Genomic DNA, 144,179 nt, shown 5'->3' with positions numbered 1-144,179 from the left:
CTGCCATGTATATTGGACACTCTGCGAGGAGGCTGACAAGTGCTGCTTATAGACAGGAGTGGAAGGAATCGGTAGGGAATACCTGTGGTCCATCTAAACAGGGGGCAAATAAGCTACGCTTTTATGGTACTTTTAACGATGTTTATACGCCGGAATTTTACGTAACTCATCCCATGCCCCGCCCATACAGAAGTGCATATGCTAAGTTCAGATGCGGCACTGCACCAATTAATATTGAGCTGGGTAGATATAACAATATTCCACTTAACGACAGAAAATGTTTTTATTGTAAACACTGTGTTGAAGACGAAGTCCATGTTTTAATTATTTGTGCGGTTTATAGTGATGAACGTTTTAGTCTTTTAAATACTTGTGATAGCCTATGTCAGAATTTAATAATCTTACTGATATACAAAAAAACTGCTTTTATCCTGTCCAATAGCAATATCTGTTTTATAGCTGCCAAAACATGCCATGTTATTTTAAAAAGGAGAAAATCCGTATTATATAACTTTTAATTATTGTTATTCATAATACATGTACATGCAATTTTTAAAGAATTTTAGTCTCTCATAATTCCGTATGGAATGGCCCTTATGTAAATATATGTTTAATTAGTTTGTATATATGTATAACAGGGGTGAGACTTTAATAAATAATCTGTCTGTCTGTCTATCTGCTTAGCTTGACAAAGCCGTCATTGGACCTTTTCTATTGAAAACTTGTAAAACAGCAACTAAATTCGAAATAACACGTAGAACATCAGAGATGCTGAATTATTGATTCATCAACATTCTAAAGTTCAAATTTTCGTCACTTGTCAGAATACATAATATACCGTCATTAGACGGTTCACTACTTGTATATTGATTAAACTGCATCTTTTCATATTTGATTCAATGAATATAAGTCAGTCTGAGTTGACGAGGTCAACTGAGGGGTCAGGTTTGACTAAAGCTGTTGAGGGGCGGTGAGGTAGCCTAGCCTTCCCTATTTTATATATCAAACCACTCAGGAGATATTCTTTATATAAATCATACGCAGAAAATCCAGTCGAAATTCAGTCCACATATTTTAATAACTAAACTTGGACTTTAATCGTCCGAAAGTGGTATTCCGTATTTTGGTATGCAGCTATCGGGTATGCCCGAGATCGGTATTAATTATTGAGCTGTGAACGTCATTGACATACCTTGGGCCTTGCGTTTCTTTGTTCGAAGGAAGAGAAATGTTGTATCTTGTTCTACAGTCTACATGCAGGGTTTCAGTGCTCTGGCTATCGATCAAGTCTAATACAGATGGGAACTTGTTTATTGTTTACGCCCGGAGATCCAGGTAGAATCTACCTGCTGTAACCTTTTACGGTGTTGATCAGGGGCTGCAAACAACAAAACATAGACCAACCGCTTACACAGAGTTTAAATGTATGTATGACTTTTAATGCATGTCATCTAAATACACCCCACACCCACCCCCCAAAAAAAAAAATCCCCCAAAAAACAAAAACAAAAAAACACCAAACAAACAAAACAATAAACATAACAAAACAAACCAACAAAACAATAACAACACACACACACCCAAAATATCAAAACAATCAAAAACAAACAAAAATACCAACAACAAACAAACAAAACAAAACAATAAAAAATATCCCAGCAAAACAAAAACGATAAGAAAACCCCAAATAATTCGAAGAAAAAACGTCAACGCCAGAAGGTAATCTTTCTCGATTATCTGAACATATATAGATCATAATCCATATAAAATCATTGACCATGTGTTCGGGACAAGGGTAAACACGTCTTCCCTACCGACAGCACCCACCACGCACATGTAATTTACATAGAAAGGTAACCCCTTCTTAACGAATATTTAAATTACAAACCAAGTAATAATCAGTTTTTTTCTAAAATTGACTTTGATTGTTTTATTAATGCGGAAATGATGTAGAAAGTGATGTACAATACAAGTATCTAATTGAGTAATTACAAGCATATGGTCAACACTAACAATGACAATAATGATCAGTGTCTCTGGACGGTCACATTCTCACTATTTATGACTGCTGTTTGCCCCATGAAAATTAATTTCGGCCTTATTGAGATGTAGATGTTGAGACGTGAATTAGCGAGATTACAACGTTACAATGACGACGTTGATGGGAGTAACCTCGCATATGTCTTCTGATTTTTACGCATAATGGCTTTTACTTGACAGCTTGTATGAATTAGCCTTTGCCTGCTGGAGGCGGGATGAGTCGCCCATCTAACTCGCGAGGCAATCAGTGCTCCCATTGTGTAATGACGAGCGGCGTGCACAGCTTAGATAGAAAAATACCTTTCTAAATTATGACTACTGGCTCTTCGTTCCACAGCGGCACTCTCTTACACACTTCATTGAGGACATCTCGGAGCCAACTGTAGATTCGCACGCAACGCGGGGCCAATAAGCACGAGAACCTTGATTGGTGACGGTTTCTTCATGTGGAAGCAATCAGATTCGTTATACGTCTCCCCGAGCAGTTAAGGAAACAATGCAAAACAAACTGTGAATGTATATTTTCTGATTTTGTTTATTATTTTGAATGAAGGAATGAGTGAGAGGGTTTAGTTTTACGCCGCTTTCACTAATACCCCAGCAACATCACGGCGGGGGACACCAGAAATGGGCTTCACACATTGTACCCATGTGGGGAATCGAACCCGGGTCTGCGGCGGGACGAGCGAGTGCTTTCACCTGTAAACTACTCCCTTTGAATGGAGGAACGCGGGTGACCCACTAAGGCACCGCGGTTCTCTTCAGGGATGTGCCCCTGTAGCACGACAGAAACTGCCAGATCATGAGTTCGAATCCCAACACGCCAAGAATTTTATTGTAGGTTTGTAAGCACCATATTCGTGCCCGTGCGTTTTACTTAGATGCATCACTTCGGGCTTCTCTTCCACATAAGTGAGCGGTTGGGTAGCCCTGTGGTTGAAGTATTCGTTCGTCACGCCGAAGACCCGGGTTCGATTCTACACATGTATACAAAGTATGGAAATCATTTCTGTTGTGCTCCGCTAAAGGTGGTGTAAAACCATATTCACCTACATCTCCCACAGCAAGCTGACAAGCTGTTATATCGTTCAGTGCGGCGTTTTACCAAATTTCACACACTCACTCACTTAATTTGAATGTAACGAATTACAGTTGTTTAGAAAACTCACAGTTCTTTGTCGGACAATGTAACCCCCCAAGACACCTAGAATCTACAATTAGTTTTTGTGTTTCGACTTTGAGCTATGGTGTTTATTCATACCATTACAGTAGATAATATCAATTATTATTACTGTTACTTTCATCTTCAATCAACTTTCTGATTTGTACATTTCCACTGGCAGTAGAATGCAAGTTTTGCAGCAACAAATCTCGTTATCCCCTAAAATAAAACAAAATTATATAAAAACATTATAAACAAAACCAACCACACTAAAATGACACACAATGACACACAATGACACGTGCCGCCTGTTGTATTTGGTGCCTTCACAGAACAAATCTGTTCGCAAAATACATTCCGTTGTGTTAAAACAGTCACGCAAGTTCAGCTTGTTTAAGATTTGATTAAGCATAATCAGTGAATGACTATTACGTGATTATCTCGACCAAGCGTGGCCCTTCAACCCGCTCCATTAGCAGGTCGTAAAAAGACGAGTCCCCGATGTGAGGCACAGCCAGCCACTATTCAAATCACTGGACAATTAGCTTGATTTATCAACGTCAGTTGCTTTCTGGGCCTCGTATTTCTATAACACTCAAATAAATATTGTTACGTGTACAGCGCCCTCTACCGTGAGTTACCGGTGCCCAGGGACCGGTTTACGTCACGGAGGGACATCCGGGCTATTCGCATCATTTGCGCATGCTCGGGATGTCTCATCGCTTCCATCTTTTTCGACCAGGCTCCGAGGAAATATGTACTAATTACGCTTTCATTTCACTTTTAATTAAATAGCAGGGTGTTCCATTTATGCTTCAATACACCTGTATTTCTGAGTCTATTGATGGTACTCGCAATTTAAGCTTTGATTTGTCAATCTGTTATTGCATTTTTATTAACATTGTATCTGAAACGAGGGCGTGGTTTTGTACCTTTTGATTATTTGCCCATAAGGAAGATAAAAATCTTTGAACTTTCAAACACTAAAAAGTCCAACGTAAAAGAAGTACATGTGTGTTTGCATTAATTACACATGGGTCATGATTATATATCCGGTTTCCAGTATCTTGTATTTTCTGACAGATGTGTGTTCCGACTTAATGATTACTTTCATATTTGAGATTGGCGTAAATCAAAGCGATTGACGACGGTGCAGCTGAATGTATTCAAGCCCACCTGATAGCAATCGCTCAACGACTCATTAACCCTTCACACACATACATAACGACGAGGCACGCCGGAGAACACACTCAATTCGTGATTATCATTCTTATACAAAAGTTGAGTAGAATCCGTATTACGCGTTCATGTTTCAATTGTGAGAAAATATTGTTTTTGATCTTTGGGCTATTTGGTGTACTCACATCCGTAAATGAAGACAAATTATATGAAAGATATTTGATGTTGTACATCAGTACCCTTTGTTTGAAATAAATCATGAAAATTAGCAGCTTTATTAATCTAATGCTCGCGTTCGTTCCTCGTGTAAGTTGAATATGGACGCTGAGTGCTGGTGTAATACCTTGAACTCAGCCCAAGGTCCACACACAAGGCCAGTCGTCACTTGGGCGGATCGTGAACAGAAATTAATGTTTTATGATGGTAATATCAACTATGATGATGATGATGATGATGCTGTTTAACAAAGATGATGTTTATTTTTATTACTGACAAAACCCATTTCATTTTCATAAGAAATACAGTAAATATAGCCTATTAGATTATAATCCGTATATGAGATGACGCTTTGGAACTGTTCTCACATACACATGTGTATGTAATTAAAACAGAATATTATTTTTTTGTGATGAACATTTTATTGTTTTTTTGCAAATTGCAAGCAAATGAAGCATCACCTGTTTGCAAGGACTTTTCTTCCAACAAAACATTAACATCAGCGAAACATTCTTCTTTCATTTAAATCATCAATTTACAAGCTCTAGATATCTCCTGATTTTATGAATCGTTTCATTCCTAACATTTTTTTTGCTTTGACCGAGATTAAACGAAGCCTGACGCCTTCCAATACACTGACTTTTGAAGTCAAATAAAACCATAATAACATACAAATGTCCCTTAAAATGTTTATTTAGCTACAGATATTGATTGTGTAAATACAAATTGCAGTTTTGAGGCAATTCATGCCGACACATTTAACAAAATGTCAACCATTTCTCTGTAAATCCATATGATAAGGCAGCCATATATATCATACCTACAATACAAACGGTACCAGTCTCAGGGGGAGCTCAGCAACACCTCACAGTCACTGTAAAGAAATCCTGCTATCTACATGACAGCGTGGTTTACAGCTGGCGCTCATTGTGGGGCTGGTATCAGAGGACATGCAATGTTAATAGAGGGAAGGATGCTGTATGGCCATCCTGGTATTGACGTCCGTGTATGTGTACCTTCCTATCTCTCCCCTGTCACCGTATGGCCGTCCTGGTATTGACGTCCGTGTGTGCGCACCTTCCTATCTCTCCCTGTCAGCACCTCGCTCACAGCCCCGCGTCTATAAAAGTCAGGGGGTAATATTGACTATTGGGGATATGTTATCTAGGGTTCTTCATGAGGAAAGTTATTGTTGGTGTGAACCAGCTGAAAGGTTATGTTCGAAGATGAAGAGAAGGTAAAGATTAGTAAAGCTGTGACAACAAGAACAGACCACTGAAGTAATATATAAATAATATAATGTCTTAAATTAACGTATACAAGAAAAGGAGAAAATGACACCCCCCAACCCCAAAAAACTAACAAAACAAACCCAAAACAAACAAACAAGGAAAAAAATGATAAAAAACAAAACAATAAAACAAAGCAAAAAACACTAAAAAATACACACACACAAATCGTTCAGTGTGCGAAATGTTCAGTAATTCATGCATGACTACAGTGTTCTTCAGCTGTTTTATATTTTTACACTGATTTAGAAAATACTTTGACATCAATTCCCATCTCAATACCAACAGCTCCGGGGAAACAGATTTACATGCATGCATAATAGAGAACACGTTTCATATATGTTATAGTTAATACGGAGGCAGTTGTTTTTTAACGGAACACAAGACGCGTGATTTTTGCCACAAATATTATACATTAAGGCATAGCACTATCACACAGTATATACTTTACATTAAGAGTGCAGTACTGCGACAGAACAAAGTTGCGTCCATTATTTGTGTCAGGATCCGCTGTTGTTTGTTTTTTTTTGGTTTTTTTTTGTTGTTGTTGGCTTTTTTTCTTTTTAGTTTCGATCCATGGTTCGATAACACTTTACCCGAACTCGCTGGTATAGGCAAAGTTGTAAACGTTTGAGTTCTTCTTCTTCTTCTTCTTCTTGCGTTTATTATTACTTCCAGACTACCAGGATCTCTGTTCAATGGCATGTCCGGACCCGTGAAGATCCGGGTTAGAATGTACCTTCCGTAGCCCATGCTTGTCGTAAGAGGCGACTAACGGGATCGGGTGGTCAGGCTCGCTGACTTGGTTGACACATGGCATCGTATCCCAATGTGTGTAGATCGATGCTCATGTTGTTGATCACTGGATTGTCTGGTCCAGACTCGATTATTTACAGACCGCCGCCATATAGCTGGAATATTGCTGAGTGCGGCGTAAAACTATACTCACTCACTCACTCAATGCTATGTCCGCAACCCGAACTATGGTCCTGTCGGTTTCCGTTCAAACTGCGAATAACGTAACTCAGCCACGTGCTTGTAGGAGATGAATAATGTACAGTTACAGCATATCATCTTTGAACTGTCAACTCAAGAACAGTGATTGAACAAGAAAGATTAGTTTGTAACTCTTGCAACTGAAATTGTTTAATTATTCTCATTTCACATCAAGTGAAAAAGAAAATTCAAAATTCGCACGTGCGTGCATGTGTGTATTTTGGTCAACATCTTTTAAGATACAAATCTTAAAGTGAACCTATGTAAGTCTAGTATGTTAAAACAAATACAGTACTGTTTTCACCAAATTCCAAGCCGCTGATTTTGTCTTTCTCTTATCAATAAGTGGTGAGAACCAATATGATGAATTTCAATACAGATAGTACCTCCTAGCAACGTTTCCTTATGAATTTCACTGTCTGCAATCTTGGGATCTACACCAATCTTAAATCAAATAGTCGAAATCGTAAAATTACGTATCTGAGAAGCCCCTCATCACGTATTGATGAAGCCAGGGTATTGAAAGGCAACACCAACATGGAAATGTAGAAACCCGATCACGTTCTCTAGATGTAAGTTAGAGATAGAAACATATTATCTCGCCCTTGACAAATATCTTGTCTCGTAAACTGCAGCCTATGGTGGCTGCTGACGCCTAGTATCGCCCTGTCCATCTGTTATGACAGACATGCCTTATCTCTGGCTCATTCCAGGGTAGAAATGAATAATCCATCATTTACAGGAAACGGTAAGGGCATAGAAGATCTCCCTGCTGTACCCTTAGCTAACATTAGCTCCTAACTTTACGCACTGGTATTGCAGGTTGCAATGTAGCCCTCGTTTAAGGGTTTAATATCATATGACGTTAGTATCATTTCAGCCGTTAGTATCATTTGTGTTAGTGAGTTAGTATAGTTTTGCGCTGCTTTTAGGAATATATTACAGCAATACACCAAATAATGGCTTCACACATAGTTGGGAATCGAACCCGGGTCTTCGACGTGACGAGCAAACGCTTTAACCACAAGGCTACCCCACCGCTCCTGTGGTGTGTGATCAGCAGCGACATGCGTCACGTTTAATGGGATAGGTGCATGTGTACATATTTGTAGCAAATCAACGCCTGGTTTCAGGTGTTTAAGCACATGGTGTAAGGTTTGGGTAGGTTTTCCAAATGTATTATGAATATGAATTGCAGTCGTTCTGCAAATAGAAGAGGCAAAACCCTTTCCACATTCGTAAGAAGTCTCTGCTAAAAGCAGAGTCAAATGCACAATTATGACGATATCATGAGCATTTATTTGTTTCAGTAGCATTACTAATCGCATCTGGACCAGACAATCCAGTGATTGTCACCATGCGATACGATTCCTTCGAAAGTTCGTTAATAAGAAGTCTGCAGATATATGAAGGTAAGGGACGCCACGGATGGATTTCACACATTTTATTCCTGTGGCATCGAACCCGGACTCTCGATAAGGGTGTATAACAAAAGGGATGACTTCAACATTCTATAAACCATCTTTCCATTACAATCTGACTTCATCCAAGCAACTCCAGCCCTTGACGTCTATATTTCACCTAGTTTGAGATACAATCGGGAATGCTTTTGTAATGAGGACTACAAAGATATTCATACTACTCTTCATACTTGCTAAAGAGCTGTTTCATCAGGGCGACAACATTAAGCCTCGATAAAGCTTTCAACACGTTATACATATCCATTTCCCAACTGAAACATTACATTTCCCCAGAAATCTGTAACATGTGAAATCAACGTTACAAACTAGTAACAGTATTATATAACTAACTAGACATACAAATCAATAGCAATTACTGCAAAGTAAAGACAGCGGCAGTACACGTTGTTGCAGAACAAAATTGCAGCACACGTTGTTTGAGTCGAAAATTCAGTGGCAGTAGACGTTGTTGCAGTACAACATTCCGTGGCAGTGCACGGTGTTGCAGTACAACATTTGGTGGCAGTAGACGTTGTTGCAGTACAACATTCAGTGGGAGTGGACGTTGTTGCAGTGCAACATTCAGTAGCAGTAGACGTTGTTGTAGTACAACATTCAGTGGCAGTACACGTTGTTGCAGTACAACATTCAGTGGCAGTACACGTTGTTGCAGTACAACATTCAGTGGGAGTAGACGTTGTTGCAGTACAACATTCAGTGGCAGTACACGTTGTTGCAGTACAACATTCAGTGGCAGTATACGGTGTTGCAGTACAACATTCAGTGGGAGTAGACGTTGTTGCAGTACAACATTCAGTGGCAGTACACGTTGTTGCAGTACAACATTCAGTGGCAGTGGACGGTGTTGCAGTACAACATTCAGTGGGAGTAGACGTTGTTGCAGTACAACATTCAGTGGCAGTAGACGTTGTTGCAGTACAATATTCAGCGGCAGTACACGTTGTTGCAGTACAACATTCAGTGGCAGTGCAATTACAATGGCAGTATGGACAACAACAGATGTGGTAACAGCAATAAGTGATAATAACTTTCACTGAGCAGCTACTACAGCTTCCCAGCTCAGTGGTCAAGCTTCCCAGCTTAGTACAATAGGCCCAGCTTAGTACAATAGGCCCAGGCTGAATAACTGGAGTCTTCTCCACACCACCACTGGTTTCAATGTAAGGTGTGTGGGCAGGGCCACTTCCCCATGTATTGTATGGAGACATTCCACAACGTTCTAGACTTCACTGGATTAGTCGATAGCTTTTCAAGTAGAATCCAAATTCGAGCTGACTCCAAAAGCAAACAAATACAGTAAATTCCATACCACTGATTACAATAGATAATAATACATTCCTGACAACTGATTACAGTTAAAACGCAATATTATGAACTTCTTCTGAATCTAAATCCAACGTAAGTCAAGTACAACAGTGTTTACCACTAAACAACACTTCCGTGTAACATATGGTAGACATATGGAGGACCTTTTCGAATCTTACGCATTGGTGACATAAAATATGCCAGATGCAATTCCCTATGTGGACTTGTGCAATATTTTCGCGTGTTTTTGACAGGTTATCAACTACCTTGGGATTACTGCCCCTCTGTCAGTGCTAAAATATGACCCCTCGTACCTGGCCAACAGCGGAAAGCGAGTACACCTATAAGTTTCTACTTAATCACGGGTGTTTTAGTTGACTGCACGTAGAGAATCTCACCCTTGTGTCTTTTGATCAAATGCCCATTTCTGGTGTCCCCCGGCGTGATGTTGCTGGAATATTGCTACAGGCGGCGTAAAACCACACTCACTCTCACTTCTTTATATCATTATGTTATATACTACAGTTACCGTTCCTCGGTACAACAATAACCAGTCCCATACCACATTTACGGTTCCTGGAAATGGACAAGTTAGACTCTAAGAATCGCTTAACGCACCCGGCAGAACTGAAACTCTAGAGTCACTTAGCCTAATGCGCTATACTTTGTAACACTATAAAATATTCACTTCCCCCGATCTAGTATTCTAACAATACATTCCTAAACTCCATGCTAGTTCAATATGATACGGAAATATTTATCTCAGATCACATAGCATGTCGTGTCCGTTTCTTTCTCCTCATTACCCACAATGCACCTCGATGCATCTTATTAATTATGCATCCTGAACAAAACCCCACTTTCTACCATGATTATATATTTACAAGGAGTTAAAACACTCGTACGTCTATTTAATGGCTTGTACTGTCTTCGCCACTTTTAACGTACTTGGTATCACCTGAAAAATTGCGGGAATATGCCTGCCGTATCCAGGATTCGGTTATGTGGGCCCTTGGCATTGGTAGTCAGCCACCCGTGATATTATGGAGGTGTCGTCACGGTTGACTGTGTTTCTTTGAGGCTGATAGCAGTAAGCAGGACACATTGAAACGTTCATCAAACATGCATCGACTTTTGTTTAAGAGCACTAGGCGTCTGAATACTTTATCAATGCGAGGACCAACAGCTCCATACTGTTAGGAAAGCGCGCGAAATACTGTGACGGTTGTATGTCCACGTGACGAAAGACGCACCGATGACAAGGTGGAAAGTCAAGAGAAAAATCAAGGTTTCAATTCATATGGTTATACAAAACAGGTTACTGAAACCATGAAGTGGGACTGTCTTGTGTTCACACCATAAACACCCACTGCATATAGTTTATACATGTTTAGGTACTTCACGTCTCCTGAATTTAAACACATTTATTTACTTCACGTTTTCAAAATTCAAACATGTTTAAGTAGTACTTGTGTTTTGAATTTAAACATGTTTAAGTACTACTTGTGTTCTAAATTTAAACATGTTTAAGTACTACTTGTGTTCTAAACTTAAACATGTTTAAGTACTACTTGTGTACTAAATTTAACCATGTAATAGGTACTGCTTGTGTTCTGATGTGTTTAGGTACTACTTGTGTTCTGAATTTAAACATGTTTAGGTACTACTTGTGTTCTGAATTTAAACATATGTTTAAGCATTTCACGTGTTTTGAATTTAAACAGGTTTAAGTACTAATTGTATTCTGAATTTAAACATGTTTAGGTACTACTTTTATTTTGAACTTAAATATGTTGAAGCACTTCATGTGTTCTATACTTATACATGTTTAAGTACTACTTGTGTTCTGAATTTAAACATGTTGAAGTACTGCTCGTGTTCTACAATGTTCTGAACATCATACACATCCCGACATACAGAAGCTGATATCGACCAACGGTACCAGTGCTACCAAACACATCAGTACTGTCGGTATCAATACTAGCATCACATCAGTACTATCGGTATCAGTACTAGCATCACATCAGTACTATCGGTATCAATACTAGCATCACATCAGTACTATCGGTATCAGTACTAGCATAACATCAGTACTATCGGTATCAGTACTAGCATAACATCAGTACTATCGGTATCAATACAAGCATAACATCAGTACTATCGGTATCAGTACTAGCATCACATCAGTACTATCGGTATCAAGTTTTTGAAATTTAAACGTGATTAAGTACTACTTGTGTTTTGAAATTAAACATGTTTAGGTAATAATTATGTTCTGAATTTAAACATATTTAAGCACTTCACGTGTTCAAAACTCAAACATGTCTAGGTTTTACTTACTTTTATTTTGAACTTAAATATGTTTAAGCACTTCATGTGTTCTAAACTTAAACATGTTTAAGTACTACATGTGTTCTAAACTTAAACATGTTTAAGTACTACTTGTGTTCTGAATTTAAACATGTTTATGTACTTCATGTGTTCTAAACTTAAACATGTTTAGGTATTACTTACTTTTATTTTGAACTTAAATATGTTTAAGCACTTCATGTGTTCTAAACTTAAACATGTTTAAGTACTACTTGTGTTCTGAATTTAAACATGTTTAATCACTTCATGTGTTCTAAACTTAAACATGTTTAAGTACTACTTGTGTTCTGAATTTAAACATGTTGAAGTACTGCTCGTGTTCTACAATGTTCTGAACATCATACACATCCCGACATACAGAAGCTGATATCGACCAACGGTACCAGTGCTACCAAACACATGAGTACTGTCGGTATCAATACTAGCATCACATCAGTACTATCGGTATCAATACAAGCATAACATCAGTACTATCGGTATCAATACTAGCATAACATCAGTACTATCGGTATCAATACTAGCATAACATCAGTACTATCGGTATCAATACTAGCATCACATCAGTACTATCGGTATCAATACTAGCATCACATCAGTACTATCGGTATCAATACTAGCATCACATCAGTACTATCGGTATCAGTACTAGCATCACATCAGTACTATCGGTATCAATACTAGCATCACATCAGTACTATCGGTATCAGTACTAGCATAACATCAGTACTATCGGTATCAATACTAGCATAACATCAGTACTATCGGTATCAGTACTAGCATAACATCAGTACTATCGGTATCAATACTAGCATAACATCAGTACTATCGGTATCAGTACTAGCATCACATCAGTACTATCGGTATCAATACTAGCATCACATCAGTACTATCGGTATCAGTACTAGCATCACATCAGTACTATCGGTATCAATACTAGCATGACATTACTACTATCAGTACTACCGTCACATCAGTACTATCGGTATCAATACTAGCATCACATCAGTACTATCGGTATCAATACAGCATCACATCAGTACTATCGGTATCAATACTAGCATCACATCAGTACTATCGGTATCAATACTAGCATCACATCAGTACTATCGGTATCAATACTAGCATCACATCAGTACTATCGGTATCAATACTAGCATCACATCAGTACTATCGGTATCAATACTAGCATAACATCAGTACTATCGGTATCAATACTAGCATCACATCAGTACTATCGGTATCAATACTAGCATCACATCAGTACTATCGGTATCAATACTAGCATCACATCAGTACTATCGGTATCAATACTAGCATCACATCAGTACTATCGGTATCAATACTAGCATCACATCAGTACTATCGGTATCAATACTAGCATCACATCAGTACTATCGGTATCAATACTAGCATCACATCAGTACTATCGGTATCAATACTAGCATAACATCAGTACTATCGGTATCAGTACTAGCATCACATCAGTACTATCGGTATCAATACTAGCATCACATCAGTACTATCGGTATCAATACTATCATAACATCAGTACTATCGGTATCAATACTAGCATCACATCAGTACTATCGGTATCAATACTAGCATCACATCAGTACTATCGGTATCAATACTAGCATCACATCAGTACTATCGGTATCAATACTAGCATCACATCAGTACTATCGGTATCAATACTAGCATCACATCAATACTAGCATCACATCAGTACTATCGGTATCAATACTAGCATCACATCAGTACTATCGGTATCAATACTAGCATAACATCAGTACTATCGGTATCAATACTAGCATCACATCAGTACTATCGGTATCAATACTAGCATCACATCAGTACTATCGGTATCAATGCTAGCATCATCATTACTATCGGTATCAATACTAGCATAACATCAGTACTATCGGTATCAATACTAGCATCACATCAGTACTATCGGTATCAACTAGCATCACATCATACTAGCATCACATCAGTACTATCGGTATCAATACTCAGCATGACATCAGTACTATCGGTATCAATACTAGCATCACATCAGTACTATCGGTATCAATACTAGTACTAGCATCACATCAGTACTATCGGTATCAATACTAGCATCACATCAGTACTATCGGTATCAATACTAGCATAATCATACTATCGGTATCAATACTAGCATCACATCAGTACTATCGGTATCAATACTAGCATCACATCAGTACTATCGGTATCAATACTAGCATAACATCAGTACTATCGGTATCAATACTAGCATAACATCAGTACTATCGGTATCAATACTAGCATGACATCAGTACTATCGGTATCAGTACTAGCATCACATCAGTACTATCGGTATCAATACTAGCATCACATCAGTACTATCGGTATCAATACTAGCATCACATCAGTACTATCGGTATCAGTACTAGCATAACATCAGTACTATCGGTATCAATACTAGCATAACATCAGTACTATCGGTATCAGTACTAGCATCACATCAGTACTATCGGTATCAATACTAGCATCACATCAGTACTATCGGTATCAATACTACTAGCATCACATCAATTACTATCGGTATCAATACTAGCATCACATCAGTACTATCGGTATCAATACTAGCATCATCAGTACTATCGGTATCAGTACTAGCATCACATCAGTACTATCGGTATCAATACTAGCATCACATCAGTACTATCGGTATCAATACTACTGGCATCAGTAATCACGAATCATCACATCAGTACTATCATCAACTAGCATGACATCGGTATCAGTACTAGCATCACATCAGTACTATCGGTATCAATACTAGCATCACATCAGTACTATCGGTATCAATACTAGCATCACATCAGTACTATCGGTATCATCGCATGTATCACATCATCAATACTATCATCAGTACTATCGGTATCAATACTATCGCAATCAAGTACTATCGGTATCAATACTAGCATCACATCAGTACTATCGGTATCAATACTAGCATCACATCAGTACTATCGGTATCAGTACTACCAGCATCACATCAGTACTATCGGTATCAATACTAGCATCACATCAGTACTATCGGTATCAATACCAGCATCACATCAGTACTATCGGTATCAATACATCATACATCGGTAATCAGTACTATCGGTATCAATACTAGCATCACATCAGTACTATCGGTATCAATACTAGCATCACATCAGTACTATCGGTATCAATACTAGCATCACATCAGTACTATCGGTATCAATACTAGCATCACATCAGTACTATCGGTATCAATACTAGCATCACATCAGTACTATCGGTATCAATACTAGCATCACATCAGTACTATCGGTATCAATACTCAGCATCACATCAGCACTATCGGTATCACTATCGGTATCACTAGCATCACATCAGTTACTATCGGTATCAATACTAGCATCACATCAGTACTATCGGTATCAATACTCAGCATCACATCAGTACTATCGGTATCAATACTAGCATCACATCAGTACTATCGGTATCAGTACTAGCATCACATCAGTACTATCGGTATCAATACTAGCATAACATCAGTACTATCGGTATCAATACTAGCATCACATCAGTACTATCGGTATCAATACTAGCATAACATCAGTACTATCGGTATCAGTACTAGCATCACATCAGTACTATCGGTATCAGTACTAGCATCACATCAGTACTATCGGTATCAATACTAGCATCACATCAGTACTATCGGTATCAAGTTTTGGAAATTTAAACGTGATTAAGTACTACTTGTGTTTTGAAATTAAACATGTTTAGGTAATAATTATGTTCTGAATTTAAACATATTTAAGCACTTCACGTGTTCAAAACCTCAAACATGTCTAGGTTTTACTTACTTTTATTTTGAACTTAAATATGTTTAAGCACTTCATGTGTTCTAAACTTAAACATGTTTAAGTACTACATGTGTTCTAAACTTAAACATGTTTAAGTACTACTTGTGTTCTGAATTTAAACATGTTTATGTACTTCATGTGTTCTAAACTTAAACATGTTTAGGTATTACTTACTTTTATTTTGAACTTAAATATGTTTAAGCACTTCATGTGTTCTAAACTTAAACATGTTTAAAGTACTACTTGTGTTCTGAATTTAAACATGTTTAATCACTTCATGTGTTCTAAACTTAAACATGTTTAAGTACTACTTGTGTTCTGAATTTAAACATGTTGAAGTACTGCTCGTGTTCTACAATGTTCTGAACATCATACACATCCCGACATACAGAAGCTGATATCGACCAACGGTACCAGTGCTACCAAACACATGAGTACTGTCGGTATCAATACTAGCATCACATCAGTACTATCGGTATCAATACAAGCATAACATCAGTACTATCGGTACTAGCATCACATCAGTACTATCGGTATCAATACTATCATAACATCAGTACTATCGGTATCAATACTAGCATCACATCAGTGCTATCGGTATCAATGCTAGCATCACATCAGTACTATCGGTATCAATACAAGCATAACATCAGTACTATCGGTATCAATACTAGCATAACATCAGTACTATCGGTATCAATACTAGCATAACATCAGTACTATCGGTATCAATACTAGCATCACATCAGTACTATCGGTATCAATACTAGCATAACATCAGTACTATCGGTATCAAGATCATAACATCAGTACTATCATCAACACATCAGTACTATCGGTATCAGTACTAGCATCACATCAGTACTATCGGTATCAATACTAGCATAACATCAGTACTATCGGTATCAATACTAGCATAACATCAGTACTATCGGTATCAATACTAGCATAACATCAGTACTATCGGTATCAGCATCACATCAGTACTATCGGTATCAATACTAGCATAACATCAGTACTATCGGTATCAATACTAGCATCACATTACTACAGTATCATCACATCAGTACTATCGGTATCAATATCATCATCAGTACTATCGGTATTAATACTAGCATGACATTACTACTATCAGGTATCATCACATCAGTACTATCATCAATATCAGTTACTACTATCGGTATCAATCACTATCGGTATCAATACTAGCATGACATTACTACTATCAGTACTAGCATCACATCAGTACTATCGGTATCAATACTAGCATAACATCAGTACTATCAGTACTAGCATCACATCAGTACTATCGGTATCAGTACTAGCATCACATCAGTACTATCGGTATTAATACTAGCATGACATTACTACTATCAGTACTACCGTCACATCAGTACTATCGGTATCAGTACTAGCATCACATCAGTACTATCGGTATCAATACTAGCATGACATTACTACTATCAGTACTACCGTCACATCAGTACTATCGGTATCAATACTAGCATCACATCAGTACTATCGGTATCAATACTAGCATCACATCAGTACTATCGGTATCAGTACTAGCATCACATCAGTACTATCGGTATTAATACTAGCATGACATTACTACTATCAGTACTACCGTCACTTCAGTACTATCGGTATCAGTACTAGCATCACATCAGTACTATCGGTATCAGTACAAGCGACTTTCGTTGGAAACACTGTGAGCTTGCTCCAGTGGGTTTTGGTGAAGTAGTGGGCACTCACCAATGTGAAAATAATGTCACACGTGTAGATGTTCCAATAAAGTCACGGAACTCCGGGATGCCTGAAAGAAAGGAGTGTTTGTTTATTTTTCTATATCCTGTATATTTGGATTTGACACCGCTGATAACAGTTGCCGAAACACCGCAGGTCCAAAACTATCATACCTGTATCACATACATCACCGTGGAATAACTATGTATTTATATCAGTTTAGCAACCGTCCGCGTCAAGCATGGATGTATACTTTCTTTCGCGCGTCAGTATAGTTTAAATGGGTCATTAAAATTTGATGTGCTGTTCCAATATATCTTCATGCTGTGTTGTGTCTCGTAAGTCTGTTCTTCTGTAACAAACTCTATTTTAACGCACGAGTTTCGCATTTTATTTTATTTTTATTACGCTCACAGTTATTTTATTTCTGTTTAGAAAAGGGCGAAGATTCAAACATAAATAGTTAAGTTCTTGAGAGGCATATAGAAGTTGGTATTCAAGTACATGTGTAAGACAAAATATTATTGATGTCAACTTTTTCGTTATTGTATACACAGCGTTTCAGACCTTTTCCTTGCCCCTTCGTTTGGTGTTTGAGCCCTGAAACGTTGTGTATACAATGAAGAAGAAGTTGACATCCATAATATTTTGTCTTATACATAAATAGTTAATCACGTATGTGTGTGAATGAGTATTGTTTCATGCCAAGTTTAGCAATATTCCAGAAGTCGCGTGTGTGAGAGCACGAAAAATGCGCTTCACACCACATGACATAGTCCATCTGCGGAGATCCAAACAAACACTTATAGTAATAATTTTTACGAGTGTCCTAGGTTTTTACGAAATCATGAAAACTAAGTGATTACTAACACTAATTTCAACACTTCCTCGAACAGTTTAAAAACAAGAAATAAATTTGTTTTCTGGATTCTCAACTCATGATTTCACTCATCTTTCGATATTTAAGATTTTCGTCCGTCTCTCTATTTTAATTGTGTTTGCTTTCAAAGACCCGCAAGAGCTTAAATGTTTCCTGAATGACAATCATTTCTATAAAATTGAATAATTGATGAAGTAAATGACTTCTCCGCATGCCTGGAGGGTTAAGAGGCTATTTATCGCCCGTGTCTATAAAGTTGACTACGGGAAGCTGTGGAAAATAGTTTTCTGGTAATGTGGTGTGGATAATAGGGGACCCCGTCGTCTCCGCCATTTAAACGCTTGAATGTACCTTAATTCGAAATCTTAAACCGTTCTGGCCTGGATCTGCTATTAGGTTTTTTTTAAGGACAATATAGAATAAGATAGTAGAGCTTTGATCATCGGGATATCATGTTTTCTAACTGCAATCTGTTGTTGCAGTTTTTGTCACGGTGTAAGCGTTTAATGAACGCTAGAAAACGAATGAAGCAATATCATAAAAATAATCTTATAATCTGTGTGGAAACTGCGATCGAAATATTGCTTTACTAAGCTGGGCCCAGATTTTCGAAGCTCTCTTAGTGTAAAGATTGTCGCAAGTGCCATATATTAACATTATCTTACGACTATCTCAGCGCTAAGAGAGCTTCGAAAATCTGGGCACAGGGCAACAGGGAATAGTTTATAACTTAATTTTGCGGTAATTGTAAACTTTCTAGACTGCTCGCTTGTGCTCTCACACACGTTTGACATATATTCACTTGTATTAAAATTGAGTGGCAAAAGAATGTATATCAAGCATATGATTTTATCAACTGTGTGAATTTCAATTTTCCGAACTTTTCTTGAGTTATCGATTTTAAAGTAAACACTTTCTGTTCTGGCATTTAGTCAGTGCTCAATGATGCTTTTAAAACTATAATTTCACTTAAAACTTTAATAAATTAAAAAATACATAACATAATCTACAACTGCTGATGGGTATTGTAGATATCGTGTCACTGAAAATCAATACATTTAGTTTTGTTCGCCACAAAGTTCCAACATTGCCAACACAACAACGGCCATGTGGTGACAGATTCATTTATGGTCATTTTAAACTAATGTATTTTTTACACAAAAGGTGAGGTGAGGTGATATGGGGTTTAACGTCGTGCTTGAGAATAGTTCGCTCATATGACGACGTGCATGCGTGTGTATGTGTATGTGTGGCTGATTGTACTAGCCCAGACTTATGCTGAGATACCATGCCGCAGTGAAGCATGAATACCCCACTCAGACACATTATACTGACTCCGAGCCGACCAGTCCTTGTTGTACCCATTAAAGCCGAGCGCCAGGCAGGGACCAACAAGTACCACAATTTAACGTCTTTTGGTATGACGCGGTCGGGGATCGAACCCGCGACCTTCCGCTCTTTTTACACAAAATCGCTCTTTCACAGAGTACCTGTAGCAAACTGTTTCAGGAATGAGCGATGGTTAACCATTCTTTGGGAAAACATTTTTCTCAATTTTACATTACATAAAAAGCAAAGTAGGAACACTTCCTTTTTTCCAATAGTGTATAATTAAACTGTTGCAGAATTGATAGCTATGCGTCCCCAGAGTTGTTCGTAGAGCTTTGGTATTTACAAGATGTGAGTGGGGTTAGACTGTCACACAGTGACTAGAAGCGAGAGATCCAGTGTGTCGAAGTAAGAGTATTTCAATGAAGTGCATATTCGGGAATGTGAGTCGTCAGTATTGTAAGTGGGTATTGTGAGTGGGTATTGTAAGTGGGGTATTGTAAGTGGGTATTGTAAGTGGGTATTGCAAGTGGGTATTGTAAGTGGGTATTGTGAGTGGGTATTGTGAGTGGGTATTGTGAGTGGGTATTGTAAGTGGGGTATTGTAAGTGGGTATTGTAAGTGGGTATTGTAAGTGGGGTATTGTAAGTGGGGTATTGTGAGTGGGTATTGTGAGTGGGTATTGTGAGTGGGTATTGTAAGTGGGTATTGCAAGTGGGTATTGCAAGTGGGTATTGTAAGTGGGGTATTGTAAGTGGGTATTGTGGGTATTGGTGGGTATTGTGAGTGGGTATTGTAAGTGGGTATTGTAAGTGGGTATTGTAAGTGGGGTATTGTAAGTGGGTATTGTAAGTGGGTATTGTAAGTGGGTATTGTAAGTGGGGTATTGTAAGTGGGTATTGTGAGTGGGTATTGTGAGTGGGTATTGTAAGTGGGGTATTGTAAGTGGGTATTGTGAGTGGGTATTGTGAGTGGGTATTGTAAGTGGGTATTGCAAGTGGATATTGTAAGTGGGTATTGTGAGTGGGTATTGTGAGTGAGTATTGTAAGTTGGCGTTTGCCGAGTGTGTGTCAATGGAGCAACTGTTAAAAACATTACACGTGATTATTCCAAGAAAGCAAGTACTTCGGGGCAATTAGTGCGTGTATATCGCTAGTGTTAACGGCATTTGGAAGATCAAGAATTCAGAAAGTTGGGGAATTTCAACACGGAGAATTTATTCAAGAGGGTAAGTATTTCTAAAGCGTAAATATTCCAAGTGTGTATGTATTTTGAGAGTGGGACAAGGGCGGTTGACGCGTTCTTTGCTAGAAACATCCCCCACCGTGCAAATCATTTCACCTCCAGTAGTATGGTTGTGTAGATACCAAGCTAATATATATAATTTACAAGTAACGTCCAGCCTTATGAGACACATTAAGACAATACATACAGACATAGTATTCGTATCGTGGACACAACACAATTATGTATGGCACTGTTATAAACATAGTTTGGTCCAGATAACTAAATTGAAATCGACATTTGAATAAAATGAACATTTATTGTGTAACAAAAATTAGAACAAATCAAAATTAAAATAGCCTTCAGTGTCCACATGGATGGCCATAAATTACTCTCTGGCGTGCTGTTGGACAAGGTTAGCGTCGTCAGTTTGCATTGGCTCTAAAAGATGCATATTTTTTCAAAGCAAATTCAAACTGATTGATCATTGCTAGAGACCTTAACCACACTGTTCGCTCTATATTATCTTTCAAATATAAGCGACACGTCTATAAGAGGTCTACTTAAGACACATACGTTTGACAGCCACGGCAACACTCACCTAACCTGCGCGTTTGACATATGCTTTGCCCTTTATGGGCTGTTTAAGTTCGTTTTTATTCTAAACTAAACCTTTCTCCAAATATGAAATAAAACAATTTGAATGAAAACCTTTGAGGCAGTTTTGTACCGAGCGCGATTCTATCGTATTGACTTGTAGCCTCGCTTCTGTCCCTCTTTTTTCTTTTAATTGTTAATTATGTTCTATAGAAAGGCATGAAGATGCACGGTGCTACAATAATAACGAAACACATCACGGCTGAAGAATGGGCGTTCTACAGAAGGTCAAACGCATTTGCAGATTTCCCCGTCTCGGAATAGCGACATGCCTCCTCACATCAATATCCCGCCGTACTTCTACCCTGAAGCTGGGCTAATTGATTGCATGCGAGGTTATCAGTCTAATGTCCCTTTCGGTACACAGTGTGTGAGGTGAGGGGGGCGCGCAGCAGATGGCACCCCGGGGCGGAGGTCACGTGACACTTCTGAGATTCCGGGTGTCTGTTTGGTTAGCGCGCCGGGTGATGTCAAGCGAGTCGGACTGCCATGTCGAGTTGCCTCGGCTTTACAAGTTGGGGGAGTGGAGCGGCAATGGGAGATACTTGTTGGAATTTAGTTCTAAACGTTAAATAAAGCGAAATGTTATTTGACAAGTGAGTGAGTGAGTGATTGAGTGATTGAGTGAGTGATTGAGTGATTGAGTGAGTGAGTGAGTGAGTGAGTGAGTGAGTGAGTGAGTGAGTGAATCAACACTTGATTTTTAAAAGGGCTTTGATTTTCTTAAATATTAGAGCGTAAATACATTTTCAAAGGAGTTAAACAAGTATGCAGTATGATGCTCGTCTGTGTGGTGTTGTCGTCCACGCCCCTCCCCTTGGTTCCTCCCCCTCGAAAAGAGGAAAACTGTTTCATAGCAAGCAACCCTTCGTCCCTCTTGAACACAGATCTGTGTGCCGCGCTGGCTAATACCCGCCTTCCACTTTTCCGCCTTTTAAGGTGAACACACACAGCAAGGTTCGGAATGTCAAAGCTTCACATTTCGAATAATTTTCACACATGCTGTAGCTAATGTACAACTTGGTTGTATTGTATATATATTAGCTGATTTATTTTTAGAATACACCCCGGTATTTTAAATTTTAGTTAGTGTAAGCAGGGATAATCTGTTCCCCCGGTGTAAGTGTGGGTAGTCTATCCACCCCCCACGTCCCCCGCCACGTCCCCCGACGCTGATTGTTGAGTTGTTGAGCCACTGGTAATCCGACCCATATCCACACTTTCAATTGTGGTATCAAGTTTGATCATTCAATGTGTCGATTAGATTGTTTATATTTAAATAAATTCAATTAAATATTTCTCAAATTTTCTTATCCTGGTACTACTCAAAATAACCACTGATTAAACTCATGCATACAGTTAAGAAATGCAGAATCTATGCGTTAATGTGGTTTGTGTAATAAGACATAAATTAATATAATATTTTCCTGCCTGAAATTTAAATAGGACTGAAAAATCTGAGCTGGAGGTCAACCTGTTGCCCCATTAGCGGGAAGGTCGACCTACCTGGATTCCTCGAGAGTCGCACCTGGCTGTCGCTTTGTTTGATCCTAGATTTCCCTTGATCTTCCTATTGTTTTGGTTGGTGCATCCTCTCGGCGTTAATGGATACATCTGTACACTGAATACATTAATCAGTGACAATACGGCACAGGTGACGAAGGGTTAGAATCACAATGCAGTTACTGAATATTTAACAATTAACCAGTTGTTATATTTTGTAAGCTTTCATTAGTAATGGGTTTACTCATCGTCTTTGCACTTCAAATGTCTGTAAATTTGAATTTTTTAGTATTTAACGAATTTAAATTTAAATTTGAAAATTTGGAGCAAGTTATATGAAACATTTTTGAAAAGCGGCATGGAGATTGTATATAAACTGCCGGGCACATGACCATAATACACAACCACCCATATTTACTGCTGGCCATAAGAGAGACAAAACAAGGAATGGATATTCTGTGTTAATATATTTCATAAGGGTGTACTAACTGTGTATCAGTATTGTTTCATAAGGGTGTACTAACTGTGTATCAGTTTTGTTAAATAAGTGTGTGATAACTGTGTGTCAGTATTGTTTCATAAGGGTGTGATAACTGTGTTTCAGCATTGTTTCATAAGGGTGTGATAACTGTATTTCAGCATTGTTTCATAAGAGTGTGATATCTGTGTTTCAGCATTGTTTCATAAGGGTGTGATAACTGTGTTTCAGCATTGTTTCATAAGGGTGTGATAACTGTATTTCAGCATTGTTTCATAAGAGTGTGATATCTGTGTTTCAGCATTGTTTCATAAGGGTGTGATAACTGTGTTTCAGCATTGTTTCAGCATTGTTTCATTGTTTCATAAGGTGTGATAACTGTATTTCAGCATTGTTTCATAAGAGTGTGATATCTGTGTTTCAGCATTGTTTCATAAGGGTGTGATAACTGTGTTTCAGCATTGTTTCATAAGGGTGTGATAACTGTATTTCAGCATTGTTTCATAAGAGTGTGATATCTGTGTTTCAGCATTGTTGTGATTTCATCACATGGAATTTTCCCATCTTACCCAGTTTTCAAAAGTACGTTTTCTCTTACCTGACAGTTTAGTAGTTTCCTTGGTACTAAATTGATATGATTTATAGCATACTGTAAGTATATAATATGTATACCCGTCCCCTCCATTCAAGGAACGTTCAGACGTTGATATGAGGAAACATAGGTCTTCACGTAAGGTTCAATGGTTGGACTAAAATGTAACTGACACATTTTACCAATAGAATAATTTTATTAATTTATCAAACAACAATAGCGATAGGTGATCTACATTTAACATAACTACTGTTGATGATTATTATTATTATTGTGTTCTACTGATATTATTAAACATCGCATCGTCGGTTAAACTTGGAAGTTCAGTTCTCGCCTTCAGAATGCCACATCCGAGATTTTCTTCAGGCGAGCGGGAATGTTCACACTGAAGGTAATGCAGCCGATGTCTGAGGTATAAAGTCACAGGCAGAGGTATTGATCAGAGCACGTACATCAATATGTCTCTTGTGGTTGCCTCACTGCCATTGTTCATGCCTGTTGTTTATAGTTTAAACGAACGAACGAACGAACGAACGAACGAACGAACGAACGAACGAACGAACGAACGAACGAACGAACGAACGAACAAACAAACAAACAAACAAACAAACAAACAGACAGACAAACAAACAAACAAACAAACAAACAAACAAACAAATAAATAAATAACCGTTCTTTATTCAAACAGTTTACTGAAAACACATAAGTATGAATCACACTCGTTGCTTTCTGTCATTATGCTGATAAGGTATGAGCTTTTGTGAGCCCTGTTAAGCACGTGTTGAGAAAGTCCCCCCCGCCGACACCATGTAGCTATGGAGTACCTGCCGGTAGAGTAGTTGCGTGTCTTGCTTGGGGTTCTTTTTGTTTATTCGTAGAATCTGGCGAGTGAGTGAGTTTAACGCCGCATTTAACACCGTTGCAGCAAAGGACACAAGAAAAGAGATTCAAACATTTTCCTTATTCGCGGGATCAAACACTTTCCTTCGGAGTGTGACGAGCGTACGCGTTAGGCAATATACTATCTGTCGCAGACCTTGGCTTAGTGATGGCGGTTAAAACCTATATTGGTATCTTAGTCACAGATAGAGGACGAGTGCACATACATGTAATTCATCTGGATATAACATACTATCTGGATATAACATACTATCTGGATATAACATACTATCTGGATATAACATACTATATGGATATAACATACTATCGGGATATAACATACTATCTGGATAGAACATACTATCGGGATATAACATACTATCGGGATATAACATACCATATGGATATAACGTACTATCTGGATATAACATACTATCTGGATATAACATATATGGGTATTACATACTATCTGGATATTACATTCTATATGGATATAACATACTATCGGGATATAACACACTATGGATATAACATACCATATGGATATAACATACTATATGGATATAACATACTATCGGGATATAACATACTATCGGGAAAGGAAAGGGTGAAACGAAACCCAGCGCTTTAAATTTGTTCTCGCTATAGTATATAAATATCCCGTGCTGTCTTGGAGCACATGCAAATATTCAAGTTCCACCAGAACTAGAAGTTTCGCTTTTCACATTTGAAGCAGACTGCACGATTTAAAAACTGTACGGTTGGAAAACCCACCCCAGTCCACCCAGATCCTGTACTGGCAACAGCTCGTTTGTTGACAGTTTCACCAATACGTCACGACCACAGATACTCATGTTATATGGTTGTGTCAAGCAAGCGAAATTACAACTTTATTTGATAATCTTTTTTCAAAATTTAAAACCATCAACCTCAAATCATAACGATCGTTTTGCACCAAGTACTGATCAAGTACAAGCTAGGGTAAATGACATGGGGGCAGATATGTCTCAGTCGAAACCAGGATTAATTCAAGGTGGGGTCTTAAAGTTTAGACAGAACTGGCAATAGATATTACTAGAAAATTGTATTTCTTCCAAATTTCCGTTGAAGATCGAAACTGTTGGCTTCGTTTTGTATATGAAAGAACAAAGTGAGAAACGCAATTTCGATGCATTTAATCAACGCTACCATAGCCATTTACGTATTGATATTACACTAGCAATATTACAGTAAACACATCTTTGAAGTCTACGTGATAGTGAGGGGCGATGGGGTAGCCTAGTGGTTAAAGCGTTCGCTCGTCACGCCGAAGACCCGGGTTAGATTCCCAACACGAGAACAATGTGTGAAGCCCATTTCTGATGTCCCCTGTCGTGGTATTGCTGGAATATTGCTATAAGCAGCACAACATCGAGATATATCACATGAAATTCACTGATCATTTTTATAAAATTCCCTAGCCAATCAGTTCACTTTTTCGATATGTGATTATGCATGCTGCGTGTTGTCCTTTAAGGGCAGGAGACTTTCACGCCTCTACAAACTGTATGTAGTACTTCATCAGTATATAAACACTCCAATGGCCGGGAGCATTTCCCTGTACTGTGGGCATATATACTAGTACTTACGAGATCAACCCATTCTTTCATAACATCCGTTTAACTGTCTTGTGAAACGGAGGTTTTTAGGTTCATGTACATTAAAGATTATTCCACTTTGTCTGTGTGACGCCCATTTCTGGCGCCAAACCCCCTTCCCCCCGTTTGATATTGCTGGAATATTGCTAAAAGCGGCGTAAAACCATACTCACTCACTCACTATTGCACTTTGTCACGACAGCACACGAGGTATACGGTGTCTCTTACGATGCGCTTGGCTACGATGGTAGTTTTGAGTTCCTGAATCGCCCACAGTGACTCTTGGTTTGGTAGCACTATGTCCGCACTCGTGGTTTGTCCGTACTCGAGAGGGAGTCATCACCCGTGGAGAACTTGTGTCACCTGGGGGGTTGTGCTGACCAGTGTTCAAACTCACTCACTTTGATTCCTAACCGTTACTAATACTAACACAGCAATGTAACCTGATTCACCCAATATACATACCCCCATTTGTGACAAGAAATGGGCTTCAAGCACTCTACCAAGGTGGGGAAATCAATTGCGCGCACGATCGCCTGTTCATGCACGTTACCTCAGTGCCAGGGTAAAATCGTATGTTCATCTAAGTTACCTCAGTGCCAAAGTAAGATCGTATGTTCATGCAAGTTACCTCAGTGCCAGGATACGATCGTATGTTCATGCAAGTTACCTCAGTGCCAGGGTAAGATCGTATGTTCATGCAAGTTACCTCAGTGCCAGGATACGATCGTATGTTCATGCAAGTTACCTCAGTGCCAGGATACGATCGTATGTTCATGCAAGTTACCTCAGTGCCAGGGTAAGATCGTATGTTCATGCAAGTTACCTCAGTGCCAGGGTAAGATCGTATGTTTATGCAAGTTTCCTCGGTGCCAGGGTAAGATCGTCTGTTCATGCAAGTTACCTCAGTGCCAGGATACGATCGTATGTTCATGCAAGTTACCTCAGTGCCAGGGTAAGATCGTATGTTCATGCAAGTTACCTCAGTTCCAGGGTAAGATTGTATGTTTATGCAAGTTTCCTCGGTGCCAGGGTAAGATCGTCTGTTCATGCAAGTTACCCACAGTGCCAGGATACGATCGTATGTTCATGCAAGTTACCTCAGTGCCAGGATACGATCGTATGTTCATGCAAGTTACCTCAGTGCCAGGGTAAGATCGTATGTTCATGCAAGTTACCTCAGTTCCAGGGTAAGATTGTATGTTTATGCAAGTTTCCTCGGTGCCAGGGTAAGATCGTCTGTTCATGCAAGTTACCTCAGTGCCAGGATACGATCGTATGTTCATGCAAGTTACCTCAGTGCCAGGATACGATCGTATGTTCATGCAAGTTACCTCAGTGCCAGGGTAAGATCGTATGTTCATGCAAGTTACCTCAGTTCCAGGGTAAGATTGTATGTTTATGCAAGTTTCCTCGGTGCCAATGTAAGATCGTCTGTTCATGCAAGTTACCATAGTATCCCCGATATCCTGCATAAACAATGGGGTCAAAATGAAATTCATAAATATCTGGAACGTATTATGTTTGTTATTTTATCATATCCAGTCTAATGTCCACGCAACTCAGTGTTATTCCCTTCTTAGTGGTCAACATGTGGTGGTGAGTGAGTGAGTGAGTGAGTTTAGTTTTACCCCGCTTTTAGCAATATCCCAGCAATATCACGGCGGGGGACACCAGAAATGGGCTTCACACATAGTATCCATGTGGGGAATCGAACCCGGGTCTTCGGCGTGACGAGCGAAAGCTTTAACCACTAGGTTACCCCACCGCCCCTCAACATGGGGGAGACACCTGTACAACCCGCACCCCCTAAACCCCGACGATGTGCATCTTCTCCAAGGTCAAACTGTTGTCTCTGTGAAGGAGTGTTGAAAGACACCAAGCCACTGTTCACTGTGTTATATCTATGTCCATACAGTACCTAACCGACGTGCAGAGTTATCTCCAAACACCACACCAGGATCTGATGATCGTGAGTTCGAATCCCGTATTCACCCCGAATGTCATCACTGGACTGAAGTTGGCCTTAAAACCGAGTTGTTCGTGTTAAGGCAATATACCACACCTGGCCCAGGTGAGTCACTGTTCCACTGTTCCGGCAACACCAAGCTGATGTAACTGATACAATATTAAACCAAACTTTAGTCACTCACTCATACAACTGTGAAACCATGTGACGGGGTGTTCAAATATTAAAACTTCACTGTAGTTTACATCCACTAAGAAAACATCAAAATATTACCATTCATATTAAACACTTCAGATAAAATCTTGGAATGTACCTTTGTCTTGGACAAAGGCAGTGTATCACATTAAAACTTTAATTAAGTTCCATATATCAAGGCATCAGCGTGACAGTAAATGACACGTATCATAGCAACAGTATATCATCGAGGATATCAATATACCATTTTTCCAGGTTCATCACCCTCGCGTAGACACCCGGTGCGCATGACCTTTGATACAATCGGCGACCTTGACCTTCGCCAAAACGGGCAAAGTTGTTGGTATTTTCAAGATTCTATGTATGACCGTTTCAGCTGTGAAATCATTCGCTATAGTAAGTAAGATAATCGCCCCTAACGCACTTGTATTTCCGTCTCATGAATTATGGATGTGATTTTCATAAAGCATATATTGTGAACACGATTATGAATATAATCTTTATGTATATATTTTTGAATTTTTAATAATTATTTTATTTTTGAGGCGATGGTCACTCATACATGTGTTAACGCTTCCGTAACACAGCTTACTGCAATATCTAGTAACTACATTCTATAACTGTTAATGTCATCCCTTTGCTCATCCAGATCAACATAAATGTTTGAAGGAACTTTCATAAAAAATAAGCTTCGGTATAATTTATTTACCACATTTACATATATATTCTGCGACACATTCTTACTTCACACAAACTTTTAAAACGAACTTTAAATATTTCACATATTGTGAAACATAATAATTTATATTTTAATCCGTGAAGCTGAATCCAACGAATGTGTAATTTAAAAATGGAATGCTTAAATCAATATATATTCGCCAGAAAAATCAGTGTTAGTAAATAAATCAAAAGATGCATTTTTCCTCATCAACAATTCTTCATGAACTCTCGTGTGTGTAGACATGTTACATGTTTGAATGTGAAAGAAGAAGACATACTCATGATAGTAATCTGTTGATCCACCAACCGAGATGGTTAAGAATACAAAAATTTGCAGTCAAGACAGAACTGTAGAAATGGTGTTTAGAAAAACCGATACGCTTGAAAAAACCAAGGACAACACTACATGAAAACACTTTCTTTCTGAGCATGTGTCATACTGAATCTGTGAACACACTTTCTTGTATTTTTCACTTAACTGAACGATAAGTAAATATTCTCGTGCTGTGATGCAAATGTCACGTGACTTCAATAGAGCGCCAAACTCTAATTTGAGTTATAATTATTTAATTGACAAATGCTTCAGTTTGTTTCTTTTGAGTTAGTGTTGTTTGTTTTATATCATATGATTCCAACCTATTCAAATCAATATAAACAATTCAAAATTCATAAAAATTATGTTTCAATGACACCTGGAAATAAGTGACGTTAAAATTTAAATCTTAAACGGGAGAAAAGAAAATATTTGCCATAAAATAAGTACATGTGTTTCTCTTACTGCGTGTATAATGTCATCTGCCAACCATTTCTTATCCTAACATCTGAGAGCACTGTTAAGATTATTCAAGCTTCTGCGTGAACTCTCCCCAGGGCGTTCATCTGGGTGTTTAAATCTGGGGACCTACCCCACGAGACTATCCTTCATCAAAATTCAGACTTTCTAATCAAATTTCACAAAACTCTTTTTTTCAGCGAACAGGGCGATAACTGGAAAAAAATAGTTTAGAGCAATTAAATGCAAGCGTTCTTCTCATAAGCTATAGCGAGGATCACACAAACGCTTGCTTTAGTCTTTTGAAAACTCATTGGAGGAATTTCCTCATGTTTTCGTAAAAAAGTGTCCCGAAGGTCATCTGAAAATCTGTTTAAGTGTCGCTACGAGGCTAGGTTTCGTTGTGAGCGAGCTGGAGGTGGCGATGTCATACTGAACACGACGGGTTTTCCATCTGTTCAAGAAGAATCGCGCAACTAACGCTACGAGTTAGCAGCTTTAGGTGCGCGCGTTATACCACCGAGAATCCATTTTACAGGTTGAGTTGTCGCTTGGCTCGAGGTCACGTGACAATCAGGGGGCAAGGTGTGAGGGGTTCTGGGTGAGGTGTGGGGCACGGCACGTGAGCCACGGGGAGATGTGTCAACGTTATAGCAGGAAGGTCTGTCAGGGGACGGAAGAAACAAAATGACTGTCTCACGAAAGCAAAATCGCTGATCAAACGAGGCATGAGTTGGTGGCCGCTTGTCATCTTTACAGAGCGAGTTGTTCGAAGTGCAGACATCGTCACATTACAAGGCTTGATTCAATCAAAGATCAAGGAAACGAGTCGCATGAATTATTGTACCTTCTTTCATGATCATGTGAAAAGATTTAGCAATTTTCTAACATTAATACCAGTCGAATAACATATACTTGGTAACATTTCTTCAGCAGCAGCCATCGAAATATTGATTTCAGGAACTTTATAATACAAACTTCTTCTACCTGTAGCCGCAGAGAAGACTGTCGACGATGAACCGAGTGACCCGATACGCTGAGAAGACTAGATCAACCAGTAGACGGCTAATGGATTATAGTAACAATAACCATCATCTTGTGGATTAAAGCAGCAGGACGGCAGTGTACTGAGGGGAAAATGTAGGTTTTCCAAATAAATGATTCACTGCATTGTCTCAACATATTGTAGAAATAAAAAGCCCTCCCCCTTGCGCAAGCACGCGCACACACACACTCCAGTATCTATGCCACGTGGGGGAGGCTGTGCTGTTTAGCACATGCATGTACGTGTCTGCCACAGTATTATGTATTTTACTCAAATGAAGTTAGAAAACCCTCGTCTGGTCATTTCACTGGGGATAAATAAATAAATAAATAAATAAATAAATAAATAAATAAATAAATAAATAAATAAATAAATAAATAAATAAATAAATAAATAAATAAATAAATAAATAAATAAATAAATAAATAAATAAATAAATAAATAAATAAATAAATAGGATATTGAAATGGTAGCGTTACTCTAAGGCTGAATAAACATTCGCCGTTGCACTGCAAAACACAACTAGCATCCCCAAATGAAACTCTCCACCATCGAAACAGCATTTTTTGTGACCACTTTTACACTCTTAAAAAAACCCCGCGTAAACCAAAATAAGGAAATGTTTTAATCGTATTAAGTGTACATAAGTCCATTAAGCTTAAACACAGATGAAGGAAATTCGACACACGGATGAACATATGTATTGTCAGTGTCAGCATTAATTCAGTTTCAATTTTTGAAGAGTGTATTTTAGCCTTCGACGAATATGGGTGTGTACTTTCCTTTGCCGGACACTAGCACTAGTAAACGGAATATGTGTCCATTGATCGGCGAATAGCGAAGACAGCAGATTTAGTCAGCCTCACGAAAACTGTCAAAGCCGTCACATATATACATTTTACTGAAGATGGACTGTATGTCAGTATAAAATCCACGTTGTTTTGTATGTAACTTAAACCCGGGTTCAGTTAGCCCAGTGGTTAAAACTCGTCCGTGACGCCGTAGGTCCGGGTTCCAATCCCACCATGGTAGTAATTTGTGAAGCCCACGGCTGGCACCACAGTGTACCAGTTGTATCGTAAGGGAAAGAATGTTTTATTAGAGGTTTATCTGTTGTACAGAATAAAAAAATAAAGAAAGTGCGAGTGTAAAATGTCCAGCCGTCGGCGAACATTAACGCCTACAGCACTGATAGAGCGTCAGAACAATGATAGAAGAAATGAGGCTCGCTTGTAACGGTAGAGCAGCCGTCCTTCCGTCCCCATATGGCTGGTGGGGGTAGGGCGTAGGCAGGGGTAGGGCGTAGGCTGGGGTAGGGTGTAGGCTGGGGTAGGGTGTAGGCTGGTTGTAGTTGTCGTGAGTAAAGGGTAGTTTGGGAGTCGCTGATTTGGGAGTGTGTTTATTGGAAACAATGAATGTTCTATTCCAACACACATTCTGAAAAGTATTTCAGAGAACGCATATATTTTATCATCAAAGGCTAGGACCAATATATATATATATATTTCTTCAGTGTTTCCGTGAAAATAATTCTTCTCTTTTAGGGGATAATTAAGACCCTGCAGTATACTGCGTATAATAGTGATGGCTCAGCCCCAGTCTGTCAACACGAAGGCTGACATGACTGACACATGCTGTCCGATTGCTTGGTGTAAGTTTTGTTCCAAGGACAGTGGATCATTTAGTCTGCGTGCTTTCCTGATTTTGCTGCAGAAATATACACTTAGTGATATTTTGTCATGATTCACATGCGTGGCGAGAGGAAAATAATTATGGGTATGTAAAAGACACTGAAATACCTACATATTTTTTTTTTATTTCACTAAATATTGTTTTCTCAACGAATTTGAAAAGCCTGGCTGAGTGCGCGTTTATGTCTTTAAGGAAGGCAGAGTTACTTCCCTTACATCAACCAAATGGGTTGCACAGAGCTTGCCGTGGCCGGTTAAGATGCCCATGTTCAACCAAACAGTGAAGATTGTTTTGTGCTTGGTTCAGTCCCGGCAGACTTGAGTTGACTGAACTGTGTGGACATATTAAATAAGCATGTTGAATGGCCGTTTCTAGCTGTCGCGGCTGTTCCAAGTACCTCTCCCTTAACACGCAAACAACATTGCTGTGCTTGTCCAAAACATCTTTTTACAATATGACTTGTTATATGACAAAAAAGACATATATTATTCAGCGTAGAAATAACACGCCATAACAAATGCTGTATCTAGCAGAGTTAACTCCCCTTTTTGGTTCTACCACTATTACCGATGGACAATGTATGACGTCATCTTTTTTTTAGACAATGCGTTCCCATGACGTCACTGCGAATGAACCTCTTTGCACCGTGAGAATTGCTGAACTATTTGTACCAATAGCCTTGCCCCAGTGGATAAAATATATATCGCGCCGGATATCTTTATCAGAAGATTAGGCTTTCTTGTCAGAACATCTTATCCCACCACCATCACAGTCAAGCACTCGTAAACGATTTCAACGTTTTGAAGTCATCCGAGGGATAAAAACGATATTTGAGATAATTATCGAAACATTTTCGAAAGACTGCCAAGGAGAAATCGCGGAAACTGTACGTCAATCAATTTCCATCAGGTTTTGATCAGTACATGTAGCCCCGCTGTAATGGATGCCGATACGGTGATGTGTGTGTATCTGAGCCCCCACGTGTATAACAGATTTAACACTCCCTATCGACACCCCCTCAATATTACCACATAGAACAAACGATACTTATTTACGTTGGCTCTTGTTGCCGTCCGTGACGTCACTGCACGTGGCGACCAGGTCCGAGAGGTTTCTATGGTTACGGTATGACGTCACGGAGAAACATGTTGATCACGTGATGATTGATGGTGCCCCTCCGTCATCGCGGTGCTCTGGAAAGGCACATAATTGTATATTTCAAAACCGGAGAGTAAACTGTTTATCCCGTCTTCACATGGGATGCATCCATTATGAAGTGCCGGTGTCAAAACATAAGCAAAAAGAATAATGATAGTGTACATTGGTGTTTTTATATCGTTAACAGGTGGCGCTGTCAAAGGAATACTTCCAACCAATGGTTTAGTGCTGTTGTTTTGACAGATGCACGATACGAAATCTACATAAACAGACAGAAAGATTAGGTTTGTTTACTACCAACTGTGAATATTCTATGACAGTGGAATACCGTTCACCCCGTTAATCTGGACCTTCCGCTAACCGGTAAATAATGTAGCACCCGGTTGATATTTAATGAGAGAGGGTAAGCGGGGTGTCACGGAAGGACATTACACACATCGCGTTGACACCAGCAATGATGTCTTCTTGTCAGAATGTCTTAACATCAGGGGCATGGGGGTAGCCTAGTGGTCAGAGCGTTGGCTCGTCACGCCGAAGACCCGGGTTCGAATCCCCACATGGGTACAATGTCTGAAGTCCATTTCTGGTGTCGCCCGCCGTTATGTTGCTGCAATATTGCTAAAAGCGGCGTAAAACCAAAACTCAGTCAGTCAGGCTTAACACCAAATTTCACATAATTATATGCTATCATATTCAGAAATGATAATAAAAGGGACAGTTTTTCTAGATAGGTCTGGAGGTTTTCTTGTTTTTTCAATGAATGTTGTGTTTGATGGTACGAACGTATATATGAAATAGTGGTGATGTCGCTTGTAGCAATATTCCAGCACCATCACGGCGGGTGACATCAGAAATGGGCTTCACACAATGTACCCATGTGACATGAGGAATCGAACCCGGGCTCTTCGGCGTGACGAGCGAACGTCTGGGCTACCCTACCGGCCCATACAAGAAATACCATTCGTCATCATGCGTTGTGATGATAACATCTCGACCTGCATGTTGCCCCCGTGAAGTTCCGGGTTAGAACTGGTCTTCAGCAACCAATGCTTGCCGTAAGAGACGATCGGATGGTCAGCATCGTGGACATGCTTGATGCATAAAAAATCGTATCCCAACTGCCCATATTGATGTTCATGGTGTTTGTATTTTTTTATTTTTATTTTTTTCACATTTTTTTATTCACTTCACTTGGATACACTTTGCATGAAACATTCTGTGGACATACTAGTAGTTTTGTAATGAAATAATATAATGGGTGGCATGTCACTCTGTTTCAAGTTCCACTGGGGGAAAAAGAGCATGTAAAACTGGAGCAATGGCAGATACACTTGGGTATAAGTTATTTCATTGTCACATTCACAGAACATTTTGGAGTATAATCCATTTTCTCTCAAATACATTCATATTGAAATTATTTCTAGTAATATACTTCTCAATGTCATATACATCTTTTAATAACCCTTTATATGTGGTGAAGCTTGGTTTCACACCCTTGATATTCATGACAAAAATGTGGCGTTTGGCTAATATGATCATGTGGTTGAGCAAGGGGTCGCTATTAGCACAAAATAGTATATCTTGAGCTGAGAGTACGAATGTTCTGTGCAGGACACAATTAACAAAATTGGTGAATTCTTTCCAGAATAATCTAATGGTTGGACATTCAATATATACATGATAAATATTCTCACTTACGCCAAATGATGTACATATGTCATTATCAACTAGTTTCATTTTAAACAACTCTCGTTTTGTATAAATAACTCTATGGATAAATTTGTATTGAAAATCCGAAAGCTTTGTGTCTTTAATGGTTTCTCTATATTGCAAAAATATGGTCTTCCAATCAATACGATTGTTTAATTCACTTTCCCATTTATCGCATACGTTTGGAAAATTGGATTTAGATATGAGACAATCGTAAAATGACCTAGATCCGTTATTAGGTTTAATAAGATCATTCCAAGGGGAACATATCGATACATTTGTTATGCTTGGGTGTCCAGCATTTTGAATGACTTCTTTCCATTTTTTTTGAATACTTAGAGTGACCCGGTTTAGGTCAAGTACTGTGCCCTTAATATCAAAATTTGTTTTAAGTTTTGCAAATGAGAGTAACTCTTGGTCATTGAAAATGTCTTTTATATGAACAATTCCTTGTTTGAACCAGTTATTGATTATCAATAAATTGATGTTGATGGTGTTAATCACCGGACTGCCGCCACCTAGCCTGAGTGCAGGTAATGTAGTTTCCTTGGTGCCAAAATTCTGGATATTTTGTTAGAGACAGAATATTTTTCTGATTTGCAGGAAGATACTCATTTCTCTGAGAAGAGAAACCAAGCGGGGAGATCCACAACAGATTTTGTTCAGGGCACCTGGCATTTCTGGTGTTCCCCGCCGTGATATTGCTGGAATATTGCTAAAAGCGGCGTAAAACCACACTCTCTCTCAGTCAGTCAGTCAGTCAATTAATAATACTAATTAGCGTGGGGTTAGAATCCCTCACCCTTTCAAAAAATCTAAATATACACAACTGGAAAATTAAGAACTGTACATCGAACTTCAGTATTTGTGAAAAGAACAGGTTCGCAAAAGTTGCAGGAGACACGGTTTAGAATCTATTCAAACTCCCAATTACTCAACTTTCACGTGCATGTGCACGTGCATATACTGGAACCGCCTGCTCGTCACGTGATGAGATAGCCGACCTCAGTCTCAACTCACCATACCTCCACAAGTAGATCGCCTTCGAACTATTCACCTGGAATTCTATTATCGTCTGCTCACGGATACCGGAAGTGACGTGATCCAGGCGGAAGTTTAACTGATTGCTTTGTTAGCGAGTATTTTAGGATTGTATCTCTTTAGTGACTGGCGTGAAGGTTTGAGGATGAAAAGGGTTTTTAAAAAGCGGAAAGCGAGAGTTGATAGACGCTGGGGTGGCATGCGTACAGTCAAAACTGAGGCGAAGGAGAGCTGACTATGCTGATTTGGAAGGCAGTAGATACCTGCCGCTCATTTCAAGTTTTAGAGCTGTCATGATGTGGAAGGCCCCTCTTGTGTAATTGTCTGTGAATACTATCATATAATAAGATATGGTGTGTGATGTAGGACAGAACTACAGTTGGAGTAAAAATCACAGTTATGGATAAGATTTTTTAAGATTTCAGACCTGTCAATTTGTCTGCATGTTTTTCGCTATCGTTGTTGACACTGGCAGGCTCGGTTGTCACGACGGTTTATCTGATTGGCTACTGTGAGAATGCGAAGCCAGCAAAGGGAGGTAATAAAATCATCGGCTCGAGCCGTAGATATATGCATCCAGGGTATAGTGGACATTGTCGAGGATGGAGGTAAAGCAGCCTATAAACCACAAACAGGAAACTAGAACACTGGAGATCATGGGGACTACTTCCGCGTCCTGCATGATTCCCCAAAAGGATTTATTTCATCTACATTTGGCCAAGGGTACATCGCCCTGGTCATTAATGATGAAGGGGTCGTTGTCGGCACGGGTATTACAGATATGTACCCTAGGTACGTTTTCTTGATCGGAACTGCCTCTGAAGGGGTCGTTGTCGGCAAAGGTACTACAGAAATGTACCCCAGGTACCTTTCTGTATACAGAAATGTACCCTAGCCAAAGTAAATGTACATGAATGAATGAATGAATGAGTCTTAGTTTTGACCTTGTATATCAGCAGCATTTAATTGCTCGTGCACGTCGCCATTTCGGTTAACGTTATGGAGCAGCGTCAGTGCCGACTTTCCTCTCTCATGAAGTTTACAGCCCGTGATATAGCTGATACATTGTTACAACTACATTCACTCACAGTATCAATGAGTTGTCGGCAGCTTTCAGTGTACATACGTTCAATCTTTAACTTGAGAGTAAAATTAGACATGTCGATCAGATATTTGTACGGCAGAAAGGTGAGAGAGGTAATGTTTTTAAGGCCGCCTCACAAATATTGAAGACATTCCCCACGAGCAATGGTTGGTTGCACTCCGCAATATTCCGGCTATGTCAATACTCGAGTCTCGACCAGACAATCCAGTGATAAAACGCATTTGGGAAACGATGACATGACAGCCTGACCACCCGATCCCGTTAGTCGCCTCTTACGACAAGCATGGGTTACTGAAGATCAGTTCTAACCCGGATCTTCACGGGTACACCAACTTGAGGTCAGGTGAGGTGAAATTGGGTTTATCGTCGTGCTTGAGAATATTTCGCTCATATGACTACGTGCATGCGTGTGTATGTGTATGTGCGGCTGCTTGTACTAGCCCAGACTCAAGCTGGTTTTATAGTGCTAGCCCGCTGAAGTGAGGTGAAATTGGGTTTTACGTCGTGCTTGAGGATATTTCGCTCATATGACGACGTGCATGCGTGTGTATGTGTATGTGCGGCTGCTTGTACTAGCCCAGACTTAAGCTGGTTTTATAGTGCTAGCCCACTGAGATACCATACCGCAGTGAAGCATGAATACCCCACTCACACACATTATACTGACTCCGAGCCGACCAGTCCTTGTTGTACCCATTAATGCCGAGCGCCAGGCAGGGATCAACAAGTACCATATTTTAACGTCTTTTGGTATGACGCGGTCGGGGATCGAACCCGCGACCTTCCGCTCTCCGGGCGGACGCTCTAACCACTACACCACGGAGGCGGTTTACACCAACTTGAGGCTGCTACAGTAACAACATGAGTTTTGAAATATACCCGTGGAAAACAGTTAGGTAACCGCCCATTCAAAAATTATACAGGCTTGAATTATTTTATATTTTTTGGGAATGATATCTGCGCACTTTGGACATATACAGGAATCGATTGTTCGGATCTTCACGGGTCCACGAACAATGGCGAAGGACCTTCACATAGGCGGATACAGAGAGAGAGAGGGGGGGGGGGGGAGCTGGGTGCGCAACGGGCGAAAACGGGTGACAATGAAATGTGCACTCAACATCACCACCCCTCTTTCTCAAGAGTGATCACCCTCACTCCAATCCACCCCGACCCCCTTTCTCAAGAAGCTGTATCCGCTCCTGCTTCACGCCATAGCCCAGATGGACAATGTGTGTGCTGTGTAGGGAGTAGGGCTGTATAGGGAGTGTACTGTATAGGGAGTGTGTGCTGTATGGGGAGTGTACTGTCTAGGGAGTGTACTGTATAGGGAATGTGTGCTGTATAGGGAGTAGGGCTGAAGGGGGACTAACGATGTTAACGCAGTGTCCTTGTCATATGTTATAAGATTAACAGATGTTTGAGTCTGAACCCAGGGACCCATGGCCCGGGGACGAATTGTCAAACACGTTCCTGTTTGTCGTGAGGAGCGACTACATTGGATGGATGGTCAGCCTCGATGGTTGACTGCGAGTCATCAAAACCCGACCAACTGGGACGTGCTCATATCATCAATCACTAGTCTGTTTACAGGATGCTGGAATGTAGGTGATTGGTGTATGAAACATTTAATAACCATTTAATAACCATCGACACACACAAATACATTCTTAATCCATGAGTGTGAGTGTTCGTCGTGTTCCTCACAGTCAGCAAGCAGCTCATGCCGTGCTTTCCAAATGGTATATTTATTAAGGAATTATAAGTTTTGATAACTAGATCGTTACATCCATACCGTAGATACAAGTAGTGGTTGTAATGAATGACGTTTTGGTAGAATGAGTCATCGTGATGAAGATACAAGATGGACGTGCAGACCGCCATATTGGAGATCAGCTGACTTGGTGCCTCATGGCCATCATTAGTAGTAAATTATTACTATCATATATACCATATTTGAAATCATTTCTATCGGTGAAGCTTTTATGTGAAAACGAGCTTATGTTAATTTTTTGTTTCACTACAATTTGTACAACTAGTGCCCCAGAACAGTTTCAGTATAACGTTCAATAACGGCAATCTAAAGACTCCAAATCAGACCACAGAAAATGTTCCACATTACCGGAAACATCACAGAAACTACATTACACATAACCTATTGAAGAGATGATATCACGTGGTTGTGATATTTAGACTAACATACGATCGCCACCAAATAAATCCCTCTTCTGAAGACATTCCAACTGCCATGGAGTATAGTATCGTAGTCTGAAGGTTGCAGAACAGTTGTAGATCAAGCGTTTCGTGGTGGCCATTGTAATATGTAGACCTGGGGAATCCACCCCCGGAGCTATACAACACGGAGGGGGGTCATCACACACCTTGGTGCCGTCCCGTCTCAAGTTACCAGTTACCCAACACCGATCGGTCTTAATCCCGTTTAAACCTTCATGGCTGATTAATCTTCATGATTACAGTGCATAGCAGAAGCGCCTCGACTGACTAGACCGATCTGGTTAGTTTGCAATAGTTGCACTATTGGTATCGCATGTGGGTTTCATTATGTGGGCTATTTTGACAAGGTTCCAAATGTACAAGCGGGCACCGTAAGGTTGTCAGTTGGAGCATGTACTAGCGAGTGCAGGAGACCTGCTTGAACTCTGCCAGTACTGGAAGCGCCAGAGAGGATAATAATTAATACTACGCTACCTCTTCATTTGTTCTTGGACCAGTGCTTCTCGCCATGGACACATCTTCCCCCGCGCCGGAGGAGGAAGAACAACAGCGGCCAAAGTAAGTTTGGAATTTTATTTCAGGAATATTATTGTTCCCTTTAATATGTTGTGATGGCTGAACTTGATACAGAATACGACTGGTGGAGAAGAACGGAAGTAATGTATTCTTGAAAGGCCTCATTGAGATTCTGTAAGGCATGGCCATATTAAGAAGCGCGTGTGCATTAGATCTAAATATCAGTGCTGTCAACTTGACTGAATGTTTTACATTTAATGTAACAGATGTGTCGAGTCAGCGTGTTTGGTATGCAGGGTAACTCTAGATCTGGCAGTTCGCTGCATATGTCTGTTGTGAGGTAGTCTTGTCTACTTTATGTCGGCGCTGAAGACACAGTTGCTGAAGAGTGCGTGCATTTACTGTACTTTCCAGACCGGCGCTGTCGCTGCTGGGACGTCTTCCTGCGTTACAGGAATACTCTTCAAGAATACCTTGTGAACAAAACCACTTGTGTGAATAACAAGTACGCGACCAAGCGTCTTATTGTCTTCGTTTGTTACGTAAATCAAGCTTCTGTTCTAGGCGAAGCTGTCAAAGGCGTCGTGCATTTATGTATCAGTATCGCAAATATATCAAGATTATATACAAGACATTGATAACGGCTCTTCCATGTATCCGTTACCTATAGCAACCTGTTGCACTTCAAGCGAAACACCCTCGATGCGTGTAACGATAAATAACAAACTCATGGTGTCGGATATAGCGAATATTCTGTTTTAATAAACTTACATTTTATCCACCTCGAAAGATACTAAAAGCTGCAACAGTTATATGGATATCACGAAACATCGTCAAGGATGCCTTTGATTTCATCCAAGCAAAATATGTGTAATACTAACTATCTAAGCTTTCCTATCTGTTGGATATTAATTTTAGTTTACGATCTATAGAAAGTATGCACATGAAAATATGGATTTGACCATAAACTTAAAACAACTTCAGCAACACCTTGCTGGGCTGAAACAGTCGCAACAATGGCCACACTATGTTCCCTGCAAACACATCGCCATCGGGCAACCATTTCTATTTGTAGCCACTATCAATCTAACGTGTATTTTCTGATCATAAAGTCCATATCTCTGATGTTTAAACTTAAGACAGTTGTGGTCAAGTGTATTTAATCGTTGTTGCAATATCTTCAGATGTGTACGTAAACGCTCTAAAAGGTCTCCAAATCCAAGCACATACTATGTAATGTGGTACCACGCTTTAACATATGTCCGCTAATGAGAGTCGATGCCGGGGAGGACGAGTGTTGTTGTTGTTGTCTATCCATCAGCAGTGTTCTGCTGACGTTAACAACGCTGATGCCGCTCCCGGCTCGCAGACCGCGGTTGTCGGTTACTGACCGTTCCTACATGTATGTTGACTGGGTGCTACTCTCCCCACTCCTTGTCATTCGAGAAGACCAACCCTCGGGGTACCACTACATGAACATCGGATCTGTGAGAGCACATGCTCGTGTAATAGGCCTTTACCAAGGTCAGCTCGTAACGCGGTAGAAGACGGGAGCAATACGTAACGCTAGGTTCTGTTGGTTACTTCATAGGTGCGTGATGTATGATTTCCGTGAATGAGTATGTTTTTACGCCGCGTTTAGCAATATTCCAGCAATATCACGGCGGGGGACACCAGAAATGGGCTTTACACGTTGTACCCATGTAGGGAATCGAACCCGGGTCTTCGGGGTGACTGGCGAACGCTTTAACCACTAGGCTACCCCACCGCCCTGTGTACGATATCAAGCCATAGTTAGTAAGACAGTTATAGTGGTGAGATTCTAGACTGTTGTAATGACGTTGCTGATCTGTCTCACATTCCCTCACGGTTATTTTCCCCACTGCCAAGATCTCTCTGCAGTGCTAAAACCCTAAGTAAAGCAAGTCTAGATTTCCTCAGGTTCTGAATCTCTGGTCTCCCTGGGACTCCTTTTCAATTTAAATGGGCTTGTTTGTTACTATCAACATTATATATATTCAGAGACTAAGCATTAGTCTATGGCGTTGCGTGTACCAGCTCGTCCTAGTCAGGACTAATGGCGGTTAAAAGTGTTAGTCTAGACTATGGCTCGCAAAACATGTAATTCTGGAGCAACCATCAACGTTTAAATTGAATGATTGAACGATACACATTAAAGGGGGAAATGTATGGATATTATACATAAATGTCCCCCTTTTACATTGTAATATTTGAGTCCACTTGACATTCAGAGATTGTGGAAAATCTGGACTTGCTTTAACTAGGGCTATAGCATGGCATGTTCGGAATGGAGAATGATATGGACGTCATGCATACTAAGTGCTAGCGGGGCCATTGAGATACCATGCCACAATTTAACATGGCTATCCCTCTCAGAATCAGACTCCCCAACCAGTGAGGGTACACTGTTCAACCGCGACGCCGGTTTTCTGCTTAACCATTTAACATAATGTGACGCAACTTACCATTAATCGGTATCTATAACGTGATGAAACCAGTCTGACGTAATTCGCCTCCGTTCGCATCAGGATAATTAGAATTCCACACCAGCTTGCCACAGCACGTTCAGATGGTTATGGTCCATTAGAAATAAGTTGCCCGTGTAGTAAACTATGTTTATAACGAACACGCTGTATAACGAACATGCTTTATAACGAAAATGTGTAAGCAACACGTTTTATAACGAACACGTTTTATAACGAACACGCTTTATAACGAACATGCTTTATCGTGAAAATGTGTAAGGAACACGTTTTATAGCGAACACGCTGTATAACGAAAATGTTGTGTAAGGAACAGGCTTTATAACGAAAACCATTTATAACGAACACGCTGTATAACGAACTGGTGTATATTATATTTTACTGACGGATAACCATGTTTAGTCCTGGTAACTTGTTGGATATTTTAGTCGAAATGCGTGTAAGGAACTACGGATATAACGAACTAAATAACTGGTTCCTTTGAGTGTGTTGTGTCCGAACGCTACCTTTATCTCTTCTTTCTATGAATGTGGATTTATCCGTTAAAAGATGTACATGGAACAGTACAATTCCATATTATTCTAAGCTCCCAGGAATCTTCCGGAAATATGTAAATCTGATATAATATGGTTTTAACAAATGGCAACGAGACAGCCAATACCTGCTGAAAGGTTGGAAATAGAACATTGTAGGTTTCTGTAAACAGTCACAGGTAGCACGTCATGTCGTCGGATACAATCTAAAGATGCAGTAGTAGAAATCAAACGTACATAACTTGTCATGAAACAAATGCAGTGAACTGTCATTCGATAATCGTTTCCTGTAGATGTCCAAAGTGAGTAGGTAACTTCTAAAGAAAAATAGGAGAAAAATTTAAATCAGTTTTTTTAAACCATAGTTTTTGTTTCAAAATGGGCGGTGCCTTACTGTTTTCCACGGGTATATTTCAAAACTCCGGGTTAGAATATTGATCTTCAGTAACCCATGCTTGTCGTAAGAGGCGACTAACGGGATCGGGTTGTCAGGCTCGCTGACTTGGTTGACACATGCCATCGGTTCCCAATTGCGTAGATCGATGCTCATGATTTTGATCACTGGATTGTCTGGTCCAGACTCGATTATTTACAGACCGCCGCAATATAGCTGGAATATTGCTGAGTGCGGCTAAAACTAAACTCACCTACTCAAGTTGGTGTCTGACGTACACCCAGCCATGTACCCAGTCAGAATGTGGTCGGGCAACACGGTCACACTTTGTCTGCTTGCGTACGGAACAGTCAGCTTTACATTCGGTCGTATATTCACCTGTCCAGTATGACACATTTACACTTTGATATCTTAAATTGTTTTAAAGATATCTTGAATGAAAAGAGAGATATCTTGAGCTGAATTTAGGATATCTTGAAGAGATAGTTAGAGATATCTGCAATAAAATTCATGATATCGCGAAATGAATTAAGGATATGATGAAGCATATTAATGATATCTTGAAAAAAAATGTCTGATATCTTAAATTGAATTATAGATGTCTTGAAATGAATTAAATATATCTCAAATAGAGATAATGCATTGAGAAATTGTCTGGTGATCTGGTGTATGAAATGGTTTCCGTCATAAACAGCAACAACGACAACAAAAAAGTAGTTACTGATTGATTTAGACAACGCTTCAACAAGACGTGTTTAACAACACTTTAATTCTAACACGGCTGTTGTTGTGGGAGGAACTCCCGAAGTAATGCAGGCCTTGAACATATACATGCCAGCAAGAGAGGAGTACCATGTATTCACCTATATTACACCCGTTGCCCCCAGGCAAACACTAGCGTTCTTTGAACATACCACATTACGTAACTATAGTTACAGTAAGTTAATTATAATATAATTCTGTAATATATAAGCACTTCCGCTGGAAAGTGATCCATATTCATTATGATTGTGTAATATAAAGCAATTATGTGAGGTTTTAAGGAAACCATTACTGTTGCGCCGCTGGGGGGCGCTGCATCACGCGCATGCTCTGTTGTGTCGTTACCAAGGGTACAATGGTGCATGTACTCATACCTCTTCGTTGTGGTGGCCATGTGGCCTGTGTCAAAAGGTCTCACACAGTATATATTCGAGTGTATGTGCCAATTTCTTCATGTATAAAGTATAATTAAGAGATAACCTACAGGGTATCAAAACTTGATGTAAAGCAGATAACTCTTATTTTGATTTGAACCGAGTGCTTTCGCTTCATAGAACAAAACTAGAATAATTCTACGTCACATTGAAGAATAGAGCTACTAGATGAAATTAAACCTCAAACTTCAGGAGACCATAGAGTGTACGTCGTGTTAGTCGGAGTTCGAGACATGCGGGTATTAAACCATGTAGAGACAGGATTAAACCGTTACTTTGTCTTAAAAGAGTCTTGTGAGACGATGAAACTGCACTGAACAAAGACTTATCCGGACTGTACACGTTCATAGGATTGAAATAAACACGAAAAAACATTTTCCATAATCATATATATAGCGACAAAACCATTTTCCATAATCATTATAAATCTCCTCTAGAAGAGGCCTCCATTGTTAGACTCCGACTACATCCAAAGCATGGATGAAGGACTGACTGAGTTTGGTTTTACGCCGCTTTTAGCAATAGTCCAGCAACATCACGGCCGGGGACACCAGAAATGGGCTTCACACATTGTACCCATATGGGGATTCGAACCCGGGTCTTCGGCGTGACGAGCGGATGCTTTAACCACCAGCCTACCCCACCGCCCCCATGCGTGAAAAAATCACGATAAAACAGAAGTCATACCAGGTGTCCTCGGAAAGGTCAGGGTGTCTCCTGCTCCACCGATGGAACCTGCCACAAACACATGCAAAGGCGAGGCAGTTGTTCACCTGAAAAGTCACGGTCCATCTGCTACAAGCAAAAATGTGGAAACCATTCCATATTCAGGTGGTAGTTGTGGCACAGATGTTAAAGTAGGTTGCGATATGGGCAACCAGTCACTAACCTGGAGCGTAATACTATATTGTTTCAATGATGCACATGGAGCTGCGGGTGGCCTAGTTATAAAAGCCTTCTCTTGTCACATCCCACATATGCACAGTGTCCCCAACCGCGACATTGCTGAAATAATGCTGAAGACGCCGTAAACCCTCACTCACCCATACACTCCCTCACCACTGATCCATATCTACAAAAGCCTGGGAATGGAACCCCGATCCAATACAACTATGTAAGTTACTGTTGAGGTAAAGATGTAGTTTCCAGCTCAGCTCCCCAACTGCCACAAGCCAATGAGGGGTTATAACAAATGCAGTCAATTGTTAAACAGCTATTCAGAGTAATGACCCTTGTGTCTACATCGAACCATTTACACAGGCGATAACGCCCAGCAAACGGAGCATCGTGCTGGGAGAACCGCTGTCTTCTTCGTCATTGTAATTGTAATGTGTCCATTGCTTCTGAAGTCCAAGGGCGGTGGGGTAGCCTAATGGTTAAAGCGTTGGCTCGTCACGCCAAAGACCCGGGTTCGAATCCCCACATGGGTACAATGTGTGAAGCCCATTTCTGGTGTCCCCCGCCGTGATGTTGCTGGAATATTGCTAAAAGCGGCGTTAAACCAAACTCAGTCAGTCTGAAGTACAACGCTCCGCCTACCTCAGTTCAGTTCTGAGAATAACCACACTTGCGACAATTTTCTTCTGCCATAATCAGGTCATCTCATTCTGTAGTGTATACGTGTATTAAAACAAACAACCATTTAAGTGTCGTGATTCAGTGGAAGGACGTCTTCTCTATCCAGGCTGTTGTGACCTTGACCTTTCCTGACGCTATCAGGCGTTTCATGTTTATGTTGTCACTCTACAGTTTCTGTTGTCCAGAGTTGATTGTCTACAGTTCGCCATGTAGCTTCAATATTGCTGAGTATGGCGTAAAACAACAAACCAACCTGTAAACACGTTGCTGGTAGTCTCCAATTATTCAGGTCTGAAAGGTCAAAGGTTGTTTCAACAGAAAGGATACACTCGATGAGGCTGCTTCCCCGCCTGTCCTTCATTCCAGGTCAAAATAAAATATAACTTATAATTCCTATATTGATGAAGAAAGAAATACTTGATATGTAATAGAAACATTGATGAATATAAAAGGCCCATTGGTTGATGTAGTATATTAAAACAAATACTGTTTCACGATACACGATGACACACTATCAACCCAGTCACCAAGTTTCATTTAGTTATAAATTATAATTCCATTTTTTGTAATAGAAATATATAAAACAATTTTCACTTTTGGTTGTAATAAAGATAACACAATCAGGTTAACTTATCCAGGTTGATATGTTAGAAGAGTAATACATTCCTTAATTATCATTAATCAGATCAGACAGCCAAGTAAACGTTTTGAAGTGTATCCCGCTGCGATCTGAAACACCCATGAAGAGTTTGTACATAATCATCAGGGCGGTACCCCTCGCTCACGTTAATCTCAACATTTCTTGTGTTACATAGTGTATGACATGTGCGCCGCGTGTGCCTGGCCCACCTTGTAAACACACCTAGAACCTATAGTTATACCGCAACAGTTAACAAGTCTTCATTATTAAAAACAACCTTTTCCAAATAAATCACTTAAACGAGTTTTTGTTTAACTTGACGTCACTGACGAGAAACACTTTACCGGGAATCCATAAATAGACACTATATTCTCTGACAGTCGGTGCCTACAGTCGCGGACCCTACTGCGCATGTGCAAAATGGGGAACAACATCGTTTTGGTCTAGAACATCCCGTGCAGCTTGACAGATACATTTCGGTGAGATCTCCTTTCGAAATATTCCCGACAGTAAACGGACGGACAGACACCCATTTGGACAACCACTCGGAATATACAGAATACCGATACCTTCCGGTAAGAATAATATTCCTAGAAAACCTAGCTACCGTTGTAAGGAGCTTGTTTAAAGGGCATGGGATTAGGAGTGTTTGTAACCAACAAGAGTTATAAATAGACAAGCCATATTATATAACATGGGTGTAATGTATCCCAATGGTTGGTCAGGGATTGTGGAATGGAGAAGGATGGGGCTTTGAATCATGTGATAGTTTAATGTAGAGGGTGTTCATGTCGAAGACGGGTCTACAATGTGCAGTGAATCATAATGGTTACTAACACCCCTGGCATGCGAGGAGGCTGGCGTTCCTGGCAAGTGTTTTGGAGAATCCGTCTTCCAAATGTGTCCATTGTTATCTACGGATGTCTTTATCTTTAGAAATCTTTCAATAATAAACATATAAAAACTATTCCTTTAAGTAACGGATGTATTTATTAAGGTATCATTTTAGCAGAATGAATATAACGTTTGGAAGCACATTTCAACAGTGTTGTTACTTCAGCACGGTGTGTTGGTGTGGTGGGAGGGGGGGGGGGGGCATATATGGTATTATTGAATAAATGGCGTTCTACCATGTCAAACGTTTAAATTCTCTAAGTGATGAGTAATGTTGATAATCAAAGAAGTGTTGCTATTTGGCTAGTATAAAGTGTTCCCTTCACTGTGTACCTTGATGTCTGCTGATGTTGTTAGAAGATGATGCCCGTTATCCCCATCATCTGCAACACCCATTACTCCCCCACCCCTCCTCTCCCGCTGGACGATGGTGGCATTTAGTGGTGTAACCAAACCCCCTGAACATTACCATATGGCCTGAAGCAGGAAGGTGGATGTTTAGATCCTGACGGACGCTGTGATGAAAAAACACAATGTAAACACTTCACCACACAGGCGTACAGCACATCCTGACCTGGCGTACTGCCCCATCACCTGGCGTACCACCCCCATTCATTCGACGTACTACCTCCATCACCTGGAGGTACTACCCCCATCACCTGGCGCTCTACCCCCATCACCGAGTGTTTTACCCCTGTCACGTGGAAAAATGCCCCCATCACCTTACGTACCATCCCAATCACCTGGCGTACTACCCCCATCACCTGGCGTACAGCCTATCCTCACCTGCCGTTCTACCCCCGTCAACTGGCGTACCACCCCATTCACCTGGCATACTACCCCAATCACCTGGCGTACTATCCCCATCAACTGGCGTACCACCCCAATCACCTGGCGTACTACCCCCGTCAACTGGCGTTCCACCCCAATCACCTGGCGTACCACCCCAATCACCTGGCGTACTACCCCCGTCAACTGGCGTACCACCCCAATCACCTGGCGTACTATCCCCATCAACTGGCGTACCACCCCTGTCACCTGGCATACTACCCCCATCACCTGGCGTACAGCTTATCCTCACCTGGCGTTCTACCCCCATCACATGGCGTACTACCCCCATTCTGACGTACCACCCCCATCACCTGGCGTACAGCTTATCCTCACCTGGCGTTCTACCCCCATCACCTGGCGTACTACCCCCATTCTGACGTACCACCCCAATCCTGACGTACCAGCCCAATCACCTTGCGTACTGTCCCCATCACCTGGCGCACTACCCCTGTCACCTGGCATACTACCCCCATCACCTGGCGTACAGCTTATCCTCACCTGGCGTACTACCCCCATTCTGACGTACCACCCCCATCACCTGGCGTACAGCTTATCCTCACCTGGCGTTCTACCCCCATCACCTGGCGTACTACCCCCATTCTGACGTACCACCCCAATCCTGACGTACCAGCCCAATCACCTTGCGTACTGTCCCCATCACCTGACGTACCAGCCCAATCACCTGGCGTACTACAACCGTCACCTGGCATACTACCCCCGTCACCTACCTGGCGTACTACCCCCATCACCTGGCACCTCACAGTATGTTTCCTACAACGACAATACGCGTACATGTATAAATATTAATTATATTTAGTTTATTTATTTGTAAGGTTTCCAAATTATCTTTATTGACCATTTAAATTATATTTCACAAACAATGTTTTAAGTTGTTGGGTTGTTTTATAAATAAGCAGCATTGTTTTCTAGAAAAACATACCACATCGAAGCCATTGGTCTTTGCTCCGCCCCTATTGTGCGACATATGTTGTCCTGAGTCGTCAACAGTGTCAACAGTGACATTTCGACGATATTTAACGAAGTTATTCCCTTATCCTAGGGACAAAAATAAACTACAACATCCATCCCATTGCCTGTATGTCATAGCGAACCCTAAATCACTGAATTTATGTCTATTTACAACAAAATCCAATGAAAACCAATAGAAAAGATATTTATTGCATGGTGAAATTTTAGAAATTAGTTCAGGACTTCTGTTTGTGAAGATTATTAGGAATTGTTCTTTTTTTAGAGAGTGTTGCAAATTCTTGGTCATAATAAAACATTGTGTGTATAAGTGATTCCCTGTCTTCGCTGTACTTGGTACATGATATTACATGGTGTTGCTCATCATCTAAGACGATATCATAACATTTCTTGTAACATGTGTGTATCACCATCTTCCTGCTTTCTACGTCATTGAACCATGCAACTCTGGTGAATGTGACGTGGACGTTGTTGGTACCAACAGGCAGTTTCCTAGTGTGGCTAGTAACGCAGCATATGCTCTGTGAATGAGTGACTGAGCCGTAGTAACGCTTCCTTACCATTTCCACTCGTAATGCCCAGATTCCTGCAGATAGTGTTTCAGTTACCATGGCAACGATATCTACCACGAATGAGTTATAAGCAAATTCCTGCGTGCCGTGGCTGTGTGATATGTGCATGTGTAACATAGTTGACGCATGCGCGGGGGGGAGTGGCACCTGGGAGGGGGGGACGTTTGATAATCCAGCCTTTGTAGTCATTATCTGGGCTGGGGGAGTATGTTCACGCACAGACTACAAACATGTAAACTATTGTGAAGCTCAGGAGAGCACACGCACGTGCCTGTGAGAGGTACTTGGGAGCTGGCTTCTGTATTCATACTGACCTCGTTAATCCCAACTGCCCGTTTTATCCAACCTGTCAACCTCTGTCCGTTCCTACAGTTTTGTAGTGAAGATGTATATTTCCAGACAGACAGATTTTTTATTGCAGTCTCACGTCACAAAAAAGAACATATATAAACATATATAAAATCTAATATAAAAGTGAGCCGCCCTTTAAGGGTTTTGAGAGACTATAATATAATATGACAATGTATTATTAACACTAAAACGAACAATGATATAGTTCTATACAATATTGAATCTTATCCATATAAAATATGTTTTCTTCTGTGTAAAATATAAAAGCAGGTTTTGGCAGTAAAATATACATGGTTTTTAAAAAGTAAAATTATTTTATCATCATCATAGAGATCTAAAACAGACATTTTCATCTAAACCTTCACACAAATCATCATACACAGGCAATACAACAGAACATGTCTTTCATCCTCAACACCCTCAATACCATGTTTGTGTTGGTCTGGGATATGACGAATTGACACGTCTTTGGCGTTCAAGGCTGAAAAATTGTCAGTCTGTCTCACAGTCCCTGAACCACATTATTTTCCCTACTGTCAAGCCCTCTCGGCAATGCTAAAGCCGTAAATGAAGCAAGTCTAGACTTCCTCAGAATCTCTAGTCTCCCTGGGGCTCCTTTCAATTTAAATGGGTTTGTTACTATCAAAATTACATATATTCAGAGACTAAGCGTTAGTCTAATGATAACTGTAAACTCACTCGTGACAAACACCAGACACGATTACTATAAATCACATGTTGATAACATAGCGTTGAATGTCGAAGATTGTAATGTCTGGAAAATATAAAAATATACTCCATGTCAAAATGAAGTTGAAATATTATTATACTTAAGAGGTAGGGAATCCAACATATGAAATCTTCCTTCTTGTACTTGTGTTTTATGGTATATGTAAGAAATGGTATTTCTCTAAGAAGGCATGTACGAAAAATGACGACATTAATGGCGTGCACGGGAAATGAATTGTTTCCAGAACTTCCCATGAAACAACACACCAGTCAGATAGACCGAATATATCAATCTATCTATCAAGACAGGGGAAACATAACTATATGCTTATGTTGTAAATTGATTATGTGCATTAAGAGATTTGACAAATGTTATTCCGCTTAATGCAACAGAAAGTCTCAAAGTAAATATTATATCTGGCACTCATGTCTTACGATGGAGAAAATATCCAGACCTTTACAATCTGACATTATTCAGTTACATATTTCAAACCTCCTGCCAATCAAACATTCCCTGATTGCTCTATGTAGCACGAGTTATTGGGTTTACTCATTGTTCTCTAGATATTTACACCAACACACGAGAACGTTGACATTCTAGCATCCGGGCGGCTTAAGCTTCGGTCGGCTTTATCCGCCACCCGCAGGAACAACACTCCCATCAGTCGAGTCTGATCGCCGTGATGATCAGGTTGGTGTTGAGTGAAGACCAGGTCAGGTCATCCCCGACACACAGCGGTCACCTGACTGGGTTCTGTCTATATACACTGAGGGATAAAACATTGGTTTGCTGTCGCACATGTGTTATCAATGACTGGTTTATCAGATGATGTAAGTTATTGCTCTAATCTATCATAGGGGTTAATAGAGAAGATGATGTTGTAGATGTTTATCGTACATTGCTACAGAGGTATTTTCAATAACTTTGTAGAACCTGTGGTCAACACAAAACCTGAAGTTATTTGAACCGGATTTCTCATGCGTATATTTCTCCTCTTGACTCTGGCTGCCTGTAGCGCTATGAAGAGATGCCGCCAGTCAAGGACTATAATTTAAAACGCAGAATATTCCGCGAATTTACGTTTATGAGTGGTTAGTTGGTGAGCAGGTTGAACTGTGTAACACCGAATAGTATACTATAGTGATATATCGGGGGTCAGCTTGAAGAGGGATGGGGGTGGGGTGGGGGTGGGGTGTTAAAAGTGATGCTTGATTTAGAAGTTTTACTGCTTTAGTGAATCCCTTTTAGCACAGATATGGTGCCGACAAATACCGGCTAATTATCAGGGTGTGCATAGCATTCAGCAGATCCTGTTACAGCAAAGGTGACAATTGGGCCTCCGTTGTCCCTGTACTTTTCGACTGTAACACATTGTATTGAAACGTATAACCACCCCCTTATTAATGTATTGCCACACTTACAAGGAATTATTCGTAAACAGATCGCCAACAACAACCACTCCTGAAACTGTTCCAGAAGATTCTGTAGACATCGGAGCCTTCTGACAAACGTTATGCTACTCTACCCCCACAAAAATAACAAGTGATAACCCAGACCTCAGGCCTCTCGCACAGATTCAGTCACAGCGCGTGCTGGGGGATATACAGTATATAGCCTACCTGGCAGTAGAGGGAGATGGTATATATTTTATTATAACGACCTACAGACGATAAGACATTGAGTTGGTGTCCACAGGGATATTCCACTAGACGTCCTACTTGAGGTAATGTAGGCAGTTGTTTGGTGGGTTAATGCTGTGGGGTGTTGTGTTGCATGTACTATCGCAGTGTGTGGTTCCCATACAGCCCTCCAAGCCATTCGATACTGTGTAGACGGTAGCACTGGTAAGTACTTTGCGAAAAACATTCTCTGTGTAGGGTACAAACATTGTACATATGCGCAGTGGCATTAGAAGGAAGCATGTTTGTCATATTTATCTGAAGTCGGAAAAGTACTGCATTTTTATTAGACTGGCAAAACAAACTGTTGATCGGATTCTTCACGAAAGGACGGCATTTACTTGTAAAAACACACATGTGTTTATACCATCACCAATATGTGTTTTCCAAATCGTTCATGCCTGTATATTCGCAGTGAACGGACACTCCAATTACAAACGTTAAGAAGCGTTTTAGTCAATGTCGGGCGACCTCCCCCTTTCCCCTCCATCATTTGATAGCGGGGTCATGTCGGTGCAGTCCAGGCTGATGTACATCCCGGCGTATCATTTCGTCACTCGTCATCCATGACACACAACTCACCCGTGGCTCTTCCCACGGAGTCGGTCAGAAACGTGAAGTAAATTACCCATGTAAGCATGAAGCCATGACACACGTACTGCCGTCAACATTGGAAATATTTATCTCTGAATTATGATCACCGCTTCAGGATCTCAGCTTTATGATCTCCGCTTCAGGATCTCTGCTTTATGATCTCAACATTGTGATCTCCGCTTCATGAACTCAGTTTTATGATCCCCGCTTTGTGATCTCCGCTTTGTGATCTCCGCTTTATGATCTCTGCTTTGTGATCTCCGCTTTATGATCTCCGCTTTGTGATCTCTGCTTTAAGATCTCAACATTGTGATCTCCGCTTCATGAACTCAGTTTTATGATCTCCGCTTTATGATCTCCGCTTTATGATCTCTGCTTTGTGATCTCCGCTTTATGATCTCCGCTTTGTGATCTCTGCTTTAAGATCTCAGTTTTGTGATCTCCGCTTTATGATCTCCGCTTCAGGATCTCAGCTTTATGATCTCAACATTGTGATCTCCGCTTCATGAACTCAGTTTTATTATCTCCGCTTTGTGATCTCTGCTTTAAGATCTCAGTTTTGTGTTTTCTGTTTGTTTTTGTTCTGTGAGTTTTACAACTCCGCTTCATGATGTCCGCTTTAGGATTTCTACTCGAATGTTTCCGCTTTATGGTTTCTGCTTTTCTTGTGTTTCCTTTGCTTTATCAGTTGATTCAAGATCTTGTTCCAATAAAAAATCCAATTTGCCCCATATCATCTGACCCTGTAAGTATATAGTCACTCGTGTCTGTCACACATCCACCTGTCCCATGGAGCCAATGGCTTCAGTCTCATGTCAGATCTCCCTCCCAGCGCCACATTTCATCATTTTCATAGCCAGGTACCGGCATGATTCCACTTATCTTGCCACGGACGATGACCATGGTCAGTTTCTTTTGTAAGGGTGTGACGTCACTGGTCAGAGAGGCGCTGACCTTGACCCCTAGTGCCACTGGGTATCCAATATGGCGGACCCACACTGGTGAGTGTCTAGCATCACGGCTGTTCCATCTTGTCCGGTGTTGACGGTGTGTGTTCAGTAGTCTATGTTCAGTAGCCTGAGTAGTTCAGTAACAGGGGTGTGGAGTTGTTGATCATGCTTTCTATTCAGTTACTGAATGACTGTGTAGAACCAGATGTTGTACCTCCTCTCTTTGTTGTCACGGGGACATGTACATATCGACGATGTAGTTTTCTTTTTATGCCGTTTAGGGGCGGTGGGGTAGCCTAGTGGTTAAAGCGTTCGCTCGTCACGCCGAAGACCGCGGTTCGAATCCCCACATGGGTATACAATGTGTGAAGCCCATTTCTGGTGTCCCCCGCCGTGATATTGCTGGAATATTGCTAAAAGCGGCGTAAAACCAAACTCAGTCAGTCAGTTTTATGCCGTTTCTACAATCAATATAAAATGCTGCTTTAATCATAAAACTGCATTCCATATATGAACTGCAGTAAAGTGTAACCCCGTTTATCCGGACTCCGCTATTTTGTTATCCACAACCTCAAGGCGATAACTGTTGTAATCGTCATTGAATATGTAACAGTTACGGCGTACCAAGGAGCGAACCGGTAGCCCAGTGGTTAAAGTGTTCGCCTGTCACGCCGCCACATGCATAAGGTATCGTAAGACCATACTCACTCACTGCTAAATATATTCTTTATTCCATAAATTGACTAATTTGGATGTTTTCTGGCGGCACAGTTCGGATTAATGGGGTTTACCCAATAACTACATCTATTGTAATATAGGAGATATGCACATATTTGATAGGAACATTCATCAATACAAAGTAAATAGGTTGATATAGATACAGAAATAGTTGTCTGTGATGTTATGTAGTGTTGTAGTACAATGCCATGCACATCAAGCCTTGTTCTGACGATATTCTTCCACTGTCCCTTATTCTTGGAGGCATGTAAATATATATATATATCTTCCCTGCATGGTACATAAACTGGTTACCTTTGGTACAGATAATCATCTATTTCTCTGTCTATCCAATCAAAGGATGATGCTTCCTGAACGCTCCTGAAGCTAAACGAAGAAAGGAGCACCTCCGCGTCACCGCAAATTGAGCCTACAGCCATTATCATTACCGATTATTATTTTTTCATTTTCCGCGTTATTAGCACCAGACCCTGAAGCCCCGATTCCCCGCTTGTTGGGATTGTTGATGGGGGAAAATAATATGCGCTCCTCCCTAATCAGTTTAAATTTATTGTTGATATAAAATATAATCAACTCAAGAAATTGTGCTGTATATTCATTCCAGGGTCTTGCACGCGACACACTTTGAAACACACGAGTGCACGTGAAAGACGATATTTCATGATTTTGAATGTTTTGTAGGACCAGATTGTATCAGATAAATATAAATACCTTTCGTGGTATGCTGGTTACGACCGTTTATTTTTTTAATTGAACGGAACCGCGAACACAAACGTGGGTTGTGGAATCTCATCACTCCTACTCAACTGTACGCTTATAGGGCCTTGTTGTGTTTGTTCTGACGTAAGATACACTGCCTGCTTACCCGTCTCCCAACAACCGGTGTCCTGCAGACTCGTTTGTATCCCATGTTCCCCACACTCCTATAATAAAATAAAACATATAAAGCGAACATCCGTTAGTAGATAATGATTATATAGAGAGATATTATAACATTATAAGTATACTCGTTGATAGATAATTGTCTGTGCTCGCCATGTTAGTATTAACATGGAGAGAATGGACAAAGTTTGACATATATTTAAGACATAATATGTTATTGGAAATCGGTGAAGAAATGGATTTTTTAGAAAATTCTTTTATGTAATGAGTGTAGCGGGAGAATTTTCTGAAAAATCCATTTATGTAATGAGTGTAGCGGGAGAATTTTCTAAAAAATCCATTTCTTCCATTTCATATGTAATGAGTGTAGCGGGAGAATTTTCTAAAAAAATCCATTTCTTCACCGATTTCGTTCAAATTTGAAATATAAGTTACTCATAACATATAAAAACAATGTACGGCTGCAAAAATCTAGATTTTTATTTTTAAAAATTATTGTCCAAACAGTGATTCGAACCCCTGTGTTTATTACAATCACATTTAATACATGTTAGGCTTGAGTTCGATTCTCCCCCTTTATAGTGTGTGAAGTCCATAGCCTTCCTTTTAATGAATCGTAATAAATCCATACCCATTCTCTCATTAGTTTACAGCTGACAGTGGTGTGGTGTCATTTATCATCTCCAGCATGTGATATATATTTCAATATGCATTGTGATTGTGTACAATCAGTTTATACGAGTATTTGATTGTTTGTTTGTTTGTTCCTTCCATGACTTGAACTGTGTGGTTTGGGTTTCCATATATAGTAGTGACAGGTTTTCTTGTGCGGTGTGTCACCGGTTGGCTATCTTGGTTGTCTCCCTTTGGTATAATTCCGTTCACGCAGTGGTAATGCGTTGTCACACAGGTTGGTACATTTACGCTGACATCAGCCAACTTTCACAGCAATGTAAACAGTAAATATGTGTTGTTCAATACGAACAAGCAACGTTTACGGTTTGGGGAATCTGTGACAGTGGCGGGTGCTACCGGTGGAACAGAGCATCATGAATACCCTGAAAACCCGGTGTCATCACAGATTTCCAAGGATCCATTCATACGATGTTCACCACTACTTCCACTTACAATTACGTCCAATGTATTCTTCTTCTGTAGATTGGGGCGGTTTCTTAGCCTAGTGGTTAAAGCGTTCGCTCGCCACACCAAAGACCCCAGTTCGAATTCCCACATTAGTACACTTTCAAGCCCATTTCTGGTGTATCCCGCCGTGATATTGCTGGAATATAGCTAAACGCGGCGTAAAACCAAACTCACTCACTCACTCTTCGGTAGACCGTCGAGACTGACTATTTCCTGGTGTTGTATATTTATTATATCATGTGTGTCGGTATGAATGAAAACGACACCTGGCATCACCCATGTACGTGAAAGACAGAGTAGCTCAGCCCTGCACCGTGCCCGTGAGACCGCGTGATTGAAGGAAATGCGTGTATGTATCTCGCTATGATTACGTTATCTAGTCGAGTGGATGTATCAGCGTCGCTTCCTGATGCGGCTGATGCAATATCCGTGATACAGATAACACACTGACAATTACACAGTATATCTTTTTAATAGCGTTGTTTGATTTCGAATACATCAGTACGCGTGTATTAAAGTAGCCGATACCCGAGGCTTCAGCAACTTTATATACGAGTGTTGACATGTTTAATTACAGAAGAGTGAGATTGTATTTGTTACCCAATATAATCTGAGTCATTAATAACAAACTTTAAGCACACACGTAATACGTGTTCTGTGAGCTCTACATAGATGATGACGTAATTAAAGTTAAATTATTGACGTAGTACACTAATAGCATTGTTAACACCATCCTCTATGACGTCGACCGCCTCCGTGGTGTAGTGGTTAGAGCGTCCGCCCGGGAGAGCGGAAGGTCGCGGGTTCGATCCCCGACCGCGTCATACCAAAAGACGTTAAAATATGGTACTTGTTGGTACCTGCCTGGCGCTCGGCATTAATGGGTACAAGAAGGACTAGTCGGCTCGGAGTCAGTATAATGTGTCTGAGTGGGGTATTCATGCTTCACTGCCGCATGGTATCTCAGTGGGCTAGCACTATAGAACCAGCTTCAGTTTGGGCTAGTACAAGCAGCCGCACATACACATACACACGCGCGCATGCACGTCGTCATGTGAGCGAAATATTCTCAGGTACGACGTTAAGCCCAGTTCTACCTCACCTGTATGACGTCACGATGTATGTAGTTAGTTTGGCACAGTCTCCCATTGTTGAAGACACGACAAGGACACAGATATTTCACCATAGAATATACTACTTCTTCACTACTACTGATATCAGTAAATACAACCAAATTTTTAAAACCCTTGTGACAGATAAGCTTCATTTTACAATACTTCTGTTATGAGTTCCATTACATTAGCACGATAGAAGCAATCATGTAACTTTACAGTAAGTGTATCTATTCATGCGTTTCACGTGAAACACAATATTTATTTGAAAACATTAGCTCTTAAATTCACCCACCGCTATAATATTTTATACCGGACCTAATTTCCATCTGCCACAGCCTGGACACTTAAAACATCACAAAACACTTGTCTCTGACTTATTTGTACCCTGTGTATAGGATCATAGGATCATTGATGCTCCAGAGAAAGCAGTAGGTATATTTAGAACGGGGTCAGCTCACTTTGCACTGTCTCTGTGCTCATGTAATACGTCATCATAATGTCCGGTAAATAATAGGCAATAATCATATATATTTATGTTCAATTCTAAGATGCCTAGCGGTTAGAACAATCGAAAAAAAAATACATTATCAGACAATAAAGGTATAGTTTTTTGATGACGTAACAATTGAATGACGTTATCCCGTCACTGCGCCATTCTAGTGTGCCCCCTCGTAATCAAACCATTTTACATTACGTCACAATGTAAGCGACGTCACGATGCATGTCAGTTGTCATCGCCTCGTACGGCCTCCTACAGTAAACTACACCGTTGCATCCAGTTTCTTGGTTTGCTGTTGCTTCACGCAGCTAACATCACTGGTGGAAACATTACGTTTATGTTTTACGACGGTTAAAATGTGTCATTTCGACTCACGAGTTTTCAGCGACACGGTAACGTTCGTAATGTTTACATTCCCACAATGCAATTGTGGAATGTGGCTTGACTACTCAACTTCCTCTGGAAGTACTGATCTAAACTTGCGCTGGTAGTAGAAATGCAACGTTCATATTGCCCCATATGGTTTACGTTAATGACAGATGTAATTAAAATAATTCAAAGAAGATATTGAATCCGAACGTAAACCGTCATCAAACTGTTATCATTTGTTTTTTTCTGGTAACGTTCGTCTTAACGTAGGGGGCAGACACATCAATAGAACAGCGCGCCAGTTAGCCCTGTGCGAGGATTCTTAATTTAGGTCACCGTCACCGTCGTTTGTTTTCTGCCTTAAATTTATCGTAATTATCTTTAGAAAGTATTAAATTTGGCATCTTAGAAAAGAAATACACTTCGCCCTTTTACCATGTATAGTGTAATAAAACGCACTTTCGCCCTGAACTATTATAACGTTAAAGCACTCGGACGCAAGCGTCCTCGTGCTTTAACTATGTTAGTTCAGGGCAAAAGTGTGTTTTATTACACTATACATGGTGGTAGAGCGAAGTGTATTTCTTAAATACACCATATGCTTAAACTGTGAACCACATAAAATATGACCACATGCATAAGGATTAATGTTCAAATATCTCATAAAATATATACAAATATGTACTTATATAACCCCCAGCCCCAGTGTTTTCTATATTCACAAGGAATAATGTCTAATAATCTAATATTTTATGAATTAACAGAGCGTATTTGTGTGTGCCTACATGATATGCAATTTCCCGAAGATCGTTTTATGTGCTCCCGAGCAAAAGCCGAAAAAGGTAATTTTTCAGGTAACGGTCATAGATTGACAAAATTTGGCAAATAAAATATTCTAAAGTCATATTCATCAATCATAATGATCTTAGATGGTAACCTAATGTACATTGAGAAACAGAAAATAGTTCAGGCATAAAGCGCCATTACACTTAAGTGAAATATTTCTACATATTTTATCTTTTCAGTATTTCGTTATTAAATACATATTTAAATCAGATATTACACAAGCCCGACTGAAAACATTTAGGAAGTATTTATTAAAACGTAACATTTATCGTATTTTCTTGAACGTGTTCGTAACATTCAATTAGAACGTAATATATGGAAGACGGTCATTTGTATTCCATCGAGATCATTAGCCAGGAAAACTTTGTTTTACTTGGAAGATCCTCCCATTATTTCTCCTGAGCGGTCCAGTTTGCCCAGAATCCATACACACACCAAGAATTGTTATAATGGGGCATATTGACATGGGAACGCCTGAATTACATGGTGGAAACAGCCCCGTCAGTATGCGAGCCACAAATCAACATACCAGGCCAGACCACGTCAAGCTGCTGAGTACCTTCAGCGGAAACCAGGTTTGAGAGGCTCATGTTTGCTGTTGTTTGTAATAACACGTTCTGATCTGGAGTTGTACTTACATACATTCTTCCAGGTAATCGTTAAGACATTTGTAAGATGTGATTAACATGTTAGATATTAATATCGCCCGCCTCGTAGACAAAAATCCAAATAAGATCGTCATGTTGTTCCACAATACATACTGACACATGATCATAGATAGGTGGTGGTGCTTAACGTTTTAACAGTGGTGCTTAACGAATCCAGTGTACACCTGTAATGACTTCACAGTGGTTATTGGCAAATGGGAAATGAGGCATACATGTCCCATCACAGTGTATGGTGTGACAAAAAATATAGACACACAACTTACCCAGGAAACGCAAAAACAATGCGACCATCAGTTGATTCCTGCAAGAGACGCTATATTCTTCGAGTATCTTCAGACAAAGGTGCAACTTTTTAAAGAACCTCTCTAAAGTCGTATACAGCCGAATATCCCAGAACCATATTGTCTGGGAGCCGGGGTTCCACCGCGTCAGATGCTGCTGCCCTCAATGTTATCCCCGATCCCTAGTTTGTTATAACAGTTATCGATAGCTACACCTGTTGGCATTTGCTAACGTCACAGACGGTCTTCCAGTAAGAAAAACCATCCCCGGCTCAGTATTCTGTGCCAACACTGCTCAACGACCTCCTCCCACCGAGCGGTCGGTCACTCCCGGTGGTCATTGACCAGCCTGTAGGACACTGGACCAGTGCCCGTGTCACTTACATCTGAGGACGGGCCAAAGGACATCATATATGTAGGTAGTCGCGTGACAGGCAGTATTTGTGCCAACTGGAATCCCGAGCGAGAAGTAATGTTCCCGCACTGGCAAGAGTGAGTACAGAACATTTTTTAATATCTGTAGTTCTTTCATTGTCTTCAAGCCACACGGTGCTTCAAAAAACTAATTCCAAGTAATCAATGACGGTACCTGTGATGATTGCTTTGATGTACAGGTGTATTGTTACAGCTGTGTCTGCGTCAAGGCGTCTTCAATACAGAATGTAGGTACACTGTATGTCATAGGCTATTTCATCCTTCATGTTACTTGGTATTTTATATTATTTAAACTTCATATTCCAAGGCGCTGTATCATAGGTTATCATCATCCATAATTTATGTATTATGTTGTTTTTGTTTCCTAGCTACGCATTGTTTTAACAACGATGAGTTTTTTAAAAAGTGTAGTGTTCTTCATGGCGCTTCTTGGAAGCTTTTGTATTCCATGTCTTGATATGTCTCCGTTTGCATGAACCACCGGACGTTGCTGTAGGCTGTCCTCGACTACGTCGTGCTCTATAATCAAAGTGTACAAAAGAAGTAGGTGAAAGTAACGCTCCTTGTCTGATTCTTGAATCGGTCACTTAGTCTACCACGGTCTTGCTTACAAGATGTTAAATAATTATACGTCACAAAACTTCAACGTGGCGTCATCAGTTAAAAAGTAGAACCTTCACACTTGTTCAGTTCATATTTGTCAACTATTTACAGCTGCCCGGATCTACTATTACCATGTGTTACAGTTTGTAGGAAGATTAGTTCTGTAATGGAGACGTGATACCGAGTTTGCTATAAATGCCGTTACCGTCTGTGATTAATTATTCTCTAACCCTAATATTTTGAATGTATTATCTCAGTGCGTAATGAGGCGGTGGGGTAGCCTCGTGGTTAAAGTGTTCACTCGTCACGCCGAAGACCCGGGTTCGATTCCCCACATAGGTACAATGTGTAACGCCCGTTTCTGGTGTCCCCCGCCGTGATATAACTTGAATATTACTAAAACTAAACTCACACAATACGTAATGTTTTAAACCGTCCCATTGTCTCATGTTAAACTAATTGTAAGTTACCTGAGTTAGTAAACTACGCAGTGTCGTAATATAATGACAAAGACACACACACCCGTCACAAACAACGTGTAAGAAACATCATCCAGCTGGTGCTTCACTGTATCATATCGATGTCTCTAGAAGCATTCCATGGAAGTATGGCACACTCTGAGACATCAGGTACTCTTGCTCGAGATGCATCACGGTGACCTCTGTCTACCCTTTACCCCACAATACATAAGTGGGTCAAATCTTTATTAACAGGTGGACGTGCAGGAGGCACCTCAGAGCTGATTACCAGATAGGTAAGAGTTTCAGGAGATTGGCCCTGGCGGTGTTCCATACTTATCTGACCCTTGTTGTGAAGAAGTGTATCTCACTCTGTGAGAAGCTCAACTAAACGCACTGGGTGATATGGAATGAAATGGGTGTCATTTTGCGTTCTCCCCATACGGTTGCTGTTTCTGGGCCCCTCTGTATGTCTTGCGAGCTTCTGGGCTGATTTCTGATGCTGATAAGTGTTTTCTTTTCTTTTATCCCGGGATTTTTCGTGCGTGTGGTTGGAGTGTTTACACTGACCTTTGTGTGTGTGTGTACATACTGTGTAGGTTACATCGTAGATTACATGTAGGTTACATTGTAGCAATAAGGGTGATACCACTAAATAGCATCGACACCAGGTGTCTCGCTTCATGAACACCTGGTGTCATAACACATGTCGGTATCATACTGTATGTGGGTGATGATGAGAAGGATATTGTTGATGGCAATAATCATTTATATGACGATTCTAGCCAGTTGTGCTCCACATTTGCGAACGAGTCGAGAAACGTCTTAACACCTGAGGCGGTGGGGTAACCTTGTGGTTTAAGCGTTCGCTCGTCACACCGAAGACCCGGGTTCGATTCCCAACATGGGTACAATGTGTGAAGCCCATTTCTGGTGTCCCCCGCCGTGATATTGCTGGGATATTGCTAGCAGCGGTCTAACACCTTGCTCACTCTCTCACTCGAGAACTTAAACAAGTTGGTTTCTGTAGGAGCAAAGTGTCCAGGATGTTGCAGCTGACAGACGCTGACAGAAAAACACTCGAGTAAATACAAACAGGATCAGTTGAAATAATTGGAAATCGATGTCAGTCACTGTCACTGTCATCCGTGTATGTGACCATTGTCATCCGTGTATCTGACCATTGTCATCCGCGTATGTGACCATTGTCATCCGTGTACATGACCATTGTCATCCGCGTATGTGACCATTGTCATCCGTGTATGTGACCATTGTCATCCGTGTATGTGACCATTGTCATCCGTGCATATGACCATTGTCATCCGTGTATGTGACCATTGTCATCCGTGTATATGACCATTGTCGTCCGCGTATGTGACCATTGTCATCCGCGTATATGATCATTGTTATCCGTGTATATGACCATTGTTATCCGTGTATATGACCATTGTCATCCGTGTATATGACCATTGTTATCCGTGTATATGACCATTGTTATCCGTGTATATGACCATTGTCATCCGTGTATATTACCATTGTTATACGTTTGTGCGACCATTTTTATCTTTATTGCCCGTTGTTATCCGATTATATGAATATTAATGTCTGTTGGTATAATTATCGTTATCCGTCCATATTACCACTGTGATCCACTGTATGACACCGTATGATCATTAGGCCTGACGCCCATGTTTCACTCAATGTCCATACCCACTACCTGTACTACAGGGTAACGCTGGCCTTTCGCTCCTATCTTTTGTTGGGGGGTCCCAGGAATATACACACAGCTTGTAGTAGTTCCCCGGGTACGATATCGTCATGACGGTCCATTAGGTATAACTGTGTTTACAAAAGGAATACCGACATGCCGATAATGGGTGCCACGTGGAATCCTGCAGGTACACATGCACTCACCTGTGTGATGGAAGGTGAACACCAAGATAAACTCTCCCACGTGGAAGTTATTAGCTATTTTTGTTCTTCATTATCTGTTGTTTCCTATAAATCTCCGAAACAAAAAAAATCTCACTCCACGAGAAAGCATGTTGTCATGAAGGATATGACATATTCTCTTTCGACTTTCATTAATTAACATTTTAGCTTACGTGATAAATTCCGAAGGTATCGCGTTAAAGAAATTAAATGGTTTATATGAAATAAAACAAACGGTAGCGTGCACAAAATACGTTCCAGTTACTCATGATCACGAACATCTCTCCAAAAGGACTCAACAGAGATTTCCTGGAAATGGAATTACGCTTACAGTTACATGATAATTAAAACATTAGAGACCCCTTCCACGTACAGCTTATTCATGTCTTGTGATAAGTGATACTGTAAGGTTTGGCTGGCTAGCACAGGGTGTAAGGGTAAGTGTTTTTTCCCTCTCGTGACGAGTTCCAAAATGACGTCACCACACCTCTCCCACACAGTTGACGATGGCGGCGTGATGAGGAACATCACTATTTCACAAATGCAGGAATATTTATAGAAATTCCTATTCTGTGTATAAGATTGAGTAATACACAAATAATGAAGGGCACCGTGAATAACAATTCCTTGTTGTATCCATATAGGAATTATATGAAAACAATGGGGAGGGACTCGCGAATAAGAAACAGCACGAATCACAAAAACACACTCGGCTATAAAAACTTCTCGTTTGTTCGGATCCAAAATAAACTTCAGATACTTCTATGTTGGACTGTGATACACGAGAAGTAATACGATACATGGCACCAGTATACAGAGCAGAGGATCTATATCAAAGTGAGTGAGTGAGTTTAGTTTTACGCCGCAATATTACTATGGAACAAGACGCCGGGGAGTTAACAATCCCACTTAAATAAAGACACACTCACAGTTAGTTAATGGGACTACAGATGCCATTTAGTAGCTAATTAATGACATACAAGAGTACATGAGGCGTGTTAAGTTCAACATTTCGGGCAGTTCAGGTGTTTTCTATCGATATATGTTATTCTTTGTTAGTATTTTAAGCTATATAATGAAACAAAACGTGAAGTTTGCAATGAATGTCTAGTAATATAACTTACATAAACATAAAATCTAGGGTTATTGCTAGTTTTCCCATTTCAATGAGAAGGTTTTGGTTTGTTGTTGCTTTTTTTTAGTCTTGATTTGCAAAAGGTCCTTTTCAAAACTAGATGTAACCGCGTATGCTTAATATATTTGCCGTAACATCATATATTCAATACTGTACTGTAAGTTTTAAAAAAAATCCTATTTCATTGTTCTCTCGTTGACTGAAACCTAAACCAGGTATCGTCACAACCTATTTTCAAAATATATAAAACACCTATTTTCTCATTTTTAAATTTAATATTTTCCTCTTGTATTGTATGTTTCCGTGCATTTTCAGAAGTACAGTTAACTTAAACTGCGTGTATTTGTAAGAGTGCTGGCCTTTTCGAACATCACTATTTGATAGTGATTCAAAAACAGATGTGTAGGGTATATTCGGATGTTATGTGAAAGTCATTACTGCCTGGAAAGTGTGTTCGTGTGCTTGGCAGTCATATGAATTGTAAATCATGAAGCCCGGGCCAGACAATCCAGTGACCGATATCATGAGCACACACATACTCTGTTTACATGCGATTTTCCGGTATGGATCTATTCCAGTGCTGGCAGAGATGTATGACATCCGGGTGAGCCCAATGATTATTAGCAGTGGAATGTAAAATAACAACAGGATTGCGAAATGTATCACTAAAATAGATTGAGTGTACAGTCATCCAGCAAAACCAACTTGACATACATAGGTACTCTCTTGGCCACAGCTCAAACCACCATTACACACTTGACTTGCAGTTGGCACACCAGTGTTAGAGACTTGTTCCTCATTCCAGTCAAGTGTTGGACGACGTAAGATGTTGTCTCCTGAAAACGGTAGGTTATCGTCATGTTTAAACAAATATAATCAAGTGTGGTGGAACTGTCAACTCGGATCAGTTGTGTTAAACTAATTCATTGATGATCAAATCAACAAAGATGACATTCTTTTAATTTGTTTTTGTTGTGTTAAGTTAAGCTGACAAACAAAAGCCTTTGTTCAAATCAGTGAACGCTGGTTGTCAGTTATTTAAAACATGGAGCTATGGCACGTAATGCACCGTTATCTTTCTGCGAGGACATATATATGTATATTCATTTATATACAGGGGTTTCCAGTAAACAACTGAGGCCAACTCTTATGTTTGTGTGTCTTTAATGTCAAGTAAGAGCCCTGTATTGTATAAATAAACGTTATAATAAAATTAAATATAATTAAATATATTATGTTATACAGTTTATGATCATGTAAAAATATTTTGAATCGCTAAACAAGTACATCAGCTTACCATTATTATCGTGTACGTGACCTGGTCCTGTTACAAGAGTCTGTTACGAACCTTTGTAAGATATACCAAAATAATCAAATGATTTTCTTTCTTTTTTCTGTTTGTTTACGAAAACAAATATTTAAATTTAATTTATTTTAAAATGCAAGTCAATATCTTTCAATTATTATTTGTTTTTTTAACAAACATGGTTCGTTAGGAAGGGGAAATTTTCGATTTCGTATTCACTTTTTCCTTCGGCGATAAAGTGTACATTGGAACCACGCCATGTACTGTTCGAGGTGAAGCTGTTGAACTGTTCGGACATCTCATACAGTGTCAGACGGACATGTACGGGTCATTGAGCAAATATCACATCCCTTGTCTGGCTGAGACATTGATTTTGTAACTGAAAAATAATTAACCATGAAAGAAAAGTCTGGCACTTTTCCACATACTCGTATATTTAGAGGACGCGGAAAATAATTCTGTTAAACAGCCTTGTGTTTAACATGTTCGCTATCCATGTCAATTAATAGCATTTTCAGAACATATGTCTTGGATATCAACGATAAAACCGGTTTATAGTAGTGTTGGGAATTGGTTAAAAATCTCATAATTGATGATTGATTCATTACTACCGATCAATCATCGAAAATAATTGGTTAGCGTCATTTATGAAATTTGTTAATGCACATAAAATTAAGGAAAAAAACAAGTAGTTCTTTTGGGGTTTTTTTGCAAAATTTCACATCTTTAAAGGATGACTAGTATGTTTGGAACCTTAATTTCTTTGAATCTTTAAGATAAATTCAATCGTGACTTGAAACGAGCTTGTAGTGCTTACGACATGTAATAGACAAAACCAACCATGTGAAAAATATTGTTGATAAAAACAAGTGTTCCAGAATTGTTTGTGTTCGATTATGAGAAATTGTGATCGATTGCTTGGTCGTTTAGTCACTACGACCAATCTTCGATTATTTCAATTAATCGGACCACCACTAGTTTATAGGCACATCCACTCTGGCATTCATTTTAAATTGATATAAGGTGAAATCTGTGTACCTGACTGTAACATCTCTGTTCTATATTTACACAACTGTAAATCTCTACACCTTCCCACTGACGGGTGTATCGGATGTGGCAATGACGTTGTATTAAGAGTTATACCACGGGGGTAAATGAACTGATAAGGGTGCCCTTCAAAGTAATGATTTGCCCAGCAGTACGTATTGAAGTGTTGATCATAGACCAGTTATCTCCCATATAACATTCCCTACTGTCATTCCCTCACTGCGATGCCCTGAGAACCTAGTGCTAGCATCACGCTCATCAGTCTGTCTGCTTCTTGGAAACTGACCAAGTTCTCGGGAACACTCATCTCACAGAAATGCGAGACTACATCTGGCGGAAGTGACGCCATTTGCAATTGCTTTAGAGCTGGTTATGTAATGAAAGTTTCGTATTCTGTTGCTGGGTAACCTGTGTTTGTCATTGGTCATGGATTATCATATGTTCCGATATGTCGTAATAATTGGCTTTTGAACATATTTTGGAATGTGCACGCAATGGAATCATATTAGGTGGAGCAGAATAGTATGAAACGTTTATTTCTGTAATACATTGAACGTAAATATTCTTCAATAGTGACATGCTTCACTATACTGCTATGTTGTGCGCGTCGTGGTGTACGTGTCCCACTTATTGCATTCCACATACAGATTGTATGTCCTTGGTAAGTTTGTCGTGGGTTCGAATCCCAGAGTGTACTTATGTTGTTTATACAGCGGCAAACTTCTCTTCAGTTTTCAAGAACTGACCAGCGTGTTTTAATTGCGGTAAAGTAGCAGCCATTAGAAGGCTTTTTTCTGTTGCTGAAGGGGGTAGTCAGGTGATTTATTTTTTAATAAAAAAAACATAATCAAGCCCCCGTTTTCTGAAAACAAACGACATATAACAATATACTACTCTCAAACCTCACCCAAGTTCCCAGAAAACTCAAACGGTTGGCTCACATCAAGGCATATAAACTGACACGCCCGAAAGTGTTAATTAAACACGACATTACACCTAAACTCTTTAACTTACACACTTAGGATGAAGAAACATGTATATGGGCACATAATTCGATTTAATTAGATATACTTTACAAGAAATTGAAATGAGTGCATGTGAACTGTATGTGTGTTTTTTTCCACAATGGAAGAAACACACTGACAACAGGTTTGCTGACTGCATTTATATTTCTTTAACGCTGTGAATAGAGCTCGGGGAGGTTATTTAAATGTTTAAAGGCTGAGTGTAAATATCTCGTGTTTCGCTTCCCAGCTGTCGCGCATGATCTACAGGAATGTAGGTGCAACAAAGCTTCTTCCTAACATGGGACATGGGAGTGTTATTTCCAGTGCTTTGATTGATCATGGAAATTACAACCGTTGGTTGGTTAGCTGGTTGGAATGCCTAGACGACAGGTACTCATATCAGTAGACAGGTACCCAGTCTTCAACTTCCGCGCCGTGTTTCGAGACAAGTTTTAGCGATGTTCTGCGATAAGTCTGACAGAGTTTTGCCCCTTGTTGAAATGAAGCGAATCTACATATTGTAGTTTGTCAGTCAGAAGAACTCCAAGAATGTAGAAACCCAAGTTTTCTTCTGACACGGCTATCCACGATCCTGTTAATCGTGTTTAATGAGATTTGATACTCAAACAAAGAATTTGAACGGAATCAATGACCCCCTTAAAGGTATTGATAGATATCTATTCTAGCCCCGGAAGCAAGGTTTGGAAATCTAGTAAAACTGTATATTGGTACATGATCCTCGTATTTAACGACGAATGCCGCCAAGTTCGTCTGTACATTGTTTCATGTGGAGGTTAGCGAACCTCGGGTTTTCAAAATGTATTAAGACGCCGTTGAGATATCTAATGTATATGAATAAAACAATTGCAAGGATGCTTTGTCAGAGTGGAATGTCAGGACGACATAATTATCACCACGAACCATATGTGCCAGTCAGCATTCCGTTGTTCCGTAACTGGGTCTTTATATACCGGCGTTTATCAAAACGCAGTATTTAGTCTAATGGACATTACTCTATTGCCAATAGTCTATCAGGTCAATTCCCGAGATGACGTTGCCCATTCGTGACCAACTCGGGTTAGTCCGTGACAATCTTTTTGTAGCAATCGTGACATTCGTCAACTCTCGCCCCTTTCCGTAACCTCCAAGACGATTCGTCCCCGTCGCGATGCTTGATATATGCGACAACAAACCAGTCAGAACTCACGTAATGATTTCGGTGCTTTGATAAAAATAATCCCGAGTACTTAAATCGTTTATAACATTATGTCATTGTTTACAAAATCGTGAAAATATTGAAAGTACAAATAACGTAGGAAACACAACTGCGCTGCCTCTTGTGAAGTTGTTAATAAGGAAAATGCCATTGACGGTGAGAGATTCTATTACACGCACGTAAGTTTGTTTACGTCAAGGCTCCCATGGGTGCACTTTGTATTTTTGACGATCTTGCGGGCCTGTTTTTAAGATTGTACGTGCGCTTTCCAACATTTTTAGGAAATATAATTAAAACCGCTACGATTTTCAAAACAATAAAATCATATCTGTATATATGTCTAATCAACTTAATGTTTAACATTGAGCTTATATTTCAAATCTCAGTCTGATTTTAGTATAATTTGTTTCGTGTTTTGTTTTTGTTTTATTTTGTTTGTTTGGGTTTGTTTTTTTTGTTTTTTTTGGGGGGTCATTATATTCTACGTGTTCATTTTAAAATTCCACATTGGGTATGTCAGCGAGGTTACTCGACTCTTCTGTTTGAGATATATTTCAGTGTCATTTTTAGTGTCTGCTTTAGGATTTACAGAAGCTGAAAATAAATTTAGAATGGATGAAGTGTTCTTGTAGCTACGGAAAGGGACGAGTGGTGACGAAGGGACGTTAGCGTTCGATTTGAAGAATTCGTCTCCACTCGCCCCTTTCCTTAACCTGCAAGAAGATTTTTAACTTTAACGTGGTCACGATTGGGTAGACATCCAGCACAATCAAGGGCGTTCTAGAACCTGAAACTCGCGACAGATTCAATGAGACCAGGTGATCCAGACGCTATCAGACATGTCTGCGAACATGGTACCTGAAAGGGAACCGTGAACCGAACCCATGAACGTGCCTAGAAGAGCAATCGCTCAACCCACTGGGCTTCCAGGCGTGTCCCTGTTACAAATGCGGTACGACATACTGGCCGTTCGTAATGGCACCAAATGTATCCATAAACGCACCAACTTTACATATCGATGTGTTTGGATTCTCCTCAGATCCACAGCATTAATAACTTTTACATTGTGGTTTTGAAGTGAATAGAGTGGTTTATAACTCGTTAATTCAATAGTCACGGTTGGCACTGCTGTGTGCCACCGTTCTACGACACTATTATGAACTTGTCAGTAAAGCGCACGTAAAATATAACTAGACTTACCTCCCGGCCAACAACAGTTTCTTATATTCTGTATGTTGAATTGTATTTAGTGTAATTGGGGCTTTTTTTGTTCATATTAAATTCCTTATATGTGTGATGTTATGTTAGCTCAAAGCGACTAGATACAGTTATTTGCAAAATAATTTTCAAAACACTTAATCGAGAGTTACCAACATGAATCACCGAAAAGGTTGCAATATAAGCTAATCTCAGAAGACAATGATCTATACAAACATTATTTTGAACTGTTATATCGATCACTGTGTTCTTACATTAGTTGGTACAAACTAATCGCAATTTCGATGAAATTAGGTCATCACGAAGTGTCCGAAGCGCACGTAGAATGACTCTTGCGTGCCATTTAATCACCTGTTGGAACATCGACTGGTACCCTCAGAACATCGACTGGTACCCTCAGAACATCGATTACCCTCCGGGGTAGCATTACGATTAATACACCTAGCCCTTGTCGTGCATCACTTCCCCGTGATGTCCATCCAACTCCAAAAATAGATATTTGACCGTACCTCAAATGTTATTGTAAACCTTTCACCATACGACTTTCAATGCCATGTGTTAGTACGCTTACAAGGCCATGTGTAAGTACGCTTAAAATGCCATGTGTTAGTACGCTTACAAGGCCATGTGTAAGTACGCTTAAAATGTCATGTGTTAGTACGCTTACAAGGCCATGTGTAAGTACGCTTACAAGGCCATGTGTTAGTACGCTTACAAGGTCATGTGTAAGTACGCTTACAAGGCCATGTGTTAGTACGCTTACAAGGCCATGTGTTAGTACGCTTACAAGGCCATGTGTTAGTACGCTTAAAATGCCATGTGTTAGTACGCTTACAAGGCCATGTGTTAGTACGCTTACAAGGCCATGTGTTAGTACGCTTACAAGGCCATGTGTAAGTACGCTTACAAGGCCATGTGTAAGTACGCTTAAAATGCCATGTGTTAGTACGCTTACAAGGCCATGTGTAAGTACGCTTACAAGGCCATGTGTTAGTACGCTTACAAGGCCATGTGTTAGTACGCTTACAAGGCCATGTGTAAGTACGCTTACAAGGCCATGTGTTAGTACGCTTAAAATGCCATGTGTTAGTACGCTTACAAGGCCATGTGTTAGTACGCTTACAAGGCCATGTGTTAGTACGCTTACAAGGCCATGTGTTAGTACGCTTAAAATGCCATGTGTTAGTACGCTTACAAGGCCATGTGTTAAGTACGCTTACAAGGCCATGTGTTAGTACGCTTACAAGGCCATGTGTTAGTACGCTTACAAGGCCATGTGTTAGTACGCTTACAAGGCCATGTGTTAGTACGCTTACAAGGCCATGTGTTAGTACGCTTACAAGGCCATGTGTTAGTACGCTTACAAGGCCATGTGTTAGTACGCTTACAAGGCCATGTGTTAGTACGCTTACAAGGCCATGTGTTAGTACGCTTACAAGGCCATGTGTTAGTACGCTTACAAGGCCGTGTTATGTACAAGGCCATGTACGCTTACAAGGCCATGTGTTAGTATACAAGGCCATAATGTGTAAGTACAACTTACAATGCCATGTGTTAGTACGCTTACAAGGCCATGTGTTAGTACGCTTACAAGGCCATGTGTTAGTACGCTTACAAGGCCATGTGTTAGTACGCTTACAAGGCCATGTGTTAGTACGCTTACAAGGCCATGTGTTAGTACGCTTACAAGGCCATGTGTTAGTACGCTTACAAGTTAGGCCACAAGGCCATATGTTAGTACGCTTACAAGGCCATGTGTTAGTACGCTTACAAGGCCATGTGTTAGTACGCTTACAAGGCCATGTGTTAGTACGCTTACAAAGGCCATGTGTTAGTACGCTTAAAAGGCCATGTGTTAGTACGCTTACAAGGCCATGTGTTAGTACGCTTACAAGGCCATGTGTAAGTAAAGTGCGCTTACAAGGCCATGTGTTAGTAGTACGCTTACAAGGCCATGTGTAAGTACACTTACAAGGCCATGTGTAAGTACGCTTACAAGGCCATGTGTTAGTATGCTTACAAGGCCATGTGTTAGTACGCTTACAAAATACCATGTGTTGAGTGCAGCTTACAAGGCCATAATGTAAGTACGCTTAAAATGCCATGTGTTAGTACGCTTACAAGGCCATGTGTTAGTACGCTTACAAGAATGCCATGTGTTAGTACGCTTACAAGGCCATGTGTTAGTACGCTTACAAGGCCATGTGTAAGTACGCTTACAAGGCCATGTGTTAGTACGCTTAAAATGCCATGTGTTAGTACGCTTACAAGGCCATGTGTTAGTACGCTTACAAGGCCATGTGTTAGTACGCTTACAAGGCCATGTGTTAGTACGCTTAAAATGCCATGTGTTAGTACGCTTTCAAGGCCATGTGTAAGTACGCTTACAAGGCCATGTGTTAGTACGCTTACAAGGCCATGTGTTAGTACGCTTAAAATGCCATGTGTAAGTACGCTTAAAATGCCTTGTGTAAGTACGCTTAGTACCATGTGTTAGTACAACAAGGCCATGTGTTAGTACGCTTACACAAGGCCATGTGTTAGTACGCTTACAAGGCCATGTGTTAGTACGCTTACAAGGCCATGTGTTGTAGCTACGCTTACAAGGCCATGTGTTAGTACGCTTACAAGGCCATGTGTTAGTACGCTTACAAGGCCATGTGTTAGTACGCTTACAAGGCCATGTGTTAGTACGCTTACAAGGCCATGTGTTAGTACGCTTACAAGGCCATGTGTTAGTACGCTTACAAGGCCATGTGTTAGTACGCGTACAAGGCCATGTACCTTGTCGAGGAAGAGGTCAAGGATAGCAAACAGTTATTTCCAAATATGATTCAGATAGGGTTTTAGAACTTGTGCCTTACGTAAGAGCTGACTTAATTGAATTGGACCTTGTTGCCAGCCTCAGTGTGTACCATAACGGGACAGTGTACATTGTTGTTCCTACTATTAACCACTGGTTTGTCTGTTCCAGGCTCAGGTTAGTGTATGTATCATACGGAATAAAGTTGACGGAGACATAACATAAATTGCTGTTGATAACTGGATTGTCTGGTCCAGACTCGATTATTTACAGACCGCTGCCATATAGCTGGAATATTGCTGAGTGCGGCGTAAAACTAAACTCACTCACTATACACCTATTATCGTGGGTTCGAATCCCGCTTCCCCTGGTGTTCTTTACTTCGTCTGAGTAGTATACTGACCCAGTCAACACTCTGTGTATTCTCCAACTGGCGTATAACCTACAGAAATCTTGCAGTGGTGCAATGCCCGCATGCATATAGTCACACCTGTATCCTGAGCTCCACGGCTCCGCGGCTCCAGTAAGGCTCCTCACCTCCATGTTGCTGGCTAATCTCCGGGGCAAACCGCGTCTTACGGTGTGTGTTTCACGTGACCTTTGACGGCAGCCGAGTTGTTGAAACTGGGCGTGGCTCGATGATAAATGGCTGAGGAAGGGTTTATTTTGGCCCCCAGTCCACGGATGTGCAGCACAGAACGTTTATGTCTGGTGTGTGGTGAATATCTTTAATATTTTTATAGGAAGGAAACCCATCCTCGGCGTCTGAAGACATCTTTGTACAAATGTGATAAGCGCGGTAATACTATGTCCGTTGTGTATTGTTGTACTATGTGCATCCTCTGTGAGCTTATCGCCCAGCTAAGGTGTTTATTTATAGAACATTATCGGTAATGAAGAGTAATTGAATGTTGTTTTACACCGCCATGAGCAATATACCTGATATTTACTCGGGTGTTAGCAAATGGTTTGTGGAAAGGAATAAATGGAGGTTATCATTGCAAAAACAATGCGTTAATGACGTCACAAATCGTAACCACCAGATACCCATTTAATCATCAGATACTATAACAATACACCAAGTGATATTATCTATGTTGACTAGATTTCGTTATATAAGGAGTCTATCGACATATTCTTATATTTAATAATGCCCGTTTATAATACCACCACTTGATTTGGTTAATGTGTGATCTTCAAAACCTCAAAAGTTTTTTTGTCTTGCTTTCAAAACACATGTGACATAAGTGAGAATGAAAAACAAACATTTCTCGTGTGTTGCTTTTAAGCCCACTCCAAACCCGGAGTATTGTTGCCTATGCTCACATAACATTATCTAGATCATTCAGCAAATCATATGAATCATCACGTGATCTCTGCCCCCTGCTGACCCCTGCATAAAATCAGATGACCCCAGAGATTTGGACCTGTCCTGACACAAGCACTATCTGTTTACCGCCATTATCCTGCTGCTAAACCATGTACATCCGACTACCTGGGTATCACCCCCCGGTTCAGCCGACACACTCTTTATCTGCAACATTATCCTCTTCAGTGATACCACGCTAAAAAGAAGCAGAGAACATATAGCTTACGACGCCATTTTGAATCTCCAGCTAGGCAGAGCAGACGATTTCCGGTCAACTATCAGATGCGCGTGATCACTGCCTTCTTCAATTCGCCTCAAGTCTATCTCTCACGTCTGTCTATATTTGGCCGGGTCTGTGTTCTTGCTCCGACTCTTGTAGAGAACAGTTTTAATACTCCCTGATGCCCAGCCAGTGATCTGTTTACTGGAACTTGCTCTTACGTTCCAGGTTTCTGAACCGCACAGGCCCCTTCGTGATAATGATTTAGATTTCAGAGCTTCGGAAGTAGCATCTTGTCTTTGAAAATCTGGCTTCCGTGATAAAATGTTATTTTATAGCCGGAATATTCATTAAAACTGGTTCTGGGGAATGTAAGCATTCCCCTGGAGTAGTCCCCAATGTTCTACACACCTGTCGATGTGTTGGTGGCCATCTCCCCATACATGGGAAGTGTTCTAGTTCAAGGGCAGGTTGCTGTACCCTATTGAACATCCACCACATTCCTTCATATGCATACATGCAGGATACTGTCGATGTTCATGTGTTACATTGATTCAACAAAATGTTACCGTATTTGTAGACTTAAAGCAGCAATATGTTGTTATTAGTTTTTGAAGACTTTTGCGTGGAAATAGTTGTTTTGTTGTATTTCGGAAATATTAGCCATCAGACCCATAACTCACAAACTATATTTTAAAGAAAGGTGCACATGGAAATAGCCTGCAGCCCGGAACAAGGAACAGATACGGATTTTACTTGATATGACCTTAATTCTATGTTCATACAAAATACATATCTTAAATACCAGGACTGACTTTCAGTGATCCATTCATATGATTGTTACAGCTATTTATTCAGTAACGTCAAACCAAATTTGTGTCTGAGGATAGTAAAGACGGGCTATTATGTTGCAGTGACGTTCCATTTGCTGATTAATTGAAAACTATCCTGCACTTTAATAAGGTTTACAGTGACTGTTACCGTCAACTGCATTAAATTTAATGAAATCAGCCTGGTTGGTAAAGAACCAGGGACTCTTATTTAGTCGAGAGATTCCCGAAAGTGTGCAGTCTGATTAAACGTGATTGAATAGTTCTGTGTTATTATCCCACATGTGTGTATGTACGTGTTACCACGAGCCCTAACTGCCACGATAAAATATTACATGGAAGTCTGAAAACATAAATCTTCTAACTGGCAATCATTTTGGATGTATATTTTCTTACAACAAATTCCCAATCTCGTCCTACAGCTAATGCATACAAGTAAAATGTAATAAATGTCCAATTAGCCAAATGTATAATGACTAATTTTCAGCTGACTCTGCCAATTTTCCGTTCCTGCAATCCCACCCCCGACCCTCCCCTCGACTACTCGCACCTGTTCCCTGCCTCCCAGATAATCATCTAGTTATCCCCCTTGTCCTCCGTTCACCCCTCCCTCGCCAGTGAGATGGAGCTTCCGTGAGCAAGCGGCTAATTTACTCATTTGGTTTATTTTGGAACCATGTACTGTCAACACTAGTGATGAAGACGTGCTTTGGCTGACCACGTTGTTTGAAGTCAAAATGATACCGTACTATCTCAGCAAATGCCTTCTCTTTTCATCTCAACTCCAGGTTTTCACCCTGAAGCTAAAACTTTCGCGTAAACTTAAAGTGAATAAAGTATGACTTTTAGTTAAACGTTTCAATATGCCCCTTCTTCAAAGATCTTTGTGGCAATTGCATTGATTGAATATATATAAGTGATATATATTATGTGTTTTGTACTAGTATGGAATGTATTTTTATGTAATAGACCCGGTGTTCACATAGAGAAGACATTAGTTTAAACAAAGATCTATACAAATTGTATATACGTCTTTGGTTTTAATCTATAGTTTGTGTTATACATTGCAATACCATATAAACCAAAATTGTGTTTCCACATGTGTACAATGTGTGAAGCCCATTTCTGGTGTCCCCCGCCGTGATATTGCTGGAATATTGCTAAAAGCGGGGTAAAACCCAACTTACTCACTCACTCAAAATTGGTTAATACATTGCAATACCATATAAACAAATGAATCATGGGTTTGATTTAAGTATGAAAATTTTAAATGTGTTTTTCTTGTTTAAAGAACTCTGGACAACTATAATACTATCATTTTCAAGAACTTATTCTTAAACTATGAATATATGCTCAATTACATGTGTGAAGATCTCCATATGTTCACACCCAGTGATTTTCTCAACGTTAAGCAGCAACGGACTTGAAATGCCAGCTTCACGTGCAACCCATCACCGCGCCGTATGATTGACGGTGAAATACACACTCGATGCTTATTTCATCCCCGGCATGTTTACACAGCCTGACAGCTCCGAGGCCAGCCACCTCATATATGCTTGAACCCACCTTATGATCTACCAGACCCTATTACACAGGAAGTATGTGCTTAGCAGGTTGTCGGGGCTAGTTATTCATCATGTATTAACTTATCTCGTCTAAGCCGTCGTCGTCATCATCATCATCATCATCATCATCATCACATTGTTCTACATCAGCAACAGTCGCTATATGGCTGAAATAATGCCGATGTCAGGTAAAACCATAACTCGCCACCACCATCTCATCAGCAACAACGCCATCAACGTCATCGTCAGCTTTAAGAACAACGGGGTGGTTGAGTTATTCGAGTGGTTGGCTTGCGACACCCTCGTCAAAGCTTATATTCTACGCATGGGTACAATATGTGAAGTTATTCTTTCTGCCTCCCCATTTCATATGAAATTCTAGTGAATTCCGCGTTTAATCCAACAACCAACGTTTCACTTCTAGATTTATGTCATTATTGACCCGTGAAGGTCTGTGTTAGATTATTATTTACAGACCGCCACCATATAGCTGTAATATGGCTGAATGCGGTGTAAAACTATGCTCACTCACTCACTACGTCATTATTGTTGGTGATGGGAGAATTATGTTTCTGTTTTCAAGACAGCGAAGACCAGATGTTTAGTTTTACTCTAGAATATTGGTGTTAAAGAAATTGAGGGCACACCTTGTTGATAACAAGTGTGCTTTTAGCGGCATATTACTGGTGAGACTCCAGGAACAGAACCCCTTACACACCGTTTTATCTATCTTCCAAAATAGCTCTCTTTATAATAAGCGATACCCCTACTTGACCAACACGTAGGACCACACACAGGGGACTAGGAAGCGGCGGAGGAAAACTGCTTGTAACTGTACAAAGTAACAACGTCCTTATTCTAGACTGAACTGCAATCAGTTTTACCTGTGGGTAGTAGTGGTGGTCCGATTAATTGAAATAATCGAAGATTGGTCGCAGTGACTAAACGACCAAGCAATCGATCATGTTTTCTCATAATCGAACAGAAACAATTCTGGAACAATATTTTTCACAAGGTTGGTTTTGTCTGTTACATTTCATAAGCACTACAAGCTCGTTTCAAGTCATGATTGAATTCATCTTAAAGACTCCAAGAAATTTATGTTCCTAACATACTAGTCATCCTTTAAAGATGTGAAATTTTGCCGAAAAACCCCAAAGAACTACATGTTTGTAACCTTATTATTATGTGCATTAACAAATCTCATTAATGATGCTAACCAGTTTTTTTGATGATTGATCGGTTGTAATAAACCAATAATCAATTATGAGATTTTAACCAATTCCTCAAACTAGTGGGTATTACGTAGTACCTGTAGCAGATAATACTTGTTGCTCAGTGTTGGTTAGACTTGCTCAAGTCTCTAAGGTAAAAATAATAGTTTAATAATACTTTCCAAAAAATAGTAAACAAAACACTGGGGTTCTTCGTCCGCTTATCTAGACTTGCCTCTGTGAAGGATAGAATTACTATACACCCATGGGCTCAGCATTCAGTACAGTCTTGGAGCAAGGCTAAGTGTTGTATTCAGCTATCTTTGTCCATAGGCGTAATACTTGTTGCTCAGTGTTGGTTTTCATCTGTCTCTGTCCGTAGTCATTCTGAATAACGTGGGTTATCGCCATGATGCCTTAGCATATCTGTCTATTGGCCAGTGATTGTCAGAAGAAATCCGGGTTCGAATCCCCACATGGGTACAATGTGTGAAGCCCATTTTCTGGTGTCCCCCGCCGTGATGTTGCTGGAACATTGCTAAAAGCGGCGTAAAACCAAACTCACTCAGTCAGTCAGTCAGTCAGAAGAAATACCTGGCTGTCAACAGGACTTCAGAAGCTGCAGGTACTGACTAAACTCTTCTGACCTTCGTCAAGTACAAAATTCAGCATATTGTGACTGATAAATCGTCACGTAAATGTCCCATACATATTTGAAACAAGACAAGAAGTTTACTTGTCATGAGCATCCAAGTAGGCGATTATATATCTTCCTACTGTGACTCGTCAATGTAGGTTTTGCTTGCCTCGTTGGACAAATATGATACCTTAGCTACTGACGTTTCTAATGTTTCTTATAAGCTAAAATGCATTTTCCAAAAGCTAGTTTACAGAAAAGCATCACCTCCACAGCAATTGTGATGAGTCAGCGTGAGGTTTTAAGTTAAAAGAAAATGCTGAAGCCGTCTAGCTGTTCTTGGTGCGCGTCTTCCGTGTTCCCATGCTCTCAGACGCCCAGGTATCAGCTTGAACCTTCATCACCCAGTCGATACCATCTGCAGCCAGACACGCCTTACTTTCATGTACAGATATCACCAGCAACGTTCACAAGCCATCACTGTTAGATTCATTAGGGATTTCAATCTACAGCAGGTATTCCCCGATGGGAGACACGTCGGCAACGATGCTGCAGTTGCTGCGTAATTATCCCGGTCAGTAATCAGAGTGACTCAGTTGACATTCTCAGCTCCCCGGGAAGTGTACGTTTGTGAAGTTTAACAGCTATATCCCAGGTGACGCTAGTGTAGATATGGGCAAAAGTAGACGTCATTGTCGATGACGCTGGTGCGGATATCGGCACAAGTAGACGTCATTGTCGATGTCGCTGGTGTGGATATTGGCAAAAGTAGACGTCATTGTCGATGACGCTGGTGTGGATATGGGCACAAGTGGGCGTCGCTGGTGTAGATATGGTCACAAGTGGGCGTCATTGTCGATGACGCTGGAGTAGACATGGGAACAAGTAGACGTCATTGTCGATGATGCTGGAGTAGATATTGGCACAAGTAGACGTAATTGTCGATGACGCTGGTGTGGATATGGGTACAAGTAGACGTCATTGTCGATGACGCTGGAGTAGATATGGGCACAAGTAGACGTCATTGTCGATGACGCTGGAGTAGACATTGGCACAAGTAGACGTAATTGTCGATGACGCTGGTGTGGCGCTGGTGTGGATATGGGTACAAGTAGACGTCATTGTCGATGACGCTGGAGTAGATATGGGCACAAGTTGACGTCATTGTCTACATGACGCTGGAGTAGACATTGGCACAAGTAGACGTTATTGTTGATTACGCTGGAATAAAAAGCGTGCAAGTTGACGTCATTGTCGATGACGCTGGTGTGGATATGGGCACAAGTGGACGTCATTGTCGATGACGCTGGAGTAGACATGGGAACAAGTAGACGTCATTGTCGATGACGCTGGAGTAGACATTGGCACAAGTAGACGTAATTGTCGATGACGCTGGTGTGGATATGGGTACAAGTAGACGTCATTGTCGATGACGCTGGTGTGAGGGCACAAGTTGGACATTGTCGATGACGCTGGAGTAGACATTGGCACAAGTAGACGTCATTGTCGATGACGCTGGAGTAGACATTGGCACAAGTAGACGTAATTGTCGATGACGCTGGTGTGGATATGGGTACAAGTAGACGTCATTGTCGATGACGCTCGAGTAGACTGGGTGCATTGGCGTCATTGTTGATGACATGTGAGCAGCAGGCTTCGCCACAACCTATTATAAGGAGAACTGTTATATCAATTCGTATTTAAAGTAAAGTCCACATTGTGAGGATGTCTTTATGTTGGTCTACCTGTTGGTATCAACAAGGAGTTAGCAGGACGTTAGCATATGAAATAAACTTCTATATTTTGTCTGATATGAAGAAAACCACACCCGTTGTGTCTGGCAAGTGGAAAAAACTAGATGCATAGCAATAACATGGAACTTCCATGACTCATGCAAGTCTCCCCAAATATGTGATAAGGGTTTAATCTCTTTCGCTTAGTTTTGGTAAGAACGGATATTCAAAATGGCTGCCATGTACCAAATGTCAGTCTTTGTGTGTACCTCACAAAATATGACCCTGTATACATTAGCCAATAAACATTCCTGGACCTACAGCTATTATTAGCTCGAATACGTCTACACCTTGAGCCGAACAGCTGCTGCAGATGATATGGCATTACCTACTTTTGGGTCTCGTTGCTCAGACGAGATTCACAGACAGGACGGGATTTGCGAGGTCTTCCCGACCGTTGCATTGTGGTTACACGCACGTGAGCTCATGGGAACTGTTGACTGAAAACCATATGGATTGTAGTTTTTGTTTTCCTGAGCTCTGTATGGCATCTTCTTATCGACTTCTTGGTAACAGCTCCTGCAGTTCAAGTAACCGTAGTAACGGTGCCTTTGTTTATGGGAGAAGGTTTCTCTGTATATTGTTTGAGATTATATCATCGTAGTATCCAGAGCTTGAACCGTCTTGTTGATAACGGCGATATGTATCTTTCAGAGAGAGAAAACATTACACTATATTTGTATCATATTGTAATTGCAATTTAATTTGTGAGATTCCAGTGATGTGAGACCACGAGATTTCTCGAGACTCGTTTCTCACAGTTCCATATCATTCATGACTAAGGTAGCATATCGGACTTTGAAGTGGTCTCGTCCTTTTGGCGAATATTATCGAAGTCAAAGAAACGAAAATACACTTTCTGATATTACTGATAAATCAAACTGTGCTCAAGGGCAAGAGAGATACGTTAGTGATAAGATGGAGATGATGACGTCACTTCCGGAAGGACACTATGGTGATGAATGACATTTATCATGAAGGAACCGGAGAACAAACCTTTAACCTAAATACTTCAAAGGGATAACACCGTGATAACACATCAATTTAATCTGAGTTAACTCAACGCATCCATGATGTCATGTATTTCGAACTTCATCTTTCATGGCCGTCCTTGTTTTCTGAGATCGTATATTTTTGACGTAAGAAATTTTGATGCAGTGTGGTTTTGATGTCAAGATTTTTTTTATGTCATATATTTTGAGCCTTCTTAATGTTTGACGTCCTGTGGCTTGGGCTTTCTTAATGTTTGATGTCATGTGTTTTGGGCGTAATGTCTTTCACTAATTTTAAGAACTATTCGCTATATATAATAGCATTATCCTGTATATCCATAATAATCTGCTGTAGTGTCGGATTAAAATGCTTCCAGGTATTGAAACTCGAGGATAATACCTGCATGCTTGCTTCAATTTGAGACAGGATTTTGTTTTCGGACACAGCTGAAGGCTCCTTCCTATGGACAACGACTAAATATGTCCTTGATTAACACATTCAACACGGATGCTTGAAAACATTTCCGAAGTGGTTCGTGCACATGAACTAGGAGCACTGGTATCGACCAGCCTGTGCTTGTCGCAAGAGTCAGCTGAAGTGAATCGGGTTAGTGACTGTTGTTTAAAGTTACATTACAAAATTGTAGATAACTGTGAGCAACGGCCCAGGCCATCAGGACATGATGGAACACGCCAGTCTCAGTTATGTAATATTTTGTAATGTAACAGTCACTCTCGCAAAGAAAATGTTTCCTAAAATGTACTTTGAAAACGATTTCTGCACTACTTAATAGTGTATCTTGTGACCTACCTCAATTTACGCGCATTTCCACCAATTTCCCACAATTCTCTGGCTGTATGACGTCACGTGCAGAGGAGGTTCAAAGAGTGTGTGTCGGTACTTCTGATCTAATCTGAACTCGAGATACTGACAAGTGGTTTGACCTGGGGAACGTGTTGTTTATGAGGTTGTTTTTGAACATTTGAAAGTTTGTTTTGAAATTCTTTCTCCCCAAAGGCTTTCAACAATGTTTGAATTTCAAAATTTCTAAACAACCCATACCTTTGTTAAAAATGAGAGTCAATATAGTTGTTGAGAGTCAATATCCACAAATCAAATTTGCATTTCCTTTGGTGTAGTTTAATGCATATTAACGATTTAAAAATCATGATTTATACAAAGATAATTACACCAATACCCAATAGTAATGAATCCAGGTGTGTCATTCCGGAGGACGGGGTTCGACTCTGGCAATAAGTCAGTTCTTGGTGTCGCCGTGTAATAATAGTGATAACAGTAGTAGTACAACAATAGTGATAACAGTAGTAGTACAACAATAGTGATAACAGTCGTAGTACAACAATAGTGATAACAGTAGTAGTACAACAATAGTGATAACAGTAGTAGTACAACAATAGTGATAACAGTAGGCGTACAACAATAGTGATAACAGTAATAGTACAATAGTGATAACAGTACGAGTACAACAATAGTGATAACAGTAGTAGTACAACAATAGGGATAACAGTAGTAGTACAACAATAGTGATAACAGTAATAGTACAATAGTGATAACAGTACGAGTACAACAATAGTGATAACAGTAGTAGTACAACAATAGGGATAACAGTAGTAGTACAACAATAGTGATAACAGTAATAGTACAATAGTGATAACAGTAGTAGTACAACAATAGTGATAACAGTAGGAGTACAACAATAGTGATAACGGTCGTAATACAACAATAGTGATAACAGTAGGAGTACAACAATAGTGATAACAGTAATAGTACAATAGTGATAACAGTAGTAGTACAACAATAGTGATAACAGTAGTAGTACAACAATAGTGATAACAGTCGTAATACAACAATAGTGATAACAGTAGGAGTACAACAATAGTGAGTAGGGAGGCCATTACAACAATAGTGATAACGGTAGGTGATAACGGTAGGAGTACAACAATAGTGATAACAGTAGTAGTACAACAATAGTGATAACAGTAGTACAACAATAGTGATAACAGTAGCTGTACAACAATAGTGATAACAGTAGGCGTACAACAATTGTGATAACAGTAGTACAACAATAGTGATAACAGTAGTAGTACAGCAGGCAGCATAATCTGGACATTTTTTAAACCGGAAGCTTTCAATGCCGCGCGGTACTGTCCAAATAAACGCGGTTTCTCTCGAGTCTAGGGGGCGGTGGGATAGCCTAGTGGTTAAAGCATTCGCTCGTCACTCCGTAGACCCGGGTTCGATTCCCCACATGGGTACAATTAATGTGTGAAATCCATTTCTGGTGCCCCTGCCGTGATATTGCTGGAATATTACTAAAAGCGGCGTAAAATCATACTCATTCAATCATACTCCATATATGGAAACTGTGTGAGTAAATGTGCGCACATACTCCCGAAAGTGTACGGCGGTGCAGCCTCAAGCTTTACGACCTGTGGAAAACAATCAAGTCTGGATAATACAGCATGAATGTTTGACTTGCCCAGCTTATTACAGTATTTACATTTTATGCAGGGGATCAGGAGAAAGCCGACTGTTAATGCTTCAACTACCTAGAACCACGTGCGAAACACGTGCCGGTTCATTGTTATCATGATGTAAGTGCGTCATTGCTCATGGTAATACATGCTGTTTGTTGGTTCATGTGTGTATTGTGAGGAGAGAAGTTAATGGCGTATGGTTAATCAGTTGGTGATTAGATCTAGAAATCAGATCTAGAAATTACAGTTGTGTCTTTGCAAAATGGTAAACTTCGAGGGCGTTGAACAGTTTATTGAAACCCACCAGATAAGTTCAGTAACAGCATATCAAGGATATCAAGCGGTTCGAATCTAGCTTTCAAGTCATAATCATCGAATCCTGGCACCGGTAAGGGACGCAACCCACATTGCATTTCACCGCCTAATACACCTACCCATGCTCATATCATGGGTGTAGGGTGTGTTTCACATATAGTAACTGTATGGTCTTGCATCAGTTAGCCTATAATGATATATACTACTAAAAAATATTAAGGCTTGCCCGATTCTTTTATACTACTGTAATTATTGTGGCATGCGGTCGTTAACGTTTTTTCGAAGCATATGTAACGGTGTATATAGTACATGATGTAGACTACATATTACAACAGTTTTTAGCGTGTCTCATAAATCATATTACCTGCTGACATTAGCGGATGCTTATAGCTTTAACATGGAAGATGTGTGCAAACTCAAGGTGACTCTTCTTTTTGTCGTGGAACTTTGGGGGATAACCCGCGTTGTGTCCTTGAAGCATTCGTAGACACTTTGTGTTTTTTAGCAAAAGATATCAGGCTATCTCGTTAGCGCAGCCTTCTCTCCGACTGTCTACTGTCTACTGTGTTCGTCTACCTGGCATCACGTTGCCTGGCGTCGCGATCTTCGCTCACGGTGCTGGCGATGCCACAGTGTACCAGGTGTATACCACATCCCGCCAGTATCACGGGCCTGACATGACCATATTCACTGGCACCATAAAGTGACACACTGAACTTACCAAAGGCACAGCTCCATGGTGCCAATACCACGTGACTGTGTCTGATTATCTCGCCCGCAGCGCATATAGGTTGCATAGTTGCCCCTTTAGTACAGTTATTTGCGAGTGAGTGTGTAAGGAATATCGTTTACTGCCACTTACATGAATTAGAGTATAATAGGGTTAACGTTATAACAATGCCAAGGTGTTTGTCAAAACTAGCATTTGTTTAAACAAATACCATGCATAATGTTTCAATCATCACTTTCCTCTGATTCACATAATCGGCATCTAGCTGAAGTAGTGTTCGCAGAACTGCGTTAAACCAAACATACTCATTAGAACTTTATAGAGTGAGTGAGGTTAGTTTTACACGCACTGAGCAATATTCCAGCTATATGGCGACAGTCTGTAAATAATCGAGTCTGGACCAGACAATCCAGTGATCATCAGCATGATCATCGATCTACACAATTGGGATACGATGACATGTGTCAACCACGTCAGCGAGCCTGACCATCCGATCCCGTTAGTCGCCTCTTACGACAAGCATGGGTTACTGAAGATCAATTCTAACCATGATCTTCACGGGTCATTAGAACTTTAAGTATATAGAACTATAAACAGGTACATATACTTTTTGGCTTTTTCTGACAAGCTTACTTAGTGTCTTGTACACTAAGAGGGAGTTTAAACTGTATATGAGAGCCTACTAAGCCTACTAATATTGTTTGCCCCTCGGGGGAATTCTGGGTCCCCAGCAGTGGATGGATCCGGAGCTCAGACTAGGTGATTTAGTTGTTTACATCGCTCCTAACATCAGTGACAGGCTGGTCTGGTTCAGTGTGGCGGTACCTACAAACGTATAATGTCCCTCCATATAAGGTCTAAGCATTGCTATGTATCTTTGTACAAAACGTGTATGTTTTAAAGTCAATCAGGTCTCTCTTATCACTCCTGGAAAACATATTTTGCATTCCGGTTTCACTGGAACTAATATATGTATGTTGCCACACCTGTCGAGTTATTTTTTAAAATAATGCAAAATGCAAAAATCGTATCAGCTTAATAGCATTAGAATCAAAATGTGAAAAATATGGGTTTTGTAAATATATATGTTCCTGATCCCGAAGCATGTTAAATCTGCTGCGTCTTGTAATATTTGAAATCTTTACAGATTAACCGTCCTATGTTTTGGCACAGTGCCAAACTTGCTGCTAATGCTTACATCAGGCATGTTTCATAGAGGCTCCTCTACAGGGTTGACCTTTATCTTATCAACGCCCCTCCCTCCGTATAGTCAGTGCAGGGAGCTCAAGAAGGCTTGTAAAGTTCATGTGTTTTTTCACAAGGCGGAAATACACTGTCTCTATTGAATTCAAATTGAAAAGTTATTTCAACATTGTCAGTTGCCTGTGGGTCGTTACTGCACGTTGAATCGTGTAGGTTGTTGGTTGAAATTCACGTTCCAATTTCTTTTGGTTCCATATTGGTGCGCACACAGACACCCTTTGTCATGAAAATATATCAAATGACCATTGAAAATCCCGTGAAAACGGGTGAAAATGAACTACGCGCGCACGCACACACACACACACACACACACACACACTCACACACACCACCACCACCACCACCACACCACACCACACCATAACCACACCACACCACACCACACCACCATTCTCAAAAAAGCTGCATCCGCCCCTGTCACAATAACTCTCGGCTAATTCCATGTCAAACTAGATCCTGGAAGAACTTGGAGTGATCAACAGACACTATGTCCAAACATGACAGATACCAACAGCAACTACCACCACACACCACACTGTGTGGAAACAGTCACCAGCAGTTGGCGGAGTGATTCAGAACAGGGTGTAGTTCACATGTAACACAAGTATGTGATGTGTTTTGTTGTGTTACCTGTGCCCCGTGTATATTACCATCCGACAATGTGTTTTACAGAATGAGTTATTCCAATGTAATATCCACCTCCTTACCACTTTACCATAGGTGGTGGGCTTCTCCAGGAGAAATGCGCTGACTAGCTTAGTCTTTAGGATTCTCTCACCTCGTGATGTAACCGAATAACAATAAATGTGTCTTGTGTGTATGTGCGTGCGTGCGTGTGCGTGCTTCAGGATTTAGCAAAAAAATGGTTTTCAGGCGTGATAGAGAGACACACCTCTGGAACGCGTCTCAACATCTGATTGAACATAAAATATAAACGTTAGACAAAATAAAATATAAGTTAAGACTGATGTTTTGCGTTCTAAACTAAGTTAGTGTCAGAGCCGGTAGACTCTTGTGTTGTTGGCGTGTATCCTCGGTCACCGTGTCATTAAAGTATAGACGTCATCTCACGCCTTTAGCTTCTTTGACCTTACTGACTCCAACATCCTTCACGATAGGTGCATCGTGCATGTGCTGTGATGCACGCTCCTTGTGGAGTGTGTTCCAGATGGTCAACAGAGTATTGCCTTCTACTAAACGATCCGTCCTTCCTGCCCTGCCAGTGGTGGCACAGCAGTCGCTGTATTGTTCCCTGATGCCGACTTCCGGGACGGCCAACGTCCAGCTGTACCTTCACGTGAAGGTGGCCTGTTCCTGTAGTCACCACAGTGTCACTCACAGCTGACAAGCATACCCTAGTGTTTTGTTTCTCGTCACAGCTTCACGAACAGTTGACGAACATGTCCCTGCTCACCACAATCATGTCCGCTAAGCTAACGTGTCTGTGGAACCCATTCCAGCCTTCCAGGCAGACCCTGAAACAAACATACCCAATACAGCCCATGCAAGTCTGCAATTTATCATCCAATACTGGTTACCAGAGGAGATGTCGCTTGTAGAAGATCTAGCGATATCTCCTCGGAGATATCGTTTTGGTAAGTTTTGAGCTAATTGCTGATTGGTCAATATTTACGGACTACTTGCATCCCCTCCAGCTGTAAACAAAGATGGCTGTATCTTCTTTGATGTCGAACAAGTTATTTTTGTTCATGATTTGTTCTAACGACATCTAACCATTCTTAAAATGCCACCGAGAAATGGTGAAACCTATGCATTGCAGAATTTAAAGCAATAAATGTTAGCACTACTTTTTATGCAGTTTTTTATGACGTAATGGTGTCACTTGTTCACTTGGATATATTCATACGGAGGAAGTCTTCAAATGAAATATTATTACAGGTGACGTTTCGTTTTTTATTTCTCGTAAACGACAAATTACGTATGATATTGGATGATGAATAGAATCTCAACTCGTGGTGATATATTTGATATTAAAAGACACGAGGGTGAGATTCTCTATATGTGGCAAGTTTAGAATATTACACTTTCTTAAAAGGAAGAAATGATCCGGTCGTCTCTTTGAGACACTTTATAGAGATAATTAAGAAACTTTCTTTTCTGTAAAATATGTATATTTCAGAGACTAGATGTTTGTCTTCACCAATACTTGTCGTTGCGCTACGACCGGTTTGTGGAACAGGTCACTGACCCCAAAACCCTTGGACAATGGTCAAGGAAGGAAATACTCATCTGTTTGTCGAGCACCAGGTGCCATCATAGTGTTTTGTATCGTCTCCACTGTGTGCAGCTTGCCATGTAGTACCAATGTAAACGGGAGGCACGAGGGGGATAACCCTACGGTTTGGGTACCAATGTATACGACAGGCACGAGGAGGGATAACCCTACGGCTGGGGTACCAATGTATACGACAGGCGCGAGGAGGGGTAACCCTACGGCTGGGGTACCAGTGTAGACGACAGGCACGAGGAGGGAAAACCTACGGCTGGGACGTCTCCATCATGGTACGACATCCTCCCAACACCTGACATCATAATGATGTAGCCCTCCTTAAACGTGCAGATTGTTCAGGGTCCCTTATTATCATTGCCTGTCTGCATTCTCTTCACTGGAACTTTGAATAAATCAGATCATCATTTTCCAACGACCCTTGTGGGTTCCGGGTAGGAACAGCTCTATAGCAACGGAGTTGGCTTGGCTCTGTGACTTGGCTGCTGCCGCCATAGCAGGGCGGCATGGGGCTTTGTTCATAATATTACTTACTGGCTCGCCTGGTTTTATTTACAGGCTACTGTCATGTAGCAGTATATATCGCCAGTTCGACGTCAGTCAACATACTGAACAAACACAATCATTCTTGAGCAACAGCTGAACTCTTCTGTTATTATGCCTCTTGGTCTATATTTTCACTGGCGGGAATCTCAATGCCAATGGTGGCGGTGGAGTAGCCGGCCTAGTGGTTAGAGCATTCGCTCGTCACGCTGAAGACCCGGGTTCGATTCCCCACATGGGTACAAATTGCTACAATGTGTGAAGCACGTTTCTGGTGTCCCCCGCCGACATATTGCTGAAATATTGCTAAAAGCTGCAAACACGTTAACTCACTCACTCATTCCACACCAAAGAATTCAAATATTTGAATATCCGATGTGTGTTACAAGTTGTCCCCGCATCGCCTGGGTTCTACAAATATAGAAACTAATGTGCCATCATTGATCCATCCATCCATCGTGCTCTGTCCCTCCCTGTCGAACCTCCATGGATCATTGCATCATTAAAGCCCCTTCATCTACCGCCCACTGCGTGTCCAGACCCACCGTCAGCAGTGGACACATCATCAGAGGAATATTCCCCCAGTCTTTAGTATTTATTGTTCCAGTGATTCCACAGTGAACTTTCCCAGCGCCTACAGTGCTACCTAAACTGAGGAACCAGCTTCCTGCAAGTCTTTGGTTAACCATTCCTGACATGGAGGAATGCCCACACCTGCGGAACATCACCTGAGGCCCCTGCATCATTCCTGGCGTTCGAGGCGGACGGTCCCGGGTAGAAACATATTTGCCGCACCCTTACCAGCAAACTACAACAGCTTCCAGTGCTGATGTCAGCGGTAACTCCCGACCCCGAGAGGTGGATCGTTGCACCATTCCACACATGAACGTAACACCTCAGATGTGAGGTATTGGCAGGATCATCGGTTCGTCTTTGAAAATGACACCTGGGTTTGATATCAGCCTCATTAAGGATTGCGTTACGAGATCCATGATACTTAATTGATTGTCATCATCCCAGCATCCTCAGACTCTTCATCTGGAATATGTACAGGAAGTGCCATGTTTTTTGTGAATTACATTTAACTAATATTGGAGTTTTCGTGAATTACATTTAACTAATGTGGGAGTTTTCGTGAATTACATTTAACTAATATGGGAGTTTTCGTGAAAGAGTCCTGCAACTTTTTGTCAATTCTGGAAATGGAAAATCGATATTTTCTTTAAATCACCTATCATATCGGTCCTCATTTCAATAAATTTATTGAGTTAACATCCTATGGTGGATGAGTAGACGTGTTAACGCTTGCGGTGTTCACGCCGAAGGTCTGTAAACGATATGTGACGTCCTCTCTTGGCCTTCCTCGCCGCTTTTGTACTGGAAGACAATATTTACTCCTCCAACAAAACTTAAATTTTCACACAAACCAGATATATACAACAACATTTCTCTTTTTTCACGTTCTTTACTAAGCAGGATACGTTTAATTACACCATTCTCGAACGCCTGGCTACGTAATCTTTTTATAAAGTTTTCACCGCTTGTTTGCCTTTTACCTGTAATGGAATCTGTTTTTCAACAAATACAAATAAACAAAGAGCTTCTTCACCGTGTAGTCAGTAGGTAAACTTGCCCTCCATCACAACAGTGGTGTACCAAGGTCCTAAGTACTAAAACTAATTTTACCTTTAATTTAGCAATGTATGGTACAGGCCTGTTTTAGTAGTGGTGTATCGGTTCCTGTTCCTGAAGCCTACTAAAGGTAGAGGGTCTTGGATGGTGTTACGTCATAGTTGATGGTGTTAACGTCTAGTATTGCATGGATACACACGTGGTGTCATGGTGACATAAGCTGCTGCATGTGCTGACACGGCAGTGTGATTATATAGCAGTCTGGTGCTGTGCTACTTCAGGAAGTGGATGTCCATATAGAACCTTGTGGTAAATTTAGAACCTTCCCAGTTTTATGTGAACGTTTTAAGAATAAATACAGCTGTAGGACATTTATGATGCTACCACGTGACAGGTAGATATAGTTGATGTCGGAGCAGTGATACAGTTGGACAAGCACCGTATGACACGATTCCCCGAAACAGAATACTCGACCTCTTCTATGTGCTTTGTATTGTAGTGCGTCAGTCTTAGTGTCAACCGGGTTGTACCCAGTGGTTCGTAGAGTTCGAACTCAATCAGGTGATTTGTGGAGTCCGGTGGTTCGTACAGTCCGGTACGTTATGGATCCGGGTGCTTTGGTAAACTTACAAAGTCATTCCAGTGCATGTTTATTTGCTGGCACAAGTACTTGGAGTCGCTCGAACTATGAGACATGATATCAGTCTCAGTCTGTACAACATTATCAGGACTAAAAACAAAATGGTCATCAAGTCATATAGCATGGTCTCTCAGTATTTGAATGGGAGGTTCAACTAACATGAACTGTTTCAGACACTCCGGGGTTATGTAATGGGCGTTTGTTTTTTTAAAACTGTAACCTGTTTATGGAATGCAGAGAAACAATAATTTGTCCTCTGTTTTTCAAAAGAAACACATTGTCCACTGGACATGCAGAGTGTTGTGAAATAATGTATTGGTTGTCAAACTGAAGTTTGTTTGGTGTCTTTCAGAGACAGAAACTGTACACATTGAAACGCGGTCTGAACACCGGTTACGTATATTTACTAAACATAGTTTGACGTGACATGGCTATTTAACTAACGCTATAAAGAAGCGTGTGCTCATGACCTTGTTTTGACTGGTCTATTTTATACGTAATGAAGTACACCGGGTGTCCTGTGAAGGTACACCCACACCGAGTGGTGGTGAGCCGTACACAGTCCGAGCCTGGACCCGAGGCAGCTCACACTGAAGAAACCTAAATATTTTGGCATCTCTGAAAGTAGTTCCCCACTTGAAGAAGTAGCGGAATATGAATCATCTGAGGTGTGAGATGATGGTTTTATCAGAGAGTGGGACGACCAGTGGTACCCTAGTACAGCCTACAGTTGTGGTGTATGGAGGCTGGGAGGTTCCTCATCCAAACCCTCTGCTGTGATACATGTCGCTAGTAGAATGTAGGTGGACTCGTTGTCTCTGTAGTGCATGTGTACTCTGTGTTCCGATGAGCCAGATTGGTGGGTGAAAGCTTCAGATTACTTGATGCCTTGAATCTCGTCGGTTCTTTTCTGATTACTTGAATCCGTTAAGCATACCATCTTTTATAAATTCTTTAATCCTATGAATAACCTGAGTTCACAATATATATGGATTCACATATGATTACGTGAATGATATGGATTCACATGGTTACTTAAATAGTATGGATTCAGATATGATTGCGTGAATGATATGGATTCACATGGTTACTTAAATAGTATGGATTCAGATATGATTGCGTGAATGATGTGGATTCACATGGTTACTTGAATAGTATGGATTCAGATATGATTGCGTGAATGATATGGATTCACATGGTTACTTAAATAGTATGGATTCAGATATGATTGCGTGAATGATGTGGATTCACATGGTTACTTAAATAGTATGGATTCAGATATGATTGCGTGAATGATGTGGGTTCACATGGTTACTTGAATCATGTAAATTCAAGTAATAAACTGAATCACCTTAGTTACGTTGGATCACATGTCATGAACTGAACCAGCCAGACAAACAATGTATTTTGAAGTGTTTCCCAAGGGTCCGTAAAGTTATACTGTCTCTGATTATTTCACCAACCTGGTTCCTCTACCTATTTTTTCGGTTGCATCATGGCGGACAGGTTCGCCAAGACTGAGTATGTTAATGTAGGTTTAACCTATTTCGCTGACCTCATTTGCATCAGATGTCCAGATGACCTCATTCAGAGTTTGGTACAGACTTTAAGACTTGAAACTCCCCAGCGCCTTCCAGTCTAGTGTCAGACTCGACACAGCGGCGGCGGGTAAACACGACCACCTCCTGGACTAGCAAACACCGACATGATCCGCAAACTAACACTCACTGGCCCACTGATCAGGCAGATCATGTGATTTAATCACGTGATACCAAAGTCACGTGACCTGTTACAATAGTCAAGCGTCTTTACAAAAAGTAGAGACCATATACCGATACGATATATGGCGTCTGCAAGAAGAAACTAAAATCTGGGCAGTTTGTGGAAGCTTTATTCACGTTACCTGGACACCCGGTGCCCTTCAGAGTCTTCTCATCCATCTGAAGTGGAAGTAGAATTAGATGTCAGCTGGCGGGTGGCAAGTGTAGACGATTGGTTCGCTTATCTCCGCTTGGTTCGCTTATCTCCGCTTGGTTCGCTTATCTCCGCTTTGCGCCTTGGTCGGACAAAGGGAGCTGAGAATACCAATAGGCTTTTGGTGAAAAAAGTCAGGTTAATCATGACTGATATCAGCCTCGACTGCCCCAGGTACCGCATCCCCACTTCCACAGAGACATCACGGTCTCTTCCAACCAGAATTTCTAAACCACGAATTGGTCCAGGATGTCAACAGGAGTCTCAGGAAACAGTTCCCTTGGTAACGGATGGTTACACGACGATGTTCTTATATTACAGACATGGCAATTATAATTCACTTCTGAAATGAATGAAATGGGGTTCAACGTCGTAGTCAGGATGTTTTGCACTTAAAGACGACGTGCATGTGCACGTGTGTGTGGCTGTCTATAGCAGTCCTGATGTTTCTCGTGCTAACGCACTGAGATACCAAGCCGCGATTTAACATGGAGATCCTACCTGGACACTCAATACGGACTTTGAGCCAACCAGTCTTTGTGTTATAGTCACAATATGGCTGAAATACTGACAACGTGACTTATATTAAATTCACTCACTCACATCTTCCCAAGCGTAAAGAAGGGTAATAACGTATACCGTATCTGAACCACCATTGCGAGACCAACCTTCCCACTCCGGACACACCGTGCTATCCACCGACGTAGTCCGAACTATACTGATGGAAAGAAATAACGGAACAGACATGAAATTAACAATACTAACGTCATGGTATCTTACGGCGGCCTGTCCGTGTAATGAGCTTCAGGACTACATTCTAATGTGTCTAAGCTTCTGTTATAATGTTGTATATATACAATCGAGTGATATAACATGTTATACCCCAACTCTAAGCTCGGACTATTTTCAGTCTGCCCCAATGAGAGTATGACTTTTGCAGTAAGATCATTGAGACCAATAATAAGAAACATATTAAACGAAACTGACCAGAAAAACACACAGAAGACCGATTTTTAGACATCTTAAGCCTGTGGCAGCTAACACGACAGTGATAGATAACGATAATCAGGCAACACTGCATTTAACGGACTGATCATTCACTCCATACATACACTTGTTGTCAGGGTCGGCGAAAGAATCTGCCCAACGCCTACCACATACTAACCATGACCCTCGCCTAATACTCATCCCAGTCAAGCCTGTCAGGTGCCTGAAGCCCTGATTCAGTGATGAGAATCATCCCGCAGGATAAGATATACACTAAATATCTAAACCCGTTACTCACTGTACTGTCAGATCGCTGAGTATCTGACATCTGCGATAGAAACCGTAGCCACTGGTCTTTCTCGGCTGTTCCATCCTGCACCCTGACGCTGCCAAATTAACGGTACCCCCTCTCGGGTTATCTATCTGGTGTATTCCCGCGCTCACATCTCGTGCAAGCAGACGCTCAGTAGGGGGACGGGCGTGAGGAGGGCCAGGGCTATATACTCTCCACTAACTGTACATCCGGACAGAGAGTCGCGCTTCTAGTGCTACAGAGTATTAGAAGACAGCTGTTGGAGTTTCTACTGGGGATAAACTGGTTCCTGATATTCCTTAAAGAACCATTTTTCTGATGGTGCCGGTTCAGTGTGTGTTATATTTTGGTACTTCTCTCTGGAATAACTCCAAACGATGAGTACCATGTCTGTGGACGATACTGATTTAATTGCCAAGATCGGACGAAAGAGGTAGGTCTTTATTCTGAAGAATGCTGATTTTTCAAACTTAACTAATATACGCTACTCGAACAAAATGACGTAACTGTTAATGCTTATGTCTCAGCTGGTATCTTCATTTCAAAACTGTTTTAGAACATCATAAAGTTTCCATTATGCTTAAAATATTATTAATGCACACTTTCATATTTCAAAACCTGCAAAGCATTATATCGCAAAGTCTTTAAAACTTGTTTTAGATATTGGTTGAGAAATATTGTGTGTTTTTATTTTCAAAACATGAGTCTCATAGGCATTTCACAATCAAACAAAATTGTATGACAGAAAATCGTGTATTTTTAAAGAAACTCAAATTTCGGAGACTAACCGACATTTTAGTTCAATATTTGAACTCTCTGTCAAAGCAGAGACCATGTAATAGATTTTTTATATGGTCTCTGGTCAAAGACTGTTCACTGATTATTAATGGAAACCACTGAACTCATCGCTGAGCCAGTGCCAGTCGTCTGTGGATTTCGGTAACCGTAAACCATGGTCTCAAATGATAACCAATAAATATCCATAGCAAGAAAACATGGCCCAAATATTAGTCTTATCGTGATTGAGACGCCCAATATCAAACATATAGAGGGAAAACAGAGAAAATCTGTTTCTCATCCGTTCAGTTAGTCATGTTTGTGTACTTAGCCCCACAAGCAATGGCTGCGCGTGCATGACGTCAGCACAGGTGTATTCAGCTCGCGCAGGGCAAGGATCACGTGTCGCATGCGTCAGGGCTGATATTTCCAGATCCCCATTATAAAGGAACAACGCATGGGTCTGTTTAGGGAGGAAATGTTTTCTGGAAGATGACATTTCTGCTGTTCAGAGTCTCAGACAGAGATATCCAAGAGATATTTGATCAGTAGAAGCAGATCAAGCAAGCCATATTAACAAGCAACGAATTTCAAGTGTAAAGTAAATCAGGGTTCACCAGCAAATTGTTAATATTTCTACTTGAATAAACTGTTATGGAAAAAGTCTTGAAAGTGTAGATTTAATCATGTATCTATCATCAAACGGTTTCCATGACGTCAGAGAGCGCCCTCTTGTGATATGGAGTTCGCACTGAAGTCTTTGAGCTATAAATAGATTATCTTCCCCCCTGCTCTCCTCTCCCTGAGCATTCGTTGAGACTGAGTCATGACAAGCGTAACCAGTAATAATAACATATATACAGAATCGGGGCCAGATGTTTGTATGAATGGGGTGGAAACATGAATGGTTAACTAATCCCTATAAATACATCAAGTATTTAGATGATCGAATGAAAAGATATGAGGTTGCTATTTACGTCATTCTCACTGTCTCACGAACTCTTTGATGATGTATCAATGCCTTGGTTTGAGAATTAACCAAACACGACCCACCCACCCAGTTGATCTATGACCCCCACCCCCACCCAATCTACCCAGTTAATCTATAACCAACCAACCACACACGCAGTTGATCTATGACCCCACACCCCACCCCATCTACCCAGTTACTATAACCAACTACCCACCCATCCAGTTGATCTATACACCCCCCTCCCACCCACCCAAACACAAACCTCCCCACCCCTTTCAGTGGACGCCTCCTATCCCCTTAATACAAAAACTGCAGGGGGCATGCCGTTTGTGAGACACGCATGGTTGAGCGGATTATTAATTATAAGATTGTAGATATACTTCTATTGGAATGTAAAATGATGATGAAAATATATTTTAGACATTTGGACGCTTAAGATATGCATAGAACGACCCGTTTATAGAATTTGTCCACCTGATCTGGGCTGATCCTTGTAACAATATAGCCTCACCCCTTCCTTGTTAGCCTGCTGGCGAGTGTGGTGCCTTACAAATCGGTATACCGATTTCACAAAACTACTAGACCTGTTTCTGATGTTGTGTGACTTGTACTTCATACCTATATCACAATTAGATCAATTACCAACTTTAACAGAAACAGAACATCATACCGCTAACTTGCTTAATTGACAACGACATTATAATCTATGTCGAAACGTCGCCTATACAGAATAAAGAAGTTGTATATGCATAAAAATAGTCCCCATTCTTCTCCTCAACTTCTAGAATTCCAATCAAAGAAATCATACCGTTCAATCCCCTATCTGAGGTCGCTTCCTGCCCAGATCTGACGAATGGGTTACCTCCCTTGCTTCTGTCTTCACTATTACTCGTACGAATCGACTGCTTAAAGAGCACCTGGTAGCTCTTCCCTTGATTAAAACCCACACCACCAGTAAGTCATAAATCTCGCAGACCCCTGCTGCACCTTGCCGAGATTGCTTGCACACTACGGGGAGAATAGTCGGCATTCTTCAGCGGCCTGTAACGGATCACTTCCCGTTAATCAGGGGCCTGACACTCTCAGTGGAAATAAACAGAAAAACATATACAGCGCCCTCTGACCCCATTGTTATTTACAAACAATCTATACCATTGGTTGTCATATGTACCTAGGTACATGTATAGAACTTAGGTCGACCAGTCTGACTGTGTGACTGTCTTTGTTGTTTATGGAATCTAGATGCCTGGTCTATAGGTATCTTACTCGCATGACCTCACACACACGCACTCAGACAAGTACACACACAGACACACAAACACGCATACACTCACACACACGCACATATCCTGCCTCTCGCATACACTCATAAGCACACACTTCCAGAAAAAAACACCATCCATTTTCTGCCTAATGTATCTTATAAAAAGTTATTTGCCTTTGCAGCTAAGCAAGTTTATCAACTATGATTATTTTATATATACAAATTAAAACCAATAGACCCACAGGCAAAACGAACATGTAGACTGTATATGTAGATGTAAATGCATATTTAGAGAGATATGGAGTTACTAGATTGGTAGGTCGAGACCTGTAATCCCTGTGACCCTAGACTACACGACACGCTGGTACACAGAGCTACAGAACACACGGTCAGACTCAAAGAAAGTACCATACATTAGATGTATCCGTTACTGATACAGATAGGCTATATATCACATAGGTCAAAGGGCACGACATGATGGACAGCTTCGAACATAACGGAAGCGTTTATTCTGAGTACCCAAGGTCTGTGATATCTGACATTTGTATGGGTCAATCGACACCATCCATCTTTAGGGCACGTGCGCCGACCGAAGTATATCATCCAGCCATCCTCTTATTCTCAAAACACAAATAACTTCTATTTGCAACGAAAGCCGACAGTCAGTGCATCGAACAGCATCAACACAAACCACGGCTTTAATGCATGCCTACAGTCTTTACCAGACAAAGCTTTGAACATAGCTTGAATTCCGGTATTCCTCGTGCAATGCAGTCTTCAGACAGACGGGCACAGCATAATGGTAAATGTGGCAGCGTTGGTGAAGGTCGTTTCGGTTATGTTTCACACAGTCTGGATCAGCGAGAAGCAACGATTGGTCATTGAGAAGTCAGCGTTCAGATCTATTGGCAGGGCATCTGGTTCTGTTGTATCTGCCGTTACCAAGTTACGCCTCCAGCTGACGGAGTCGTCGGGGCAAGTTATGGCGGGTTATATACGCAATAACCCTGTCGAGATAGTTATATAACTCATACTTAGATCTGTTCTCACCAGGTACGGTGTATCTGTTGCAACAGCCCTCCTGGCGGCTCTTTTTTTTGTGTGTTGTGATCTCAACACTCCACATTAATGTCTGTTTTGGCAGATGCTAGGGAGTATCAAGTGATATGTTCCAACAACAACTGTTAGGTACTACGCCGGATAATATACGATATACAGGCAATATATGTGTTGTAGGTTATATGTCTTGGATTGGATGAACATTGTATCGTGAATACGATATATGGCATTTGATAGATATGTATGGCTACATGATATATGTTTAGTATATGAAAGATATGTATGGCTGTATAATATATGTGTGGTGTATGAAAGATATATACGGCTGTGTGATATACGTGTGGTATATTAAAGTTATGTACGGCTGTGTGATATATGATATATCTGTCAAGCATAAGGACGGTCAGTGTGGCTGTGTAGTTGATATCACACACATATACCATAGAGCCACGGGGTATTGTCATAACTCTGGCAGCGGTTCCAGACATGCCTCGGCTAACGAACGTTTGCACACACGCCTACAATGTTATGATTAGACTAACAACTAGTCTCTGAAATGAACATATTTTACAGAAAAAAGGCTCATAGTGAAAAAAACAACCAAAATATAATAAAAAGGAGCCCAGTGACTTTCTTCATTTTCAGAAGCTGTGGAAATCTAGACTTGCCACATTTTCTAGACTTGCGTAGGATTTCTTGGATGTATTTGCTCAGGGTCTGTATGACAGACTATGTAATGATGAAAATATCATGGACGTCTTTTCGTTCTTAAAGGATAGTGTCTGTCATTGATGGTGAGCTGTCAATTGATGATGAATTTTTTCTTTGCAAATATCTTGAATTACACATAGTATCGTAGGATGTAAACCTTGAGTCAACTGTGTATTCGCGTGTAGATGGGAAGGTATTCACTCAAGATTGGAATATTTACATAACGACAGCAGATTTATTTTTTCGAAAACTAATATGTTCCCGAAAGTGGTGGAAAAAATTGGTCAAATTGACCGTTGGCTTTACATTGGATCATGGATGTCCAAAACGTATCGAAACATATGTTTGGTTTCAGATAAAACTCCCTTTAACCAAAACTGCATTGCGGGTCGGTTCCATAGCAGTGGTCACGTGACGGGTTAGATGATTGGGTACCCCAGTGGCTACTGCATGTGGCCATCATTCGGCCACCGGCGTTCGATTCCACACGTGACAGTCTGTGAAGCGTTTTCTTGTTATGCCACCTGTAATAATTCTAAAGCCCTGCCACTTAAAACTGCTGCACCATTGCTTAAAGTCTAGACTAAGGCTTAGTCTCTGAATATATATAATTGTAGGGAAATTAATGTGGTTCGGGGACTGTGAGACAGACTACTAAAAGTCGTATGTTTGTGTTTCAGGTATCGTCGCCGATTAGAGCGTGAGCGGTACTACACCCAGGCAGTGGAACTGCCTTCTGCAACGTGCAACACTTCCAACATGGCCTCCACCACGTCGGGGGGGAAACTAGCTCAGGAGATCCATGACGAATTTCTCACCTGTAAAATCTGTCTAGAAGGTTTCAAGTCACCAAAATGCCTCGACTGCCTGCACACCTTCTGTGAGCAATGTATCGACAACCATGTGATGTCAGAATGCACCTACAAGAAATACAGCGACTATAGGGAGTTCACCTGCCCTCTCTGTCGGAAACGAACCCAACTCCCGATAGGGGGCGTGAAGAAACTACCGGACAACTTCCTGGTTTCGAATCTTGGCGAGACAATCTCCAGGCAACGACCGTCCAAGTTCCCATTCTGCGACATCTGCAAGCTGGTGAACCGGAAGCACAGAGAAGCTACCTCGAAATGTCTGGATTGTAACAAACTTCTGTGTAAGCAGTGCGTGGACCTACACAAGGAGACGAAGGTGACGAAAAGCCACAGTTTATTTGACGTGGAGATTGAGAAGGACATTGAATGCAAGGAGCACAAGGACGAGGTAGTTCGTTTCTACTGCGAGCCCTGCGAGGCGTGTATCTGTGTTCTGTGCACATTTAACGAACACAAGGATCACGACATATCCCAGTTCTCGGACGCAGTCCTTAAGTACAAGGAAGCCATACAGAGCCTCCTCAACAGCTGCAAGGGCAGGATCGACGTCTACGACGCTCAGTTGACCCTCCTCAGTAAATGCGAAAGCGTCATCAAGGCCGCTGAACAAAAGATTCGAGATGTTGCGATCCAGTTCATCAGTGAGATACGGAACAAGGAGAAGGTGCTGATTGATGATCTGCATACGCTGTACGGCAAGGAACTCATGGAGTATGTAGCCAGGAGGTCGGAGATGCAGGCAAACCTCGATGGCTTAAAGAGCACCTGCAATCTCACCGAGCTGGTGCTGAAAGGCAAGGACATTGAACTGCTTCTCCTCAAGAAGCAGGTGCAGGAAAAGCTGTCCTGTTTGTCTGACATCGAGATCAAGGATCTGCCCAAAACGGTCAACAAGGTCGTGAACTTTAACCCCGGAACCTTGGATATAGGCGTGCTGGAGGATACCGAGAATGCAAATCAGAAAATAACGCCAGGGAAGAATCGCACTGGAAAGACAGATCTGCACATCAAGACGACAGAGACACAGACTGATGCGCCTGTCAAGGTACAAATGTGCAACAGATGTCTACAGACGGACATAGTTCAGGCTGAGCCATCTCCAACCATTGACAAGTACATAGCCACGGATTCTATCGACACATCGGAGAAAGCCGTCAACACGAGATCTCGTATTTCCAGCCACGTGAGGGAAGACACGCCCCCGGAAGTGGCGTCGCCAGAACCGACGTCGTCTCCCGTCCCCCGGAGACATCGCCGTCGCAGGGAACGCCCTCGTCCCGTGGAGGTATCGGTGAGGCCGACAACCAACTCTCCCGATTTCACGACACTGTCATACAGCAGCAGTATCGACGACAGCTTCTACGACGCCTCGAGCAACAGCAACAGCAACAACGTGACATCGTCGCCTGTGTAGGCCAAACAAGCAACGCAAGTTACACAAAGAAAAATGTATCCAGTTAAACACTCCAACTTTACGTTTCGAACACGCTATTGTTTCGAAGTGGTCACGTGGTACATCATGTGACCACAGTCACTTGGTGAACTGTTGAAGCTGTGTGAAAGTTCGAGTTAAGCGTACCATGTCTAGAATGGTGTGTTGTATCTGTGAAATGTTTCGTGTCAGAGTGATTGAAGCAACTGGCAAGCAACATATCAACCCGTGTATATATGTATGTAGTGACGTGTATTTGTATCTATACGTCTAAGTTATCTTAATTTATTCATTCAGTATTATCATAACTATTTCGAACTATGTATGTCACTATCACAACGTTGAAATGAACCACAAATTTGAAGAGGTTCCAATGAAACGGACACTTACGGAAAAAAAACAGTCCAGAAATATCTTCTGGCGTGTGTTCGGATGCGCACCACGGATAGACGACCAGTTTTCGTTGTTTTTATGTATTTTGTTTGCTGCAGGTTCATTTAGTGCTCTGTGCATACGGAATCAAAAGAAATGAGGTCAGAATTAATTTAAATGTACTCTTAAACAGAACGAATACGTTCAAAAACGACTCTTTATATTGACCAGTGGCTGTGGTCTGTGTTACGTCAACATGACGTCAGATAAAAGTACTGACAAACGTCGCCAAGTATATGACGTCACGTTATACGTTATATAACGTTATGGGGGACATTTTGTATTGATGTATGATATAACCGTGTTAGGATGACGTCATCATGACGTAAGATTCGTTGATAGAGATCACTGGGGAATGTTTGCCGCGTTGCTGCTGTGACGTAAGGGAAACTACTAAGACTGACGTCATGGTATTATGTGATAGTTCAAAAGATGTTTATTCCTTTTGAGATGTCAGACATTACCTCCTTGAGACTGGAGACAGGGATGCCTGTACACCATATCTCCTCCTTCCATAGTCCACAATGTTCGTTTTACAATCAAATCTATATTTTGATTAAAAAAACAGTATGTTCATTAGTAACATCACTTTTCTTTCATTTGAGTAAACTACCGAAAGCAAAAATATTTTCATGAGTGATCAGGTTTTCAAAAAAATAGTAAGTTTATGATAAAATGCTACAGTCCTCTGTTTGAATACCCCTGCAGAGTGAGAAGTGACTGACCAAAGGCGTGAGACTGAACGTGTGTCAAATAAACATGATGCTGTGATGTAGCCTAGCAACAGTCTTCTGTATTTATTTCTTCGATGGATTTTATTGTGATTGTAGCTCAATGGGTCATGACATGACGTTGTTTAGTCATTTGTGCTTGCGAGCAGTAGCCGTACATGACTGTCCGTGGGGTATTTATGGCACCTTTCGACCCCTTTATCCAATGTGTTTCTCGTCGAGCGGTCAGTATAGTCTCCAGCTTGTAGCCTCTCCAGCTTGTAGCGCAGGCAAGAAGCTCCAGTACCCTAAACTGTTTCCATAATGGGTCCCGGGGTGCAAAAGGTCCCCATGCAGTCCCAGAGTTCTGGTTTTAAGATCCTGCTTCAGCAGACAGGGTCCGACCCTGTAGGAATTACGGGTCTTCGGCGTGACGAGCGAACGCTTGCACCACTGGGCCACCACGCAGCCCCAATTCATGGTTAGACAGAGCCCCAGCAAACAGAGCCCTTGCACAAGTCTCTAAAGTAATATATAAATAGTTTAAATGATAATTCTATAAACTATAAATATTCCTCTAACAGACTGGTGTTCTGTCCGCTTATCTAGACTTGTCTTTTTAAAGGACAGAATTACTATACACCAATGGGCTTAGCATTCAGTACAGCCTTGGAGCAAGGTCACAGCACACCATGCTGGTCGAAGGAGGTGACCGACCAGATCAGATGAGGCTTGACTGATTGCCTGGCGACAGCGGGGATCGTTGCTGACAATATCGATCACTGCATTGTCTGGTCCAGGCCCGGTTATGTTCAGACCCCCGTCAACTAGCTGGAATATTGCTGACTGCAGCGTTAGACAACAAACAGGTAAACAAACACATAAACAGGTAACCATGACCGCGTCTTCTGTCTGATCCCCATTGTGTACAGGCTGCTATTATATAGACTAACTACAAGTGCATTGCTGACGGTGGTGTGAATGTCTACCGCCTCAGGAGGCGTGGGGTAGCCTAGTAGTTAAAGCGTTGGCTCGTCACGCCGAAGGCCCGGGTTTGAATCACCATATGGGTACAATGTGTGAAACCCATTTCTGGTGTCCCCCCGCCGTGATATTGCCGGAATATTGCTAAAAGCGGCGTAAAACCAAACTCACTCACTCACTACAAGTACGTTTGGATCCATCACGCTTGGCTTTAACGGCTGACACTGTCTGACACGTCACAGAACACTTCACGTTGGGTCACTTACTGTGGTTACCGTATCTCGGTATTTCTAAACGATCTTGATTTTGGCTGTAGCGATTCGTTTCCAGGGAGCAGCACAGGGATACAGTTACACCAGCTTGTGGGCAACAATCACCAGGTTTACCTCGGCAAACACTTTGTAGGATCCATATTGGAACTGTTGTGAATCACATGACACAGCAAAACCTACAGTAACCGCAAAAGTTCCTTTTTAGTCACCGGATGCTTGATTAAATACAAACAAAGTATATAAGTATTACAATTTTGGACATATTTGGGCAATACATGTTAACATTATCATCACGTTTAAATTTACCGTACACATACTATTGTCAGAGAAAGACTATCGATCATCTTATTCCCTAACAACATTGAACACCAAGCAAACAAGGGATTATGATGAATTTGGGATTTGAACCCAAACCCAGGGCATTATGACAGGAGAACGTTTTCACCTGCTCCACCACCTGTGTCAAAACCACATTGGAGATTCACATAGAGTAATGAGTTCCTCCACTTCTGAAACAGTTGTTAAGATGCCATTGATTATGAATCCTGGAATAGGAGTCAGCGTATACGCAATAAAGATTTCCCCTCAACTCATTAGATTTTCAAAACTACGAGTGATGTTTCTCCTGTTCTTAGTTTAACAGTGAAAGTCCTGGTTAGAATTGGTCTTCAGCAGTCCATGCTTGTCGAAAGAGGCGACTAACGGGATCGGGTGGTCAAAAGCGCTGACACATGTCATCGTATCCCAGTTGCGTAGATCTATGCTTGTGCTGTTGATTATTGGATTGTCTGGTCGAGACTACTATTTACAGACCACCGCCATAAAACTGGAAAATTGCGGCGTGAAGTACCAACTCAACCAATCCTGTTCTTAGTTCATCGCTTTTATCATACTGAGGAAGATGGATATCCTCAAAGAGTACAAATGCTGTATATTTTCAAGCCGCTTCGTGCAATGTTGTTCCGTACAACAAAGAAGGCTGTTCGTTAGAATTCTCCATTGCGCAATTTAGTTTCGCAGCCGCAGTAATTGATATAGATTTAGCCAATAATAAATGTGATCCGTCATGACTATTCTCAATGTTGCTGGTAAGCTATTTTGATTTTATATTTTTAATTTCAATGAATGCTTCCTTTACATCTGGTTTAATTGACACCCCGTCTTCACCACAACCTTGATGTTGTCTTCACCCGCTTGTGAACCGTCCACGATCATCACATCTGACATATTCTCAACAACCTACTTGAAGTGATCGTAGCAATGGTAGCTACTAAAAGTGCCAACCGAATTTAGATTTTAACCCAATACCCACTGAAGCCATTTGGAATTATCCCTCGGACGCACCACCAAGACGATGTCAGTGAGATTACTTTAACGACACTTTTAAAAGTATTTCAGCAATATCTCGGATGGGGACACAAGGCAATGGCTTCACACTTTGTATCAAGTTGGGAATAGAACCCGGACATTGTCATGTCGAACGCTTCGCCCACGGGGCTACAAAGCGGTTTTCATCCAGACCACGACTCTCATGTCATAAGAGGGAAAATAAATATGTGACTGATTAAACAAATATAACATGTATTTATGTGTTACTGACATTCAGCTGTAATATAATGAACTTTGAGCTCATCCGCATAACGTGAGACAAACACCCTTCTCCAGAAAACGTGCACCATTATTCGGGACGTGATAACGTCAGACACGGCAAACTTGGGTTATAACAAAACTTATATCCTTCTAACTCCCGTTGCCATGGATCTTGTCTAAACCATTGATGGGGAGCTACCGGAAACTATAGTCTGTATGCAGTGAAAACGTACCGCATTTGTGACTAACTCGTGTTATTCCGGGACAAGCCGAATACCGACTCGTGCCCCTCATTCGTCACCACTCGCCCCTTTCCGTAAACTCCAAGAAGATCGCTATTCGGCGATACAACTAAAGAAGGAGAAAAACATATTTGTTAAAGACTAACTGTATTCTAATGTAATCATTTCCAGCTGTTCACCTTATATTACCAATTATGTTAATTTTCTTAATAGGGTAATCATCACAAAAGGGAATTGTTTTATTGAATATACAACAACAACAAAACTCAGCTACAGTAAATCCCAAAGCAGATACTCAAAAATGACTTAAAAATATTTCTCAAGCTGAATATTCGTGTAACCTTGCTGTCACACCCCTGGTGGAATTTTTAAATGAATTCGCTGTAAAAAATATGAATGACCAAAAAACAGTCAGACTAAAATATTCCAGAGCTATGAAATATAAGCCCAATGTTAAAGATTAAGGTTGATTAGTTACATACAAATACGACATTATTGTTTTGAAACTCGTAGCGATTATAATTACATTTCCTACAATTGGTCGAAGAGCACGTACAATCTCCATAACAAGCCCCGCAAGATCGTCAGAAATACACTCAGTTGGACCCATGAGAGCCGTTATGTCAACACACGCAAACGCGCGTGCGTTTATTTGAATCTCTCACCGTCAATCGCATGATTCTTATTAAAAACTTCATAATAGGCAGCAAAATCCTTTTAGCTACGTTCTTTGTACTTTCAATATGACGATATATAGTTTTCATGATTCTTTAAACAATGACATAATGCCATAAACGATTTAAGTACTCGGGATTATTTTTATCAAAGCACCGCGCTCATTTACGCGCGTTCTGATTGGTTTGTCGTATTTTCGCACATAACAAGTATCGAGTGGGGGACGAGTCTTCTTGGAGTTTACGGAAAGGGGCGAGTAGTGACGAATGAACGTACCGATGAATTTCACTTTAAACAAAAAAGTAAATCAAATAAAGTGAAATTAAGATTGCGAATCCTCATAATTTTACCTTGCCAATTGAACATTCAAATCTCAAAATTTTATTCAAATTAGGATAAAAGTTGTTTAACAAACGATCATAGATTCAAATCGCCATTACTGTTTTGTATTACAAGGGGGTAAGCGCAGTAGTTGGAACAGTGAAACAAATGCACGTGCGGTACGTGAAGAGCGTTAACTTATAACAAACCTTGTCGTTTTCGGTGTTTTTTTATTTGATGTGCATACCCCCTTGTAATACAAACCAATAATAGCCATGAGAAACTATGATCGTTTGTTAAACAACTTTTATCCTAAGTCGAATAAAATTCTGAGATTTAAATTTTATGTCGGTTTCAGTAACCTTTGCCCCCCGCGATACAAGAGCGTCAGTATTTATCTTCAGTAACCTTTGCCCCCCGCGATACAAGAACGTCAGTATTTATCTTCAGTAACCTTTGCCCACCGCGATACAAGAACGTCAGTATTTATCTTCAGTAACCTTTGCCCCCCGCGATACAAGAACGTCAGTATTTATCTTCAGTAACCTTTGCCCCGCGATACAAGAACGTCAGTATTTATCTTCAGTAACCTTTGCCCCCGCGATACAAGAACGTCAGTATTTATCTTCAGTAACCTTTGCCCCCGCGATACAAGAGCGTCAGTATTTATCTTCAGTAACCTTTGCCCCGCGATACAAGAACGTCAGTATTTATCTTCAGTAACCTTTGCCCCCGCGATACAAGAACGTCAGTATTTATCTTCAGTAACCTTTGCCCCCGCGATACAAGAACGTCAGTATTTATCTTCAGTAACCTTTGCCCCGCGATACAAGAACGTCAGTATTTATCTTCAGTAACCTTTGCCCCCGCGATACAAGAACGTCAGTATTTATCTTCAGTAACCTTGGCCCCCGCGATACAAGAACGTCAGTATTTATCTTCAGTAACCTTTGACCCCCGCGATACAAGAACGTCAGTATTTATCTTCAGTAACCTTTGCCCCCGCGATACAAGAACGTCAGTATTTATCTTCAGTAACCTTTGCCCCCGCGATACAAGAGCGTCAGTATTTATCTTCAGTAACCTTTGCCCCCCGCGATACAAGAACGTCAGTATTTATCTTCAGTAACCTTTGCCCCCGCGATACAAGAACGTCAGTATTTATCTTCAGTAACCTTTGACCCCCGCGATACAAGAACGTCAGTATTTATCTTCAGTAACCTTTGACCCCGCGATACAAGAACGTCAGTATTTATCTTCAGTAACCTTTGCCCCCCGCGATACAAGAACGTCAGTATTTATCTTCAGTAACCTTTGCCCCCCGCGATACAAGAACGTCAGTATTTATCTTCAGTAACCTTTGACCCCCGCGATACAAGAACGTCAGTATTTATCGCATTTTCAGACAGTTTGCAGCCGCATCAAGACTTCACACATTGTATCACTGTCTCGGGTCAAACCCGGAGCCTGATTGCACTAAGCGATCTGTGTTTAACAATGAGAAACTAAGACTGTTGCATGGAGCGGGTCCGATGTACACGTGACTCCCGACACAGGGGCGTGTCACGCTAAGAAATAGCGTTAGAAAGACATATAGGTATATAGACCCTACCCTAGTACTATCCTCTTATATAGTACTAGGGTAGGGTCTATATACCTATATGTCTATCTAACGCTGTTTCTAAGCGTGACACGCCCCTGTGACTCCAGATATACGGGACCGTTCATAATTTATGGCTGGGGGTGGGGGGTTGGAGGAAATGATGACTTTTATGAAGAAGCATGTACAATATGAATGACCACCCCTAATATTTATGTACAAATTAAGTGACCCCCTGCATGTCATGTACAAAATCAATGACACCCTCCCGTTCCCATAATTTCTAAGTAAAATTTTAAACATTAGTTTATGAACAAATTGCTTCTCAAAAATGGGTGACCCCCTAGTCATAGATTATGAACGGCCCCTAACCGTACAATACTTCACAATAAGTGGTAATGATAAGGTAAGTAATGGCGGAATTACTTAAGCCAGGAATTTTCAAAACGTGTGTGTGTGTGTGTGGTTTGGGGGTGGGGTGGGGGGTCCCGAATCCCCTGAACCCCTCCTCCTGTCTCCGCGTAACCCCCCATTACCCATACATCCCACTACCCCTACAGCTTATACCTAACAACATATACTGTAAGCCATTAAAAACGCAATTGGTATTTGTTGTCCTGAAACTTACAAAAGTTCTATTGAAGATATTTTCCTGCGATACAGAGGATGTAGGGATGAAAGGCTGTTATTCTGGCCCATTTCGAGTTCGAGTCCCGAAGCAATCCTCTCACATGAACTTTGATACTTAAAACTGAACCTTTGACATTTCTCGTAAACACAACCACATTCATGAAACACGTTGTGCACATGCATTGCCTGCACCCAGGCCCTGTAAAAGCACAAGGAATTGTGGAACTCAATCACTTTGAGAAAATGCCACACTTGACACAAGACGAAAGGAATAAGGTTATCGGTATGGTCAGCCAATGTGCTTCAGATGTGATGATTGCCAGGCACTTTAATGTGCATCCATCCACTGTCGTTTTCGGGCTACCGGAAGTGTTGCTGATCGTCCGCGACCTGGTGCACCACCTGTGATAACTGCTCGACAAAACCGCAATATCCGAGTTTCACACTTGCAAAATCGGTTCCAAACAGCTGATGATTAGGCAAGGAGGACAATTGGGACAAGTCAACGTCATTTCAGCGCCCAAAAGGTGCAAGGACGCCTTGCTGCCTTCAACATCCGGTGTCGTCACCCGTACCGTGGTCAAACCTTATTGCATCGCCTCAGACTTGCCAGACAGCGATGGGCAGCAAATGGGGCCAATCTTGGCAACAGGACATGGCCAGATATAATTTTTTCAGATGAATCCAGGTTTAACTTGTCCTTTGCAGAGGACCATCAGAGGCTGCAGACCATCCAACAGCTGTTCCTGAGAAATGTGTGTCTTTCAATGCCCCAAAAAACTGCGAGCATGTCTTGCAGCGCACGGTGGACACACGCGATATTGACTGCAAGTGACCCCTCTTTTGTGTGATGTCGTTGTTGCGTCACTGATGTTGTTGTTGACTGGACATTTTCAGATGAAATTATTCACAGATGTTCACTTAAAACATATCTGCCAGTTAGGTTTATATATGTTGACATTAGTGTGAGTAAAGAAAGTATGAATGTCAAATTGCATTTTTAATGGCTTTCAGTATAGTTTACGGTCTGTTGCACTATTAATCCCCTACCTGTTACCTTTTCCATACAATGGACTAATCCACTTAAGAGACATAACAACACACAACTAAAAGATTGAGAGAATGATTTTAAAGACGGTTGACATCATTTGTCATCATCAAGATTTTAATTAGGATTAACAATATTTTGTTATCATGATTAATTGATTAACATTAACAATTGCCAATGCAAAAAACCCCGAACAATACCCCCTACTCCCTGGAACCCCCAATGCATACCTGTGTGTTGTAGATACACCAGACATAAAAGTGCAGATCTCCCAGTACGTGCACATTAACTTTCAGTATGTTTAGTGAATAATATGCTACTCAAAGAATCCAAGGAACACCTAGGTTTTTTATTATAAAGAAAACACATATGATACGATGAAAACAAATTTTATTGGTGGTTATGGTCAATTCATTGCAGAACCAAAATCACATGAATTCAGATCAAACACAAGCAGTGTATGGACACAATGCACAATCTACCGTGATATAGGGGTCACTTGCAAAATTCACAGGAACTCGAGTTCTCTAGTACCGCGTGTGTCCCCCTCTGCTCTCAATGCAGGTGAGGCACCGTCGTCTCATCAATGCAACAAGATTCCTCAGAGTGTCTTGGGGAATAGCTAACCACTCTTGTTGGAGGAATTGCAACAACTGTGCAGCGTTTACAGGGGGTGGATGATTGATCCTTACACGTCGCCCTAACATGTCCCACAGGTGGTCAATGGGCGCTAGATCGGGTGAATAGGCCGGCCACTGCATGGTGTTGACATTGTTTTGTTGCAGGACTGACTGACTGACTAAGTTTGGTTTTACGCCGCTTTTAGCAATATTCCAGCAACATCACGGCGGGGAACACCAGAAATGGGCTTCACACATTGTACCCATGTGGGGATTCGAACCCGGGTCTTCGGCGTGACGAGCCAACGCTTTAGCCACTAGGCTACCCCACCGCCCTTGTTGCAGGAAGTCAATGACAACTCTCCCACGGTGTTGTGCAATATCGTCCTGCAAAATGGCTGCTTGACCAATGGCGTTTAGGGCTGGAATAACGAGGGGTTGCAAAATCTCATCCCGATACCTTATGGCAGTCAGATTCCCTTGGATGTGATAGAGAGGAGTGCGGTGACCATTGCTGAAACCATTGCTGGTTTGGGTGTATTCGGGAGAATAAGACCTATGGAAGCCTCAGCTTGCAACTCAAAAATGCGGAAAAATTTCTAATTTCCAACTTCAAACCCTTCAAAATTCTATTGGTTTATCGTCCTAACATAAAGTGACCTTTAAACCATTACCAGTTGTCGATCAATTGAAATCATTATTTTGCACCCAATCTCTGTACATGTTCCAGCATATTAACTAACAGATTCTGACCCAAATATACCACTGTTCCTTGGATTCTTGTGAGTAGTATATGAACTTCTAACATATTTAGTAAAGTTACCTCACTTTCAAGTTTCTTTGGCTAAGGGGAGTGAGTATGTACAATTTTATAGATCTTTTACCAATAGAGGGCCACTAGAAATTAGTTTTAAAAATAGTGCCCGTGGTGGGTTCGGTAGGGGGCCTTACTATATAGAGGTGTATTTCACATACATGATAATATAGGCAAATAGTGTTCGGAAATATTGTTGAAATCATATCCAAAAACGATTTTATAACCATGATTTCTTTCCACTTGTACACACTGATTACCAAATAAAATATCTGACTCTCCTTATGCCTAATAATAGCGAAATACATCCCCATCTTCAAACCCCCTGTCACAGGATCCTAGCACAACTAAGGGAGACAACTCAGAAAACACGACACAAGTCTACAATAGAGCAATAAACTTTTATTTACACTCCAACAAATTCTAAAGTGTGATTCTGGTAGGGAACAGTACAACACCAGGATGAAGCCTACTGACTGAATGAACAATGGATAAACAATGGATAAACAATGGAGGCTGCAGGAAGCCAGATTAGTCAGCTAGCTGTCATCTCAACCTGAATACTTAAATAGCTCTTACTTTCCTGTTTACAGACACACAGTTTGTTAAAGCAATACATTGCCTCTGTACCGGTCATTCTGGAGCTCCCACGCTTCCGTGGCTAATCGCGTGGCACAGGACATGTATTCTTATAAACAGCTTCCCTTTGAAAAAGACTTGGTCCTGACCGACTCATGAGTTAAACTGTACCAGTGTTCCTAGTGTATCTATTACTAAAGAATGACAAGTTCAACCACATGAGCAGTCAAATCTTTCAAAATCATTTTCATAAACAAGAACATGTTCTATGTATAAACAGCTTCTATATCATATTGCAACTTAGGCAACAGTTAGTTGTAGATAGTGACACTTTTATCACTGAGTGAATTTTGTTATACACAACTTTTAGCTAATTTTACAGAAATATCATGGGAGTGGGGGACACCAGGAATGGGCTGAACACATTCTACCACTTCAAGGAATCAAACGCCTGCCTTTGGCAATACAAGCTAATGCTTCACCCACTATGCTATCTCATCTACCCTCATACCGTAACATGGATGCATTTTATTTCTTCTGTCGTTAAAAAACAAACAACAAAAAATAACTGTACTCAAAGACAAATGTCACCCTTTTTTTCAGAAAATCTGCCATTCCTGGTCCCAGATTTTTGAAGCTCTCTAAGAGCTAAGATGTTCGTTAGTTAATGATAATGTATGGCACTTACGACTATCTTACCGCTAAGAGAGCTTCTACAATCTAGGCCCAGGTTGATATTGTGACAATTGTGGTGTTCCCTATCTTGTTCGAAGAAGTATACATTACAATTTTATGATCAAGCAACCATACATAATACCATAGTTGCCAAACTTCCAATATGTAATTATGAGTCTACAACAAAATATAATAACTATTTCATATTCTATGGACACTTAATGTTGAATCTTAAACCGAAATTGTTTGACAGACTAAAATCGAGAATCTAACTACAAATAGTACAAAAATATTGCTAAAAAATATTCATTTTGTATAAATAAAATCAAGAAAAATCTCAAAATGAGAAACATTTGTGACATCATTTGATTATGGCATGTTTACAATTAATACTGAACTAATGGTGGAACATGGTCTCCTCAACACAAACAAACTCTCACAACAGACACATGGTCAGGGGTCAACAGATGCGAAGACTCAGAGTGAGTGAGTGAGTTGGGTTTTATGCTGCTTATAGCAATAATTCCAGCAATATCACGGCAGGGGACACTAGAAATGGTCTTCACATATTGCACCCATGTGGGAATCGAACCCTCGAACCCGGGCCTTAAGCGTGACGAGCAAACACTTTAACCACTGGGCCACCCCACCGCACCATGAAGACTCAGAACTGTGTATTGTGTGATGAACAGCCACACAATCAACATATTTTCAGCATATCATTGATTTGGGAGAGGGCGTCATTAAGTTGGATAACTTGTGCCCAATCCTTTTCCTCAATGAATAAAATATGTTTAAATCAAAAATATCATTGATTCTGAGTCTTTATTCTGACAGAAGAGACAAGGAAATAACTCAGTCGTGATCTCTTTGTAATCCCCTCACACACAGGGGTTGGTTTCAAACCAATATCAGTCATGTACCTGTTGGATAACACACCATGGATTGTCTAGTATCACATCTGTAGAAACAACCTAAAACACTACTCAATGATTGATGGGGATACTTGGATTGTCCGGCTGGGGACTGAATGTGACAGATACCTAAGATCTGTTGTCAAACCAATAGTATTCAACAGTATCATAGATATAACAAATATTTGGCTTCATTAAAAGTTGAAGACCTAAATAATTAGATAATTTAGCAAACACTAACTATACCTGAGCTCATACTTCAGTGAGTTGCTATGAGTGTGAAAACAGTAACGATCACAGCGTCTTTATCCAAGCTGAGAAGTTTATATTATCTTTAGATCGTGAAGACTGAATACATGTATCCATGGTAACAGTGAACTACAGAAAACACCCAGTGACCATATTCAGCACAGACAAATTATCTCCCTTTGTTATCATTGTTAGTGTTGCTGTTATTATGCATATACCGTAAGTATTATTGTGCAGTTTTGTTATCACATCATGTATCACATTCCCATTAATGCTACTTTCCTAAAAAACTATTCATAAACAACACACAACTAGTCATATCTAACTTCATCGCTAACTAATTTCATCATGTTCATATTAGTGAGTGAGTGAGTGAGTTCTAGTTTTACGCCGCTTTTAGCAATATTCCAGCAATATCTCGGCGGGGAACACCAGAAATAGGCTTCACACATTGCACCCATGTGGGGATTTGAACCCGGGCCTTCGGCGTGACAAGCGAACGCTTTAACCACTAGGCTACCCCACCGCCCCTCATGTTCATATTAGGCCATAACAAATTAACAACTTATTTATCAAAATGAAAAGAAAGAAAAGAAATCAACAATTTGTCTGTTGGGTGTTTTTTTGTGTGGTTGTCTTTTCTTAACATGTTAACAGCCTTACAATTCTAATAAACACATAATATATTTGTTGTGGCCTTGTAAAATTGGCTTTCACAATGAACTGTCAAAATGAGAAAAGAATCTGAGTCAATGAAATACAAGCTGTCCTGCCTTCAAAACATGTAAAACCCCATTATTGGTGAAGATGTTCCTGGAAGGTTCTCTTTATACATATGGCAAACACCCTTCAAAACATGGTACATATGAAATAATTTGGTGAAAGTCATCAAGGTGCTAAGTCACAACTAGGTGATGGTACAATATCACAACTTCCTGTTTCAGGATGCAATGCTAAACTTTGAATGTAACTGACACTTTGACCTCGAAGAAACAAATTCAAGCCAACTCTGACCTATACATCGTAACCATGGCAACATCTGATCCTATACGTGTATGTTATCACTAACACCTCAGTAAATCAGAAAGCCCGTGTTAACTATCCTTGGTTTGTGTGTGGTATAATTTTCCCATATAATGAACATGGTGATGTGCTAGTCTAATTCCTCATGCAATGTAATCATGGTTATTGATGTAAACTATCTCAAATGTACCAAAAAACTTGAGTAGAATATAATATATACTGTACAAAAATAGTTAGGGATATATGTAAATTTTCAAATTATGAATAATGATCTATTTATTCACTGATATACTGATAAAATATCAATCATAAAAATACCAATATCCCTAAATTATTTTGTCCAGTATATATATTCATTACCCACATGGTGAAACATCACCAGTGTCATGCATATCATATGTGCACACATAACTTTTGCCTAGCAACCATTGTTTCTGTATTTCGTCGTCTGTGGCGTCTTTAAACAATTGAAAGAGACGTCAATGAAGAGGGCAGTCACACTTGCTTACCGTGTTTTACTGCACAAATGTACATGAATAAATAGGATAATAAAGAAATTATTTCACCTCAGCAATTGTGTCAAACCACTTATACGAAACCCGTGAAAAATTATGCATTACCCTCGCTCTCGTTCGGGGAATACAAACTTCCACACTCATTTAGTTTACGTTACGTGACACACTTGCTTGTGTAATAATCTCTCTCTATATATAAGCAGCACAGATATTTCAGAAGAGAAATATATCCACTAAACTGTCAGTACTCACTGGGACAAAGATGGCCGTGAAGAAGGTCTGTGTCCCCAGTGTCACATCTAGACACGGGCATCTGTGTTGCTAGGTGACTAGTACTATTACTACGGTTATATAAGCATGGAAAAGTAGTGCCAAGGTACTGTATATGTCAACAGATCAAAATGTCAAAACAATTTTTCTGCTTGCAATGAAACTTAAATATTTGCTGCATACATATTTAGGTCTAGATATAATAACTACAACTAAAATCATATGATTTTAACAAAATGTGATGATGTTAAAGCTGTCTTGGTCTTCCAATTTGAGAAAATATTAAAATATGGTCAAAACCAAGGTCTCTGTTTGAAAGATTGTGTAAAAAGACAAGAACAAATGTGTTAATTCCCACATCTAATGAAACAAATACCAAATTTAAGAACCAAATTGGACAAATAAAGACTGTGAACAGATTTTTCAATATGGCTGCTGTGGTGGTCATGTTGAAAATTCGATTGAAACCTCTTGAATAAATTCAGGTGACAACACTGATGGGAACGAGCAACAAACTGACATTCCAGCCTTCCAGCATGTTAAATGTGCTGATCAGCTAGTTTCAGTTTCACTGGTACAGGGGTTAATGAGGAGACCTCTACAGTGCACGGACAAGTGTAGTCTGTCTCACAGTCCCTGAACCACATTATTTTCCCTACTGCCAAGCCTTCTCTGCAGTGCTAAAGCCCTAAATAAAGCAAGTCTAGATTTCCTCAGGTTCTGAATCTCTGGTCTCCCTAGGGCTCCTTTTCAATATAAATGGGCTTGTTTGTTACTATCAAAATTATATATATTCAGAGACTAAGCCTTAGTCTAGGACAAGTGATGAACGGGTCGGCCATCGCAACCAGTCACTTCACTGCCAGTGAGGTGAGCTATATATGAGAAAAAAGCCCTTACATTTGAGCAGAGAAACAAAGAGGGTTAGGGTTGATATGAACCAACCCCTCCTGGGACTGTCAACTTCCCTGAGCCAATCTTCACTCGTTTAACAACAACAGGGACCGGGTGTGGAGGAGATCTATCTATCTCATCAACAGCGAGACCTACACAGTGTAGGAGACCCAACTGATATGACAGTGTGTTTTCCTTAGTGAATATCACATCTAGTCCAATCTATAATTTCACCATCTGCATGCACTTGATAACACTAGAGAACATCCTTCTTCTTATCACTTCATGGCAACAATAAACTGTTGAAAGAAACTACTATCACCTTTGAGACACATCAAAAAACTAAGTAAAAGCCAAGAACAAATTCCTTTCAGATTTTCACCCAAACTGGTATCAAATTTTAGCATATTTATTTTACAGTCACTCAGGACTTTTACCCATTCACAGAGAAACAGCATCTCACAGCAAAAGGTCTAATAATGCATATAGGTCTAAGTATCACATGCCCAAATACATAAAAATGAAAGTTCCTTTCTGCAAATGGCAGAAAAACATTCCTCCATTTGTTGGAGTCAACACTGCTGTGTCCAATGTTCTACCCGCTGTATAGCCTTTACTCAATGACAACCTTCATGGCGATAAACCGGTTTATCTCATCCCCTGCTCAAATACTGCCACTGCACGTGACATGCACCACACAAGCACCTGCACAAAAAAGTGTAACTAATCATTATAAAGTCAGTTCTCTATGGCTCTCCCAGGGAAAATAGTCGGGGACAAGGAGAAAACGTGACATATGAAGTTTATTACACTTACAACCAAAAAATTATCAGTAGGGAATGGTCAAAAAGTAAAACTGCATATATTCAATCTTATATTTTTTTGACAGTGGTGCAGTGCTTCTGCTGAGAGATCACCCCTGCACACCACCCCATCTCATAATACCCAGCTCCACCCTCCTCTCCCGTTAAAAAACATTGTGGAGGCAGTCTGGACGTCATCTAAAAAGCTGGACACTATAAAGGCTGAAAATGTTTTTGAGATGCCCCCTGTGATGAGAGTGCATGCCTCCTTGTGCAAGGTGATAGACACAATGCTGATCTATGTACACTGATATGACTGTTATCCTAACAACACAGTATTTGTTGACTATAGCCTCTGTGACCCATCTGGGGTTTTCCTGTCTCTCGCAACTGTAATAAGGTCATGTGATATGTATATCTACCAATGGCTGATCCATGGACGCCAGGGAAAAACTTTTTTTCAGCTTGACTATTTTACAGATCTGGGGCTCCTTTCATGAAGCAACCTTTACTAAGGTTAACCTTAACTCCCATTCTTTAACACTGCACTAAGGTTACCTTGGTGACTTACGATCACCTTAGTGCTTTGTGAAAGGAGGCCCAGGAAGCCTGCATGAAATTAATGTTTTTACATTGTAGCTCTCGTTTGCTGTGTCAGTATTTTCATGACCTTTTACTAACTATCCTTCTTCCCTGCATGATAAATAGCCAGTTCCCAACCATACCTTTAATGAAAAGAGATCAAACTCATTTGATTCTGGGCCCATTGATCAGTTTGTGCTTTGTCATGATAGGATTAATTAAATGTTGATTCTTCAACTATTGCAAGTCAAAGTCAAGTCAAAAGTTCGAGTGTTGTGACAGTCATCGAGCTATCACTATCGTAAGTCAGTGAGTTTGAATCTTGTTACAATGTTCGTGCTATGACAATCGTAAATTAATGATAAAGTATGAGTGTCGTACAAGTCTTAGTGCTACAATCATCGCAAGTCGATGATAAGGTATGAGTGTCGTACAAGTCTTAGTGCTACGATTATCGCAAGTCGATGATAAGGTATGAGTGTCGTACAAGTCTTAGTGCTACAATTATCGCAAGTCGATGATAAAGTATGAGTGTCGTACAAGTCTTAGTGCTACGATTATCGCAAGTCGATGATAAGGTGTGAGTGTCGTACAAGTCTTAGTGCTACGATTACCGCAAGTCAACATTAAAGTATGAGTGTCGTACAAGTCATAGTGCTACAATTATTGCAAGTCAGCATTAAAGTATGAGTGTCGTACAAGTCTTCCTCTTAATGCTACGATTATCGCAAGTCAACGTTAAAGTATGAGTGTTGTGATGGTCTAAGTGCTACAATAATGAAATATTATCGTAAGAGGTAAGGTCAAAACAATAAATCATCAAACTCCATGTTTTGACAAATATGTAATTATCTCCCCTACTATTTAAGACTTTGAAGAAACAAACTTAACAAACAGTAATTAATTAAGGACTTCCTACAAACAAACATAATTTGAAAGATATAGACACAATTGGAACAGAAGGAAATACCAGTGTATGAAATAAGCCAGAAATTTTTTACCAGACCATCGGGCTGGCTAGCTGTAAATTTAGACCGTCCGTCAGAAATCTAGCCCGTCTCGGGCGGTCGGACGGGCCTTATTTCATACACTGGAAATACTAGTATATTGAGTGACCTTATAGTGAAATGATGGTAACATTGTCCCCACATGTAACCCCCATCGTCTTATTGCCATGGAAACCATCACAAAAACTAGTGCTCATCATGGTGATATGATCAGTATCATTTGATTGGTCGACATTTCATTTACATACAGAATACCATACACACTTGAAATGTCATATTTGTAAACATACGCAGATCAATATATAGCCTGGTAAAGTAGGTAAACTGACGAGGTTCTGGGTTCTTGAGGTGTAATGATGTGGTGTTTGAGTCCACAGACATCTAAATCATGATTTTAACAATGGGGTATGAAGGGAGCAAAACAATCCATCAGTACATCTGCACGCAGGTATTTTGACACCCTACCTGAAAGACGAACTATTAGCATAAGTAGCATTTACACGAAAAATCAGCCTTGACCCCAAACAGAAACCTTTGTACACATGGTAAAGGTGTTATCACAGTGAGCATGAAGGCATATCAAGCTTAGAACACTTACATCTAACGTATGATGTTGTTTAGAGTTAGTGAGGGAATTTACACCAGGACTCAGTTTGCAGTGGAATGAGATTAAGGCAAGCAAAAACTTCACACAGTCCGGCAAGAGTTTACTGAAATGTGAGGTTTAGTTTCTATAGTTTGAATAGTCTGACAATTATGGAAAGGTACAGATGGTATGAAACGTGATAGTTTAAACATGGCAGAAATCTTGTAAAAGAAAACAACGTTTTAAATAAAGCCTCATGGAATGATTCAAATACATGTGTGAAAACATTATACAAACATTCTTTGATATTAATGATTTAAAATCATAAACATGACATGTTTTTATTCATCAATATCAGCGTTAGAAATAGGGGTGCGGAGAGCGGTCCATGTGGAGCCGGGCTGCTGCAACTTAATGAGCCTTGTGTCTACATCTTTATCCCTCAAGAGTAATAAATAGGACCCACTGACTTCCATCCTTAATTTCAAACACAGAATTAACGATTAAGCACAAACACACAACTTCACAAATCTCTTCAAGAAAAGTGCCATGACTAAATCCCTACACTATAACTTGTGTTAAATAGCCTCTACAAGCTCTACAGTATCTTGTTCCTACATTAATGTTCAGTCATTCACTGCCTACGTCAACTGAGAGGACCAAGGGATCCAATTTGCCCATTCAGTTTCTTCTCATCCGAAATGTTTGCCTGCCGTTTTTTCCATTCCACTCCTAGTGTGGCGACCTGTTTCATGATCTCTTCATGCATTTCCACAAAGGACCTGACAGGCCTCTGAGCCCAGCTGGTATGGGGACTGTAGGGCCCCGGAGCCCCTTCTTCCATCACATTGAACAAATCACATGACTCCCACTCCGACCCTGAACTCAATCTCTGATTAAATGGATTCATTCTCTTGTCTCCACAAACCACCGCCTGACGGTTTCCTTTGACTTCTAAACCCTGCCTCTCGATGTATGTTTGGGACAATATTCGACTCTGTCGTTCAGCCTCCTCAACCACTTTCCTCTGTTCCTCAGAATTTGCTTCTCTCAGTTTTTGCTGAAGTTCGCTCACCATGAGTTTCACATATTCATATCCTGCCGCCGAAAGTGCTTTCATCCATGACTCCATTAGCTCCTGGCTTTCAGCACTGATGATGTATGTTCGACTGCTTGATCCTAGGAAATATATTTGGAATGTAAAATTGTCTGAATTTTCAGCAAGTTCAATAGTGCAGCCTTCTAACACAATGACACCCAAGGGTTCTCGGTCACCTTTTTTCTCGGAGTAGAAGAGTAAGTTTCCTTTCAGCACGAACCATCGCCTCTGGAAGCCCTTGTTTACCTCACCCTTCTTCATCAGGTACCCCTCTTTATCGGACGGGCCACCAGAACTGGCGTACCGACACAAGGCTTTGTCGTTTAAAATCTTCATTGTTTGGATTTAAAAACAACACCATTAAGTTCTTTACATCATTATGACGCGCCACTGTGTTTTATGAATAATTCCAGATGGTGACATGTCTTGACTAATACAGGAAATGTAGATCACTATCTTATGACGAATCTCTTCTCAGATAGCTGTGTAATAGCATACAATGTCCGTTATACATGTAAACCTGAGGTAGTAATCCCTTTATTCCAGTGGCATATTTTTCCGTATTTCACAAGTTGGGTGTGGATATTTACGACTCTTGCAATGAAAGCATTTTGAGAATGCGTAGTCATAATTATTTGGAGTGCAGTCATACACTGTTTAAATGTTTACTCACTGGTGTCTTGCATATCCGTGGATCCCTTTTAAATAGTGTTGACATTCCCGATACATACATCACCTACGGCAAAGTTAGATTCGACAGGGATATAACCGTTAAATACATTAGTCACGACGTATTCCCTGATCCATTAATTCTCTCTAACTGAGATATCACGGAGGCATCCATTTTGGCCACGCCCACCGCTAGGGAGCAGCAATTGCAAAATAAATATCCTTATGTGTGCTCATTACAACCCGTATCGAAATTTCAAGAAGTTTACACAGTACTATTTGTAAAATATATTTAGACCTCTTACTATTTTTGAATGTGTTGTGATCATTACTCATTACACATTGGTGCATTGTGGTTTCAACGCAAAGGTTGCTCATTCACGTGACATGGTAAGGTCATATGACCAGAAAATGGCAGCGGCCTACTTGTGTACGTTGGGAGTGGTGTTGTCATTGCTTTCCACTACACTGTCACTTAAGGATAACGGTCCTAAAACCGTCTATGTGATTTTAAATGATGCAACACAGACATTCAAAGTCTCCGAGAATGTGGAAACTAAATATGTCGTGTCGGCGAACTACGTGGATTCTATGAATGCGACCGGGTAAACCTCAGGCTCAACACTGTTTAAGTTTTAACTGTAAAGCATTATTCAAGTTTCAGTTTCATCCAAATATTTTTTATGCACAAGTTTGACAATCATACGTCATCCTTAAACCCATACATGTACTGGGAAATGTCCTGAATATGTCCTGAGATACTGGTCACATACTGGAGGTGGGGTGGGTGAATGTTTTGGTCATATTTTGTGCCCCATTAATATCATATGTCATTCCTTCCGCATTGTCACTTTTTTGTCATGATCCCACCACCACCCATCCGGAATAACTGACCAGTTCCTGATTAATTTACGAATTATAATTCCATTTTTATGTGAAAAAAATGAACCCTGTCATGTTTTTATAAGTGCATGAATGGCCCCTGAAGTGATCATAGTCATAGTCTCTACCGATCAGCTTAACCACTTAACTTGTCCTTCCACAGATGGTCCTTCCTGGATATTGTAGCTTCAAGTGATGTGGCATACAATGATTCTGTGCGGGCTTATGCTGCTGGCCTGGCGGAGAGTTACTTGACCCGGGAATCCATTAACCTCCAGTGGCAGAATACCATTGCTGGTTACTGTGAGAAGCCCTACAGTGACTACTGTAAACGACTTGAGGGTTTCCTTACCACAAACCTGGCCTGGGTTAAGGAACAGATCCAACAGAACAGGGACAATTCATACTGGCATCATGTAATTACAGCAAATGTTTTCATGTTGTCATAGTTATTTGCAGGAATTAAAGAAAAGATTAGATGTTAAATTTTACTTTCATTCTACTTTGTAAAATGTGGTTTGGTGGATGTGTACAAAAAGTAATCTAGAAAACTGAAATAATTCAAATTCCTGGGTTTAGCCATCTTTCTTCATGGCACTGCATTGGCATAGTTTCATCTTGCAGTGTTTGAGAATATTCTGTTTCAAAGAAAACTGTTAGTGACAGTGTTATATCTCTAAGCTGGGTACCCTGAATCCATTCAGTAAAACCCATGCCAGTTTCATTAGACACTTAGCTGAAGTTGTCCAATCAGATTACAATCATTCTCTTCCCCCAGAGGTTACTCCTGTCATATCTTCCTACATAACCTCTGTTCTAATACAGCCTTTCCATGGTGTGAGCGTTCAAGACTTGTGATTGGAGGCAATCAGATTTAGTTGTGCAATCAGCGACGTTGTTTCAAAAGTGATCATTCGCAAGGCCTCGATAATTTCCGTATACTTCGAGAAAACTAAACCTCTTCCCCTGCGCGATGCGCAAATGTTTCTTCTAGACAGAACTCAGTAAAGTTATGGCGTCTCCATCCTCCTCGTTGACAACGGACAAGCTAGCCATTAAAAGTCTTGTGTGTAACATCAACACAAGTCCCCGGCAGATGGGGGAAATTTGTGGCCTCACATTTGCTTGTGTTAGTCAAGTTGAATCTAAGTCGATGTAACAGGTGTTCTGATTGGATAGAAAGAAGGGAGATAATTCATCTTGCGATCTTTTGCCGCTAGGGGATTTTACGAGAACCGGGAAATATGGCCGTATTAGAACAGAGGTTCGTAGGAAGATATGACAAGTAACCTCTGTGGGAAGAGAATGGATTACAATGTGAATGAAGGAAACCATGAGTTGGTTAGTGATAAGAGAGATGGAGACTCTGACACAAAAGAAGCTGTGGACGTGAATGGGTCCATAGAATTATAACATTAGGATGAAGATGTAATACACAAGAGAACCAGGAAAATAGAATAGGGCAGGGGCGGATCCAGAGGAGGGGGGTTATTCTCCAAAATCCTTTATCCACCCCTTGAGGAGGGGGATGATTTGCACGACTGAAATATCCTATTAAATCTATTTTAAGATAACAAGGAAAGAATCTTAGTGTTTATTATTAATGATCATAAATTATACTTGCTGTTCAACATCGGCTGTGCAAGGTTTAATTTTCTTTTCAAGTTTTCTTTATATTGTTAGTGATTTTTTTTAGAGATGTGGCCTCAAAATATCAGAATTGTCAGGGAAAATCTTTTTAGCTTAAAGCTTCATCTTTGGTTAGAACCATGCCTGAAAATATAGATTTTCTATCTTATCTAACACTTTCTGAGCGTCTCGTGAAAATATGGGTACAATGTGTGAAGCCCATTTATGGTGTTCCCCGCCGTAATAGTGCTGGAATATTGCTAAAAGTGGCGTAAAACTAAACTCACTCACTCATGAAAATACATAAAAAGTAATTGAAGTATACTGTAAATCAATAAAATAATGCGAGCTACTTTTTAATGCGAAAAATGCGACTATTTCTGAAGCGCATTAATAAATCTCGCATTATCATATTGTCTTTTGCACTCGATATCGTTATTACTAGGATTTGGGTCATGATAACCCAGTGAACAAAGACGAACGATTGATTCACAAAATTTCCTTTATTGACACAATAACATCGACATTATATTATATCAACAAGTAAAATACATTCTGGGGAAGAAAGATTGAGCACTAATCATTTAAGTTGTATTACAGTCTTTGAATAAACAGTCCAGTTTACATGGTTTGAACTCACTGGACCACGTCCAGCAGACCTGCCAACTGCCATCCACGTAAGATTAGCCGTCTTTGATCCAAACGCCCATGTGTTCGGGGAATTAAGATGTTTACACTAGAGTCGGATTAAATACTAGTATAGTATTTCCCAAAGTTGTGAGTGTACTCATTAGTGAGTATAGTCATTCTGGTCAACCATTTCCTGATTTGCCTCCTCGCATTAATAAATGCACGCATTTTCGTTTTGAGGGTTGCACTCGCATTATTTAATACATGCATTAGTTTGTTGATTTACAGTATCTTACTGTTTTTATTATTATTTCAAACAGTGACCTAAGGTTTTGAGAAAATATAAACAAAACCGTAGAACAAGATTTGACCCATGTACATAGTGTCAAGAATATATAAATAAGTTAACAACATGTTCAACAATAATCAATACATGATTGTTTTCATTAGTTACAATAATTGTTCAGTGATCATGTGATATTTGTGTAAAAATAGTATTATTTAAATACATATTCCTGTTGACATGATTTAGTTACATGATGGTGTTAATGGAAATACTGTTTGAAGGTTGCTTGCCAACTTACTGCTTTAAGATTGTACTGTATGTTGTATTGTCTGCCACAGGTTGCCTTGTTCTATGAGCAGCTGGCCGGGCTCCAGGATGGCTATGCTAACAATGTTCGGCAAATCAACATGGACATAGAAATATTTGGCCTATAGTAGGTGAACATTCGCATTAAAGTGAACTTTAAAGTGTTATTAGGCTACAAGTACAACAATTTTCTTCTGTTACAAGGCTGTCTTCTTCTGTTACAAGGCTACCATGTATATGTATAACTGCCATAAAACTACCAAATGTTAATATAAAACTGACTGGGGTAATAATGTATTGCCTTGAGAATGATTTGACATGGGGAGTTGGCGCGTTGTAAATTACCACTTATTTTTATCATTTAGATTGTATATTTATATAAAGATATCACATAAGATATCACATAAGATATCAATCAGATCTCAGTTCTTGCTACTGCTACACAACTTTCTCTCTTTTTTTTAAAAATAAGATAAGATCTGAATTAAATGAAATTTATGAAGATTTGTATAAAGTAATGGTATCCAGACAGAACCTGATTCTTCTCAGATTCGAACTGGTCTCCAGCAACCAATGTTTGTCGTAAGAGGACTGGTCAGGATCGCTGACTCTGTTGTTGCTAGTCATTGCATCCTAAATGCGTAGATTGAATTTCATGAAACCAATCACTTGATTGTCTGGTCCAGACTCAATTGTTTACAGACATGATCTGGTTGATTGGCATTTTAGAAGTTGATGAGTAATAAGAAAGTGAGAATCTTTATGGATGACAACTTCTTATTATGTTATGATGCAGGGTTAGGTAAAGGTTCTTATACCGTTATCAAGCAGCAATCAATAAAGAAATGTCGCATCATAAAATAATTAAGAAATTGTCATCCATAAAATATCTTACTTTCATGTTTACAGGCAGCTGTCATAGAGTTGGAATAAGACCTAGTGTGTTGTTAAGCAACAAAGAAAAGTACAGAGATAAAAGCTATGGTATAAGTTCTCGTATTGACAATAAACACTTAATATAACCTCGTGTCGTGCAGCGCCTTCCAATATGGTGGTGACCTCGAGGACCTGGAGGAGGTGCTGCACAAACCCGTCCCTCGACGTATCCTTGGCTCGGGGTCATGTTCAGCTCTTGTCAAGGTCATGCCTGGGAACGAGGAGATATTTGTAGCTCAGGATACGTGGTCGTCCTACCAGAATATGCTGAGGATTCTAAAGAGATACAAACTGGGGTTTACAGCTGCGGGCCACCAGAACGGTAAGGACACTGTCTGAATGCAGTACTCACGTCATGGTGCTGGCCAGCGTCTTTACTTCTTGTTTTGGGGAACAGTGTAAAAAGGGATAGACGGTAATCGTCTTCAAGTTTGACCAAGGAAAGTGAATTATAACAACATGTTACTTTCAGGAATATTGCGTATACAGCGTACATGCATGTGTGAATGTCTTTGTGTTTGTCTCTGTGTGTCTGTCTATCTAAGTATAGTGTGAAATAGTTTATTTAAGACATTCTGTTCATTAAGGACGTTCGACTGTTCGTCACTTCTCGTGTATTTAACAGGGTCATTTTTCACTGCCTTCAGAAACAGTTGTTTTACCAAGAAATATGATAAGCATGCTTGTTTGTTAAAGGTACACCACTTTTGTTAAAGGTACACCACTTTATCAATTTCTTAACTGTGCTTATTATGATGAAAACAGTTATGTCAACCAAACATTGCCTAAATAGTAGACTTAATAAAGTCATAGTAATCGTGTTATCAGAATTATGATGATGATGATGATGCCTCCCCTCCCAGTTCTTGCTCCGGGGGACACGATGACATTCTCCTCCTACCCTGGCAGCATAATGTCCGGGGACGACTACTACCACTTGTCGTCTGGGATGATTTCCATGGAAACTACTATAGGAAACAGCAACAATGACCTATGGAGGTTCGTGACCCCCCAGTCAGTTCTTGAAGGTGTCCGGTCCTTGGTTGCAAACAGACTGGCAACAGCAGGAGTGGAGTGGGCGTACTACTTCTCCCAAGAAAACAGTGGAACGTAAGGGAGATTACTCCATGTTTCATAAACAACGTAAGGGAGATTACTCCATGGTTCCTAATCAACATAAGGGAGATTACTCCATGGTTCATAATCAACTTAAGGGAGATTACTCCATGGTTCCTAATCAACATAAGGGAGATTACTCCATGGTTCCTAATCAACGTAAGGGAGATTACTCCATGGTTTAAAAATAGGTACACTTATGAAACACTTTCCTCTAGAGATGCTGTGAGGATAATGAGCATAGTTCTATGCCATACTTGATATATTCAGTGTCATGGTACAATAAGTTGACCATTAATATGTCAAATGTCCTTTATTTAGGTAATGCTTTCAGAATCTTCTTGTCTGTTGTTTTATCTAAAAGTAATTAGGGACCATTCATAATTTATGGCTAGGGGGGTGGGTGATGATGATTTTCATGGAGAAGCACGTACAATGTGAATGACCCCCCTAAAATTTATGTACATAGTAAGTGACCCCGCCGTGCATGTCATGTACAAAATCAATGACCCCCCTACCTTCCCATAATTTTTCTAATATTTCTAAGTACATAATTGCTGGACACACACACACACACACACACACACACACACACACCCCAGTACATGTGTACCAAATTGATAACCCCCCTGCCTCCCAAGAACAAAATGGGTGAACCCAAACACACACACACCCCAAAAAAAATAAATAAATAAATAAAAAAAAAAAAAAAAAAATAAATAAATAAATAAATAAATAAATAAATAAATAAATAAACCAAACACACACACACACACACCCAAGCCATAAATTATGAACGGTCCCTTAACTTCTAAATATTTGACTACAACCATTTTAGTTTTATCTCAAGTTCACCTAATGGTTGATCTTTGTCCATATATGACCTTTCTGAGAGGATTTGGTATGTTGAAAAATCTGGTGGGTTACAGGATTTGTGGCTCAAGTTTGTGCCTGGATGCAGAAACAAACATGTCAAGCTTCCAGGAGCAGTATTTAATGGAACTAGGAATGTTCTTTGAATCTAGAATGTTTCTTGTGTGTTACAATGTATCTGTAATGACATCACTTGTATCTGTTGCCATGGTTGCCAGGTACAACAACATGTGGATGGTTGTCGATATGAAGAGGTTCTCACCAAAAAGTCAGTCACTGAATTCAGGTCTTCTGACTGTCTTGGAGCAGATTCCGTAAGTAAAGCTATGACCAGCGTTTGTTTGGGGTCTTGTGTCCTTAAGTAGCGCTGAAGTCTGGGACTGGTAATGCTTGTTTTCATGGTTTGGGGCAGAGCTTCCACCTTGAAGAGTTGGACTAATTAGCCACAACTTTTGTTGGAATCCAGTTTCAGCTTTGTAAACTCCCTTGCTTTAGAAGAATGAAAATCTATTTTTGTGAGTACTTGTGCAAATTTGGTGGTGAGGTAGCCTAGTGGTTAAAGCGTTCACTTATCCAGCAGAAGGCTGGGGTTTGACTCCCCCTTTGGGTACTATGTGGGAAGAGTATTTCTGGTGATATTGATATTGCTGGAATATTGCTTGGTGAAAACCCAACTCACTCACTCACTCACTTGAGAAACTCCCTGTGAAAATCTGGGTTATAACTGATCTTTAGCAACCCATGCTTTTAGCAAGAATTAAGAGGATTGGGTGGCCAGACTTGCTGACTTCATTGTATCCTAAATACAGATGTTCATGCTTTGGATGTCAGTCACTGAGTTGTCTGATGTAGACGATATTACCTACAGGCCGCCGTCATGTAATTGCATGAATACACAATGTCATTTAGAATGTGGTCAACGTAACATATGTTATATTTGGGATTACACAAAGTACTACAACTTCTAGTAGTAACTAGTAGTACTTTTGTTGGGTTGAGTTCCATCCATTCTTGTGGAAGCCGTTGAGGCTGAGCCGACTAAATGGCTCACTTTGTGTTCTGGCGATTAGGTGCCTGACACTGAGGGTGCAGGTTCGAAGCGCTAATGGAACTCAAACAGGGTATGAAACTCCCAAAAATTTCAGCCAGACCACAGGTAAGTTTTGGTCAGGGCTGGCAAGTTTTACATCTAACCAGCCCTGACCAAAACTTACCTGCCCACAAAATATCTTCATACTACATGTCTAAATTTGAACCCGACCGTCGGGCAGGTGAATTTGAGAATCTGGCAGACTGTGTTGAAAATAACCCGTCCAGGGCGGTCGGGCAGGCAGGTATTTCGAACGCTGAATCAACCCCCAAAAAGTACTAGAATTGGTACTTTTCTGAGAAAGTGTAATCCCAAATATAACATGTGTTACATGTAACTGGATTGTTGCTGATTGCAACATTAAAAAACAAACTTGTCTAACCACTGCTGCTGTTCTGTGTTGCCAGGGGTATGATCAAATATGCTGACTTGACGTCTTTACTGGAAACAAAGGGCTATTTTGCAAGTTACAATGTTGCGTAAGTATCTGAAGTCAGATTCGTTGTCTTGGTAGTAATAGCAACAAGAAAGCCTGCTGACTTGTAGTAATATTTCCAGATTTACATCAACATGACATGTAAAGTTCACATGTCAAATACTGTTTTGCACATCTATTTGATTATTTCGCACATGAATATATTTTTAGCATTTTTATTTATGTTTAAATTTGAATATTTCGTCAAATGAGTGAATGAGCGTATCAACCAATGAGTACTGGTCACTGGTAGATACATCCATTCCATACTAAGTGGCCTTGAGAAGCAGACTTGGAAAAGGTCATTTGAGGTTGCTTTCTTACAGTTCTGATATTTCTATATTCAGAGGTACGTAAGCTTTGAAATTTAACATGTATAGCATTACATTAAATTCCATTAGGTTGTAAAAATCACTGAAACATCTTCCAGTGAACTGGTCCTGATATTGGTGAAGTCATCTGTACAGACTATAGCGTCACTATTACAGAGGAACTGAGAAATGTGTATTTTTAGTCTTTGAAATTTTAATGACATTTGCTGCACACTCGGAGCCAAATGTCGGTCTCCGAGCATGTCTAGATAAGTCCTAGGTACGATGATCTGAATCGAAAACTAGTTCTGCACATGTTTTGTACTTTTCCCACTATCACGTGTAAAACAACAAATATGTTTATGGGCAACTTGCTAAAGATCAAGACTTCCTGAGATCTCTACAGATAATGTGGAATTCTCTCAATTCAGATATTTCCCGGAGATTTTCAATGCAAGCGGGGGACCGGCGAATGTGAAGAAATACGGTGAATGGTTCAGTTATGACCACACCGCCCGTGCCAACATCTTCCGCCGAGACCACTCCAAGGTGAAGGACATCGACTCCATGATGAAACTCATGAGGTAATGTCATGTAGGACTGACGTGCAGTGGCAATCTAGGTCAACCTGCTGTAGAAGGAACCAAGATAGGGGTCATTTTTCGGAATAGACTGTAAAACATCTTTAAAAACAATAAAATTATAAAAAAAAAGATAGGGGTCATAGTGTCTGCTGAGACTATGGTGATTTCACTGTTTGTTTTGGTTTCATAGGTGTACTGAATGTTTGTTTCAATGTGCGAAACCCCTAGGTGAAATGTGCGAAACCCCTAGGCGATATGTACGAAACCCCTAGGTGAAATGTGCGAAACCCCTAGGTGAAATGTGCGAAACCCCTAGGCGAAATGTGCGAAACCCCTAAACACTGTATGTATACATATAAGATATATACATGTGCACACAATAAATGGACCAGCTTGACAGGTGTCAGAATTCTATTTTGAAGGAGAGTTTTACAGTCATAGGTTGTTCCTGACAACCAATCTTCATAGGCGGATCCAGAGGGGGGTGCAGGGGTGCGCACCTCCCCTTTTGTGCTGAAAGTTTGTTAAATGACCATTGAAACTCGGGTGGAAATGAAGTGTGCACCCCTCCTTTTCTCAATAGTGTGCACCCCCCCTTTCTCAAAAAGCTGTATCCGCCCCTGATCTGCATTTTGGAAGACAAAAGGTCTACATCAAGTTACACACACAGGGTAGCCCAGTGGTTGAAGCATTTGCTTATCACACTGGAGACCTAGGTTTGTTTCCCCATATTGATACAATGTGGGATTCGGACCCTCATCATGCTCCACTGTCAGTTTCCTGTAAATTTGCTGTAATCAGCGTTTTGTATTTTATTTGCTGCAAAATGTTTTAAGATTTATGATGTCCACTGGAATGGAATTATTGTCAAAATCTGAGCAAGACTCATGTGATATTTGAAAACCTTCATAATAAGACTGGAATTTCACTACGTATGTCTGTATCCTCGCTGGCAGCTGAACATGTATCTGTGTCAGGTATCTGCTACTCTGTCACGCTGCATCTCTGGTTACCATGGTTACTTCCAGATACAATGACTACACCCATGATCCTCTCTCTCGCTGTAACTGTACCCCACCATACAGTGCTGAGAATGCCATCTCTGCCCGCTCAGACCTCAACCCCAAGGACGGGAAGTACCCCTTTGAGTCTCTGGGTCATCGGTCACATGGTGGCATTGATGCCAAGGTAAGTTATAAATATCACATGTCATATGTCATATGTCATATGTCATATTATAAGAGGGTGATTATTGTCTGGCGGGTTGCACAAAAACTGGGAATGACTTTAATAACTGTATTGTACAACCTGCTTGGTCTAGTGGGTAGTGCATCTGTCCAAGGGTTAGAAGGTCTGTGTTTTGTTCCTAAAGATGTTTAATGGTGGTATGACCTTGACTGGTGCCATGCATTAAGGAGATACGCCAGGGCGTGGTCGTCTCGAGCTATGCCTGGGGGGGTGGGGGGTTGTCTGGCACTGTATTCACTTGGAATAAGTCTTATGCAGGAGTGAGTGAGTTTAATGCAACACATGTTATATTTGGGATTACACTTTCTCAGTAAAGTACAGGTTCTAGTACTTTTGTTTGGTTGAGTGCCATCCGGGATTCGAACCCAGAGCCTCAGAGTCAGGCACCTAATCGCCAGCACACAAAGTCAGACGCTTAACCTCCTCAGCCACCGCGGCCTCCACACAAACGGAAGTCAGACAACGTCTAGTTTAGACTGGGGACTTTGTGTACCTGTCTGATAAGTGTAAATTGGCACGGCTCGCACGACCGAAAGCTGTGATTACACAATGCCATTTAGAAAGTGGTCAAATGTAACATATGTTACATTTGGGATTACATTGTCTTAGTAAAGGACTTGCAATTAGGTGCCTGACTCTGAGGGTGTGGGTTCGAATCCCGATAGGCACTGTAATCAAATCATTACAGAAATGGACATAATAAGCGGATCAAAAACATTTATTGTGTACAATATCTTGACAAATCAATGAATAACTCAATTCGAAGACACTCCATGAACGTTTGCAGTCCATTCAGACTCTGACTTCAGTATCTAGTGTGACCACCACGAGCGGCAATAACTGCAGCACAGCTTCTATGCATGGAGTGCACCTATCGATTGATGAAGGCCATTGGCACCTTGAACCACACTCTGAGAAAGGCCTGGCGCAATAAATCGGCTGTGTTTGGCCTTGGTATGACATTATTCAGTCTCCTCTGAATTTCATCCCAAAGATGTTCAACTGGGTTAAATCAGGACTAAGGGCTGACCACTGCATAATGTTGACACCGTTGTGCTGTAGGAAGTCCCGTGTAGCTCTGGCAGTATGGGCCCGGGCGTTATCATGCTGGAAAATGTTGTTCCGGTGACATGCGAAATGTGGTATGACGTGAGGTCTGAGAGCTTGGTCGATGTAGCGCACCGCTGTGATGCCGCCTCCTCTCCCTGGACCAAAGTTCTGGAACACCACAGGACCCACTCTCTGGTTCAGGCCTATTCCACCCCATACCATGATGCTTGCACCTCCCCATGAGTCTCTTTCCATAACACATTGGTCTGAGTAACACTGGCCACGTTGTTGCCATATTCTTGTTCTGCCATTTGCAGTTGATACGCAGTACCGACTCTCATCTGTGAACAGAACAGTTCTCCATTGCCTGTATCGCCAGTTTTGGTGTTGTAGGGCAAACTGTAGATGTTCACGCTGATGACGAGGGGTGAGGATAGGTCCACGGTAAGGTCTACAGCAATGGAGGTTCCCGCTGTTAAGACGTTAGCGTACTGTATCAGTACTGATTGGTCTTCTGTGTGTTCCCACTGTTCCCACTGTCGGATGCCTGCATGAAGGGATTATGTACATGCTGTCGCACAACATGGCGGTCTTGTCGTCTTGTGGTCACCCTTGGTCTGCCAGTACGGGGGCGATCATTTGTGGTGTTGGTGGCCCAGAAACGTTGCTGCAGCCTGTAGATGATCCGAACGTTCACCTGGAAGTGATTAACAACGGCTTGTGCAGTGTGGCCAGCTTCAAGTCTTCCTAGCGCCTGGTTCCTCTGAGCTGTCGTGAGTCGCAGCATCCTGCTGACGTTGTAATGTGAATGTTTGGGGGTGCATTTATAGGGCTGGTCCTTGTGAACAGTGAACATTTAATGAGTTTACAGTTATCCTTTTCTGCGAAGGAAAATTCCAAATTGACGCTTCTTTTGCTGCTTAGTATACTAGAATCTGTACTTTACGAAGAGAGTGTAATCCCAAATTTAACGTATGTTACATTGGACCACTTTCTAAATGGCAATGTGTAAGTGAGTGAGTTTAGTTTTACGCCACTTTTAGCAATATTCCAGCAACGTCACGGCGGGGGACACCAGAAATTGGACTCACATATTGTAACCATGTTGGGAACCCAGGTCTTTGGCATGACGAGTGAAATAGATACTTAGATGGACTGCAGACAGACATGTAGGCAGACAAACTGCTGAACAGAGAGAGAGACAAATGAACAGATGGACACACAGGTAGATGGACACACCGACAGATGTTAGATGGACACACCGACATATGTTAGATGGACACACAGGTAGATGTCAGATGGACACACAGGTAGATGTCAGATGGACACACAGACAGATGTTAGATGGACACACAGGTAGATGTCAGATGGACACACAGACATATGTTAGATGGACACACAGGTAGATGTCAGATGGACACACAGGTAGATGTCAGATGGACACACAGGTAGATGTTAGATGGACACACAGACATATGTTAGATGGACACACAGGTAGATGTCAGATGGACACACCGACATATGTTAGATGGACACACAGGTAGATGTTAGATGGACACACAGGTAGATGTCAGATGGACACACAGGTAGATGTCAGATGGACACACAGACATATGTTAGATGGACACACAGGTAGATGTCAGATGGACACACAGACATATGTTAGATGGACACACAGACATATGTCAGATGGACACACAGACATATGTCAGATGGACACACCGACATATGTTAGATGGACACACAGACATATGTCAGATGGACACACAGACAGATGTTAGATGGACACACAGACATATGTTAGATGGACACACAGACAAATGTTAGATGGACACACAGACATATGTTAGATGGACACACAGACATATGTCAGATGGACACACCGACATATGTTAGATGGACACACAGGCATATGTCAGATGGACACACAGACAGATGTTAGATGGACACACAGACATATGTTAGATGGACACACAGACAGATGTTAGATGGACACACAGACAGATGTTAGATGGACACACAGACAGATGTTAGATGGACACACAGACAGATGTTAGATGGACACACAGACAGATGTTAGATGGACACACAGACAGATGTTAGATGGACACACAGACAGATGTTAGATGGACACACAGACAGATGTTAGATGGACACACAGGTAGATGTCAGATGGACCCACAGACAGATGTTAGATGAACACACAGACATGTTAGATGGACACACAGGTAGATGGACACACAGACAGATGTTAGATGGACACACAGACAGATGTTAGATGGACACACAGACAGATGTTAGATGGACACACAGACAGATGTTAGATGGACACACAGACAGATGTTAGATGGACACACAGACAGATGTTAGATGGACACACAGGTAGATGTTAGATGGACACACAGGTAGATGTTAGATGGACACACAGGTAGATGTTAGATGGACACACAGACAGATGTTAGATGGACACACAGACAGATGTTAGATGGACACACAGACAGATGTTAGAGGGACACACAGACAGATGTTAGATGGACACACAGACAGATGTTAGATGAACACACAGACATGTTAGATGGACACACAGGTAGATGGACACACAGACAGATGTTAGATGGACACACAGACAGATGTTAGATGGACACACAGGTAGATGTTAGAGGGACACACAGACAGATGTTAGATGGACACACAGGTAGATGTTAGATGGACACACAGACAGATGTTAGAGGGACACACAGACAGATGTTAGATGGACACACAGACAGATGTTAGATGGACACACAGGTAGATGTTAGAGGGACACACAGACAGATGTTAGATGGACACACAGACAGATGTTAGAGGGACACACAGACAGATGTTAGATGGACACACAGACAGATGTTAGATGGACACACAGACAGATGTTAGATGGACACACAGACAGATGTTAGATGGACACACAGACAGATGTTAGATGGACACACAGACAGATGTTAGATGGACACACAGGTAGATGTTAGATGGACACACAGACAGATGTTAGATGGACACACAGACAGATGTTAGATGGACACACAGACAGATGTTAGATGGACACACAGACAGATGTTAGAGGGACATACAGACAGATGTTAGAGGGACACACAGACAGATGTTAGATGGACACACAGACAGATGTTAGATGGACACACAGACAGATGTTAGATGGACACACAGACAGATGTTAGATGGACACACAGACTTGTTAGATGGACACACAGGTAGATGGACACACAGACAGATGTTAGATGGACACACAGACATATGTTAGATGGACACACAGACAGATGTTAGATGGACACACAGACAGATGTTAGATGGACACACAGACAGATGTTAGATGGACACACAGACAGATGTTAGATGGACACACAGACAGATGTTAGATGGACACACAGACAGATGTTAGATGGACACACAGACAGATGTTAGATGGACACACAGACACACAGACAGATGTTAGATGGACACACAGACAGATGTTAGATGGACACACAGACAGATGTTAGATGGACACACAGACAGATGTTAGATGGACACACAGACAGATGTTAGAGGGACACACAGACAGATGTTAGATGGACACACAGACAGATGTTAGATGGACACACAGACAGATGTTAGATGGACACACAGACAGATGTTAGATGGACACACAGACAGATGTTAGATGGACACACAGACAGATGTTAGATGGACACACAGACAGATGTTAGATGGACACACAGACAGATGTTAGATGGACACACAGACAGATGTTAGATGGACACACAGACAGATGTTAGATGGACACACAGACAGATGTTAGAGGACACACAGACAGATGTTAGATGGACACACAGACAGATGTTAGATGGACACACAGACAGATGTTAGATGGACACACAGACAGATGTTAGATGGACACACAGACAGATGTTAGAGGGACACACAGACAGATGTTAGAGGACACACAGACAGATGTTAGATGGACACACAGACAGATGTTAGATGGACACACAGACAGATGTTAGATGGACACACAGACAGATGTTAGAGGGACACACAGACAGATGTTAGAGGGACACACAGACAGATGTTAGATGGACACACAGACATGTTAGATGGACACACAGGTAGATGGACACACAGACAGATGTTAGATGGACACACAGACAGATGTTAGATGGACACACAGACAGATGTTAGATGGACACACAGACAGATGTTAGATGGACACACAGGTAGATGTTAGATGGACACACAGACAGATGTTAGATGGACACACAGACAGATGTTAGATGGACACACAGACAGATGTTAGATGGACACACAGACAGATGTTAGATGGACACACAGACAGATGTTAGATGAACACACAGACAGATGTTAGATGGACACACAGACAGATGTTAGATGGACACACAGACAGATGTTAGATGGACACACAGACAGATGTTAGAGGGACACACAGACAGATGTTAGATGGACACACAGACAGATGTTAGATGGACACACAGACAGATGTTAGATGGACACACAGACAGATGTTAGAGGACACACAGACAGATGTTAGATGGACACACAGACAGATGTTAGAGGGACACACAGACAGATGTTAGATGGACACACAGACAGATGTTAGATGGACACACAGACAGATGTTAGATGGACACACAGGTAGATGTTAGATGGACACACAGGTAGATGTTAGATGGACACACAGACAGATGTTAGATGGACACACAGGTAGATGTTAGATGGACACACAGACAGATGTTAGATGGACACACAGACAGATGTTAGAGGGACACACAGACAGATGTTAGAGGGACACACAGACAGATGGACACAGACAGGATGTGTTAGATGGACACACAGACAGATGTTAGAGGGACACACAGACAGATGTTAGATGGACACACAGACAGATGTTAGATGGACACACAGACAGATGTTAGATGGACACACAGACAGATGTTAGATGGACACACAGACAGATGTTAGATGGACACACAGACAGATGTTAGAGGGACACACAGACAGATGTTAGATGGACACACAGACAGATGTTAGATGGACACACTGACAGATGTTAGATGGACACACAGGTAGATGTTAGAGGGACATACAGACAGATGTTAGAGGGACACACAGACAGATGTTAGATGGACACACAGGTAGATGTCAGATGGACACACAGGTAGATGTCAGATGGACACACAGGTAGATGTCAGATGGACACACAGACAGATGTTAGATGGACACACAGACAGATGTTAGATGGACACACAGACAGATGTTAGATGGACACACAGGTAGATGTCAGATGGACACACAGGTAGATGTTAGATGGACACACAGACAGATGTCAGATGGACACACAGACAGATGTTAGATGGACACACAGACAGATGTTAGATGGACACACAGGTAGATGTTAGAGGGACACACAGACAGATGTTAGAGGGACACACAGACAGATGTTAGATGGACACACAGACAGATGTTAGATGGACACACAGGTAGATGTTAGAGGGACATACAGACAGATGTTAGAGGGACACACAGACAGATGTTAGATGAACACACAGACAGATGTTAGATGGACACACAGACAGATGTTAGATGGACACACAGACAGATGTTAGATGGACACACAGGTAGATGTTAGAGGGACATAGAGACAGATGTTAGAGGGACACACAGACAGATGTTAGATGAACACACAGACAGATGTTAGATGGACACACAGACAGATGTTAGATGGACACACAGACAGATGTTAGATGGACACACAGACAGATGTTAGATGGACACACAGACAGATGTTAGATGAACACACAGACTTGTTAGATGGACACACAGGTAGATGGACACACAGACAGATGTTAGATGGACACACAGGTAGATGGACACACAGACAGATGTTAGATGGACACACAGACATATGTTAGATGGACGCACAGGTAGATGGACACACAGACAGATGTTAGATGGACACACAGACAGATGTTAGATGGACACACAGACAGATGTTAGATGGACACACAGACATATGTTAGATGGACACACAGGTAGATGTCAGATGGACACACAGGTAGATATTAGATGGACACGCAGACAGATGTTAGATGGACACGCAGACAGATGTTAGATGGACACACAGACAGATGTTAGATGGACACACAGACATATGTTAGATGGACACACAGGTAGATGTCAGATGGACACACAGACAGATGTTAGATGGACACACCGACAGATGTTAGATGGACACACAGACAGATGTTAGATGGACACACAGACAGATATATGGACACACAGACAGATTTTAGATGGGAAGCAAACAGATGGGCAGACAGGACACAAATACGTGTACAGACAGACATGTAGCTAAATGGACAGAGGTAGTTAGAGAGACAAATGAACGGACTTACAGACAGACACTTAGTTAGATTCACAGAAGGAAGGACAGCAAGCGAAGAATAATACCTCAGTGGTTCTCTATATTTGGTATAATATTAGGGCAACAGGCACCTAATCGGCAGCACACAAAGTCAGCCATCTTACCCCTTTCAGCCACCGTAGTTAGACCTGACTCTGAGGGTGTGGTTCGAATCCCGGATAAGACTCAACTCAACAAAAGTACATGAATCTGTACTTTACTGAGAAAGTGTAATCCCAAATATATCATGTTACATTTGACCACTGTCTAAATGGCATTGTGTATTCATAATATCAGGATGTTTGTATTTTATCCAGATAACGTCCTACAACAACTTCATGGGACTTGAGAAGACATTTATTGCTGTTGCGGGACCAACTTATGACCAGTTACCTCCCTTCCAGTGGAGCAAGGCTGATTTTGCCAGCGAATGTCCACATTTTGGTCACCCTGACCTGTTTCGCTTCACCCCCATGATGTATAATGGAACGATCCCGGACTTGAAGTGGACTGCTCCATAGCAAGGTGTTGCAGCTACAGCAAATAGAACAGAGGGCTTAAATTAATGTTTACCTGCACATTGCATGTCTTTCATAGATATATCTTTTATGACACATATTCACCAGTGGAACTCCACAAATGCGAAAACATGATATTTATGGTACGGATTGAGTGAACATGACATGTTTTATTCTTTAAAGGACATTTCAGAGCTAACTGTGATGGAGCAAAAATTAGCTCTGAAATGTCTTCATCAGGTGATGAAGGAGCAATAATTAGCTCTAAAACGTTGTATAAAGACTAAAAAGATGTTTTTTTCCATAAAAACATGTCATGTATTCATGTTGTTCCAACTTTTAAGTGCCTTTCAAGAACTTCATGGCTTGAGAGTATGTACAAATGTTTACTTACATTTTACTTACAAAAAAAACAGTCACTACTTATGCTAACATGTATTTCTACCGCTTAAACTGTAGACTCCTTTAGTTAAACAATAGTCATTATTATATTTACGTATAATTCTCCTTCTTAAACGTGATCTTGTAAAATAAATTTCATTAAAACAATAATCAGTATATATTCACCTGCAATTCTCTAATTTAATCTGCAGCTTCACCGATAGAGTACACCTATACAACAGTGGTGATTTATACTTAGAATCCGACTTACGTTGTGATGTCCTCTAAGTGCACTTAAATAATAATAAATGTTTATATTTACTGGTAATTCTCCAACTTACTATGATTTCTTGAAATGATATGGACTTTAACAATTGTTGTTGTTTCTACTTACATATAATTCTCAGACTTAAGCTGTTGTTATTTACAGTATAGTACAATGTAACAATACTTGCAGTTTATACTTACCTTGTATCCTTAGATTTGATCTGTGATCTAAAATTACACTTAAACAATTATCTATATTTACATGTGATTGTCCATCTTAAAATGTTGTCTGACATAAACAAGAGTCATCAGTTATATTTATACGTATTTCTCCAGTGAAACTTTGTTCTCTTGAACAAAAGGTGCTATTTATATGTTACTTGGAAATGTCCAACTTAAGCTGCGGTCTCTTAAAATAGCATACATGTAAACCATTGCTGCGGTCTATTTTTACATTGAATTCTCCAACTTTAATTGTAAAAGTTTAAACAGACAAACTGTGACATACCAGGTGTGAGTACATACATATCATTCAAACTGGAGTACCCATGTCTGTTACCATAGTTACTGCTTCGTCCCAAATATATGTTCTATGTACACATTCCATGAATTGCTTCTTGTTTATTCCAACTTATTATCAACAGCGAATTTAGTGAGCAAATGAATCATATCTGTGACTAAAATTAAAAATTATTTGGATTACCTCCCTTGGGTCAAGGCAGAATATTGTTATTGAAGCCCAGTATTGAAAGTGGTGAAATCACAATCTGTTTTACACCAGTTTGATACATTCTTCTATCAAGACAGTATTAAACCAATGATCTGTCAAGTTATTTCCCTTGGTTCAAGGCTGTATGTTCATGTTAAAATGTTTTTCATGGATTTTAGGTACATTTTGTGTACTATGTCTGATGTCAAGTCAACCCACCAGTAACTACCAGGTTTACCTCTAAATCAACCATTTGTACTTCACATAAAATAATTTCTTTTTTTCAGTTTGTAGAATACACCATAATCATTTGAGAAAGTACAATAAATCCATTTTCTCCAAATTTCAATTTTGTTCATGTTATATTTCACCTATTGAACCTGGTCACGGAGGCTGTGAAATCAAATGCTGCTGTGTGTAGAGATTTCTTTCATTGGTGATGACCTCCAACTGGACTCAGGAAGGTGAGTGTTTTGTCAAGGACAAGATGCAACAGTACTCTGGGCTCATGGGTCGGTCGGTGAAGGTCTGGCTGGGAATTGTCTTGGGTCAGTATCCTATATATGAAATGCTGAAATGATACAATGCTCCTTCGGCTGACATGCATAGGTAAGCCAAGTCCTGAAAGAGATTTGC

At 40.7% G+C, this 144,179-nt stretch overlaps 3 protein-coding genes and 1 long non-coding RNA gene across 6 annotated transcripts; 2 read left to right on the top strand and 2 right to left on the bottom strand.

The window, feature by feature from the left end:
- Positions 1 to 40,920: 40,920 nt before the first annotated feature.
- On the top strand, positions 40,921 to 105,210 carry LOC124278029 (tripartite motif-containing protein 45-like). Of its 3 annotated transcripts, none has more exons than XM_046713765.1 (2): positions 40,921 to 41,054; positions 102,375 to 105,210. In XM_046713765.1, the coding sequence occupies exons 1-2, from the start codon at positions 41,005 to 41,007 to the stop codon at positions 103,978 to 103,980; spliced, it is 1,656 nt and encodes a 551-aa protein (XP_046569721.1). In that variant the 5' UTR covers positions 40,921 to 41,004; the 3' UTR covers positions 103,981 to 105,210. The 3 variants fall into 3 exon arrangements, with proteins under 3 accessions (XP_046569721.1, XP_046569722.1, XP_046569720.1); XM_046713766.1 differs by lacking the exon at positions 40,921 to 41,054 and adding an exon at positions 55,443 to 55,496; XM_046713764.1 differs by lacking the exon at positions 40,921 to 41,054 and adding an exon at positions 97,082 to 97,343.
- Positions 95,562 to 96,996, bottom strand: LOC124278046. The gene is made up of 3 exons (XR_006898957.1): positions 96,896 to 96,996; positions 96,279 to 96,328; positions 95,562 to 95,711 (listed from the first exon to the last, which is right to left on the bottom strand). It is a non-coding gene; the product is annotated as an uncharacterized LOC124278046 (long non-coding RNA).
- Positions 105,211 to 119,940: 14,730 nt separating the features above from the next.
- Positions 119,941 to 123,986, bottom strand: LOC124278036 (sesquipedalian-1-like). Its single transcript, XM_046713786.1, has one exon. It carries the CDS (start codon positions 123,466 to 123,468, stop codon positions 122,680 to 122,682), a length of 789 nt encoding a protein of 262 aa, XP_046569742.1. The 5' UTR covers positions 123,469 to 123,986; the 3' UTR covers positions 119,941 to 122,679.
- A 226-nt stretch (positions 123,987 to 124,212) lies between these two features.
- On the top strand, positions 124,213 to 143,892 carry LOC124278028 (putative phospholipase B-like 2). The gene is made up of 10 exons (XM_046713762.1): positions 124,213 to 124,406; positions 124,847 to 125,099; positions 127,567 to 127,661; positions 128,572 to 128,792; positions 129,334 to 129,580; positions 130,678 to 130,773; positions 131,957 to 132,028; positions 132,767 to 132,919; positions 133,948 to 134,107; positions 141,986 to 143,892. The coding sequence occupies exons 1-10, from the start codon at positions 124,213 to 124,215 to the stop codon at positions 142,187 to 142,189; spliced, it is 1,695 nt and encodes a 564-aa protein (XP_046569718.1). The 3' UTR covers positions 142,190 to 143,892.
- The last annotated feature ends 287 nt before the right edge of the window (positions 143,893 to 144,179 follow it).

The sequence above is a fragment of the Haliotis rubra genome, unplaced genomic scaffold, assembly GCF_003918875.1.
Source record: "Haliotis rubra isolate DU_JTF1 unplaced genomic scaffold, ASM391887v1 Scf230, whole genome shotgun sequence".
Classification (NCBI taxonomy): Eukaryota; Metazoa; Mollusca; class Gastropoda; order Lepetellida; family Haliotidae; genus Haliotis; species Haliotis rubra.
Note: the sequence above shows the minus strand (reverse complement) of the source record. Positions and strands in the feature narration are given on the sequence as shown.

Bases quoted from the DNA above. Each gene is read 5' to 3' on its own strand.
- LOC124278029 (XM_046713764.1), top strand. From the start codon at position 97,288: ATGAGTACCATGTCTGTGGACGATACTGATTTAATTGCCAAGATCGGA. The intron at 97,344-102,374 runs GTAGGTCTTTAT...TTTGTGTTTCAG, and splicing joins GCCAAGATCGGACGAAAGAG to GTATCGTCGCCGATTAGAGC.
- LOC124278036 (XM_046713786.1), bottom strand. From the start codon at position 123,468: ATGAAGATTTTAAACGACAAAGCCTTGTGTCGGTACGCCAGTTCTGGT.
- LOC124278028 (XM_046713762.1), top strand. From the start codon at position 124,213: ATGGCAGCGGCCTACTTGTGTACGTTGGGAGTGGTGTTGTCATTGCTT. The intron at 130,774-131,956 runs GTAAGTAAAGCT...CTGTGTTGCCAG, and splicing joins ACTGTCTTGGAGCAGATTCC to GGGTATGATCAAATATGCTG. The intron at 132,029-132,766 runs GTAAGTATCTGA...CTCTCAATTCAG, and splicing joins TTTGCAAGTTACAATGTTGC to ATATTTCCCGGAGATTTTCA.